Source organism: Galleria mellonella, unplaced genomic scaffold, assembly GCF_026898425.1.
Source record: "Galleria mellonella isolate WM207_F2 unplaced genomic scaffold, CSIRO_AGI_GalMel_v1 utg184, whole genome shotgun sequence".
Classification (NCBI taxonomy): domain Eukaryota; kingdom Metazoa; phylum Arthropoda; class Insecta; order Lepidoptera; family Pyralidae; genus Galleria; species Galleria mellonella.
In genome coordinates this window covers 10,723,013-10,854,188 of record NW_026442025.1, presented here as the reverse complement: position 1 = coordinate 10,854,188, position 131,176 = coordinate 10,723,013, and the positions used below count along the sequence as shown (strand labels likewise).

The 131,176-nt window shown below is 33.5% G+C and overlaps 4 protein-coding genes, 1 long non-coding RNA gene and 2 pseudogenes across 12 annotated transcripts; 6 read left to right on the top strand and 1 right to left on the bottom strand.

Annotated features, from left to right (window-relative positions):
- The first annotated feature begins 2,511 nt into the window (after positions 1-2,511).
- On the top strand, positions 2,512-6,241 carry LOC113513653 (uncharacterized; annotated as a pseudogene).
- LOC128200432 (uncharacterized) lies at positions 6,029-9,058 on the top strand (annotated as a pseudogene).
- An 8,251-nt stretch (positions 9,059-17,309) lies between these two features.
- LOC128200430 (jerky protein homolog-like) lies at positions 17,310-18,334 on the top strand. The gene is made up of 2 exons (XM_052893834.1): positions 17,310-17,740; positions 17,854-18,334. Exons 1-2 carry the CDS (start codon positions 17,310-17,312, stop codon positions 18,332-18,334), a joined length of 912 nt encoding a protein of 303 aa, XP_052749794.1.
- A 3,501-nt stretch (positions 18,335-21,835) lies between these two features.
- LOC113509515 (uncharacterized) lies at positions 21,836-83,773 on the bottom strand. Of its 3 annotated transcripts, XM_026892872.3 has the most exons (9): positions 83,629-83,771; positions 83,357-83,386; positions 81,300-81,505; positions 79,600-79,641; positions 61,084-61,194; positions 32,361-32,525; positions 30,335-30,426; positions 29,221-29,368; positions 21,836-27,333 (listed from the first exon to the last, which is right to left on the bottom strand). In XM_026892872.3, exons 3-9 carry the CDS (start codon positions 81,409-81,411, stop codon positions 27,053-27,055), a joined length of 951 nt encoding a protein of 316 aa, XP_026748673.1. In that variant the 5' UTR covers positions 81,412-81,505; positions 83,357-83,386; positions 83,629-83,771; the 3' UTR covers positions 21,836-27,052. The 3 variants fall into 3 exon arrangements, with proteins under 3 accessions (XP_026748673.1, XP_026748662.1, XP_026748680.1); XM_026892861.3 differs by having other exon boundaries at positions 83,357-83,773; XM_026892879.3 differs by lacking the exon at positions 79,600-79,641 and having other exon boundaries at positions 83,357-83,773.
- Positions 83,774-85,432: 1,659 nt separating this feature from the next.
- Positions 85,433-90,859, top strand: LOC113515856 (uncharacterized). 5 transcript variants are annotated; one of them, XM_052893690.1, is made up of 8 exons: positions 85,433-85,533; positions 86,742-86,882; positions 87,264-87,292; positions 87,627-87,700; positions 88,178-88,266; positions 88,956-88,988; positions 89,924-90,047; positions 90,551-90,859. In XM_052893690.1, the coding sequence occupies exons 2-8, from the start codon at positions 86,822-86,824 to the stop codon at positions 90,699-90,701; spliced, it is 561 nt and encodes a 186-aa protein (XP_052749650.1). In that variant the 5' UTR covers positions 85,433-85,533; positions 86,742-86,821; the 3' UTR covers positions 90,702-90,859. The 5 variants fall into 5 exon arrangements, with proteins under 5 accessions (XP_052749650.1, XP_052749651.1, XP_052749652.1 ...); XM_052893691.1 differs by lacking the exon at positions 85,433-85,533 and adding an exon at positions 86,464-86,529; XM_052893692.1 differs by lacking the exon at positions 85,433-85,533 and adding an exon at positions 86,471-86,489.
- A 580-nt stretch (positions 90,860-91,439) lies between these two features.
- LOC128200388 (uncharacterized) lies at positions 91,440-100,142 on the top strand. 2 transcript variants are annotated; one of them, XR_008252714.1, is made up of 3 exons: positions 91,440-91,803; positions 91,904-92,040; positions 92,775-100,142. It is a non-coding gene; the product is annotated as an uncharacterized LOC128200388 (long non-coding RNA). The 2 variants fall into 2 exon arrangements; XR_008252713.1 differs by having other exon boundaries at positions 91,440-91,807.
- Positions 100,143-119,498: 19,356 nt separating this feature from the next.
- Positions 119,499-120,821, top strand: LOC128200429 (uncharacterized). Its single transcript, XM_052893833.1, has 2 exons — positions 119,499-120,220; positions 120,587-120,821. The coding sequence occupies exons 1-2, from the start codon at positions 119,499-119,501 to the stop codon at positions 120,588-120,590; spliced, it is 726 nt and encodes a 241-aa protein (XP_052749793.1). The 3' UTR covers positions 120,591-120,821.
- The last annotated feature ends 10,355 nt before the right edge of the window (positions 120,822-131,176 follow it).

Genomic DNA, 131,176 nt, shown 5'->3' with positions numbered 1-131,176 from the left:
ATTATTCTTCTGCATGACAATGCTCGTCCACATGTTGCGGCTCCCGTAAAAAAGTACTTGGAAACACTTGATTGGGAAGTGTTACCCCACCCGCCGTATTCACCAGACATTGCACCGTCCGATTATCACCTGTTTCGGTCCATGGCACATGCTCTGACGACGCAGCGGTTTACATCTTATGAGGATACCAAAAATTGGGTCGATTCGTGGATAGCCTCAAAAGACAAGGAGTTCTTCAGACGTGGAATTCGAATGCTGCCTGAGAGATGGGAAAAAGTGGTTGCAAGTGATGGGCAATATTTTATATAAATCTATATTACCGTTCTTCTATAATAAATATTTAATTTGTGTTAAAAAACGGCGGAAACTTATTTGTACTCCTAATATATATATATATATATATGTATATATTTCATATGTATTAGTTTATCCATATATATTAAAAGTAATGTTTATGTATTATATGCGCATTTCTTATGTGTGTATTATATTTATATTGTGTATTGCCTTAATGTGTTACTATAATTGTCACATATTTTTCACCACATCTGCCCTTCATACGCTTTCTGTTTTTACCCAATGGTTAGCTGGTAGAGAATGCCATATGGCATTAAGCTCGCCACTTGTACAAAATTTTATTGTGCAATAAAGAATAAATAATAATAAAAACAGTGAAAAATTACCTTTGGGCGCGTGCGTCGCTTGATTTTAAGCGACGACCCCCAAATTTTTTAATACCATCTTGAAAATATCGCCGAGACTTTTCCAGGGAGCCCTCTCCCGGAATTTTTCGCTGGAAAATTTGGAATATATTGGCTGTCAATGATTTTGTTGGAGACACAAGGACATCTCGCGGAGCTACTGCCGGGCTAAGACTAGTGACCATCGGAAGCACCGTCGCAAGGCCTCCAATTCGACATCAAGATCTCCAGGATCGGGAAACGGGAAGCAAAGATATAAAAGTCGGAAAGTGCAAAAATTTTTGGCTTACTTCGGAGTGACGTCACGGACGAATAAGATCTATGACCTACTTTTTTTGACCCCCGCAAAATAATATCATAATGATTAGATCCGTTCTTTGCAATTATCCAGTATTTACTGTCCTGTATATCATATCTGGAGATTTAAATGCAAAGAACTAATACAAGAGGTAAAGACATTCATTGTTTTAGATGAATGTAATTTGGTACAAAATGATAAACTCTACGTCAGGTGAACAACATGCTCCTAATTTTTTCCGAAGAGTCTCTTCAGGACTACACGGGACCTGAGTTTCAGGTTTCCAGCTCCTATAATTATCGAGCTATTAATTTTGGAAAAAATCCCATACAAACATTTTGGCTAAAAATTCCCGGAAAACCCATTAAAACCTATATGTACATATAGAGTACAAAATTCTGAATTCCAGCTTTAATCTGATTTCCGGTAACCCTGGTTCTGAACAAGATTAGTGCTCCAAATTAAGCCGCACACCGAAGTCGGCAGGTTCGTTTACGTTTTTTGCCGGCCATTTTGTAAAATTGTTATCGAACATTCTAGCACCAGCCGACGGGAGCGTTGCCCCGGCGGACCGGAGACACCGACACTTGTTATTCTGCGCGTACTCTTGGGGGGGGGGCTCTAATTCTGTTTCCAATACCGATCATGCACGTTTTGTGCAATATTACTTAATAATATTGTAAATAATGAATTAGTGTACAGCGCTAGTATATTATTATTAATTTTAAAAAAGAACATTGTTTTATTAAAAAAAAATTGTCTGGGTACTGGAGACCCCAAATACAAATAAATATTTGTAACATTATATAATATTATAATAATAATAAAAAAAAGATAGAATAATATATCTATGTTACATACATGCTAGCATGCTGTATATATATATGTAGGTAGCTTGGGCTCATAAGTACATTCATGTAACTTAGTTTTCTAAGTTCAGAGGGCGCCACTTGGTCTTTCCCGTCCACGCCATTGAGATGTATCTCTATTTCCTATATATACAAATATACAAAGTACTCTGTGGGCAACATTTCTGGTCCAACTGTTGAACAGAGCGGAGCTCCCTGCCGCATCAAGAGTCAACAAGTATAGTAAACCACGTGGTCATTATATAAAATATATCACAGTTATTGTTGATGGAAGTCCTAAAGAAGCTGTAGTTAAATAAGTGTGAATGGATTAACAGAAGTTGGGTATTTATGTTATATATCAAATACAAAGTAAAATAAGTAAATATATGATTTAATAGTATGATATCTAAAATAAATGAACTAAGTGAACTTGTGCTTCATTTCTATTTATCACTAAGAACCTTTATATTGCTAAAGAATACATATCATATACATATATGTAAAGTTAGTATTACGTAGTATCCCACATATCATTTTATATATATATATTAAATATTATAAATAATAAATTGCCTTTTTTTCTAACGAACGCATTAAAAAAAACTGGAATATGCCCTTATAATCCCGATATTTTTACAGATCAAGATTTTGCTCCATTTTTATGACAGATCGGCCTTTGTCAGAAGCTACTACATCTCAAGCTGTGTCAAATAAAAAGCCTTTTCAGCCTTCTACCCACTCAGCTTCGGCAGAATATGACCAACCAAGACCATCCAATATGAAAACGTTACTTCAGAATGATTTGCAGCTAGAGAGTTCAACGATTTTAATGTCAGTGCCTCATCATTCGACAATGAATCAAAGTTATCGCTACCAGAGTGACTCTTCGGCACTGACCACTAACCAAGATCTTCAATTAACGCCAGTTAGGAAAAATTGTGTTTAACCCTGAAATTGTAAAGCCTTTGCCTAAAGCACCACCCAGATTAGCCGGCTTTCGTAAAAATAGTTTACGAAAGACGGCTGTTTTAACAGACTAGGTGTCTTGTGAGTCAGACGAAGACATGAGTGATGAATAAGATTACTGATGAATAAATATGGAGGTTGCCAAAGTTAATTACTTCTGGTTAAAATAAGACTGATGATTAAAATTTGTGTTAGTTAAAATTTATCTAAATAGAAAAGTTGTCTAGAAGTTACCACTTACATTTTGTTGATTTTGAAAGTATATATAGTTATATGTACCAGTAACATTTAGTTTTTTTAGTATAGTTTTGCATATAATAAACTTAAGATTAATATATTTATAGAGAAGTTGTTTTAATTATGAAAACCTTTATTATTCTACCGCAATATTGTTATAATCTAAGCGGAACAATTTGCCTCAAAGGTGGAACAACTTGCTCCAGAACAGGGGCGGAATGTTTCGCTCCGAAATTTGTTAGTAATTTGCTTCTGTAAAAAGAACTGTTAAGATATTAGTAGAAGCGACTACAATATTACAAATAACGATAAACATCCGTTCAACATTTACTGATGTTGAAAATGAAATCCTTTATTTTTATGATAAAATTTCATGTTATTAGAAAATCGGAATTTCCAGCCCCGCTCTCCCCTAACCGTGGTTGACCGTTAAATCGAAGGGAGGTGTACAGCGAGTATCAGTCGATCACCAGCCATTGAACAAGCTGCGTGCGTGTTTTTACTGTGCATCCACTTTGTTACCTACCTATTTACGTACGTAAACCAACAAATTATTTATTATTTTACAGTTAGTATTGTTAATGAGATAAATAAGAAAAAAAAACGGTACTTGACGCTTTACCATTTGACTTATGTTTTGTGGAATGTAATGTTTACTACTCTGTAACTACGCAACTTCGTTACCACCGCGTGGTTACAGCGTTTTTAAGGTAATAACAGAGATGAATATGCCTATATTCTTTAACTTTATACTTATATTTTATGGTTCAAACTATATATTTTTAATAATCGGGTATTCTTAAATTATTTATAAGCTTGGTAAAACGTATATATTTTAATAAACTTTAACATATTGTTACAGGATACTGCGTGTTTCTTTGCGATTTCAAGCAGCGACGATACCGAGAACGGTGTAAAAATAATCCCAAAAAAGAAGCAGAATCTAAAAGAAAATATCGAGAGAGATACCATGCCAACAAACGCTTAGTACGAGATTTAACGACACATCGAGCAATAAAAAAATGGCGATCTGCAAATTCTAAAAGGAGAGATGCTGGTCGATGTTTATCGACGCCTCAGCTGTCTACTTCTTGTGTAAATAGTCCTAGCTCTATCATATCAGCAGCTTCTCGTGACAGAAAGCGCGTAAAAATAAACAGATCGAAATTATTTAGAGATAACATAGAATTAAAGCAACAGTTAGAAGCAATGAACTAGAGGTGCAAAAAATATAGAAAAAGGCACAGTAGAGCAAAACATAAGAAATCTGACATTGAAGATGGTAATCAAATGACAAATCATTTGATAAATTGGCATTCTTAATTTATATAATTATTTACTTTATGTTAATTTGTTTTCCTTATGCCTATAATTATTTATATATGTTTAAGTATTAGGTATATATTTAACATATATTATTATATAATTATGTATAATTGTGTATAATTAACAATTTTATTTTTTTAATTTTATAAAGGTACTTTCTTAATTATACAATACTATCATACCTACTTGTACTACAATTAGTCCATTACCCTAAGGTTGACTTGAAAAGATTGCTCTCAGCAATAAGACCGCCTTACTGTACTTATACAATTGTATTACTGTTTGTTAATTGTCTTGTAAATAAAGTATACTCTGAATGAGTATACTTTATTACATTCAAGTACATCATAAGAAATATAGGATCTTCTTAAATGCTGTTAAAAAACGATATGAAAATATAAAAATTCGGAAGGAGGAATGTGCGATTCAGAAAATATTTGAAGATGACACTGTTAAATGTTTTAGGCAAAAAGTGCAAATCATTCAAGAATGTCTTGATGTAAGCCTAGGCTATATAGGAAAAGAACAGCATCTGCGTAAAAATAAGCTTTTTAGTGGAAAAATTAAAGAATTTTATAACGTGATGACATATCAAGAGCGAATGCTGGAAAAAAAGAAACCGTTTCTCTAAAGAAAAATTAAATGCAAAAGCGCTACTTACTAGGTAATGTGAAAAACCTTTATCTTTTAAACGAGAAGACGCTTAAAAGTGAAGGAGATGTTGACTGTTTTCTTCGATTATCTACCAAGGCCATTGTACACTATAAGTACCTTTCACCAGGCCAGACAAACAAAGAATATTATTTATCCGTTTTGAAGCGTTTAAGAAGTGCTGTACATCGCAAATGGCTGGAAATGTGGACTGACTGGAAATGTGAATTCTTGGATTTTGCATAATCATAACGCGCCATGGCACTGAACCCGAATTGTGCTAGATTATTTGACCAAACGTCAATTAAATACCATCGAGCAAGCACCGATTCGACTCGAAATTTTGAATTGCAATTTTCTGAAGATTCTATACGTGACCGTACCTACTCATACCGTAGCTTAAGAGTCACATCATCTCATCATCATCAGCTCAGCACCCGTGGACCTGCTTTAGCTCACAGAACCATCCAGCATATAATTTCATAGGCTCCAATAGGAATCATTGGACGTCAGTTTGATGGGTCCACTGAATACTTATTACACGTTTCTGCGAAACAGTCCTGGAAGAATTATCACGCAATTTTAGCTCTCTAGACTCTAGTGCAGCTTACGCCAGAGCGGCTTCAATGCAAAATGCCCTCTCCGGTTTTTCGAAGACTGGCATATACCCTACAGATCTAAATATGTTTAGTGATGCAGACTTCGCAGCTGCTGACACAATGGAGATGGTTTTACAAGAAAAAAATGCTACTTAATCTGCAGTCATAAACACTAGGGCTTCTACATCATCTTTGGAGTCATCTATTTTGTAAGAACCGCTAGTTGTACAAATTTCAGCTTTTTCCATCAATTCGTTATCCGCCACTTCTTCTGCATCCACACCAGTAGAGTTTGGAGAGCAAATGAAGTCTACAAGCAATATACCGTGTATTATTCCCACGACACCGAGCAGCAGCCAACCAGTCAATTAAAACTATCTTGTATCCCCGTCGGATATAATGCATGTGCCTCGAGTAGAAAACAACACTAAACGCATCGCCCGTTTCAGAGGTAAAACGGCAATAATCACATCATCTCCATATAAAGATGAGCTTCTAAGTAATTCACAGACGAAAATTAGATAACCAAAGTTGAATCTGTCAGCAATCAAGAAAAAAAAATAAGGTAGAAAGTAAAACTGGGGATAGTAATCTTTGCCTGTACTGTCTTGAGAAATACGAGGTCTGTCCGGAAAGTTCGTATAAAAGTGTTCTGGAATGCGAGAAAGAGGAGTGGGGAGGCCAGGTAAGCGCAGGACCCCTTCCTTATGTCCCTAACAATGCTTCAGTTCTGGTCTGACCGCCGTGCGGTGCGAACTGGCTTGTCACGCCATCTGTGAAGTTACCTCTTAACGAAACCCCGTCGGCATGGAGCCCGCTTCCGTTGAAGAGCAGCGCGTCGTAATCAAGTTTCTCTCGAAACTCGGCAGGAATGGCCGTGAAATTTTTGCCGATCTCAGAACAGTTTATGGGGATGATGCTGTGAAGGAACCAACCGTCCACAAGTGGCTAAAAAGATTCAGAGAGGGCCGAGAAAGCGTTCAAGATGACCCACGTTCAGGACGTCCTTCCACTTCACATTCCGACGAAAACGTGGAAAGAATTCGAACTTGTGTTAATGGGGACCGTCGTTTAACGGTCAGACAGGTGGCTGAAGAAGAGCTTAATTTGGGCAAAACCGTGGTCCACGAAATTCTAAGAAACGAACTTCAAATGAAAAAAATTTGCGCCAAGATCGTTCCCAAGCTTTTGTCCCCGGATCAAAAATCACGAAGAGTTGCTTGCTGTGAGGACTGGTTGGAAGCCGAAGAGAATGGTGACTTTTTGAACCGAGTCATCACTGGAGATGAGTCTTGGTTCTACGAATTTGATGTCGAATTAAAATCCCAAAGCAAAGAGTGGAAGACATCCGGGGAACCACGAACAAAAAAATCAAGAAAATCCCGCTCAAATGTCAAGACAATGTTGATTGTTTTTTTCGATGTTCGGGGGATTGTCCATCAAGAATTCGTCCCTCCAGGCCAGACAGTTGATGGAAAATTCTACGTCGATGTGCTCAGACGCCTCAAAGCTCGTGTGGCACGAGTTCGTCCAGAATTGGCGCGAGAGGGGCGTTGGATTCTTCACCACGACAATGCCCCTGCCCACACCTCTCTTGTTGTCCGTGAGTTTTTGAGTAAAAATTCCGTGAGTTTTTGAGTAAAAATTCCATTACGGTGACCGAACACCCCCCCTATTCGCCGGATTTGGCCCCGTGTGACTTCTTCTTGTTCCCAAAAACCAAATTGGTACTTCGGGGGCGGCATTTGGGGGACATAAATGAGATAAAAAAAGCTACGCCGGGGCAGCTGAGAAACCTACAACCAGAGGACTTTCAAGGAGCCTTCTCACAGTGGAAACGGCGTTGGCACAAGTGCATTATGTCACAGGGGGAGTACTTTGAAGGGGATAAAATTGATTTACCTGAATACTCGTAATTGTAAAATAAAATTTTTAAAAAACTTTTATACGTACTTTCCGGACAAACCTCGTATAGTCAAAGTCGTATGGATGAGGGTTGGGTACAGTATACTTCCTGTAATGGTTGGGCCCATGAAGATTGTACAGGTTACGATTCCGATGATCTTGACAATTTTTTATGCACTAAATGTATGTTGTGAATAATGGGGCAAAATCATATAAAGTGTACGGTTTTGGACAGTACACGGGGTAATTAGAAGTATTTTTGTTTTAATATGTTTATTTTATAGAAAAGTTACATATTTCGATATTTGTTCTTACAATTTTGAACCTGATAAGACTGGTCAATAAATATGTTGATTTGAAAACTGTATTGTGTATTATTACAGAGATATATAAATTGACGTTTAATCACATAACCTAAATTGTATTATTAATGTTAAAATCCTAAAAAACGATCAATAACCTATGTTTTGTGAACTACGTTTGTTCCATATCTTGTCTTTCTCACCCAGTAGCAAAATACCATATCCTTCCTTTTCCCACATTCCTTCGTTTCTGTGGTGGGCAATCGACTTAGTTTATTGACTAGTCTAATCTAGTATTTGTCTTTTGTTCCCTTCCCGCTCACACCTGACCCTTCCTTCACAATGCAGTCATTTTGACTGCTTTGGGGCAATACTAAGTCTCCATCTTTCTAGTGTTAATAAAAAGTACAGGTAGGAAGGCGCGTCACACATAATATTATATTTAATTCCTTTTTTTTGTTTCAGATAAGATTATACGACAAAGGTGGAAATCTACAAGAGACGGATATTTAAAAAAAACCAAAACTAATATGACAAAACATTATCCGGTAGCAGGGTAAAAACCGTAACAAAATACATTTTTTTCAATAAATTGAACTTCCTTGACCGTACCACTAAAAACGAAGTTTCAAAATCAATGAACAATCAAGTTCATCTGAAACACTAGCTGATGACGTAGCAAATAGCGGCGACATTTCAGGTTTTTTTTTAAATCAATTCTACTCCGGTAGCTGATCAAAATAAACTAAAATGGGCTTGGAAGAGAAAAAAAGGAACGCATACAAGACAACTCCGTATTTGAGAAAAAGTTAGAAGATTTGTTGAACAAACATATGCCAGATATAAGCTCTGACGATTTGTTTTTAAATCTCTTGGTCCAATACAAAAATCTTTTAACAGTTATTAAAAACTATTATTTTGTTCCAAAGTATTGCAAATCGCCATAGATCTCTCCGCGTGAACTGGTACTACGTCGACGTCAAACTTTGTAACACCAGGCAACGAATGTAATGACTATTCTAACATCTTGTAGCGAAGAGTATTCTTAAATATATTATTCCGCGCCGCTTATAAACATTGCGGCAACACTCTAAATGAAGTTGCATGAAGATAGCGGCCAATTGCGTCCGCAGCACTTTGACAGCGCGGCTAACTTCGTGGTGACTCTTTCAGGCGCTTGTCACGTATGCACTGTACTTATTTTAAAATCCCATTTATATATCTTGCTTTATATCATCTCATATTAAATAATAGTGTTTGTATCTGTAAACATCGTGAATAAATTAATCTTTCATTACGAAACATCATCCATTCCAAGAACATCGCATTTACTCATTTTTCTACCGTAACCTACTCTTAGTAAATATAAGTTTGTGCCTTGGATAAATACAGTGTTGGTGAGGGCCTATAGGAGTCATCAAGGGCCCTACACCACAATCTTGTCACCAGATAATAACTCAAATTCTACTACAACATCAGCAACCAATCATTCTAATTATACTACTACGCAAAGAGATTATCAATCAGCAGGTCAATATAACGTCATGTCACCTGAAAATGATTCTAATTCTTCTGTAATGTGTGCAACCAATTCAACATATTTTTTAAACCTATAACTACCAACCAACGAATGTTTAGTACGACCACGCAGCAAGGCTATATGAACAGCAAATCAATGTGATCCTCATTCAACAGTCAATAATTCTACTCAGCAAAGCTGTGAAAAAATACATCACTTTCCAAATATTGTTTTGTTTTATGATTGTTTAAATTTCCTTAATAAGAAAATTACTAACAATTATAAGTATTTTTCATGCCACTCACTGTAATCGCCAACTTTTCAGCTGGTTCTTTAGGTGCGCGACGTAAATTTGATCGTTTTAAATTATGTTCTATCTTGCAGAGTAATTCATCAAATATAGTTATAGACAGACGAAAATGTTTAAAGAACTTGTCACTATGTTTTCTTACAATCCGAAAACTATATCGAGAAATGTAAATATACTATAAATTATAAACTTTTATAATTAGTAGTATTTTATGTCAAAAGGAAACATCTATTTGACTAAAAAAAAAAATGGCTAACATGAATGGAAATTTGAATAACGCTACCGCGGAAGACAATTTTTTTTTTTTTATAAATTTTAAACTTATAAAAGGTAAGATATTTACAAGTGCTTTTAAATGATTTTTTATTGGTAAATTTGTTCGTAAAACATCAATGAAAATGTTCATTTAGTAAATTTTAATTTTATTTATTAGTTTCTATATAACAAGCACTAACAAATGCATTTAGATGAGTAATCCCACTGTGGATCAAATGGATATCCTTCTAACATTTCTAGAAGAGCACCAAAAGCTAGCTCGTGGACATTGTAGAAATGCAGATGGGCGAACAAGATCCAACCAATTATGGGTTTGTCTCACAGACGAACTCAAAGCATTGGGTGGATGCACTAAAACTGTGAAGCAGTGGCAGAAGGTAAGCACTTTTCTGATATTTTTTCAATTATATAATTATTAACTTCTTTCCAGCCTGCAGAAGTTGCCTGTATGAGATTGCTTTTAATGATAAGGCTGCTAATTTTTTCAGTATGTCCTTGTAATTTTTTTGTTTCAATAAGTTTACTGCTATAATCTTTTGAACAATAAAGAGTGTCATCTATCTAAAATTCTTCCATTATTTTAGTGCATGATATGCATTTAATGTGTTAAGTAAAACCTTTATCATTTATAACAGTACAATTTTGTTATTTAATAAAATTTTCCCATACTCATACTTTATAAATTTTAGGTATAAGCTGACAAAAAATATTTAAATAAAAAAGCTGCTGCTATGCTCGAAGGTCTGCCAGAGACACTAGGGGTGGGTCATCATCTGCTGAGCCTTTAAATCTAATACAGAGCAGAATATTGGCTATTATGAAAGAGGAATTTGGAGAACCTCAGTCGAATGCACGTGTACCTGCATTTCCAGAGATATGTTGTAAAACCATATACTGAAATAGTGCTAACTGTTATCTGTAGACATATATAATATAACATCATGGATATCATCAAAATACATGGTAATATCCATGGTATTCTTCGTGCATTACCATTCCTGTTATTTCTGTATATAAGGTCAGCTTTTTCCCACCTTTCAAACTGAAATACAGCTATGCAAGAACTTCATAGCAGAAACACGAGTGGGACAGAGTGGGTACCTCTTTGACCACCTCAGAGCAGATTACTGTTGTACTTACTGTCTTTTGAAATATCCTGCTAATATTATATGTGTCCAAGTAAACACATTATTCCATATGTCATTTCTTATCTATGTTATATATGTATATTGGCAACACTAGATTCAGTAATTGGGATCTGTCACTGTACAACACCAACATGTCTTGTTATCATATAATAATAAAATAAATGGTTTTCTCTTTATATCAGACTTATTTCATAAACTCTTCCGTATCGCATATATCAGCAATCAAAGATGGTGTCAGAAGAAAAACGATAAAATCCTTAGTGGAAATCGAAAATATCCTTTGTGGAAAAAAAGTGTCCTTTGTTTAGTAGTATGGAGTGCATAAAATAGTATGAAAGCATGGAGTGGCAAAAAAGCTTTCGTACAAGGATTGGTATCTCAAAGGAGTTCACGCAAGACAAGAAAACGTGATAATAGTATTATCTCTCGAAAACAAGTTAGTTTTGATATTTTTGTGCCTAAGTCTGATTGCCAAAATACCAAAGTAAAAGTATGCAGATTGTTTTTTTTTAAACACTCTTGATCTTGGACGTGACACTTTCTTACGCTGGGTAAAAGATATTCCAGCAATGGCACACGATATGAAACCCCCTTTTACGATTGCACAAAATCAAAGTGTTGTGCCCACTAGGAATACGAGTTTACGAAGTACAGTATCTGAATAGTTAGATTTACTTCCTAAAGTGCCAAGTCACTATTGTCGGGCGTCATCAAAGCGTACTTACGTGGAGTCAACTTTTTTATCACATCTGCATAAACATACAGTTTATAAAACCTGGTGGAATGAACATAATAGAAAACCATGTTCAAGAAATACTTTTATAAGTATACTTAGAAAAAATAACATGCCTTTTATCCTTTTAATCGAAAAAATAAATAAATTACTAGTTTTATGTGTTTATCATATAAACGAATTTAAGTATAATAATGATAACTTTGAAATAAATTACTTAAAAAAAAAATAAACTCTCATGTAAAATTTTTCAGGAGAACTTTTGTTAATATCTCAAAAGTATACTTTTTGCACATAGCAGGTTTTGGTTTGTCAACGACGTTATGTTGATTCTATTTCAAACTATATACAAAATAATTTTACCGAATCTTCAGATGCGAATATAGCAAAAATTATCGCAAGCATTCAGAAGTTTTTCATCATAACTTAGTTTCCTCAACGCTATACGAAATGTGGTCGAAAGAAAGAACAGTTTTTAAATCAAAATAGCAATTGGTTGGATGTCATTTTCACTGTAAATCTAGAAAAAACTACATGCGAACCTGAACCTTTTACTTCCACAGAGAAAAGAGAAAGACCTTCTAAAACGTACGAAGACAGTTCAGAGAATACAAATAAACGGAAAAACAAGGGATTGCTTGATATCTGTGGACTTGATTTCATACTGAACTCATACGTACAGGGTTTAAGGTCACATGGTAAAGTAGATGAAGCATTCATCGTTGATATTTTACGAGCATTGCCGGCAGAAAAAAGTAAAATGCGCAATAATAATCTTCTTAATAAACTGGCATATATAACAGCATATTCAAAAGATGAAACTCTTAGCATTTTTATAGAATTGGATCTGAACAAGGCACAGTATGAAAATATGAGGAGTTGTTTGATAGCAAAGAATTGCTTATTGTTTCCATCATACAAGTTGACGCCAAAATCATGTATAGAAATTACTGACGGTAAAACATAAATCAAACTGCAAGATCTTTTGGATCACATTTCAGCCAGACTCCTAAAAATTAATGATGTTTATAAGGTTGGTTCAATCCACTTAATGTTACATTCCAAATGGGGTTGTGATGGATCAAGTGGACAAAGCGAATACAAGCAAGTCCTGCCTGAAGAGAGTGATATAATTTCCGATTCAAATTTGTTTATTTCATCATTAGTGCCCCTGAGACTTATTGATATGAATACAAATGAAGTTTTATGGAATAATCCTACTCCCTCATCAGTACGATTTTGCCGACCAATCTTAATAAAATTTTCAAAGGAAACACCTGAGAAGACAACAAGGGTAGTCGACGAGATTAATGCTCAAATTTTAGCTTAATTCTTCCCTTATCAATCATAGTGGCGTAGGTATTGAAATAAAACACACGTTATACTTAACTATGATTGACGGCAAAGTGGCTCAAGTTTTGTCAGAAACTTCGTCAAGTGCTGTATGTACCATTTGCGGTGCAAAACCTACAGAGATGAACAATTTAGAAAAAGTACAAAACAAACCAGTCGATGAAACTTCCTATCAATATGGCCTTTCAATTTTGCATTGTTGGATCAGATTTATGGAACTTATTTTACATTTACCTTACTATCTAGGTTTTGAAAATTGGTCTGCCACAACAACAGAAAATAAAGATTTAAAAAAGCAAAAGAAGGCTTATGCACAAAGAAGGTTCAGAGAAGAACTTGAATTAAATATAGATAAACCGAAGCAAGTTAGTGACAACACTAATAACGGCAATACAGCCAGCAGATTTTTCCAAAATTATCATTGTACATCAGAAATGACTAGTATAGATGAGGAATTAATAAAACGGTTTTATGTTATACTTCAGGTCATGTCAAGCGGTAGAGGTATTGATGCCATGAAATTTGGTCAGTATACATTCGATACAACACAGCTGTATGTTAATAAATATAAATGGTATTACATGCCATCTTCCGTGCACAAGGTGTTAATTCATGGTGAAAATGTGATACGTCACTTTTCTGTCTTGCCTCTTGAGCAACTTTTAGAAGATGCTCAAGAGTCACGGAACAAAGGCTGGCCTAGCCAGATAAAAATTCTTGAAGAAAAGCAGTATGTCATGTGTATGGGATGTAGAAGACTTGCGAATGTTAACAAAATCATCATGTGATTTAAAATATCATCAGAAATGTGAATCAATAGCATACAAAGATAATTTTGAATTAGATGATAAATCTGGCTTTGTATGTGAGAAGTGTTTTATATTAGATGTTAGCGATTCAAATGCCACTAATGATTCTGAATTAGAACGGTATGCAAAATATTGCGATGCCAAAATAAAATTAATAATTCATTATTTGATGTTGAAGTTGCTTTATAAAAGAAATTCTGTTTATTTTTGTTGATTTTTATAAAATTATTACTGAGGAAAAGTGATCTGATAGGTACATTGCCGTCCACTCATAAGTACAATCATAAGATGTATCTGTGGACAAATTTAGTATTTAAAAATAATGTGTATTAGTGTAATAGTTTTAATTAATAAAAAACTTAAGACTGTTAATTCTTAAGCGTTAACTATTCCTGTAACAACATTTGTGATAATTTACGGGTAGTAAATGGAAATTAAGTAATTAAACCTTATTTTCGTTAAAAATTCGGCGAATTCCCATAGGTAAATCACTTATCCCTACTCTTTATACGCGTATGGTTAAATTTTGTCAATTAACTCCATAAATTTCTACTATTGTATATATAAAATAGGAGATATATAATATATATAAAATGGACAAGGAGTACCAAAATACGGTACTCCTTATCTATTTTTATATAACATAAAAATGAAATGTATCTATACATTTTTAAAGATTACGACTTGCTCAAAAACAGACCACAATTAAAGATTATTTAGTTAACTCAATTAGTCATTAGTTTGTAAAATATGTCAACGTTAAAAAAAAATGTTATATTTAACATAAACACAAATATACTGAATTATCTTTACGAAATGCTTATGAATATTTTCTATACAATCCAGTAATTTGAACATTTACTGAGATTGTACTGCATTCTCCTAGAGAAAATTTAAATATGTTAAAATAGAATTAGAAATATTAAAATCATAAATATAGAATTACACTGTAAATAAATGAATTATATTATAATTTTACATTGTAGCCGTTTTATTATTTATAAGTAACACTTATGACTCTTATGTTATCCCACATACTGTGACTCCACAAAATATTCGTACGATCGCAATTACTATATTATTTTTTGTTAACAATTAATAAAACTTGTATTTACACTATACATTATTTTTATAGCTTAGTTACAAAAATAAAAAAAAAATCATGAACGTGTAAAAATTTGGCACCATAAAGTATTCGTATGCTCCACTACCTTACTCCGCTAATCCCGATGCGTCACATACAAAGCAGTGCGTGTCGCGACACGACTAAGTCTTTAATCGCAGTTTCTACGTGAAAGTATTTATAATGGCGAAAACCATGGGAGAGATGGGAAAAAACATAGGAGGTAATAGTTATGAAAAGATTGCAAAAATGCTTTATAAAAGTACAATACGTTATACAAAAATGGAAAAAATTTGGTACAACTAGTAATACACCAAGAAAAGGTCGTCTGAATGTTTTGAGTACCCGAGATGAGCGACACATTCTGCAAGAAGTAAGAGCCAATCCTTTTATATCCGCACAAAAAATTGCAACAGACCTCGCAAAATTAAGAGGAAAGTTTCGGTACAGAGGCAGTAAGGAAAGGTGGATGTCACGGACGAACTGCATTAAAAAACCGTATATCAGTGAAGTTAACAGAAAAAAAAAGATTGAATTTTGCTGAAGAATATCTCAGTAAGCCATCGGAATTCTGGAAATCTGTTATTTTCTCAGGTGAGAGCATGTTTCAAATCCACGGTTCAAGTGGCAAAAGAACAGTTTGAAGAATAAAGATATAGCGCTTTCAAAAGAAACTGTTATTCCAACTGATTAACATAATATAACTGAAAAAATGTAATTACAGAACTGGCTCGCTCGTGATAGCTACCCAATCAGCTGAGAACTCCACCCCAGTCACCCGATTTGAATCCCATAGAAAACCTGTGATCATTTCTTGACAAGAAAATTAGAATATTCAAATTATCAACTAAAAATGAAATGAAACTACACTTGGAAACAATGGTTTACTGTATCCAGTAAATATTTACAAAATTTAATTCCGAGGTGAACTTAATACAATGACTGGATTAACGAATACTTTGTGGAGTCACTGTATATCACTATTACTGGGTACTTAAGGTTACTAGTTACTAAAAATTAAAAAAATATTAATAAAATATTAATATTTTTTTAATTTTTAGTAACTTATTTTACATTCTAAAATAATTACTAATAAGATCAGTTCTTTAACCCTGATACGTAAAACTATGCCTAGAGCAGCAATTTTGAACTATCTTCATTGCCAATGAACAAGCAAAGGTTTCCAATTGTAAAGATAAATTGTATAAAATCAGACCTTTCATTGATGCACTAAATAAATTGAGTGTAGATGTGTCTATGGCCAAATTAAAAACAGGTCGATAATGAAACCATATCTCCCTATGAAATCGAAAAAAGAGGATACAAGCTATGCTGCCTCTCTGACCAATTCGGTTTTATTAAAACTTTACAATTTACCAAGGAAAAAAATAAGAAATACAGTGGACCCCCGATAATCCGGCCCCTGTCTAATCCGGCGCCCCCTGTAATCCGACATGACAGAATTATGTTTGACAATCTTTGCTGATCACGCAAGTTTGAACAGGTCACAACTCGTACGCGCCACCGCTATTGTGCTCGACGCATATGCATTGTTTTACTTAGTTTGAATTTGACTACTAGTGATAGCGATACGGCCTAGCGTACGTTCATTGTTTACTATTTATTCATTGTGTATTAAGTATATGTAGTACCTAGTAATGTCGTCACAAACCCAGAAGCGAAAGCACAAAACGTTGACAATTAAAGAAAAATGTGATATTTTAGATCGCTTAAATCGCAATGAAACTTTCAGTAGTTTAGCAAGTGAATACGGCGTAGGCCGATCTACAATTTATGACATTAAAAAAAACCACGAGAAGATTAAGAAGTTCGTGTCAACTACTGACTTCTGTCCAGGCAAGAGACAGACACTCAAGAAAGCTGAACATCCAGAAGTGGAAGAAGCTTTGTACATGTGGTTTCTTCAGGAAAGAAACAGGCATGCACCAATTTCGGGACCCATGTTGGCGATGAAAGCTAAGTTTTTTTATAAGGAAATAACAAAAAAAGATGATTTTATGGCCAGCAAAGGATGGCTAGAACGTTTTAAAAGTCGTCATGGCATACGTTTAATGACTATTACAGGAGAGAAACTTTCTAACGAAGCCCTTTAAATTAAGATTTTTGCAAAAGGTGAACGATTTTAATCTTGACCCGTCACAGGTGTATAATGCAGACGAATCAGGGCTTTTTTGGCGTGTGATGCCTAACAAAACTTTCGTTTCTTGTAACGAAAAAGACGTACCTGGACGAAAAGTGAGTAAAGAGCGTGTAACCATACTACCATGTGCTAATGCTGCAGGTACACACGCGCTTAAGATGGTGGTCATTGGGAAATCTAATAAACCAAGGGCATTCAAAAACATTGATTTACCTGTACACTATTACGGACAAAAAAGTGCATGGATGACAAAAGACCTTTTCAAAAAGTGGTTTGATGAATGCTTCGTACCTGAAGTTAGAAAATGGTTAAAAGATCATAATTTTCCTCAAAAAGCGTTGTTGCTTCTTGATAACGCTCCCGGTCATCCGTCTGAAGAAGAACTGACAACTGAGGATAAATGCATCACTGCGATGTTTCTTCCGCCAAATTGCACTGCACTGATTCAACCAATGGACCAGAACATCATTCAGTTTGTTAAGCAAGACTATAAAAAAAACCTACTTTTGAGAGCCGTATCAAAAGACCAACCAATAGAAAAAACTTTAAAAGAATTTAATATGAAAGACTTGGTTTTGCTCTTAGTCAGTCGTGGAGTGCGTTACCGTCATCAACTATTAAATCGTCTTGGAAAAAGTTATGGCCAGATATAATCACCACTCCTAGCAACGATCCACAAATCAGTGTAACTTCGGAAGTTATAGAACAAGTCTCTACTGAAACACAGATAAGTCCGGAAGATTTGGAAGTCTGGTACCGTGGAATGGATAAAGAAGAAAATGTTTTTCTTGAAATGTCTGACAAAGATATTATAAAAGAGGTTTCTAATAATACAACAAACGATCAGGAAGATAACGACGACGTGATTGCAACTGCTCCACAAGTCACAGATCAAGACGCAGTTAACGCTTTTGAGCTAGGTTTACAATGGGCTGAAGAGAATGGTACATCCTACAACGAACTTTTACTTTTGAGAAGACTGAGGGACAAAGCTCTGATCTCGCGTTATAACAACCTTAAACAAAAAAAAATTGATGAATATGTATTTCAAAGCTTCATAATTTGATATAGTATTCACTACATGATTTTGATTAATAATTCTTGATTATTTTGGTAGATATGTATGTGCATTTATGCTTAATTTTATAATAAAACGTAAGCTCTCAATTGTTATTTAATTTACTAAATTCGACTTACATAAATTAAGTCTGATTTGTACTTCAAAGTACATACATATGTACGTATAATATAGTATAGACTCTCGTCATTAGATATGTAATTTGTCGGATTACAAGGTACTCTTTCGTAAAAAAATCCGGACTATAGGGGTCTTAGGCAGTGGTCTATAATCCGACAAATTCGATAGTCCGACACTGCCCTGCATAATGTTTGCCGGATTACCGGGGGTCCACTGTAGCTGAATAATTTGCAGATATTCACAGGGTGAAAAAGTTGTCCTAGATTTAACAGAAAAAGAATAGGGTAAACAGAAAGTTATTGGATAATTTTTTTACATCTATTTATTAGAAAAATTGAAAACAGAAGTAACTTATGCCTGTGGAACTATAAGGTCTAACCATAAAGACAATCCCAATAATCTGGTATTTGCCTCTTAAACTAAATTGTGGTCAATGTGATTATATATTTTCTAATTTGAATACAACCAACCCTCCTATAATGCAGAACTCTCAGAATGCGGTTTCCATATAATGCAAAGCTGAAATTGCGACAGCCCTCCTATAATGTGGTACATGGTTTCCGTTTAACAGCATCCCATAAGTTCCTTCCGCGCAGCCTTTGAAAGGCTCTAGTAACAAGATATGTTTATATAAACATGCCGGCTTATCTCAAGCCATCTACGACATCAGTTTCAGTCAGTCGACATCGGTTCACAGTACACACTGTGAACGAACTTTGAGACGCTTTGTTGGCGACCAAGTCTTACTAAAAAATTTTCTGCACCGTCCGTTCATTCAGCTTTTTGCTGCTTAATTTGTTTATAATTGGATAACATTACACAATACTATAAGCAATATTCTTCATTTGTTCTAATATAATAATAATAGAGTAATTATTAACCCTTGATTTGTATCATGTCAAACACAAAAGAAACAAGGAATGAATTAAAAGTGTGTAGTGCTAATGGATTGCCATGCGTGTTTAGCAGCAGCGCTTCATACATCCGTGGTGAATGTGAGCCTTAAGGTTGGTGGAGTTTCAATTACTCACTAATTTGGATGAGGATTATCTAGATACACTCATTCAATTCATATTTACAGTCCACATATCCATTCGAACTAGTGACCTTTAACTACCTCAGTGCAACAATCACACAAAATTCATTTGATTACAACATTTAGAAATAGACTTGTATCATACCTACCCAACACAACAACAGGTGAAATCAAATTTATAAAAATATCATACATAATTGCAAAAAAAAATAAAAAAAAATATCAACACAGGACAAGACAAAGAAAAAAAAACAATTCTCTTTATCCCTAAGGGATAGTCACTGTCACCCTGTTTGAAGTTATGAAACAGCTCCAGAGCTATCCAGTAAATAAAACCAAAAGCTGGAATGTAAAATATTTTCTTATAGTTGACAATATTTATATTACTTTAATTTTCCATCGACTTTCAGACGATCTAGGACAATTATATTCGCATCGCTATTTGCCTTTCATCATTGGTTTCGATTAGCTTTAACTTAATTTTCAACCTAAGTATATTTTAAAATGTTCACATTGTCCAGTCGTAGGAAGGCTTGCCAGAAGGCAGATGAACAATATAAATTAAATGTTGACATTATTTCAAACACAATACTAGTTTTGACTGAACCAATCACTGAATATGTCGAAAGACAATTTAAAAACCACAAACAATTTAACCTTACTATTACAACACGACTATATTTCAAAGACAAAATAAAATAATTTTAGCCACCATTTTGTTGAATTTATTTCGCTTGGGGGAACATTACACAACAAAGCAGATCCGATTACATTAATTTACATATTTTGAATTTATCTGACGATCATGACATTAACAAAGAAACAAGGGCGAAATGAATGAAAATATAAAAGTTTTAATTCTTGTTTCCACATGTAAACACTAGAATTTTACAGTTAGAGAAAAAACAAAAGACGATACAAAACTATACAGACGACTGAAAAAAAGGTGATTGTCTGGTCTGGAACGATTATTCTAAGAATCGATTTCATTGACAATAATAGTGTTTTTTATCGATTCATAGGTCTAACCAATTAATCGTTAAATTTTTCTTTCTGTAAAATCATGATTCTTATTTTGCGTCAATAAAAATTATAATACTACTTACAATTACTTAATTGTACTCAAACACATGTAAATTTACAACAACTAATACATTTATGATATAAATGGGGTCCATTTTGAGGTACCATTCTCTATTTTTAAATTGTGTAACTTTTTTTGTAATTAATTATTAATATATATATATATATATATATATATATATATATATATATATATATATATATATATATATATATATATATATATATATATATATATATATATATATATATATTACAAAAAAGTAGTCTATAGCACTCAGGGTTAAAATACTTTTGTAACAATGAAAGAATTTTTAAAATCAAATTAATAGTACTGGAGATTAACCCTAACATCCACACTCACAAATTTTACCTCTTTATAGTATAAGTATAGAAATTTTTGATAGTTACATCCAACCTATATTTTTGTTATATAATATTTTTTATTAAAAAGCATAAAATACTCGTTGTATGGTGCCAGTTATATGATGCTTTTTATTACTTAATTTAATATTTATTAAAAAAAACTTGACAAATTATCTAATTAAGATTCAATTTTATGTGAATTGATTTATGAGTGAGAAAATTCGATAAGAATTTAAAAAAATGGTCTTTTTGTAATGTTCATCCCTAATTATCATTATTCAGTCAGTCACCTATAAGTCAATCACCGTTGTCAATCAACTTGAACATAGACTAAGGATACCTAACCAAAGATATCTAAGAACAAGGAATTAAAGATACTAAATTAAATGACACGGTAATTTAGATTCTTAAAATTTTACTCTAGGTTATATATTCTTTGCTAAGCATTTGCTTCTTTCATGATTGCATTGCCTGTTTGCCAAAATCTAATATAACCTTAATTACTTCCACGAATTGTACAAAAGGCAGATGCGTTTTTTCCTTTTTCACATTCTTCTTTAAATTGGTAACTTCATAACGCAACGAGCAATACACTATATGAATTTTTGCGTTCCATTTATTCCAATATCTGCTGGTACACTCGAGTATATACCTACTATTTTTTTTAGGTGATAATGAAATTATAACCCCGCCTACGCTATCGGTATACACTGGCGCGGGGGATTAACCACGATAGTTTCCAGTTAGAACCGCGTGGAGGTTGACTTAATAAGGTTCTATAACTAGTACTAGGAAAATTAGACCCCATTACTAACAATCCCTTTGCCCCTCTACCTACCATTATTATGTCTATGGTGTGAACAGGTCTGTATAATAAAAAAACGTTGCAGTTTTTAAAAATCATCTATAATTATTTATTAAAACATAGCTTATTGCCAATTAAAGTAGATCTTAAAATCAGGACGGAGATTGTTTAATAAAATATAGAAACCCAGCGAAAAAAATTACAATGAAGTAAATTATTTGTAACAAAGGGATACGTGAACAGTTTTAACTATTTGAATTAAACACATACATAGTTGCTCGTAGGACAGAGATGAAGCTGTTCCATCTTTAGAGTTTTACACTCAGCAATAGATGTGTGGTTGACTAAGAGCTTGACTGTGCACTGAGACAAGCATAATAATAAGATGGTAATCTTACTACAGCAATATACGTTGTCGTCATATTATATACTGGACTGGTGTAATAGTGGTAACTATTACACCAGTCCAGTATATAATATGACGACAACGTATATTGCTGTAGTGGTTATTTCAAGCCATCCAAACTGAAAAATTCTGTTAATGATGTGAAAAGAGAATGAATAAATGATTTGATGTAACGTACTTCGAAAACATTGCAAAGAGAATATATTAGGAAGTAATTAAGCAAATAAAGATTGTAAAATGAAATACAAAATTGATAAGTAAATACCAATAAATTTGAACTTGTATTAAGTCACATTTTTCTTTTGACGAATTTCTAGATTGCTATAAGGATGAAGGCTATTCACAGGTCCGTCTTAAGTCGAGGATACAAGGGTAGCACTGGGGTGCTCTTATTTGACTTGTGGGTACTTGACAGAAAAAGGATGGGCGTATCGCGAAGCTGTGAAGTGATTTTTGAATTTGGCCTAAAATATTTTTAAAACGGCCCTGGCTACCCCTCTTCTCGCTTAGATTTTATTGAATCACAACAATAAATATTTAGGTTGAAGTGATACTCTTGAATTCATTAATTATACCAAGTATGTCGGCGCATAAATGGGTGGAATTCTTATCTTCTGAAGTCAGGATTCTCTGGAAAAAGATATTGCAGCGAGAGTGTGTTTCGCTTACTTGCAAGTGTGTTGCATGTGTTCAAATCCGTAGAATAATATCTTTTAAATGTTTGTTAAACGAGAAAAGTTTTTGATAATGTCTGCAATTTACTCGGGATCTGATAGAATTATTTTTCGACATTGCCGCATTCAAAAAGGAATGTATATGAGTATCATTTCCACCTTGTTTATTTATTCTAAAACTAAAACTATAGACAAAATGTTTGCACAGTAGACATTATGGTACACAAAACTGCAATTCCGTAAAAATAATTAGGTAATGAAATTATACTCAAATTATTTATATTGTATCTTTAAGGAGCTGGCAATATTTATATTTTGTTGATCCCTAGAGATGTTATTCTTATGTCCAATTGTTACAATACAATTAATAAGTCATGAAATAGATTAATTTACTACATAGTTAGATAATAGGCAATAAATAGTAATAGTAGAATTATAGTAGTGTTTCTTCATAAATATATCAGTGAAAGAATAAATTTAATAATATATGCATAATAACAGAGAAATTTCTAACAGCAATTACGAATTATACAGTTTTATAACATTTTTTTTTCAATCTTAAATTATTAATATTTATAACATTAAGTAGTAATTTAAATCTAACTTTAAGACCAGAGTTTGGACGGAAAAATAATAATTATCTTATTTTATTATACATTTTAACATAAATAATTTAATTTTTTACTCTGTTGGGTAAAATTATATAAAACGTGGGGAAAGGCATAGGTTAAGGCACGTTCTACATTGGGAAGGTAAGGCACCTTTCTTTGTATAAGACACTGTGTTTATTTAATACAAAGTGATTAGTGTATGATTTTTATGATTAATATTTTAACCTTTCGACCTCTTGACTTCATAGCAGCTGTCGTGACGCTAGTGAATGATTTAAATCGGCGACTTTATGTTGTACTACGTGTTTTAAATATTTCTATACACGATAAATAATTTTGAAATATTACAAATTGTTGTTCTATATTCCGTTTCTATTTAATTACTATGTCAATACAGTAGACAGATAAATAAAGGGGGGAAGATACAAACAGATTCTATGTAGGATAAATCCAGTAGAGGGCGATATGGACACGACAATCCCAATGGAGAGTTTAAAAGGTAATTAACAAAATTATTGGATGGAGACAAGACAGATATTAAGTGTCAATTGCATAAGCTTTAAGTGTTATTCTCCATCTTAAGGCATCTAGGTAGTAACAATACGTCTACATTGGACTATGTATATATAACTTAACATCAGAAGATTCTTTTTACATTGTGCCTTATATATAATTACTCTATTACACACAGATATTAAATTATATAGATAAAGCAAGTTTACCGAAACAAGCTGTCTACATTGCTACATGTATCTAGTTATGGACTTAGTTTTTTTTTAAGAATTCGATTGATAATTTTTAAAAGAGAATGAAAAGTAATTTTTTTATGTTTAAAAGATGAGCGGTATATAATAATGACAGAACGGACTGTGTTGCTAAAAACAAGTTTTATAAACAGATTTAGAACTCTGAAAACGTAATAAAAAAAAATTACTAATAATTGGAAAATAATTTTTGATTTTTACTTCAATTTTTTCTTCATGTGAACAATTTAATAGGAGTGGATAAAAAATATTATTTTGTGTACCTATTAATTTATATAGCATGAGATCAATTTGCGTTATCTATTGAGCTTAATATCTGTGGTCATAATCATAATGTTTGTTTCTAACATGTCTTTTTTTTATTTAATTAATAGGTAATTAATTATTCAGGAAAAATAAGTATCACGAATGCATTCATATGTTGTTAAGTTATAAATGATGTACATACATAATAGCTTAAAGCTAAACATCTGTCGATTCAATCAATCGACTTACAAGATCGTAAAAACTGTTGATAAAGGAACCAAGCTGCTTGGTACGTGTGTTTTCTGCTTTATCCCAAGAGAAATAGAAATCATTATCGTTTAAGATAGTGTTTTTACCATTGAAACTGAATATTTTCCATAGAGACATTTTAAGACTTCCATACTATCTTAATTTCGAAGCCAGGACCCCTCTGTCAAGAGTGTACAACTAAAGAGGGACCTTTTATGCAACTTAGAAACAAAACAAACTGACGGCCCATCTGATAGAAAGTGGCAACTGTCGCTTATAGACATGAACATTACCTTAGACATAATATACTATGTCACTCATAATACTCCCCATGCATTGCCATCCCTAAAAAGTAAGGTGTTAATATATCTGTACTTTGTAATTTCATTGCCATATCCCACCATTTAAACCAAAACACAGCTATGCAAACACAATTGCTTTACGGTAGATATACAAATGGGACAGAGGTACACAAGAAGATGATTTTTGTACAATCACTCTCTTGTATTTGTGTTGAAAAATGAGAAAATAATTTGAGCCTCCCATATTAACACAGCATTAATCTAGCGGTTACCACTCATCAGGTAAGCCGTCAGCTTATTTGCCATTCTAAGTTGCATAAACAAAAAGTTTTTTTGGTGAAAAATTCAGTTTAACTGATAGAAAACTCCCATAAACGAATGCAAATTATTTCGTTTTCACGACGTGTATAAATATAAAGGATTTTATATTTATATCGATATGTCTCAAATAAAATTCAAGAGAAATTAATGATAAAATCAATCATGTAAATTAAATTGATAAAATAAATACATCTAAAATGATCCTCTGAGCGTGGTGGGTTCTGTTTTAAATACTTACATGTATTTACAATACTTTATCTAATAGAATAAAAATAATATCATAATGATCTATCCACTATAATATTGCAATTAATTCCTATACTAAATTGTAAATATAATAATAAGTATATAAATTGCAAGGAAAATACACAACAAGCTGTATATAACAATGAAATAAAAAGTAATGTCCTCTTATTTATACACAACACTTTGTGCTGACTTATATACACGTGGTAAATATGTATAAAAGAACTTTGTTCAAATCGAAATATACATATTATGTGGGTAGTAACATTATACAATTTGTAAATAATGACAAAACCGTACCAGGGAAATATAAACACTGCAGTGGATGCACTATTTCGAGCTTACTATCAGGTGATCCATATGTTTAATTACATTAAGTTTTCACATCTGAATTACATATTGTTTTAAAAAACTATTAAGATTTTTTTTTTAAATGACAATTAATTCAGAATTTATATTCAATAAAAATGCACAAAATTTTTTTAATGAGAGTTTGGCTTGTAAGCTTGCCTTTCAGCCATTACATATTTATCATAAGTGATACAGTAATAATAATGATGCCAACATAACAAAAACACTGTAGTGTTGCCAGTAATATAAATTATCTCTGAAAGTATCCGCAATATGGTGAGGGCTTATATTTTCCTGGTCGGACTTCAAAAGTAAAATTCTCTAATAAATCTATAACTAATAATAAGTTTTTTTTTTTCTTAATAATTAATGATATTTTAACGTGCCATTTATGTCACATCAGTGGCATTTTAGTTATGTCACATAATGCATTTGTCGGTAAAACTTGGGTTGTATAATTATATTTATATATTTATTGTTTTTTCATACGAGAATTTTTTAATGGTAATTGTTTCTTAATAAATTTTTAATAAAATAAATAGTTTAATTTTTAAATATTCCATATACAACTTGATATAACTTTAGTAATTATATTTTATAATAAAATAAAATGCAAAAATATAAATGTAAATTATCATTTTTTCTTACACATTTCATGTATGTATGTATATAGTTAAAGCCAATAATAATAAAGTATCACTAAAAGATTCTCGCATCAGCGCTTATGAGATTCAGCGAATAATTTAAAAGGAAATTATGACGGTTATGACGTATGACATTATTTAAAATACTGTTATGTTCCATCTATTTTTATCGTATTTTTTTTTTTTTGTATAAGTACTCGCTTCCAATTTTCATAATGAATGAATGACGTGTCAACTCCAGTCGCATTTTACAAAAAAAAAAAAAGTCGAACCATATTAGGTACAGAGTATTTTAAATAATATCATAATACAATAGATATAATAAAAAACTATCAAAATGTCACAATAACGGTGAATTATAGAAAATTACGTATTATTTTGTCACTTGTAACGTTCAACCTCTGATATGACCCCGTATTCCACAACCCATATAAATATGTTAAGGTCCATAACCGACACGCTCTACTACTGTAACCTACAAATTATACCTCAGTACTGTGCGTTTGTATGCGCACCTTCTTCTGACTTCCATTACGGTTTAGAGGCGGCGAGTGACCTGAATACCCTGGGTTCTGTATGCCCAACCCGCCCGGCTCTCCTTCCCGGGGCCTGGGCTTCTTTAGCGAAGACCGAAGAGGAGATCTGGTTATCGTACTGGCGTCTGACAACCCTGTCAGGGTTGTCGCGGTGGTGTTTACCGAGCCCACGCTACCGTGGCCGTTCGTGCTGTAAGGTTTCCCTGACGCGTCCGTCATTGAGATTCCTGGAATTACGTCATTGTAAACATTATAATCTGAATGATTTTGAAGGTATTAAATGAAGTCATAGTGTTGAGAATGACCCATTCAAACAAAGATGATTCAATTATTTGTGTATATTGATAACAAAGTATTATGTCACCTCTTAGTAGGGGTAGGTAATACATATATAGCAATATTAAAAAAAAACGTTCACACTCACTTTTTTCTTTTATCCGAGCAGTAAAAGCTTTGTATTATTCTCAATTTCGTGTATAATATAGTATATGTCATATATGTGTAAGTATATTTGTTATTCATATATATTTATTCGTTTATATATGTAATTTTAGTATATATGTATATCAATAATTACTAGTATACCGCATTCGAGTATTCTGACACTTCCCTATGGTTGACAGGAAGAGAATGCTTTTAGCATTAAGTCCGCCATGTACACATATTTGTACTGATGAATAAATAAATAAATAAATATCTATATATATTTTAGTTACAATATCCATATATTGGTATATAACGAATATGTCTGTTATTATTAAAAAATAATATTAGATAACAGACTTTAAATATATTCGAAAACAGATATCGGACCGATATAGGTGATATCGAAATGGGTACTTTTTTTTTTTTTTTTTTTGATGGGTGAAAATGGTATGGTAACCCCGCCTGCGCTAATGGAATACGCTGGCGGAGCACCAGTGAAGGGTGATAGATGAGAATGAAAACAGGTCAGTTAGCCCATCATGATAAATTCATCAGGAATTAACCATGATAGTTTCCAAGGGGAACCGCTAGGAGGTCGACCTGGTTAGGTATATTGCTAGCAATAGGATACTCAGTCTCCATTACTAACAATCCCTTTCCCCCCTATATCGAAATGGGTAATGATCATCAATGTCTAGAGGAACCCAGTAGGTATATAGATATCGGGTCGGTATCCATATCACCCATGTCTACCTCTGAGATTAATATAATACTTTTATTTTTATCTAAATTTTGAAACTTTGTACATAAGTTATCTTATTTTTATTATATTCAGAACGGCAAACAAGCTAATGGCACATCTGATGGGAAGTGTTGACAGTACCATGGATATCAGGAATATACTACTATGGGCATGGTACACCTCATGCATTGCCGATTCTGAGTGGCGACCCCGTACGGGCAAACGCAGTATAGGACAATCCCCTCCCACTAGATGGAGTGACGACCTCAAATGCATTGCAGGCAGTTCGTGGGTACAGGTGGCTCAGGAGCGTTCCTTATGGCAGTCTATGGGGGAGCAGTGGACAAATAATGGCTGAGATGATAATAATGATGAAACCGTCACCACCATTGAAACCAAAACCGCCATGCCAGCACAGCTGCTTCTCGATAGAAACATGAACGGGAAAGAGGTATATCTGCAAACTTCTTTTGCACATTCTTTCTATATCTGATCTACTCGCATGGCTGAGTTTAAGCATAGACTTGTATAACCAAGTTCTTGTACAGTTTTAGGGATGGTTTGTCAATGATTTTAATGTTGATCCAACGAGCCTACCGATCGTTGAATGCCTGATCGTGTGGTCAATGAAAAGTGTAGATGCCTGTCCCTGGTTCGATTATCGGTCGGGGTAATTTAGATAACGAACTTCGCTTAACTAGCTCGGGTCTGGGTGTTCTGGATACCTCAGAGATAACGAAACTTTTTTTTCACAGGGGGCAAACGAGCATGCAGCTCACCTTATGGTCTGATCACCCGCAACACTAGAGGCATCGCAGGGGTGCTGCCAGCCTTTTAAAAAGGAATATACTCTTTTCTCTGGAGGAGGCTTTGGTTTTTTATAATACAGGGTAACCTAGCATGAGGAGCAGGCGAATGGTGTGATTGTGTAGCACTTTTTATTTACCTCTGCCCTCCTTAAATCCAGGATTGTTGATGGTGGTGCCGTCTGGTGGGTCACCAGCGTTGGTGGGGTCGCCGCCGACTCGCCGCGAGAACAACGCGTCGTACAGCGACATTATGAACAGTATTGCATTTATAACAATGCATACTATCTGTAATCACAACATGTGGCTAATGAATCATCACATCAGTCGATAACTGCCCATTGATGGACATAGACCTTTCCCATATAGGAGTTTCGCCAATTGCTGTATTTAATAAATACTACAAACTATTAAATTCCAGGCAAAAAAACAAACAAAACTATTGATTGAGGGGGAGGGATTGTTAATAATGGAGACTAAGGGTCCCATTGCAAGATATATACCCAATCAGGTCGACATCCACGTGGTCCTCCCTGGAAACCATCGAGCTGTATTCTAGGTGTATTCATCATGATGGACTAACTGACTTGTCTTTCATACCTCACTGGTGCCCCACTCGCGTATATCGTTAGTCCAGGCAGGGTTATCATTCCATTGTCACCCATTAAAAAAAATCCTATCGATAGAATCGTTATCGAGTTCATATGTTGGAATGAGATGGAGACATACGCAGTATTTTTTCTCATGTAACGACTGACCGAAGCAATTTTATAGATAGATTCGTTTTTCCCTTGTCTAGGGAAAAAAGCAAAAGGGACACGTTTACCTCATTTAAAAATAATTTTATAACAAATACATACCAAAAATCCAACTGCGCGATCATTTTGTGATCGATTGTTAATTGTCTATGGTTTGTAAACAGAATTAAACTTTACTTTTTAAATAGTTAAGCAGAGACAGCACCAACACTATCTTTATCACTGTTCGCTCGCTGATCGCTTTCAGGTAATAAAAACATACAAAACATTAAAGCTGGAAATAACGAGCAGCTTTCGAATAAGAAATAATTTTTAAGAACATACTTGTTTCATTTAAGTCTTAATTAAGCACATTAAACAATATAAAAAAAAAATATCGGGCGCGTAATGCTCCTGGTATTACAGGCGTTTATAGACTACAGTAACTGCTTACCATCAGGTGGGCCGTATGCCTGTTTGCCACCTCAGTGGTATAAAAAAAATATACATATGTTACCTGTACATAAAAAGCTTCTCCCCTGGTAAGGTAAAATCCCCTGTCATCGCCCTGCACAGCGAACAGGCCTGCTGCTGCTATAGACAGCAATGCTGGAAATATAAACAATATTTTTAGTAATTTAAGCTTAGAAAAGCAAGTCGTATTCCTGACATAAACCCTTTCCGTTCCCGTGGGTGTTGTAAGAAGTGGCTAAGGGGGGGCGAGGGATGGTCAGCAGCGTCCCTTTTAAAGCATCTTTAAAGCCTAACTGTGGTTGCCAATTCGCCTGCCAAACGTGGCAACTACTGGTAAAACCCCCCTTGTAGGCATCCATAGGCTACAGTGACCATTTACCATCAAACAGAGGGAGACTTTGTACAAAAGTTGATTGCTTGGGTACCTCTGTACCATTCGTGTTCCTACCGTGAAGCAGTTGTGTTTGCACGGCTGTGTTTCAGTTTGAAGGGTGAGATATATACATGAGCATGAATTTACAGGGTACAGAGGAATAACACCTGAGTCCTCAGGAATGGCAACGCATGAGGGGTATCATGGGCGAAACAGTATAATCTGTTATGTCCATGGTACTGCTCATATCTATAGACGACGGTTACCACTTTCCATCAGGTGGGTCGTCAGCTCGTTTGCCATGTTTGTGATGAAAAAAAATATATAAAAATATAAAAAGAATTCAATATATATATATATATATATATATATTGAATTCTTAATATTTAGTATATTCGTTATTGGGAATATATATAGATACTGTAACTATAATATATAGATATAGACCACACCTAGAGTGAAGTCAGTAGATTCGTAGATCTACTAGCGTCGTTCAATACACAGTGACAATTCTGCAGTTATGACGTAATGTCTAGTATAGGTGGTGACTGTTCCCGCAATATTAAATGTGACAGGTCCAAGGTAAAGTTGTCCAGTGTTACCTTGTTTATTAAATGAATAGAATAATCTTTATATTAACATCCATGAGATATTAGATTTTTTATGCAACTTAGAATGGCAAACAAGCTGACGGTCCACCTGATGGAAAGTGGTAGTCGTCGCCTATAGACATGAGCAGTACCATGGACATAACAGAGTATACTGTTTCGTCCATGATGCGTCCCCATGCGTTGCCATTCCTGAAGGCTCAGATGTTATTCCTCTGTACTCTGTAAATTCACTGTCATATCCCACCACCAAACCGAAACACAGCCATGAAAACAACTGCTTTATGGTAGAAACACGAATGGTACAGAGGTGCCCAAGTAAACGACTTTTGTACAAAGTCTCTCTCTTTTATTAAATATATCCTTCAAAAAGATTTATGGTATTTTATGTATTTTATAATGTGTAGTTTGTATTATTCTTTGTGTATACATATCTTATGTGTTTATACAATATATGCAAATCGTATGACTGCCTATTTTTATTTTTAAAATAACACAATTAACATGGAAAGGTGATGCTGGAAGAAATCTCTTATTAGAGATAAGCTCGCCTTTGTACATTATGTTTATAATGAATTGTGATTAACAGTATGTTTTGTGTACAATAAAGAATAAAGAAAAGAGAATTTTATGTTTTAATAATAATAATATATAAATATTTATGCTATTATAATAATAATAATAATAGCATAAATGGCGAACAAGCGGTTCGCCATTTATGCTATTAACAATAAAAAAAAAACCGGACAAGTGCGAGTGAAACTCGCATGGAAAGAGTTCTGTAAGTTGATTTATCCGCAAAGTCCGCAAGTTGTTTCAAAACCTGGCCCAAATTTATTTGTGATAATAAAAAAAAGTACGTATACGGTTGCAACGTTACAAATGCAAATAAATTTCATACTCAAAAATATGGAGAAATTTCTAATGAAAGTATGTATTAAATACGTTTCGAACATAAGGATGGGTAGGATGGTCGATTTTCACCTTATTTTCTTTGTCTTTTCATTTCATATATTTCTAATTTACTCTCACCCTTATCGGCGACGCAGGCGCCATCTAGCGATCACTATATTCGTAAAAAACCTTACCGGCCAACAAAGCGAGCGCCAACTTCATCATCACTAGGTGGGTGTACTTGAATCCGACACGTTCCTTCGACGAGATCATGGCTAGCTGCAGCACTGAAAGCACGCAGAACACACCCAACACCGTCACTCCTATCACGGCCACCACGCCCGCTATATACACGGCCGCTGTAATAGAGAAAACAATTTATATTACACGCTACAATATCTATGTATGTCTACAATATCTATGTATGCATTATCTTACTAATATAAATAATTAAAGATTTTTTGACTGAGGTGGCAAACAAGCATACGGCCCACCTGATGGTAAGTGGTTTTTTTACTAGGTGATAATGGAATGGTAACCCCGCCTGCGCTATCCGCATACACTGACAGGGCACCAGTGAGGGATAATAGGTGAGGATGAAGCAGGTTAGTTAGCCCATTGTGACGAATCTAACAGTAAATCAATCATGATGGTTTCTAGGGGGAACCACGAGGTTGACCTGACAGGGTATATTGCTAGCAATGGGGCTAATAATCCCCATTACTTACAATCGCTTCTCCCCCGGATGGTAAGCGGTTACCATACCGTAGATTATTATATCCTTTATTACACTTGAACTAAAGATACAGCGATTAGTTTAACAACTTGTTAACAAGGGTGGGCTTATCTCTGAAAGAGATCTCTTCCAGCCAACCCAGTGCAGTTAGAGAGAAAATAATTAATTGGCAGGTAATCTAGTGCAGGAAAGGTACAGATAAAAATAATGTATAATAAATAAAACAAACATACACAAATTGTAAAGTTTGAATCACACAAAAAAATACATTTGTGATAAAATTAGTTATAGTGATTTAAAAACTAAACCACTGAACCGATTTTAATAAATTTTTTACGAGACAAATCTGTAAGTATAGCCTTTCAGATAAAAAAAGAATATTTAAAATCGGTTAAAAACTGACGATGTTATGAGGTAACAAATTAATTATAAGGTAACATTATCATCCTTCAAATGAACTGAATAACGTATTTCTCTTTTGTTGGACATTTGGATAAAAAATCATTCAGGTTCAATACTGTTGTAGACAATTAGTATGTAGTTAATTTGTATGAAAATCCACTCCAACCGGCTATCACGTTCGCACGTTACTTTTTGATGGTGTATTTAATTATTAAAAACCACGTGAAAAGCATTAAAAATTTAAGTGTGAACAACAAGCGTCTTGTAATTCTTACGGTGTACATTTTTCATCGAAAGTCGAAGACAAAAAAATCGATGTCTCAGGTCTGATAAAAACTAACAATATTAAATAGAATCAAGTACCGTGTTTCATTATACACATACATATGTATATAATAAAACATCTGTTCCGTAAAAAAATAAGCAAAAGAAACTTCCATCATGACAAAACACACCCATACATACGACCATACACCAATACGCACGACGTCGCGACGTAATGAATGAAAGAAATAGTTTTATTCAAGTAAACTTAGATTTAAGCATTTTGATGTAGTAGTATGAGTATGTATGTATGAATATGTATGTAACATGAGATCCTATTAAAATTATAAATACGAAAGCTTGTAAGGACGAATGGATAAATGTTTGTTACTCTATCACGCAAACACTACTGGACGGATTTGAATGAAATTTGGTACTCGGGTAGTGCATATCCTAACTTAGAACATAGGATACTTTACACACTGATTTATGCGAGTGAAGTCGCGGGATACAGCAAGTTGCATATAATTGTATTTAAAACCTGGAATCGTGTCTGCATATAGATTGCTTTGAAAAAAACTGTGACTACAATCGTTAATAAATTAATTTGGGACTAACACAGGTAAAGACGTTGCAAAAATAAATATTAAAGCTGAATTAGGCGATATAATTATGTAACATGCCACAAAAATATAGATTAATTTAAAAATTCCTCCTCCTCTAGATTGTCGTTTAAAAAGCATTCATGTTTTCAAACATAACCACAGTACTTTCATAAGTTGCAAAATGGTTTTAAAATTATGTTTTGTGTGATCCGGTTTCTCGCCTATTTCTTTATACTCTTACACTTTTCTAAATTATGCGCTTTGTGCATGATTTGAAAAGAATAACTGTCGAATTTCTAAGTGGTCGAACGATCCGAACCACATTAGAATAGGTAGAATAAAAAAAAAAAAAAATCATTTACTTAAAAATTAAATCAATTTGAGTAAATATTTATACATGTTGAAATTGATTACATTTTCTTTTAAACTAGTAAACCATAAGTGTAACTGAATATTTTTCCTAACGGAAAATAGGTCATTAAACGACTGAAAAATTTTAACACCGAAATGTGGTCTAAGATAAAAAAAAAATATAATACACAAATAAAAAAAATATATCAGCTAATTTGACAATTAAGCGACACATTATTTTTAATAGTGTCTTATACACTTACGTATAAAATGTATCTTGACGTATTATTTAATAAATAAAATTAGTGTTTACGCATATAGGAATTATAAGACAAAATATAGAAATTATAAAGGAAACACTCATAATTATTTATCACGCAAAACTGTATGAAAATGTTGACCCGCTATTCTCGAAGTATTTCTATGTAGACATTCTATCTAATTAATCTAAGATTGTGGTATGCTCTGATCACGTGAATAATGTCGGCAGCACCAATAGTTTTCTTGTCCGGCCGTCCTCAAGTTTTAAATAAGTAGACATAAACAAACTCACCGTTAATACGTGCTTCACTTTTTTCCCAACAAAAAGTTATACAATTCGCCGGTTTTTCACAATTGTATCACAAACAATACCTTTCTAATTTCACTAGCGGAATTCACTTTTCACTGTGCTGTACTGTACTGAACTTTTGTAATTTCGCAAATTAGACACGTGAGTGACATAAAGGCGATGTCTGACTGAGCTGATTCACGCAACTTTCGTTTCAAACTGCCGTATACCTAACTCGGTAAATAGGTTCGAGTACGCTAAATGTATCGTCGCACTAGACAAAAATTACAGTTTCCAATATTGAAGATTGAATTGTGCTCATTGCTGCAAATTGTGCTCATTCATGTGATACTTTAGTCATTTACTAACATTGGCAATGTGTTTGGAGGGGGCTCTCAAATTGTTTATATCATTTCGTTAACTCTGATCGATTTTGATATTTTTCATCCGCCTTAAAAAAGAATACTTTTATAACTCCGTCAGTTGTAAACCGATTTGGAAAATTATTTTTTTTTATCTGGAAGGATATATTTACAGATCGGTCCCATAAGAATTATCAGAATCGATTCCGTACTTTGGTTTTTAGATCAAAACAACTGTTATATCGATTGAAGTTGCCATTTTGGAGCTATATTCGAACTTAGAGTAAAATATGTTACCATTTCTTTTCATCGGCAGAATGTCGTAAGAAGCCACTAAGAAAACAAAGCACCAAAGGTCAATAATATATATCAATACATATATATTGTAGCTACGGTATTTGTACGGAGAAATGAACGTAGATATGCGATTGTTGATATATATATATATATATATATATATATATATATATATATATATATATATATATATATATATATATATATATATATATATATATATCGTGGTGGTATCAATATTACTCATGCCTACTCATTCGTGTGGGTAGCCATAAATAGTGTATTAAAAGGCTATAAGAATGAACAAAGACCTATGTCCAGCAGATGAACGAAAAATATAAATATATACAGTATTAGTTGAATTGTTACTACTCTTGTCAGTCGGCTAACATACTAATATAATAACTAACATAATAGCTCAGTATTCAACAGAGTATGAAGTTCACAGTTTCAGTGGTGGAGTAATTAGGAGAACAATACTTGGATAGCTGCGTAGTTACATATTCGGGTCAAATTTCAAGGCTACCGCTTACATGTGCCAGGTCATTTGAAACCATTGAGGCTTGTCTGGTTAAGTAATGGTCACATTAAATGTTTTGTTTCAGCATTTAAACATCATAATATGAGGTAATATTATATGATTTTAATACAAATAATCCTTACTAATGTGTATTATAAATGTGAATGACAATTTGATACCTTGTGACGGTTTAACCAATCGTTATGATATTTTGGTATAACTAAACGTAGTATTTAAGATGGAGAGGTTAGACAATTAATTAATAAACTAATTTTAAACCGACTTCAAAAATAAGGAGGTTTTCAATTCGGTTGTATTTTTGTTACCTCATAACTCCGTCAGTTGTAAACCGATTTGGAACATTCTTTTTTATGTGAATGGTAAATATACTTACAGATTGGTCTCATAGAAGTTTTGTCAAAATCGCATAGTAAATCAAAATATCTGGGTTTGTAACAATTTAAGTAGTTTTTTTGTGCGACACAATCTTTAATTATTTTAGTCAATCAATAGCACTAGATATAGCTAATAGCTACTAAGCTATTAGCTACACCCCGGTTACGCGGACAAAGCTGCTGGTAAAAATAAGCATTATACAGCTCATGTGACAGTTTGTAAGACGTTGCATGCATATGTTTATTTTTAATGAAAATTTAACGGCTGAATGGATTTAGATAGAATTTTATATCAGAAATAAAGTCCATATAATACATATATAAAATACATAATAAATATCAATATATAAAATATAGTTTCTGTTGCGCAAAAACTATATTTTTGATTTTTGCGTAACGTGACATTTAATCCTTTATCTGTTAACAGTACAGCTATTTATGTCATCATTGCTATAAAATAAGACGCATACCCCACCATCACGGATACAAGACCTGCTCGATACAATAAGACAAAAGACAATGCATTATTTACAACAGACCCATCCATCACAATCAATTTTGCCTCGGTCGACGAACTTAATGCGCCGTGCAAAATTATTGAGAGGCAAAACATTTTGACACTAATGAGAATTGTACTACAGACGAAAAAAATGAAGAATTTTATGATATTTTTTTTTATAAATTGCGTTTCACAACGGCAGGGGGTACGAAGTTGTTGAGTTTGTCAACGTCTCCGTTGTAGGGAACAGTTATTGCAAATAAGCATTTGGCACCAAAACTTTTATGGAATGGTAACCGTTATTCGAAAAAAATTTCATTTATTGTTGCCAGTCGAGAATATATAACCTGAATGAAAAAGATACAATATCCATATAGATGGAGAGGAGGCAATTGTTAGTAATGGAAACCAGCTTCATTGGTAGTAATATAATCTATAACGTCTTCTCAGATGACCACACTCCAAGAGATGGCCGTAGGCTCGCCCGTAGCTACGTCCAATTCAAATATCTTCGGCAAAATATGGACATATCGAGTATTACATTCAATACAACGGTAATAGTTGACAAGTGCCTTAAACTACCTCATAAGGGATTGTGGTGTGAGCATTATTTTTTATCAATTCCATTTATTACTTTTACTTTATCGACATCGGCTATAAACTGCTTCGTCCATAGTTCCAGTTGTCTACCAACAGTATAATAAACTTACAATGTCCAATATGGCGGATACATATCACCTAACAATCCACATTCTTTGGTATTGAATTTCATACCATATGTTGTGAGACTTGTCAGGTCAACTCTACACCGGTTCTGTAAAGGATAATTTAATACCTTCCAAATATGCGGCATTATGCCGGAAGGATAATAACATATGTATAAAAATAATTGTTTTGAAACACTGACGTGTTTACCTACTAAAATACCAGAGGGAGACTTTGTAAAAAAAGTCGTTTGCTTGGGCACTGTGAAGCAGTTGTGTTTGCATGGCTGTGTTTTGATTTGTAGAGTGCAATAGGGCAGTGAATGTACAACGTACAGATGAATAACACCTAAGTCCTCAGGAAAGACGACGATTGGGAGGTATCATGGTCGAAACAGTATATTCTGTTATGTCCATGGTACTGCTCATGTCTATAGGCGATGATTACCACTTACCGTCAGGTGGGCCGTCAGCATGTTTGCCATTCTAAATTGCATAAAAAAAAGGCTTTCATATAATCACTGATAATCGTTAGACCTTTTTACATTGTTTGAAGTCAGCACACAGTATAATGATATACTGATTTCGTTAAACTAGCCATGTTTTCCATCTATAATTTAGTATTTTGAAGAACAATACTATGATGTCATAAAGTAGTCGCCATGACACGACAAACATGTGACATTGAGAAGTGCATCCAATTGTTATAATAGGCAATCATTCTAAGTGGAGATGCATTATTTCAGGTAAGCTTTAAATGATTATATTTCTTTACACTGACAAAACAAAATGGTTTTTATAATGTCTTATAATATATTTCTGGTTATATTTAATTTTAAAAGACTTCTAAAACGAGAAAATTCTTAAACCTTCTATATTAAAATTAAGTGTACCTAATATTAATATAGAAAGATAGGGGGGGAAAGGGATTGTTAGTAATGAGATTTAACAGCCTCGTTGCTAGCAACACACCATATCAGGTCGACCTTCACGCGGTTACCCCTGGAACCCACAACGGTTAATTCTTGTTATATTGGTCACTATGTGTCAACTGACCTATCTTAATCCTCACCTGTCACCTTTCACCCCGCAAGCGTATACCGATAGTGCAGACGGAGTTACCATTCCATATTCACCCATTAAAAAAAAAGTCAATATAGAAGGTCATGATGTGTATTAAAATTATAGATTTGTACTAAGTTTCATTTCCATCGTTTTTTATAAATATGTATATTTATTTAAAATTTAATGCATAGTAAAATTCTATGTAAATTTTGCCTACTTAACACCGGACGGTGTTCTCTACCAATCAACCATTGGGCAAACCGAAAAATAAGTAGGCGGTGCGTTATCGAATTGAGAAAAAAAAAATATAACTGCGTATACAAAGCGATGGAAATAAAACTTAGTGCAAATCTGCAATCTGCATACACAACAAAACCGGTACTATCCTGACGACATTTTTGCACGTTTGATACGTTATGCGGTTATGACTCACGCTTGATTTCTATCTAAGCCATTGTATAATAATATTGTATTCCTCGATAGGTTAATATCAATGCACAAGTCAAAAGACAAAGAGGTGAGGATTGCAATATTATAACTCTGTAAAGGGGACCTTTAAGGAAACCTCGCTCGCTATTTGACAGGCAATTCATCCTCACACGATACAACTTAAATTGTCAGGGGGAAAGAATTGTCAGTAATGGGGATTTAATGGATGATAATGGAATGGTTATCCCGTCTGCGCTAACGGTGTACACTGGCGGGGCACTAGTGAGGGATGATAGATGATGATTGATGAAACAATAAATCTATCACAATTGTCTCCAGGAGGAACCGCGTGGAGGTCGACCTAATAGGGTATATTGCTAGCAATGGGATTGTTAATTCCCATTACTACCAATCCCCTCTCCCCCCCAGTAATGGGGATTAGTAGCCCCATTATTTATTTATTTATTTATTCTTTATTGCACAATAAAATTTTGTACAAATGGCGAGCTTAATGCCATATGGCATTCTCTACCAGCTAACCATTGGGTAAAAACAGAAAGCGTATGAAGGGCAGATGTGGTGAAAAATATGTGACAATTATAGTAACACATTAAGGCAATACACAATATAAATATAATACACACATAAGAAATGCACATATAATACATAAACATTACTTTTAATATATATGGATAAACTAATACATATGAAATATATACATATATATATATATATATATATATATATACATAAATTAAAACAACGATAAGCATTATGAGATATAATAACTATTGAGTGACCTGTAACTAGCGCTGGTTTTGTTGACTCAACAAATAATTAAAAAGTCTTCTTTTAAAAATATCTTTACTTGATGCTCTGCGTAGATCTACAGGGATTTTATTCCAAAGGCTGATAGCGGTGACAGTAAAAGAATTGGACATAAATCCGGAATGATGTGACGGGGTGATGAGGAGGAGATTATGAGATGACCGAAGATTAAGGGTATGGGAGTCTTTGAGATACTGAAATCTATCTTTCAAATAAGTAGGAGAGGAAGGATCATTGAGGATAGAGAACAGTGTGCAAAGTATACGTAAGTAAGTTTACCAGAGGGAGACTTTGTACAAAAGTCGATTGCTTGGGTACCTCTGTCCCATTCGTGTTTCAACCGTGAAGCAGTTGTGTTTGCATGGCTGTGTTTCGGTTTGAAGGGTGGGATATGGCGTGAATTTACTGGGTACAGAGGAATAACACCTGAGTCCTCAGGAATGGCAACGCATGGGGGATATCATGGGCGAAACAGTATACTCTGTTACGTCCATGGTACTGCTCATATCTATAGGCGACGGTTACCACTTTCCATCAGGTGGGCCGTCAGCTTGTTTGCCATTCTAAGTTTTATAAAAAAAAAAAAAAAAAAAAAAAAAAGTCTTTGCGGTTACGAATGGTCAACCATTTGAGTTGTGAGCGGAAATTAGAAACGTGGTCATACTTACGCAGCCCGAAGATAAAGCGAATGCAGTTGTTAAGCAAACGATCAAGTTTGTTCAACTGTTCTTGCGAGAGGTTAGTAAGACACACGTCGGCATAGTCGAAATGCGGAAGTATTAGGGATTGGACAAGGAGTAATTTAGTGGACGGAGGAAGAAAAAATTTAAAACGATAAAGAGCACGTAAAATGCTTGTAATTTTACGACACATTTCAGCCATTTGGAAATGCCATTTCAGTGATCATTACTAGCAATATATCCTGGTAAGTTGACCTCCTCTCACAATCTTCCCTGAAAACCATCATGCTTCAGTCCTAGCGAATTAATCATGATGCACCAACTGACTTGCTTTGATTCTCGCTTATCGTCTCTCACTGGTACCACGCCAATGTATACCGATAGCGCAGGAGGTGTAACCATTTAATTTTCATCCATTAAAAAAAAAATTCTACCCAGTATGTTTATTCTTATGGTACAACTATTTAATTACATATCCAATTAGATAAGTACGTGAGATGGCGCCATTTTTTATGATGGAATTCCGTGCGCAATTCCATCTAACATAACATAAAAGGCACTATACGGAATTCCTGTCCATACCAATCATAGTAATCATAATTAAAATATTTTTTAAGTAACTATTTTATGACGAATTCATTAATAATTAACCACGATGGTTTCCAGGAGCAACCGCGTGCAAGACAACTTGTTAGGGTATATTGCTAGCAATGGGGCTGTTAGAGCCCATTAGTGACAATCCCTAAACTTTTCTTGTAAAATGTAACTTTCTTCCAGATTACATAGTTAGGGAGGGTTGGTTTACAGAAATTGATTTGCATTTATCAAATAATGTTACGGTATGTATGATGCACGAGACGCACGTTACATTACGATGTCTGTTGAGTGCCAGCCCTAAATTAATAGGACGCGTACTGACATTCTATTTGTTCTCTTTTATTTATCTTTAAGGCAGTATCACAGACATTTCTGATTAATTTTTGGTTGATTATTCATACATACATACATTCTATATTAGAATAGAATAAATGTTTATCGTGAGCTGTACATTATAATTATTCGTAAGATGTTATTCACGTCTTAAAGGAAAACACAGCCTACCTATAGATCGGGCATACAAAACAATTAGCTACATATTATTAAATTATTTTACAATTTATACAATAAAGTCGCCTTTAAAGTTGAAAAAAAGAATAAAACACGTTACAATTACAATATACTAATTATCATTCTATATTATTACATTATAGATTAAAGATTATACATACAAATACATATACATACATACTCATATATGTTCTTCTCTATGGGTGTCGTAAAGGTTAAAGATCAAGGGATGGATAGCGGCGTCCCTCTTAAAAAATCAGCAAAAGGTTAACTGCGGTTGCCAACCCGCCTGCCAAGCGTGGCAGCTACTGGCAAAACCCCCTTAATGGAGGAGGCCTATGTTCTACAGTGGACAGTTAAAGGCTAATATAATAAAAAATACTAATGTAACGTTAATAGCATAAGAACATTTATACATTATATAACGAACTTTTTATGTGTCAATTTTTATTCATTATCTATCAATTTCCAAAATATTTTAAGAATACTTGACAGCTAATCATAACGAATTGAAACGTTTATCGGTATATTCAACCAACTTCAAATAAAAGAGGAGGTTATCACTATGTTTTTTTTTTATATTTGTTACCTCAGAACTCCATCCATTTTTTTAATTTTTTGTCTAAAAGGATATATTTATACATTGGTGGGTAGTTTTTAAATCAAAACAACTCGATTTGCCACGACTGAAATTGATGTTTTTTTTTTGTGGAACAAAATCTAATAAGTCTATTGATAATCTTGAATTAATTTAGTTAACGAAATGCCTTTATAACGGAAATAAAAAGTAATTAGCCAAATATTACAGCTATAAATAATAGTAGAGCTATTGTAGTTGCCATTATAATTATAGAATGAAATAACTTTGCTAATTGCCGTGAGCATCATGGTAAGTATTATGTGGTAATTGACTGACTACCGGATTAATCATTGTCTCTATAATTATAGGATGCAATGATTGATTGAATCACTCTTACCGTTATGTACAAGCGCCAAAGAATGTTTGAAAAAAATATAAAAGATCCGGCATAGGTACGTTTGATCGATACCTAGCGTCACCTACTTATCCAACTACCTGTTATATTACTGGAATAAAAACTATCCTATCTTTTAAGTTATGAGATTTGACAAAAAGAAAGGTTCTTGAGTGGCGACCCCGTACGGGCAAACGCAGTGTAGGAAAACCCCCCACTAAATGAAGTGATGACCTGAAAAGCATCGCAGGGAGTCAGGGGCTTAGGACCATTCTTTATGGCAGTCTATGGGGGAGGCTTATGTCCAGCAGTGGACGAATAATGGTTAAAATGATGGTGATAACAAACAAGCATTTGTTGTTAAACGGAGTCACCGTAGCCTATAGATGCCTGTAACACCAGCAGATCCTTAAAAAACTTTAATACGGCCTTTTTGATGAATTTCATGCTGTAGTTTCTAGGGAAAGTCTCAGTAGGAAGATCATTCCACAATCTGAGTGTTTGCGGGAGGAAGCTCCTCTGAAATTTATGAGATACAAATTATGAGACAGAATAACAGTGTGCTAAGTTTGCCGCTTTAGATATTAATATTTCCTATGAACATTGACGTTTTTATAGCATTATCGATTAAGAACAGCTATAAAATATCGTCTCGCTCTAATTGCAATAAGTGCGATTTTCCGTCTTCCTCGCACATTTGGTTAGCCGACTTTGCGGTATATTAGTATAATAAAATAGGATTTACTACGAGCTTGGACTCATTAAAAATATATAAAGTAACCCGCTTGTATCCAACTGCCAAAGAAAGGAGAGTTATGGTATTGATATTTGTGTTTACATCACATTACCGTCGTCTTGCAGTGGATCATCCAGTACTGAAGATATGTCTTCCTTATTCCTTATTATTCGACAAAAGGTACCCATCATCTCGGGTCGTCTATATGATAAAAATCATTGATGACCTTAATTTTTTTTTATATTTCACATTAATATCAATCATTGGACTAGTTATTTAGTGTACCAGCGTTCACGCAAATCCATTATCTCATATAATTGGGTCAATTCCAAAAAAGTCTTTAGAAATATCCACGAGTTTCACGTGTTTAACTCTAGTGGCTACCAGAATTATATTTCATTTGATTTTTGTGATGAATTTGCAATGGCAACCCTGCCTACGTTATTATGGCAGCATATGTACCAGCCAAGTCAGGACACTGCATAGTGACAAGTTCACCAGGAATTAACCACGATGATTTCCAGAAAGGGACAAGGTTGACTTGACGATGTTTCTTTCTATTGAGGGATCCGGTTTTGTAAGAAGTATCACTGCTTTTCATCATCTTCATATCAGCATTTAACTGTCGACTGCCAAATATAGGCCTCTCCCAAAAGAGGGTTTTGCCAGTAGTTGCCATGCTTAGCAGGCGGGTTGGCACACGCAGTTAGCCTTTGGTTATGTTGTAAGAGGGATGATGCCATCCCTCAACAATTAAGTTCCTTTAGGCGCCTCCTACGGCACACACGGGAAAGGAAGAGGCGGCCTATTCTATGCCGGTACCATACAATTGGTGTTACTGGTTTACACCAAACCTTCTCGATACTTGATAACAAAATAATAATAAAAATATTTTTTATTTAAATAAAACTGAATTATAAGAATTTTTAGATAGTATTTTTTTATGAATCTACCATCTAGTTTAGGAGTTGTTAACTCTGGTCTGATTCTCGTATTGCTAGCACTGGGATGGCTAGTCCTTGTTAGTAACAATTTCCTGCTGATGATTGATATTAGAATTTCAATCATGTAGCTAAGTACATTTATATAATTGAATGACTCATTGTTTGACGCAGGCACGGAATCTATCGTGTCATTTGTGAGGGCAAGGAAAACGGACAAGAGGAAAAATTATTACTGTATAGTGAATGTTTTATTAAGACCTAAATAAACCGCAACGGTGAAGCGTAAAACTTATACGGCGAACTGAGTTAGCATATATGTATTGCAACGTAAAGGAAAATATTATATATGAAGAGGAAATATTGCTGTGTTGTAATGTGTTATTGTATTACATATTTGTAGCAGACAAGTAGATTTGAAAAAAAAAAATAGCGACAAAAGTCGTTGTAAAATAAATAGTGACAAATAAACTCAATATTAATTTTTTAAAACCACATTATCATAAAATCGATATTTAAAAAGAAGTAAGAAGCAAGTGTTTTTAAACGCTCCAAAGACGAATAAAAGAATCAGAGGTTTAGGCTAGCATGAGTAACAGATTTTACGCATACAATAATAGATTTATTAAATTAAAAAAAAAAAAAAGTATGAAGCAAGTGTTTTTGAATGATCCAAAGATGAATAAAAAAATCAGACGCGTCAAATACAGGTTTTACACATACAATAACAGATTTATAAAATTTAAAAAGAAGTACGAAGCGAGTGTTTTTAATGATCCAGACATAAATATAAAAATTAAACCTCTGAAACATTGGCATCAAATCTTTGGATTCCTGAAACAGTTGTAGAGTTTTTAACTAACTATCCACAACAATTCCATCAAAACGCGAACGGATACAATGTAGCCTATATCGTAATGATTTAAAATTATCCGAAGAATTTAACAATTAAGAGGTTCAGATCAAAGGATTCGAACAATACGCATCAGAACGCGGTCAAACTTGGGTAAAAAAATTTATCCCGAATGTGTTTCTCCACGTCAAATACTACGTGTCTGCCAAATTTCAAGATTGAAAACCATTAAGTAACCATGAGGTTATTTCTTTTGTCCAACGGCTGGCTACCAGTGCGTTTCCATTCCAAACAAATGCAGTTAATACAACAATACATTACGACAATAGTTCTCTATATGGTTATCGATGTACGCGATGAATTCCAATACGATGAACACCTGTGTACTGATTTGATGCATTTAATATGTATTGTTCATACCAATTTTTACTTAATAATATAATGACACTGACTGACAGACAGACAAGGCATTGACTAGACATGGCAGCGAAATTACAAAGAGGCAGATAATCGTAGTTCTCAAGAATAACAACGTGTGAGAGGTGCCAGCTATACATAGTTGTTAACTTATTTGCAATTTCGAATTGTAAAAAATTAGACTAATATACTCGTAGATAATGAGAATATACATATATGAATATATTTAACAGAGGGAGACTTTATACAAAAGTCGTTTGCTTGGGTACCTCTGTCCCATTCGTGTTTCTACCGTGAAGCAGTCGTGTTTGCATGGCTGTGTTTCGGTTTGAAGGGTGGGATATGGCCTGAATTTACAGGGTATAGAGGAATAATACCTGAGTCCTCAGGAATGACAACGCATGGGGGGTATCATGGGTGAAACAGTATACTCTGTTATGTCCATGGTACTGCTCATGTCTATAGACGACGGTTACCACTTTCCATCAGATGGGCCGTCAATTTGATTGCCATTCTAAGTTGTAAAAAAAAAAAACTATTCCAAAACAATAAACAGATGCAAACAATTAACAATACTTTGGTCTAATTAGAAACTAGGTTTTACCCACGGCGGTAAAATTTTAATATGTTAAAGTAAACGTTAGGTCTAATTGTCATTTCAAGTTTAACGTTTCCACGCTCTGTAAAATCAACAATTTATCGTGTTGAAGGATGCTTTGAAAACAATGAATCTTACTATAGGTATGCTAGTTCACAATGACATTGTTTCAGAATTGCGTTGATTCAACTAGTTAACTACATTATTATGAACGAACCAGTTCATAAATGAATTTGAAAATTATTCGCCTAGTTTTAAAAAATCAGTTTTAAACAATATCAATATCAACACTACTGGCAAATAATTAAGAAAGCAATAAAAAGGATTTGCGGTAATATTTATAGGCTGTCAACACTGTTCTGTGATAGAGGAAGATGATTCTGCATAAAATTATGGAAATAGAAACCTTGTTAATTAATAAATAGTAAGAATAAACACGCTAACAGAGGAGAATCTTTTATTACAGTAACAGTTACATTACAGTGCCGAGGTTTTCTCAAGAAACTACAGCATGAGGTTCTTCAAAAGGGGGGTAAAGAGGTTTCTTCAGGGTCGGCAACGCACGCGTAATACCTATATAATAATACCTCTGGTATTGCAAGTGTTCATAGGCTAGGGTAACCACTTACAATTAGGTGGGCCGTATGCTTGTTTGCTACCTCAGTGGCATAAAAAAAGTTATCTTTACTATTAGAAAGCCTATGTTAATTTTGATTCCTGTTTCCTACTACAGGATAGGCTCAGCCTAGTGTAGGAATCAATGTTAAATTTTGTGCTTATACAAACATACTTTGTTTTTTTTTTTTTATTTTATTAATATTCACGTGCCTCAACAGATACAATAATACATTAGAACAGCTTAGTTTGGGACTGGATGGTACTATTTACTACGTCTACTACTAGAAGTTAAAAAAAATTAATAACAAATCCTTAAATTTATTCGTTTCCATTACGCGTTAATGCGTGCATACCTATAACCGAAGACTCGGTAACTTTTTACCTATTTGATCATGACAAATTGGTTTAGTCTCTCAAGATACCGCAGTTGTAAGCTGATCTACGGACCCATGAAGTCTAGCGATACCATAACGTAATATACATACAGGTATACACAGTAGCACAGTGGTAGAATTTACAGGATACAGAGAAACAATATCTTAGTCCTCAGAAATAGCAACGTATAGGTGGTATTATGGGCGAAACAGTATATTCAGTTATGTCCATGGTACTGCTCATGTCTATAGGCGACGGTTACCACTTTCCACCAGGTGGGCCGTCAGCTTGTTTGCCATTCTAAGTTGCATAAAAAACACGTAATATTTGGCATTAAAAGAGGACGACTACTTTTTAACTTCTTCAAGATGGAGAGATAGTTAGCACAGCTATATGAATAGTACCACAAATTTATCGTATGAAAATATTTACTCTACAGATGAACTCGAAAAACATTCATTCACGGATAGCCGTGCTGTACTTATTTGGATCTGTATTGTCAAATAAATAACGCGTGCGATTGTAAGCGTGCATACCAATCTCACGAGTCTTATTGTTGTGACCACTTTCAAAATCACACGTATTTTATGTGCGTTCAAGATCAAGTCTTGAAAAGTGACAACGCGGACGCGGTGAATCCCACCAACGTAAACTACAGTAAAGGTTGTTTTTCTAAATGAATGTAACTAATAGAATAGTAACACTGTCTGCGCTATCAGTATATCAGAAGTAACAATGAGTTAAGATGAAAATGAAGTCAGGCCAGTTGGCCATTAAAATTTCCAGGACGACCTTCTGGAAGTTAACTTTAAGGTATTTTATTTTTATACTACAAAAGTGACAAACAAGCATACTGTCCGTCTGGTGGTAAACGGTTACTGTAGCTTATGGCGCCTGCAACACTAGGGGTGTCACGTGCGCTTCGTCGATCCTAAAGAAACCATAATATACCTTTTTTGAAGAACCTCATACTGTAGCCTATAACGAAAAACTCGACAGGGAGCTTATTTCACAGCTTGAGCTTTTTCTATTCCTTTAAAACGTACTGTACTACATATATATTGCTAGCAATGAGGATTGATCTTTCCATTATTAAGAATTGTTCCCCCTCGATGTTGTCAGATCACTTGGCCCATCCAGAAGAACTAATCGAGAATCTAAGAATTTAACCAAGACGGTTTAAGCTGACATGCTAGCACCGGGACCGCCAATTCTTACAGGAGGGAGAAAAAGTTACTAACTTTTTCTCCCTTCATGCTGCCTAGGTTACCATTCCATTTTAATCTATTTAAAAAAATCCTCTTAACACTATCTCATACCTGCTCCGCGACACCGTCTCGAACGTAGGCGATTAACTAAAAAAATTCCACTGACCCTTGTCACGATCACATTCCACAAGTATTAAGGTACTAAGTGACGGAGTAATTACTTAACACGTTTAGTTATCAACACCGGCTGTTGAACTGAGGAAAGTGACGGACAACGCAATGCGCTTAATGACACTAGCCCTACTTAAGGGAAAGTGTATTTATTGTTTATATGAGACGGGAATCAACGTGACAATTTAGATAATTTACCTGAGCTATGTCGATTATTTATAAATATTATTACGAAGTATTATTATTACTTGGCCATATGGTCCCGGCATTGAATAGTGGCCTATTCTATGCCGAGTTCCCTTCCTTTCCTGTGGGTGTCTATAAAAGGAGCCGACTAAGGGAGGGCGAAAGATGTACAGTAGCATCCCACTTAAAACATCTCTAAATCCTAACTGCGGTTGCCAACCCGCTTGTCAAGCGTAGCAACTACTGACAAAACCCCCTATTGGGGAAGCTATGTTCAGCAGTGGACAGTTAACGGCTTATCTACTGTTAACTGTTTTGTCACTTTCCTACAAATTGGAAATTAAGCACAAAAGAGACCAAACAGTTCAATAGCTAAATTATGAGCGGTTGGACAATAAGAGGGTTAATATTTATGTGATGAAAAGATGGTTCAAGCTATTAATTTTCTCAAAGGAGCTAAATGAATTCGATATACTTGTAAATAACAGTGATTTCATGATATTCGGTCGTAAAAAAATAATACGACTGCAGTTTGCATATTGATTTTGGTGTAGGTGACGTTATAATCTAGAAATGCTTTTTGAAATACCTAAATAAATCTCAATGTAACGGTATACGATATTAGAATAGAGTAACAGATATAAAATCGAATATTAATATTCCAATTATAGATGAACTTAGAGATTGTGAGTTCGAATCTGACAAATATCAAAACATTATGTAAATTTCGATTGTCGATAACACTCCGGTGATGGTAAATACAGTTCATAGACCTAATCAGTGTGAAGTTGGTCCAAAATCAATTTAAAATTTTAATCTAACGTCGTACTTGATTAATTATATTCAAATAGACAAATGGATGGATCAGGAACTTTTGGATTCAACGTAATACTTGCTAAATTGGATTCGAATAAGCATAAAGTAATGCATGGGTCAGGAAAATTTAAATTTAATATTACACTTGACAAATTGGATAAAATGGATGGATTAAACGGATTTAATTCAACATCACGCTTGTCAAGTTGGGTTCAAATTATAAGTGTACTCGTATAATGGATGGATGGATCAAGGCTCCCGTAACGAGCAAGTAATGCTTCTGGTGTTGTAAGTTCTCATGGACTGCGATTGCCACTTACTTATAAGGTGGTGATTTATGTATTATCATTTATTCATCTAGATATCTATTCATCGTTCTAGAATATTGTACGAAGAACGTTGTTAAGGAACCAAAATACAATATGTAATAGAAAATTCAAAATAACACCATATATGAAAAGTACATACGAACATAGTATATAATTTAAGATAGTGTTTCAAAAACAAACGCAGACTACAATTGTGGCAAAACCAGTTATATTGATTTAAAAATTAAATCACTGAACCGATTTTGATAAAAAATTCTATGGAGGCAATGCTGTAAGTATATCCTTTCAAATAAAAAACAATTTTCCAAATTGGTTTATAACCGACGGAGTAATAAACAAAAAAAAATACAACTGATTTGAGAACCTCGTTCTTTTTTAAGTCGGTTAAAAAGACCATGCACAGTAGTAGGAAAATAATAGATTATAGTAATGATAAGAATTTAGAACTGACAAAATTTTTCATCGTGCCTCCTATCAAATTGTTTATAATTCTCCTCTCCATCCAAAGCTTGCCTGGAAGAGATCGCTCTTAGCGATGAAGTCGCCCATTGTTTTCTCATTGTGATTATTTCTTGTAATTATTTATATTTATAATAAGTTTACTATTGTAATCTTTTGGAGGAAAAAATAAAGAGTATCTATCTATCTATCTATAAGGTACGAAATATACTTACCCTTAATAAAGTCCTTAATTCCACAAACGATATAGTGTTTCGTGACATGGCAAATGTTCGCACACGTTAGTGTCAAATATGTTAAGTGCTAATGAGAAATAAGGGCTCGTTAGATTTGCACGAGTTTCATGGAATTATTAATTAAGTGTAATGAAATAATATGTTATAATTTACAAAACGTTTGACCCATCGGTGTCGTGATTATTAAAGCTTAAAAGGACTAAAAAAAGATAAAATATCTGTGTAAGCGAGATATTTTGAATAAAAAGACGTCTTATGGACACATCATATCCTCATATCTATCATTAACTGTCCATTGCTGAAAATAAAGCGGCCTCTCTCCTTTACCCTTATGGGTAAAAAGTTTTCCGGGAGTTTTCCAGTAGTTGACATGCCTGGCCGTCGGGTTGACAACCGCAGTTAGCCTTTTGGTGATGTTTTAAGAGGGACGCTGCTGCCCAATCCTCGACCATTAACTTCCCTTAGTCGACATTTACGACTCCCAAGAGAAAGTAAGGAGAGGCCTATTCTATACCGGGGTCACACGGCATTTATAGGATACTCGTACATTAGATTATAATATTTGAATTTAGAACGTGGAGTCATGTGTTTACGAGAACATTTTGTTATACGGAAGTAAACCCAATCCTCTAATACACTATAAAAAAAAACAACCTTTTATTTACTAACATATTAAAAACCTCTTAGAAGTCGTTTAAAAATTTAAGAAGATTAAAACTACAGATGTTATCGAGATAAATGTTGTTGAAGGGATTTTGATAGCAACAAATGATGTAAGTATTATCTTAAGATATAAAAATCTCTTGTCACAATGTCCGTTCACGCTAATCTCCAAAGCTGCTTAAAGGATCTTTGTAAATGGGTATCGTTTGGTTCCTAATTTATTCTGATAAAAATTTAACCCGGTAAGAGAGTAAAACAAAGTTTGCCGTTTCAAAGCTTTGGTTTGAAAGCTGAAATAGTGTGTCAAACCACTTTACACACTCTATTCAGTAAAAAAAAAGTAATATCACACACATCAAATAGCCAAAATACTATTATCAACAACTATTAATACATTTTGCTATTTTCAATCGACTTCAAAAAACAGGAGTTCTTAATTAAAGTTGTATTTATGTTTACTACCTCATAACTCTGTCAGTTCTAAACCGATTTGGAAAATTGTTTTTTTATCTGAAAGGATATTATTTATAAACTAGTTCTATTTAGAGATTTTATCAAAATCAGTTAAGCAGTTTAGTTTTTAAATGAAATGAAATGAAATAAAATGAAATTTATTTGCTAGAAACATTATAGAAAAGGTGTTACATTTGTGAAGTTTATAAGATGTCCATTATGTTTCGCCACATCAAATGGTATGCAAATATTAATTATTGAATTTATCTACATATAGGCCATTTTATACAGGTAAATTATATATTTAATTTAAAGTTAAAGTAACTAGTTTGTCACAATTGAAGTCGGTTTTTTGTGGGACACAATCTTTAATTAGTCTTCTAATGTATGCAATTTATATTTTTTAATAGTATGGTTATTTGCGCTTGTAATTTTGTTAAAAGGAAAATTCGCACATTCTGAACTGGACTTTACTTTTATTATAGGTTAGACAATACAGGTGTGGTCCCACGTCCGTATTACAGATTAAATTTGTCGTTTTGGACTAGCGAACGTGACCACGCATTGCTAAATAAACATTTTTAAAGTAACGAAAAACTAACTAAGAGTATTGTGCACCTTAGGATATTTGCTACATGGTAAAGTTGATGGCGTTGATGCGTAAGTTGATTTGGTTAAAGTTATTTCTTTATCAACCGACTTCAAAAAAGGAGGCTATCAATTCGGTTATACTCTTTTATGTTTGTTACCTCATAACTCTGTCATTTGTAAACAGATTTGGAAAATATTGTTTTTTTTTTGTCTGAAAAGCACCTTAAGATTAGCACCTAAGAATATAAACAACAATACAATATCAGATGGAGATTTCTGATTAGATTTTCTTGAGAAAAGTTCTCTTCTTGGGTACCTCAATCCCATTCCTGTATTGCCGTGAAGCAGTTGTGTTTTGGTTTGAAGGGTAGGATATAGCAATAAAATTACAGGGTACAGAGGCATTACATCTTAGTCTTTAGAAATGGCAACGCATGAGGGGGTGTCATAGGCGACATAGATTTTGTTATGTCCATATTTCTGTTCATGTTTATAGGCGACGGTTACACTTTCCACCAGATGGGCCGTCAGCTTGTTTGCCATTCTATGTTGCATAAAAAATACATGCTTTTTTTTAGAATCCCGTTCTTTTTAGTACGTTGAAAATATTGAAATGTTTTAAACTTATAGATCTACTATCGCCAATGCTTATAACAGGAAATGGGACTTGGCAGTGGCTTAACTATCTGTATTTATCTCCACGATAATCCTAAATAAATATACGTACAGGTATCTTATTCCTTCCTTCGTTTTATGGAGGCCCATAGTAAATTATGTACATAAATAAAAATTAATCGTCACTAAATAACTGTTTTTTTTTTTAGAAATATATATACTTTAAATATTTGTTGTATTAAATTTTTTCCCCCATACAAATCGTGACTGTCGCAGTCTAACAACTTTTGACAGAACAACATATCGTCATAGTCGTAGAATACTGACGGATCTTTATATGTAATCTTCGTCAGATCCGTCAGTATTCTACGACTATGACGATATGTCTGGCCGATTAGTGATAAGTAAATTAATTATATATTAATTTAATTATAGTTAAACATTTCAGTAAATTAATGTGTAGAAATTAATATAACCTGTAACAGATTTAATACTTTCTTACAAATAAAAACAGACTTTAAATTTTGATCAAAATTTATATGGCACTATTAATAATACTATCAAATAAATCCTTTCGTATAAATAATTTAAAAACAATAATTAAAACTGATTTATAATTGGTGAAAATAATTGTTTTTAATGTCAAATTGATACCGCATATAATATTCAATAAAATTAATGTGAAGTCATATTAAAATATTTATAAATAAATATTTTATGGTACACTCTGAACAATTTACCAGATTTTTTTTGTTTCGTGTAAAGTTTTATTGACACCAAAAAGAATAATTGAAATCCGTACAGAATTAGTCAAGTTATATCATTATTATTATTTATACATATATTACATACACAAAAAAAAAACAGTACAGTCGAGAACTTCCTGTTTTTTTAAATCAATTGAAATAAGTCATGGCTTTTGTTATCTACATATAACTTAATCTCAAGTTTGTTTATTTATATACTATTTAGATACATTATAATGTATTAATACATAATATGTTTAATATATTTCATCTATATTTTATAAAATGCGAATGTACAGTATCATATTCTAAAATAAAACTACTATTTTTAAAAGATGTTTGCGATCGATTAAACCTTACGACTTACGAGTGACTGAGAGGCAAGATTACATTACCTATATTAAAAAAAAAGAGACGGAAAACGATGCACTCATCATGTAAATATTTTATTACACTTTATTGGCGGCCAGAACGGATTATGGAAATTAAAATATGGACAAAAAACGTTTAATACTTTTAGCGATATCAAAAATTGATGAAAAATGACGCTGCGATCGAAACGGATTTCTATCGCATATGTCTAAGTCCTAGTTAGGTTTACGTTTTCTCAATTTATGCCTAAACTAACTGTGCCCGCGGCGTCGTCCGCGTGACCGGGATAAAAAGTAGCCTCTGTTTTTCTCCCAAGCAGTACGTGTATGCCAAATTTCATGACAATTGTGTTGTTAAGACGCCTAGCGGTAACAAACAGATTTACTTTCACATTACAATAATGGCACAGATTTGTACGCTACTGTTTGACATTGCAATTTACTTGACTATATGTATTTCATTAAATAAATAAGAATTAAATCAAAACTAATACCTCAATACTATATAACTATCTCAACATCGTCATATCAGCCGTTAACTGTTCACTGCTGAAAATAGACCTCCCTCTATTTGGAGTATTTGCCACGCATGGCAAGCAGGTTGGCAACCGCAATTAAGCTTTGGTGATGTTTTAAGGGCGTCCCTCTTAAAACGAACGAATAATAAATGAAAAATATTTTGCTCCAAAACAAAAAAAAAAAATAGCGTTTTGAATCCCCACAAAACATAAATATTTAAATTCAGAACGAGCAATCGTGTCCGCGTGTCAATTTTGCTTCAGAACTTACGCTAGTTTCTTGTACTGAAACTAAGTTACGGGCACACGGCTAGACTATACTAAGATTAAGTAGTCTTACAAAGAGGAAAGATTTTATCGTTTGTTTGTAATGCAATAACTCAAAAACCATTCAACTGATTTGAAAAATTCTTTTAGCTACAAAAACCTATATTATCAACGAGTAATATAGGCTATGTATATTTTTTTTATACAACTTAGAATGGCAAACAAGCTGACGGCCCACCTGATGGAAAGTGGTAACCATCGCCTATAGACATGAGCAGTACCATGGACATAACAGAGTATACTGTTTCACCCTAGATACCCCCCATGCGTTGCCATTCCTGAGGACTCAGGTGTTATTCCTCTGTACCCAGTAACTTCACGCCATATCCCACCCTTCAAACCGAAACACAGCCATGCAAACACAACTGCTTCACGGTTGAAACACGAATGGGACAGAGGTACCCAAGCAATCGACTTTTGTACAAAATCTCCCTCTGGTAATATTCATCATTCATCATCATTTCAGCCATAATATTATTATACGAAAACTCTATTTATTATACCTGTACAATAATAACTGTACAACCCCAGATCACTAATCTCTTATAAATAATCAAGTTGATTTATTTGTCTGAACCTCCAACAAGAATTAAATACACTTTAATTATATCAAATCAAACCAAATCACCATAACAAAAGACCTGCCAAAATGGAAAATCGATACAGTGAAGAAGTTTATGTTAATGCACTTGTTTCGTAGCCCGCGCACACTTCCTGGCGGGGTTCTTGTTGGTCGCGGACCCCTCTATACACAAATACAGATCCTGCTATTTAAAGCCAAGTAACAAACGATACAATTATCAATACAATAAGTTTATGTTCCGCAAACAAGAACAAACCGACTTCTATAGTTGCAAAACCAGTTATATTTAAAAACTAAATTCTGAATCGATTTTGATAAAATCATCATCTCAGCAAAAAGACCGCCTTACTGCACTTATACAATTGTATCGTTGTGTTTGTAAATTGTCTTGCTTATTTCCTATATTGTATAATGCAAATAAAGTATACTCATTCATTCATTCATACATTTTCTATGGGGCCAATCTGTAAGAATATCAGTAACTAGCTTTCAACTTTTGTAAATGACTTCAGAATAGAACTTATGTCTTTCTTCGTTACATGTTTTTTTTAGAATGGCAAACAAGCTGACGGGGCCCACCTGATGGATAGTGGTAGCCGTCGCCTATAGACATGAGCAGTACCATGGACGTAACAGAGTATACTGTTTCGTGTCATGGACACCGTCATGCGTCATTCCTAAGGACTCAGGTGTTATTCCTCTGTACCCTGTAAATTCACTGCCATATCTCACCCTTCAAACCGAAACACAGACGGTAGACACACGAATGTAGTATGTACATACTAAATTTCATAGTAACTAGAGGTGTTAAGGCGCTAAGAACAAACAAACAAACAAATCCACTTTCATATTTATAACATTAATAAGGATAATTAATAAATAAACTTTCACATTGCCAGCCAGTGCTTGAAAATTGGATTACAAAATTACGTATTATGAAATGTACACTTATATTTATAAAATACTAGCGGCCCGTCCCGGCTTCGCACGGGTGGACATTCTTATAACATTTTAAAAAGTGGTTATTGTGACATAACGTTAATAGTTAGACATATAGTATCGGGAACTTGTTTGTAGTTATTGATATTTTCTTCAATATTGTAGAACATACTTTTGTTCCATCGCCAATAGTTTCCGAAGCGCACGCGACGAAAGATATTTTATAGCATTTTTTACACCTTGAATTACGTTACTAAAGTTTTAGTAAGCATCCCTAATCTTTTCTAGCAATGAATATAGCCTATGTTACTCAGGGTGAATTTAACTTTCTAATGGTGAAATCATCAAAGTATTTTTTGAGTTTATTCATTACAAACATACATACGTACACACAAAACTACAAATCTTTCCTCTTTATAATATTAGTGTAGATTATTTATATTTATAATAAATGTATACTTATAACACGCATAAAATAAATTAAAACTTTGTAACAACAGAACCTTAACGAAAACAAAGGAAAGTCGGGGCGTCACCCATGGAAATAGGTCACTGGTAACATTTTATGGGTGGCAACAGCAAACGTACCTGGAACGGTGGGGAACCACGTAATGTATTACAAATGGGACAAATTAATAGCAGGCATGGGTATAAGTGGTACTGCTCCGATATCTATATATTGGGTTCTACATACATTGATAGTGGAAAAAGGTTATTACCTATTTCGATATCGCCCATACCAGTCCGATATCTATATTCGTTTTATTCGGGTTCTTTACTTCAAAATAATTAACTAATAAATAATATATCCGTTAATGTGTCAATATATGGGGGAAAGGGATTGTTAGTAATGGAAACTGAGAATCCTTTTGTTAGCAATATACCCAACAAGGTCGACCTTCTCGCGGTTCCCCCTGGAAACTATCATGGTTAATTCCTGATGAATTCATCATAATGGACTAACTGGCCTGTTTTCATTCTCGTCTATCACTCTTCACTGGTGCTCCGCCAGCGTATCCCGTTAGCGCAAGCGGGGTTACCATACCATATTCACCCATCCAAAAAAAAAGTGTCAATATATAGATATTGTGACTACAATATAAACATAGATATTGCTGTAGATTACCCATCCCTAATTAATAGCTTCGCTGGCATTATTTATCTCTCGATATTATTACGTTAAATGGGACAATTTGTCGTTTATATTATACTAGCTGTAAATCATGGATTTGCCTGTTTCAATTGTAATGAAAAGTGTCATATATGTTAATTAATACTACTAATATAATAAAATTGTTACTAGACGATGTCTGTACACGGCAGATATTGAGGAAAAAACAATATGAGAGATCTTAATAAAAGTAATAAGAGTTATAACAATAATTTTATTAAATTATTAATTCACTCTTTTCGCCATTCACTCATTCGCCACCTGCTCTTTTCTATCTGTTCTCCTTTAACTAAAGGTTGTCTGTAAGAGTTTGCCCTAGCGATAAGACCGCCTTTTGTACCTTTATGTGTATATTGCAATCTGTATTTATGTTACTGTATTTCACTTGAATTATTCACTTGTCATTGTATATTTTTATTTATGGTGCAATAAAGAGTTAAATAAATAAATAATTTTCAGAAATTCTGCCTGTCTGTCTCTCTACCCAAATATTCCAGCATTACGCAAAAACTACTGCATCAAATTGGATGCGGTTTTCACAGTTGTATTCGTGAAGGTCTAATTGAAAACCTGGTATATATTTTATCTTAATGTGACATCTATAAACGGTCAATGTAATTGGTTTTTCTACTTCTGAAATCCACACATACGAAATATAAAAAAAAAATTGCTCCTAAAAAAAGACAGTTTTTACAGTACTTTTCACAGTTGTATTCCTGAATGTCTAACTTAAAATCTGGTATATGTTTCATTTTGATACATCATCTACCAGTGATCTAACTAACTGGTTTTCCTACTTTTAAAATCCACGCGTATAAAGTAACGGGCAAAAAACTAGAAGAATTATGGTCTATCTTTGTGACAAACATTAAAATTCTATCTATCTGTTATCATTCAACATCAAGTGGGTAAAAGTACTCTAATAATAATCTAAATATACAGATAGAAATATAAATATACATCAAAATCTAAATAAAAGTCATTTCCCTAATACATATATCCCTTTTTTTATACCACTGAGGTGGCAAACAGGTATACGGCCCACCTGATGGCAAACGGTTACCGTAGCCTATAAACGCCTGCAATACTAGGTGCATTACGCGCGCGTTGTCGACCCTGAAGAAACCTCTTTACCCGGGGGAAAGGGATTGTTAGTAATGGGTTCTAACAGCCTATTGCTGACGATACACCCTATCAGGTCAACCTCTACGCGGTTCCTCCTGGAAATCATCGTAGTTAATACTTTTTTAATTCTTCACGAGGGGATAAGTGACCTGCCTTCATCTTCACCTGTCATCTATCACTGGTGCCCCGCTAACGTATACCGATAGCGCAGGTGGGGTTGGGTACTATTCCATTTTCACCTATTAAAAAATACCTCTTTACCCCCTTTTTTATTCTTCTTTACTACACTATCTCTTTTACTGTATATCTATCTTTTTATTGTACGGATAATTTGGTAGTATTGTTTTATTGTTATACCCTATTCCCTTTGGCCGCAACAGAATATCAGTGCTTTGCTCTTTTGAGGGCGAAGCAATAAACTGAGTTGTGGCCATTTTGTATTGCTATGGCAACACTCACAAACGAAAATTGTATTTAGCTTTATGTATTTTTTTTATCATTTATGTTATCTCGCTTTGTTTTTGTATGTGTATGTTGTAATTTGTGTGCTGTAAGTAAACAATGCAAATAAATTATCTATCTATCTACACTCGTGTAAAGTCGAAAAGGCAGCTTGTTAAAAAAAAATAACTACAAAATTCTAATATCGACATTATAGACGAATAGTATTCAAAATCAATACATGAGCTACGTACAAATCGAACACACGTGATACATTACACTGAACAGACGTCTGAAGTATTCCGTAGTTATTTAGTTCAAGGGCTAGCGTTATATTTGTTGCTACCTTCCAAGCGCAGTAACATTTTTCAGTGCTGACGAATGTTATGGTCCGTTCATATATACGAGTACGTACGTCATAGACGATCCGTTGTTAATAACGATTCGTAAAAAAACGGATAAAGTGTAATAAGTTTAAACAATAATTAATATAAGTCATAAGAAACTGGCCGTGTGGTCCCGGCATAGAATAGGCTACCCATTCCTTTCCCGTGGGTATTGTAAAAGGCGAATAAAGAAACTTAATGGTAGAAGGATGAGCAGCAGCGTACCTTTTAAAACGACCTAAAAACTATGGATGCCAACCCGCCTGCCAAGCGTGGCAACTACTGGCAAAACTCCCCTTTAGGGAAGGCTTAAATTCAGCAGTGGACAGTTAATGGCTAAAATGATGATAAGGAACTGTGCTAACGATTTTTCAACGTCTTCGTATTCGCGATTTGTGATCATATGTATACGGTGATAATTACTTACAGGCTACTACAGGAAAAAATAATCGATTTATCTGAAAAATGTAAGAAGACATACTAACTCATACACCATTTACACGTACAATCAACTAGCTGTATCCCGCGGCCTTGCTTGTGATCGTTTAGCAAATGTAATATTCCTCAAGAAATGAACTATTAAATGTAAAAAGAATTTATCAAATCTGATTGGTAGACTGGTAGTAAAGCACGTACAAACAAAAAAAATCTTCCGTTTTATTATATATCCAATAACTTTTAGTACATCTACCGAATTACTAAAATAATCGTATTATATAAGAAAAATAAGGAGTCACAAGAATTTGCTATAAATAGTGCAGTACAACAGCGCTCAGATTCTAAGGGTCAATTCACATCACACTGAGATGGTAGCGAAGCGACGCCGCGACGCGGCGAGTGGTTTCAATGTCAAAATTTATGAAGCGTTTTAAACTATATTGTATTTACTATTTAATAATTGTTTCTATTATTTCAGTATATACATGTGATTTGAATCCTAACAAACTCAACGTGAGTAGTTCTAACTGAGGAGTATAAATAAAAAGAAAATAGATTGCAAAAATAAATGTCAAAATCGTAGCTTACACTGGAGTATACTCAATCTATCGAAAAATGTCCAAAATGATTTATAATTGTTAACGGCTAAGATATTACGTAACTAAAAAAATAAATTCAAATTTAGAACATCCTTTCTGAAAACGTTTTATAGTATCGCTGGCAAGCCGAAAAACGGTCGAGGAGTCTTAAACCGTAGGTTTGTGTCACTCCAAACGCTGCCATCACGGTATGAATTGCCCCTTATACTTTCTACTTTTACACCACTTTTTTACACTTACTGGATGGCCGGAACTTCGAGACGTCTGCGCCGCATTTCTCCCTGTTGTACGACATTTTCTTGCACATATTCCATGGTCCGAAGTAGCCTTGCTCGTAGCTAGGGTTTACCACTGGGGACAAGGAAAAAGCAATGTTAATAAAATCAGTTAAAGTCTAAATTAGGATTCAAAAAATTTAGAAGACAAATTCAAACCTTGCGGTGCCAAAGATTATTAATAGTGATGAATGTGGTGGTAGCAAAGGCTATTGAGCTAGTCATGATAGTTTTCAGAATTATAAATTAACTTCTGCAAAACTTTTGTTTGAAAGAAAATGTAAATGAACAAAGAATAATTTTGCTGGATAAAAAATCGACTTATATCATGGCCAATTCATATGGGACTAGCATGCAAATTTATATGGGAGCAAACTATATAAATTATATCCGATATATATAAACTATATCCTATAGTTAATTCTAATATAGAATGGGCTGCCCATTCCTTTCTCGTGGGTGTTATAAAGGGCGACTAAGATAGCTTAAATATCGAGGGATGGGAAGCAGCGTCCCTCCTTAAAACATTACTAAAGCCTAACTACGGTTGCCAAGCCGCTTGCTAAGCGTAGCTACTGGCAAAACCTTTAAGGGTGAGGATGAGGTTCAGCAGTGGATAATTAATGGCTAGTATGATTATATGATAATAAAACTCTTAAAAAAAAAGAAACAAGCTAAATAGTAATATGCTAATTCAAAAAACTAAATGAATGGGGTACTATTTCGCGTACTGTATTTCAATCCAAACCCAATACGTTTAACAGTTCCATTTAGAATCTCGATCGATCCATTGACAACTTCTATTCACGACTGACGTGAATGGGATTTCCGCAGTAATGTAAAAAAAATATCCAATATGTACAGACTTATAATGTATTCTCATTTTAAAAATATTTTACGATACCTTAAAAAAGTATGGTTTTATAGGCAAGAGGTGTAACAAAATAAATTCATTTTTCAAAATTAATCAAACATCGTTGCCAATTTAGTATTTCTATTAAATTAATATTTTTAATTTTATATTTTTCATGTTTTTAATTTAAATCATCAAACAAAGTAAAGAAAAAAAATACAAAAAAAAGACTTCAATTGCGACAAAACAATCTGATGATCAGCGACCTTTTTGCTTCACAAAGAAAAACAACTGATTCGTGAGAAATAACGGTTTCACGTGCCTTCCGAAATATGGCAAGTGAAAATCTTTGGTAACTCATTCAAATATTAATTTGGAATTTCAAAAAAAAATTCAAAGACCGGGATTCGATCTTCCTATCTTCCGAAGGAGCGCAAATCTTTATTCGACTGAGCTATAAGCTAAGTGAAATTACAGAATACACAGAGTCATAACGCTATAGTCCTCAGGAATGGCAGTCAGTGTATTTTGTGAAGTCCATGGTGTTGTTCGTGTCTATTGGTGTCGGTTACCACTTTCCATCAGGTAGGCCGTCAGTTTGTTTGCCATTCTATTTGGTTTAAAAATCCTGACGTAATATGTTGACACAATATTACGAGTAGAATTTGATGCGCAACACAAGTGTGACCTTAGAGTAACTGTGACATACATATTTGGGCATGACAATGTGATAGTAAACTTGTTTGTCTAGTGGGTGCTGTCATGACACTTGTATGTATGTACCATTGCCTATTTGTTGTAACAACACCAATTTTAAGTTTGGAGTTTTATTATCGACTTAGGTATTATGTAGTTTTTTTTTAATGGATGATAATGGAATTGTAACTTCGCCTGCAAGGTATACACTAGCGGGGCACCAGTGAGGGATGACAGGTAAGAATGAAAGGGCAGGTCAATTAATCCATCATGATGAGTACACCTGGAATTGCAACCACCTGCACAATGGTTTCGAGGGGGGACCACGTGGAGGTCGACTTGATAGAGTATATTGCTAGCAATGGGACAGATAGTCTGCATTACTAACAATCACTTTCTCTTCAGTATTGTGTAGTTTATGTACTAAATTATTTTTACTTGAATTAAAAATTAGGTTTCATTATATTTTGGTAAAATCTATTTCATAAGGGGGGTCAAAAAATTCGTTTCACTCGAATCTTACTACGTCTCAGTATGTGTATAATCCGCCGATGAAACTGTACTAGTTCGTTAATTATAGTCCCTTAGCGCGAGCGACCAATTAAATTTGGGGGGTTATACAAAATGGATCCTTCCATGGCGTAATTGAAAAAACACAGCTCGGAATTGCAAAAGTCTATATTACTGCATCATCATCATCATCATCACATCAGTCGTTAACTGTCCACTGCTGAACATAGGCCTCATATCACTGATTATTAGATAAGAATTATTTTGTTTTCACACGTGTTTCACTTATAAACCGCTAAACACGTGTCGCAAAACGTGCATGAACAAAATGGCAGTCGGAGATTGATGACTAATATGGAAGGTTGTGGAACTTCTGGTAGTAATAGTGATGATCACTCTTCGATTGTTGGCAGTCACATACATACTAATGGTGGTGGAATTAAACAAAATAATTATAATCAAATAACCAGAAACTGCATAATCTCAGAAACTGCACTTAAAATATGAGGTAACGTTAATAGAGTTTTATTGTTAGCTACACCAATAGCATTAATACCGAATATTCAAATGCAAGCAACCATAGATCACATACATCTAGATGGAGTATTACAAAACAAACTCTTCTGTAAACAGACCAATTTTTTTATACATGCGTGCATAAAGAAGGATATTAAAATGTAAATACTCAGTATGTGAAAGAAATATATACTTTAAGTTCATCATGTCAGTCTTTATCTGTGTATTGTTGAACATAAGTCACCCCCTTGAGTAATTATACTTGAGCCAGTAGTTGTCACGCTTGGCAGGTGGATTGGCAATCGCAGTCACACTTTAAAGATGTTTAAAGAGGGACGCTGCTGCTCATTCTCGCCCTTCCTTACTCGTCTCTTACTACACCCACGGGAAAGGAAGAGGTAATCTATTTTATGCCGGTACCACACGGTCAAATTTATTTTAAGATAAAATTGAAAAATTACAATAGAATAGTGCGCCACCTACCCTTTGTCTTTTTCTCAATGTCCTCTACCCAAAGGTTGTCTGGAAGAGATTGCTTAGCGATAAGGCCGCCTTTTGTATCACTTCTCATTAATATTCACTGTATTTGTTATCTCTCTTTCTAAATTGTGCAACAAAGTGTAAATAAATAAATATATATAAAAATTCGCGATATGTATTTTTTAAAAAACACGTGTTAGCGAATAGTCACATAAAGCGTCATCTTGATGCAAAATGATCTACGTTACACCATATTATACAAGCAACAGTCTTATACAAGCAAAGGTTTCAATGTAGGAAGGTCGAGGAAGTGTTAAGAGAGAAGAGGGCCCAGTCACGACTTCCTTACGTTCTAATTGAATTCATACTGTATTGCGAATTGGTCGCTAATTGCAGGCCGGCAAATCGCCGGTTTAAAATATTTAGCTGTGGATTTAAACTTTTTGTATTTTTTCCAGTTTGCAGTTCTTTGATAAGCGCATCAGTTGCGAACAAGTGGATGGATTACTCTTTTTTTAAGATTAATAGAGAGAGAATGTTATATAGTATTAAGGCCACCTTTTGTAGCGGACATTTTTTTTTTGTAATATGGTCAATAAAGAATAAATAAATAGATAAAAAAATAGATAGTAGTGTCCAAGATTCTCTCTAGTAATATACGTCCTAAACTACGTTCTAATATATTAAATAGTATATAAAATAAGTGGGTGTCTCTACATATATTATAATTGCTCTAGTTGTAAAAATCGAAGTTATTAATATTAGTATACAGTATGTTAACTGACGTAACCTCTTACTTAAAACTATTCTTTTTTTTTTATACAACTCATAATGGCAAACAAGCTGACGGCCCACCTGATGGAAAGTGGTAACCGTCGCCTAGAGACATAAGCAGTACCATGAACATAACAGAGTATACTGTTTCGCCCATGATACCCCCCATGCGTTGCCATTCCTGAGGACTCAGGTGTTATTCCTCTGTACCTTGTAAATTGGAACAGTACAATATATACAACTATCCCTCTTCTTTTTCGTAAGTGCCGTAAAAGGCGACAAAAGAAACTTAATGGTTGAGAGATGGGCAATAGTAGTCCTCTTAAATCATCACCATAGCCTAACTGCGGTTACCAACACGCCAGCCAAGCGTGGCAACTACTGACAAAACTCCCCTTATGGGGAATGCTTATGTTCAACAGCGGACAGTTAATGGCTGAAATAATAATAATAAAAAATGAGTACGATGATAATTATTGTAATTGTATATTCCAGTTAACGTTTATTTCCTTGTACAACTTTTAGCTTCTAAATAAATGATGGTAGGCTCTAAATACAGCATCAAATTATGTTGTCGTTGACCGTGAGATTTGGTTTGAATTATAATTACTATTATTTAACTAGTCATATATTAAATATGTAAAGACGGGTGACACGTGGGAGTTGAGTATGGTAAGACGTGTTCATATGCCAATCATCAACGTTCAGATGCTGATAATAATAAGAAACATTCTTAGTTATTATGTGATGGAAAACGTATTATTTGGAGTATAATTTTCAGAATCAATTAATTAATATTAACTATAATGATTTTATGATGATTTTATTAATATAATAAAATTGTAACTAGATGATGTCTGTACATGGAAGATAATTAAGAAAAAGTGATAGATGAGGTCTCAGTAATACAAGATAAAACAATATTATTTATTGGTCTGTTTGCTTCACCAAATTTAATGCGGTTTTCACAGTTACGTTCCCGAAGGTCTAACTTAAAACTGTAGTTTTAATTTGATGGGAAGTCTAGAAACAGAAGTGTAATTGATTTCTTACTTCTGAAATCCACTCGTAGGAAGTAGTGGGCAAAAAGCTAATGTTTAAATAAAATTATTAAACAATCCGTTTCGTTTTATTGCAACCTTACGTAAATTAAGAACATAGTTATGTTTATTACATAGAGTCAAATTTTGCAACAAACATAAACATCTTTGACACATGAAATAAATTAATACATTGTTCTAGAACAAAAATAATCGTCTACAATAATGACAAAATTAGTATTGCAACCAACACGGGAGTAGGTATATACACGGGTATAGGCAAATGCAAAATATTTATCAAACTTGCTTCAGAATAGGCGAAAGTACTTCGTAATCATACAAAGAATAGCTATATTGAGAATCCCTTTTAGAATTGCTTAACAAAAAGAACCAATGCGTTATTCCAGACCAACGGGTCCGCTATGTATAATTTTAATTAAATCGGTCGGTCAGCCTTTTTGCATGAATGAACAGCAAACATTCAATCAATTGCATTTATAACGTTAGGTTTAAAAGCCCTTTTATTTGTCGGAAAAAGCTTTAAGATTAATTTTAAAAGCCAATCTTACCTGATACTTTATGATAATGTATAAAAATCCCGTGTTTAAATATTCGTTCACGTTAAAACTACTCGATTTATTTTAATGAAATTTTGTAAATGTGTACTGATTGCTCTAACTTGAGAGATAGGATAAGTTTGTATGCCTTTAGAGTATTTTTGCTGAGAATGCTCAACTAGTCTCGGAACTATCTGGGGTATGAGTGCTCACGAGATGAATCCAAATGTAACATTCTCTGTAAAACATTATAGAATCTGGAGATAAGTCCAGATAATATCATAATATACCATTACTATCCAACGTTGAAATACTAAACTAGACGTCATCTATTTTCATAAAGTTAAATCAACAACCATTTCCACAAACAACGGGAAGCGAGCTATTTTCAAAACAGACTACCATATGAAAATTCTAATGCAGACTGGCTTTGCTGCCAGTGCTCGTAGATCTAGTATCTAGAGAAACTAATGAATGTAAATTATCGTGCCGATTAAAGAAAGTCTCGATTTATACGAGCAACCGAGGTGTAACATGTGCACCTCATTAGGGATCAAATGAGTCACATGTATGAGTCAATTGACTGCATTGTGACCGACATTCACCTAGTCTCGTCTCAATTACCGAGCTATTGGTAATAGGAACAGAGGTTAAACGTCGTAAATTTGACCTTATGTCATATCAAATTGCAGAGGAAGTTGTGGCAGATGGAGACGTTAGACACTCCTTGTCAGAATGGACAGTAATAATGGGATGTCTTTAGGAAATTGAAGTTGACCTGATGTCGCATTATAAAAAAGTTATATATTTGAATAGATTGTAGTTAATTATTAAGATTTCCAACTTTTGAGCCTTTTTTAACTCAATTACAAGTATCTAACCAAAAATTGAAGAAACTACAGCTTAAATTTCTAGCAAACAACTCACAATTTAATGTCCCATCAACGAATTACAGAAATAGGCTACGAGGTTTCCACCCTCCTAAAAATGTGTTATTACCATTTGGCGACATTTATCACGTTTATTCCAACATCTTTAACAAGCATTAATGGACACCTAAACCGAAGCAATACGTGTGTAGGTGCATGACGCATTACAGAAAGTTTTCTGAGATTTTCGAGGAAGTGGTCAGATTTGGTGCAGGTGTAACAAGTTCCAAGTATAAAAACATTGTAGTAAAAACACTAAAATGTTTTCACTTTCGTAACTTGAATGTTTTAGCGAACAGAAATATAAGTGGAAGAAACAATAGATGTATGTTCGATTTTTAGCACTGTGACATCTATGCTTACTCCTTAATTAATGTGAAAATTTATTTTAATTTTTAATATAGGATTCTACTAACCTTTTGAAATTGTATCGTTGAAATAGTTTGACATTTAAAGTTGTTTCTCTTTTACTATATAAATTAATACCCTATGTAGAAGTTACTATAAGTAGATGTAAAATACGAAAGTTGCGCAAATAGAATGGGAGGAGTTAAGTTCTCAATGACCTGCATTTAAACGGTTTAAACGCAGTTCGTCTTTGCTCGCCCAGATCACTATCTCAAATTCAAGCCACGATTGTTTTTACTGTGAAGAGATACATTCACATAGTAATCACGAAGAAATTTTCAAGGCAGTTTGTTTGACGAAGCACTAAATTATAGCACATAACTTCAGACAATGGCTTTTTGGATATCCCTTTGTACTTAAAGGTGCAAGTTAGAGTTGTCAATTCGACGTCGGAATTTTGTGCCAAGTAAAATTGCTACATTTGTTCAAAATAAAAAAATTGGGGTAATGGTTACTGATTTTAAATATACTTGTTTAAAAAAATATTCATTTTTGTTAAAATAAATTAATAACTGTTTCTGTATTTATTAATTTATTTATTTATCATCATCACATCTGTCGTTAATTGTCCACTACTGAACATAGGCCTTCCCTAGAAGAGGGGTTTGCCAGTTCTTGTCACGTTTGACAGGGGGGTAACAACAGCAGTTAGACTTTTGGTGATATTTTAAAAAGGACACTGCTATCCTTCGACCATTAGTTCCCTTAGTCGTCTCTTACGATTTATTACTTTTTTTTATAAATTCAGACATTTATTAAATATTAAAATAAAAAAAATCAACTTAAAAAAATTGTTAGATTTACAACGAGTAGGCTGATATTGTATTTACAGTTTTGGAAATTAATCCCATTGTTGGTGACATAAATTTTCTAAATAAAAGAATATTTTTCTTGTTTCGACACGTCATAATTTTGGGCTATGCGGAAATTAATAAGAAAAGGCTGAATACAAACAGGACGAGATCTAGCTTTAAAACGATTAAGTTGGCAACACTGTTCCAGGTCGATAACTGTTAATCGTTAAAGAACAACACTGAACAATAACTCGTAAAGTGCAGCGATAAATTTTACGATTGCAGCCGGTTGAAGTAAACTGATAGCTCAGATGTGGGGCACTGTTTCTGTGGGACTTGCCTATTGTAACGTATGTTACTATTGTTATATATTGAAAGTATTTATTAAACACTTCAACGTTAAAAATTAAATCTTCTAAGAAGATCTAAGTTTAGCAGTGAACACTATAACTTTGATAATGATGGCTTACGACTACAATTCCGTTGGTTATTAAGCTATGCCTAAAAGAAGGTTTTCAATTCGTTTAACTTCTTTTGGTTACACGGTTACATAATAAAATCAAAAAAGTGTTTTTTAGAATCTATAGGATGCTCACTCCTGTGATGGCACCATATTTAATTTGTGACGAATTCAGCTGCAGTTTTTGTTTAAGGACCAAGAAACTGTTGAGGAACAAAACCAATTCTAGACTCACGATTCCATCGTTTATCGGCACATTTTATTCACTTTAATATATGAATATGAAATTCCTAGCCAATATTAAATTTGTCACGACTGAAGTGTCTGTTTTTTGCGAAGCAATAATAACATTTGATCAAATTGTCGATTTAAGAAATGTAATCTTGTAAGAAGATTTAATAGAGATATGAATAAACCATAGAGCTAGTAGCAACTTAGTTTTCACTTTAGAAAATATGCCTGTATTGACGACGATCGTTCGTCGATAATTAATATGAACAACATGCATACAGAGTAGCTGTTGCGAGTATAAGAAAATTTATCTTACGTATCGGTGAAAGTAAGTTCATGTAACGAAGAAAAACATGGAAATTTTTTTTTTTCGATTCTGAACCGTTACCGCACCTATCAGTTGTTATTCTGTTCCATTTTGATGTTACTTCTACATATCATCGAAATGAACTATCACAATTTTATAGATAGAGAAATAATCAAATTGATAAGACCTTTTTTTTATATAAGTTACTGTATTTGATATAAAGTTTTGGGTCTGATATTTTAAAAACTATTATTTGTTGCATATTAAAGCTCAAAATCGGAAACTTTAATAAAGAAAAGGGACCAACATAGGACCCTATCGATTGTAACTTATTAAAACCCGTTAAAAATCGTTGTTGTAATTATGTAAACACAGAAATAATATATAGTCGAATTGGATAACTTCCTTCTTTGGAAAATCACTTAAAACCAATCAAACTTGTCGAAGTAAAAGTGAAATACGTGAGATAAAGTTTGGAAAGTAGGTCTTCTGAACACTGAGAGGTTATCACGATTTTCATGAGCCCAATCAACTTGGAATTAACTTTGAAACTAATGGTAGAATAATACAAGTAATAACTAATGATTGCAGTCGAAGTAGCGAAAGCAGACTGTGTCTAAAGATACAATTTGTTTGAGACCTTTTGTCAATGGAATTTCCAACTTTATAAACGATTTCAAATGTTTCTCAATTCATCTATATTATCGTGACTATATAAATTATATCTGGCTCCTGTTGCCAGGATTATATCACTCAAAAGCCTTGATTAAGGGGATTTAAGAAAATTACTTTTAGAAATTCTTTTGAGTAAATATATTGTACATGTATTAACAAGGGCTCTGACTGGTCACTGTAAACTAAATAAGCATATGACCCAACTACGCTTATGCCTAAAAAGAAGAAAGAATGAAGAAGAAATGCTGCAGCACTTAACTTGTGGCTGTTGCCCACTCATACATAAACGAAAACTTTAGAAAACACATTTTACTTCCTGAGGAGCTAAAACAGAATGTTACAAAAAACATCTTAAAATTCCTATCATTGATAGGAATTAGCAGAACTTTAAAAAAGGGGCGAGCACAAAAGATCATGGAAAGGTCGCAGTGTTATAGGTTTTTCTGCCTGAAAAAGCATGTCTATCAATAATAATAATAATATTGCGGCTATATTACGTTATAACGTAAAGCGACGTACCACAATTAGATTTCTTTTCATAATTGATAAGGTTTACTTCCGTGTTGGTTCCACATCAATCTTGAGTAACAAATTTTATTGGAATTAAAAACTGCTTGTCATGAGTTAAAACCACATATTTAAAAATATAGGAAGCCGTGTCTTTAAATATTTTTAATTTAACGTGTCTGCAAGACATATCTTTCGAAGTAGTTTTCTTGGACAGTAAAATGTATTTCTTTATAAAGAATCTAAATAAAACAACTAGTGATTAAATTGAAAGTGAAGTAAAAAAAAGTGTGGAATAACGTTAACAAATTAACAGTTAATGAATCGTCAGCGACACTAGTTGATTTAGCATCAATGTCATGGGCATTGAAGATGTTTATGCGCGTCGTAGTAAAAACAACGGACGTAAAAAACAACTCTTGCGATCTACCGAAATATGCTGGCACGGTATGCAGACGAGGTCGTTGGCTGTCAGTCGAAAAAAATGGCATTGTCACGATGACCATTGATGGGATTGGATAGGCGTAGGCAAACCTCAACAACAGTTACTCTATTGTGATGTTGACACAACATTTTTACTATATTTGGAACATCAGATTAATAATGTATTTAATTTGGTACATCATTCGTATTTATCAATACACAAACTTCAAATGTTAACTAAATGACTAAACAAGTAAAATCAATATACATGAATGATGATGATGCAATGAAATAAAAATGTAGTAAAATCATTCATCTACTAACAGCATACAATTCAAATACAGAGTGTGATTACTATTTGATATGCTAAGAGCTTATAGAAATTATTCCGTCTAAAATAGCAGACCTCAACATTTCTCTGGTTAACAAGTATATCGTCATAGTCGTAGAATACTGACGGATCTGACAAAGATTACATATAAAGATCCGTCAGTATTCTACGACTATGACGATATATATCGATATGAAAAAAAAAACCTATAAACGATGAGATGTTTCGTAAGCACATTAAATTGAAATATTTGAATTTAGAACGTATAATAGTATTAGTCAGTAAATTTTACTTCGCAACAAACAGTTTATTGCTACGCAAACAAAATGATAGCTTTATTCATCAAAATGTTAATATGGGATTAATACTAGTATAAAAAAAAATTAAAGAAAAAATATTTAATAATTTCAGAACTGGCGTTAAAAAAAAACTGTTCCCAAAATTTGAATTAAGAACTTCCTCATTTTAGCATTCGTTTAATAAATTCAATGCATACACACTATAGTTAATCAAAACTAAATGCGAAGCGCCATTTATAATGAATCTGGATGATTCCGTTACTTGGTGCGTGGGAGCGTATACGAGAGTACCTCCCTCGTCCGAGTAGAATCTAATTACATCATTATATAGGAAGCTAATTGAGAAAACATTTATTAGCATTGTTAGCAATAGATATTTACATCATACTTAATAAAGAAAAATCTGCATACATATCTTACTCAGAAAATAACTAAACAATGTTTTTGTATGAGAGATATTTGAGAAAAGTGATATAGAGAATCTTAATAAGACCAATAGAAGCCAAAACAATATTTTTTGTCTGTATGTTTGTTCCGGCATCCACCAACAAACTACTCTACATTTGGTGCAGTAGTTTGTTGGTGAATCTCGGCAAGGAGCTTATTCCACAGCCTAAGCGTTCGCGGAAAGAAACTCCTCTGAAATCATACTGTAAGCGACCATTTACGTTCTAGCATGTGAGAATGAATCCCTTGTTGATGGTGAACGGTATGATGATAAAAGGTGGTTGTGGATATAATTTCGAACAATTCCACAGAACGCAAGCCGTTATATAAATGAAAGCAAAATATATCTATGCACCTCGTTATTAAATAATGAAAATATAACATTTTATAAATCAGGCTGATTACTAAGAAACTATTTACTTGTATTACAATCATATGCATTTTCCATCTAATATCTAATAATTTATTAAGACATAAATGACATGCAAAACATCCTATTTTGGGGCCGCGTTTTGAATATTGATCAGAATTCAAAGTTAGGACAGCTCGGACGTGAGGAAAATAAACATTTTAATATTCTAGCAAAAGTTGAATGCACTATGGTCTGCATGAATTAATAAAAAACTCCATAAAGCGCGACTGCTGGCATCTCCCGCAAGTTTTGTCACAAAGGTCCCAGGGTCAATGACCCGTTTGGCGGGCGTGCCACATTTTTAAATGCATCAGAGACGAGCAAAAGCAAACCTCTGTACAGCCTAAGCAAGCGTTGCGGAATATCGCGGTATTCGTCTTTAATAACAAACCTGAACTAATATGAAACCACTGAGAATAAAAGCATAGATAGTCACGTATCGACATATCACGTGGAACGTGACTTTTATGACATGACACATAAAATATGTTGAGTATTCAAAGTATTCATAAAGTTCGACAATACATTGATGAACAATAAAGATAAAGACAATGTAATTCTGATGTGTTCTTGACAGATGTACGTACATCTAGTTATTGGCTTACATTTGTTTTGCCTCTTTGGTACAAAATTTGGTATTACAATTAATCTATAATATAAATTTGGTACATACCACAGATATAGCTGGATAGAGAATACGGAAGTGTCTTAACCCATATGAAAACTGAGCATGCCCTGTTTAACGATAACAAAACCATTTCGCGCATAAAATATTTTCGTAGAGTATATAACACTTAGAGAGCGGTGTATTGACTTAGGTACGTTCTACAGGAAAAACTGTAATTTGTTATTAACTATAATTTGCGAGTTTATCCGTATATCATCATTACCATATCAGCCGTTATCTGTCCACTGCTGAACATACCCCTCCCCATAGACTACTATAAGGAACGGTCCTGAGCCACCTGCATCCACTGACTCCCTTCACTCCATCTATTGGGGGTCGTCCTACACTGCATTTGTCCGTACGGGGACCAATTTAAAACGTGTACAGTAATTTAAAAAACGTGTTCTAGATAGTAACTGTTATATCATCTGTAATTGTAACACGTTAATTATTTTATATAGACAATAAAAATTCCAATTTCTTCTATTTGTATAGAAAATACTGGAACGATCTATTATTTTCAGATTGACTTGTTATGTTATTTTTAATCCGTTGTCACAAAAAATTACGCACAGTTTATTTTATAACGTTACAATATTTCGTATAAAGATATGAAAACATCGATAGATGAGATGTTACATAGTCACATTCAATTTTAAAAATTTGATTTAACACGGACAATCGTGTTTCTATAGTAAATTTTGTTCTCCAAATAAAAATACTCGCTTTAGGAACAAAATCGCGGGAGATAGTTATTATAGTATTATAATTATTAAAATAACTTTGCTTGTTTGTTACCTCTTGGCGCTTTAACAGCTGAACCAATAGGCTTGAACTTAGTAAACACCTAGTATTTGGAAAAAGAAATAATATAGGCTACTATATATAGGCTATGTATATATAGTCTACTCATTATCTCAGTCAATCAATACCGGTCACGCGAAGTCTCTGGTATAAACCAGTCACTTGTAAACGATAATATCTCATTAACAATACACTCTGCCAAGACTTTGACAAGTGGAAGTAAGTAGGTACGATAAAGTTCGAAGCAACTGTTTACGTGTTTGTTTGCGTCTATTAATATTAACAGCCGTAGCGGCTGGTCGCTATGCTATATAATAGATTGGTACGATTTCAGATAGAACGATTGTTATCACAAAACTCGTGAAATCAGATAACAAACTAGTCGCTCCCTTAGTACTTTAATAGATGAGAAAGGCGAAGGTAACAGTATACGAAGCGCGATTGCCCGGTTTGTTCCACTTCGAGCATGCTGCGCGCTGGCTGCACTTCCGTCGGGGCGGAGCTCGGTTTTTTATTTCTCTACACCTTATTTATAAAGAACAGGCTTTTATTAACTTTTACAAGATCAATCTATTCAAATATGATGATGATTTGTTGATATCCGTTTTTTTTATAACATAGGGAGCAAACGAGCACGCGACTTATCCGATAGTAATTATCACGCACCGTCAGAGAAATGGCAGGTGTATATCGCCTTTTAAGAAACAATATGCTCTTGAAGGTTTCTATGTCGTATTTATATCAGTTATTCAGCCCAACACAGAAGATCCCTTTTTAGGAGGATGGTAATCGAATATACCAGTCCATTTGACCATAAGCGGTCACTATAACCCATGTACGTGATACGACGAATGCTATGGGCACAACTTCCCGTGGCCCACCTTTGTGACATAAAAAAACTATACATACATCACCAAACACCTCTACGCCATATTAGCCAGTAATTACAATGCTATATTTCACTCTTCGAAATAGAATACAAACAAGTCTCGGAACGGCTTCTTTAACCACTGGCCAAAGCACTTCGCACAAAATCTCCTGTTTCTCTCTCGTATAATTGGTATTTTCATTATAGAGATAATCCAATTGGTTTTATTTTATAACATGCTGACTCAGCAGAAGTTTTAATTCTTTGCCGGAAAACCGTAATAGAACTATTATGAACATTATTATTAATTAAATAGTGTGCCATATAAAAAAAAAAAAAAAACAACTTCAATAGTGACAAGTTATTCAGATTTAAAAACTAAACTACTGAAAGGATTCTTATAAAACTACTTTGACACCAATTTGTAAGTATATCCTTCCAAATAAAAATAGAATTTTCCAAATCGGTTTACAAAACATAAAAAAATACAAGCGAATTGAGTATTTCCTTCTTTTTGAAGTCAGTTGAGATTTGTCAAATCCATTTAACCGTTTTGAAGTGCAATAAGCACATTATTTCTATTTACATATATAGGCAAGGACATAATTTCCAATTGGTAGCAGAGCACTATTCTGTAAATTCCATTGTACTGTCCATGTATGTAGATGACGGTTACAACATTTCAACAGAGGGGCCGCCGATTCCAACCAAACATTAAAATTAATTTAATTGCATGCAATTTTAATGCCAACTTTTTTATTGCGAAAGTATGCAATAATACAGTTTATTGATCACGAGGTTATGACGAACAAATCGTTATTTGAATATAAAATACCAAAATACTACACAATGACCTCGTCCAAATATCTCTTATGATTGACTGGTTATTAAATGTCTATATTATAACTGTTAAATATTCGAATATTTACTGAGTATTGTAAAATCGAATTAAAAACATTGCAGTAAAAATAATACTTTTGTATGTTTTAGTGCAATAAAAAATATTATTTTTCTCAACTTTTTCCCCATATATCACTCTCTCTTTTCATTAAAGAGTTTACTCTTGTCGGTGCAACTAATTCATACATTCTCCTCTAGCTAGCTCTATTCCACATAAGATCTAGTGTTTCCTTTATCTGTCCCATGTAGTTAATCCTAGGTCTTCCCCTTCCTCTTTTGCTTTTTTCTTCTATTATGCTATTAAAAAATCGTTATATCGTATAGAGTGGCCGATGGTGGCATATATCACTAGCCAAGATAATTATTAAAATGTCTATACAATCTTCTATATTACTTTAACTAACTATTATGCTAGCCCATTATTGTTTGAGAAAATTGCCTTATTCTTCAATGCATGTATGGATCATCGCTACCTGCCAAGAGACTTTATGAGGACTATTGTAATACCTATTGTAAAGAACAGAACGGGTGATGTCTCTAGTATTACAAATTATCGTCCTATCTCATTAGCCACTATTATTTCTAGATTATTTGAGCGCATAATTAACAAATACCTTTCAGAGGACTTCCTACCACTAAATAATGCACAATTCGGTTTTCGTAAGGGACTGGCTACGGATTTGGCTATTTTTTCATTGAAAAATACTGTAAGACAATACATATCCAGAAAAACTTCTGTTTATGCTTGTTTTTTGGACATCAGCCGTGCTTTTGATACAGTTAACTATAATTTGCTTTGGAATAAATTGCGTGAGACAAGGGTTCCACCTAATATTACAAATATACTGGAATTTTGGTACGAAAACCAGTTAAATCAAATTAGATGGGGTAACGTGTTGTCGGAGAGCTACAAACTTACATGTGGAGTTAATTCTATATTCATAGTTAGACAAGGTGGGCTGACCTCACCTGTTCTGTTTAATTTATATATCAATGATTTGATTGGCCGACTCGGTGGGACTAGAGTTGGCTGCCATATCGGTGGTGTAAGCCTAAATAATATCAGTTATGCGGACGACATGGTCTTGCTGAGTCCGTCAGCCAATGGTCTTAGAAAACTAATTGAAATATGTGAACAATATGCAAAGATACATCATTTAACATATAATGTCAATAAATCGGAAATTATTATTTTTAAATATGGAAAGGGACCTGAAATTTTGCCAAAAATTAATTTATGTGGGAATACTTTAAAAATAGTTAATAAATTTAAATATCTTGGACATATGTTGACAGAAGATCTGAAAGATGATAGCGATCTGGAGAGACAAAGGCGTAACATTGCATGTAGAAGCAATATGCTGGCTAGACAATTTAACCACTGTTCGAAGCTAGTCAAATTGACATTGTTTAAGTCTTATTGTCAGGCTTTCTACACCAGCCAGTTATGGTATAGTTATACGAAAAGGGCTTATAACACACTGCGTGTGCAATACAATAACGCATTCCGAGCGATGCTCAACTTGCCATGGCGGTGTAGTGCGTCTGGCATGTTTGCAGAGAACAGGGTTAATGATTTTTTTGCTATTTTACGTAATTATAAGGCAAAATTTCATGACAGATTAATGACAACAAGTAATAATATTGTAAAGACTGTATTTCTCACAGCATACCTGACGACAAGAGATTTTATAACGAAATAATTTAAATTGGTATTTTATAATTGATGTTTATTTTAAAAATAATAATAACAATTTATTTAATTAATAATATAAAAATGTTAACTATGGGTATATACCTGAAAATAAAGAGATTTATTATTATTATTATTATTATTACGTATATATCTACTATATATATATATATATATATATATATATATATATATATATATATATATATATATATACACACAATATCTGTGTATAAATTTAAATGGTATACGCTAATAAACGCACCACTCAAACGGCTGAACCGATTTAGATTTTTTTTTACCAGCTGTATAATTTAAGTACGATTTTAAAGACCTATTATGTTAGATATAAGAACAGTAGATTATTTTTTGTACTTTTTGTTATCTTTCAAGTTTATAAATTTACATTATGACGTTATGACGTCGAAGGACAGAATAGAGGTTGCGTACGTTTACGAAAAATATTACAAGAGTATTTTTTGTTTTTTTAATAGCTCGGGGATGGGAAACAAATAGATGGTTCATCTAAAGTAAAATAGTAGACCTTGTGATGTATGTACTATAGGTGTCTTTCATGCCATCAATATAATTTAAGATTTGTTGTTGTTACACAAAAAAACACCGACCTCAATAGTGGAAAACCCGGTTATTTTTATTTAAGAATTACTGAACTGATTTCGACAAAATTTCGATGTTATCGAACTGAATGAATATATACTTTCAGATAAAAAAAAAAAGAAAATTCCAAATCGATATGTAAATGATGGAGTTATGAGGTAACAAACGTAAAAAAAAATACTATCGAATCGAGAACTTCCTGCTTTTTGAAGTCGCTTGAAAATATGTCACGAAACGATTAATTTTAATCATACAACAATGTACATAGAGTTGAATTTGAATTGTAATAGACACCACCACAGCAAAGTTAAATAAATATAAATTTCAGTAAAAACAAATATGTAACTTAAAATCAACGTAACTAATACCTCCACCAACATACAATGTGCAAAATGTACAAAATATAGTATATTAGTAGGTGCTTAGAGCCTGCGCAGACGAAGGATTGCTTACGGCTTACTTGTTAGTTTAAAAATTTTTTTAGAAAAATTAACTAACACAAAACTAACTGAATCAACAACTGTTGTATTGCCAAACCAAACCTCAATTATTCAACAACGTGTTCTACAATACTTGCGATTGATTTATAAATTATTTATTTATTTATTTTAAAATATTATGCAAGTCTTCTATTTCTACTTGAATAATAATGTACGAGTACATAATACACAAATAAGAAAATCAAGAATCGCCTTTAAATTAAAAAACTTATATCGCGTAAAATACAAAAAAAAAAAATATGAATTGAGGACTTTTTAAGTTTATTTATTATTTATTTATTTATTATAATTTTTTCCCAGACGGGAATTAACACGATCATTTAAGTAAACTATGTTAATTCTCGTGTCTTATAAACTATGTAACACGAATGTCTAATCCCCTTCTTCATATAAACTAAAACCTTTTACAAACTTTTTTTTTAATAAGCTTTATTCTATTAGGAATAGGCTAAGGTCAATGACCATGCTGCCCATTCTTTAGTTTTAATTTAAATATTACTGTTTAATTACATTAAATTAATGTCTTCAGTTGTCAATTATTTATATTTCACATTTTATTATCCGATTCAAATTTCATTAGTGAAAACCTATTTTACCTATTATAGTTTTGTCACTTTCAAACAAACTGAGAATTTAGCACAAAAGAAAGAGAGAAGCTTATAAGATGTTTGAAGTTTTTCTAAATAAGGGGGTAAAAGTTAAAGACGTTTGTTCGCCGTATACGCAGATCCTTAATATTGTCCGCCGTGTGCGCAGACCCTTAATATTAAAATGGTACTCACAATAATAAGACGACAGCATCGATAGCTGGAGATCAGAGTCATCTGAAAGAACGTGTGCATTACACTACATACTTGTGCATGAGCTATATCCAAATGTGTACAATATACATCTTGTCAATTTAATAAAATATTTACAATAATGGGCTTTATTTATCTAATAATTTAAATATTTTTTTGCTATTTACTAGTCTGTATTGACACAAATTTATAATCGTAAAATCAACTCTTGTTTGAAAAGCAACAGTTGAGTTTCTTATATGTTCTTCTCATCTGAAATTGTATTTTGAATGGGTGGTAGGTAAAAAAAAAATATTCAAAAATGCTTGTAATTAAGTTTACTTCAATAAAAAAAAATTATTACTAAGTAATACAATACAGTTGTAATAGGGGAAGTATCTGTACATAGGAGATATTTAACTAACATTTATGTGAGGAATCATAATAAAGGCAACAGAAGACAAAACAGTAACTTTGTAATTATTGTATGTCTGTCTGTATGTTTGTTTCGGCATCAAACAAAAACTATTGTACCAAATTGAATGGGATTTTCACAGTTGTGTTCCTGAAGAACTTATTTAAAATCTGGTATTTGTTTTATCTTGATACAACATCTAGAAATGGTCACTTATAGAATCCACATGTAAGAAGTTGCAGGCAAAATTTAATACGAGTTTTAGAATATATACAACAAATAATATATACACACAACCATACTCTTTGGCGCCAATTTTATTCATACATAGATAGGTATATTTTACAATCATACTTATTTTTTATCTTATTTTGTTTTAAAAAGAAAATATATTTTTACAAAGGCAACACTTTATTTAAGTACCTATAAATTATGGATCACCTAATGAGTATTACTTTTTTTTTAAATTTATCAAGCTTATAAATAAGTGCTATCTATTAATGTAAAAGTTAAGTAGTGATTGTTAGCACATTTTTTGTGTTTCTTTTTAAAACGTGTTTTTATATTAAATTAATAAGAGTTAATTTAATAAAATTAGGCATATTTCCATTCTCTATGGGGGTGATGTATCTATTTTAATAAATTAATCTGTAGCTGTATATGATAATAATCGACATATAAAATAATTAAATTGAACACTATTAATTCAGTTTAATTTAATTAGATCCGGAAAAAAATACAATCATTAAATGTGCCAGGACTTGGGTCTAAGTTAATTGAATTAGGATACTTAATAATATTCAAATAATCTGTAGTGGATCAAGCAGGAAGATAAAATGGCTTAGTAGGATTAATTTAGATTTTATTAGTATTTTTAGCAAAATTAATCTACAGCCTTATTTACAAAAACTGTATATAACAGCAACTGAATATTCAAGATTGTTACAAAAATAGAAGAAAGTAAAAAAAAAACATAGATACGACCAATATCTTATAAAGCTATTTTAGCTATTGATTGGTACATGCTGTATCTTTCTTTTGAATAAAAAAATTACAATTGGAAAGTGATAAAGTGTTGAAAGTTAAAAAAAGTTTATTTGAAGTTTTTATTGGAGACTCTTATATCAATACTGAAAGAGAGTAATGGTAAAGTAGAATAAGGCAGCTCCCCTAAACCCCCTAGAGGTAAACACTATCAAGAATGAACAGTTTTTTAGCCACAAATATTGATATGAAAAGAACTGGCCTTTTGTTAATAAGTTACAATTATGTAAATTACTATACTTACAACTATAAAAGTATCCCCAATTTGGCAGTCCAACGGCTATGGCCCCCACTATGAAGCAAATGAAGCCGAGTATGACCACTGCTATAGAGTACAGTGCCTTTTTATTGGCCATGGCTGCATGACTCAGCCAACCTCGTGGGCCCTGCTACACGACATCAGGAATGATTGGCAGCTGTTCGATGATTTCTCAACCTCATCTGGTGCATCTGAATAACAAAAAGGTTACATATTAAAATGATTAAAATATATATCAAATTATAAAATAATATAATTAATTAATATTATATTATATATATTAAATTAATATTATATTATTATGTATTATATTATGATTATTTTTTGATAAAATGTGTATTAGTAACACAATATGTTTACATTTCTGCATAGCAAAAATAATAATCATAATATATAATTTTGGTTATTATTATTGCCATTTTAGGACTTATTACCATGTTGATTACATTAAAAAAAATAAAGGATCTAATATAAAAAAACAACAGTAAGGAAAACTGAAAAAAATATTGATTAATTTAAAATATATTGCAATTAGTATGAAAATAAAAGTGAATTACTTTTTGTGTGATTTTTTAGTCACACATAAAGTAATTCACTTAATTTCTTATGCATCTTCAAAATAAAAAATAAAAATATATTATAAATCTTAATAGACTTTTAAGAAATGTAACTATACTATTGCATAGTTCAGAAAATGACTTCAGCCATTAATAATGGGACTGTCTGTTGCTCTTTTCAAACAAAAGTATTTATGAGTTATACATTTTGTGTAATTATAAATTATAAGAATACTGGCATAAGATTTAAGATATATATACTCATAGACATACAGAAATAAAGTTAAAAAATAATTTAGTCATAAACTAGAACAGACCAATTCATGAGTAGCACCTGTTTACAAATATATATTCATTACAAAATTTATTTTTATTATAATTATAAATTTAAAAGTTTATGAAGATTTATGTTTGAGTTTTTGATTCTTTCAAACTTAAATTTTCAAACAGATTTGAATGAATTCAAAATTGACTTTATTCAAATAGACTTGTTTGTTAAAAGAACTTGTAAGCTCTTTTAAATCATTACCTTTTATGATTCTACTGGTGGGTTTGGAATGTTGTTATCTACTGAGAAGAAACCACAAGAAACTCAATAGTTACTCTTTTAAATCAGTGGACACTCTTAAGAGTAGTTAAGAATATTTGTGTTTATTTAAATATACTATGTCTAAAATAATGTGAAACTTGTTCAACAAATAGGTTATATTCTAACTTTACATAGAGGATCATACAAGTAAAGCATCAAGATATAGCTAGTGTTATAAATGTGAAAGAGAATATGCTTGTTTGTTACCCCTTGGTACCTAAACAGCTTAACCGATAATTGTGAAATTTGGCTTAGTGATAGTATCTAGAAAAAAGAAGAATATAGGCTACCACAATCAATCAATATATCCTAATTATGTAAGAAAAGTAGTGGGTAAAAGTAATAATAAATACTATATTTCATTTATTACCTTAACAACCCATTAACATTACTCCCTTAAGACAAGGGTATATAATATTTTATTACTATGTTACCTGGACTGTAATATTACCTTCTATTTTACTACAATTAGTATTTATTATTTACAAATATTTTTAATTTAATCATACTTCCACTAAATACTTTATAATCACAAATAAGAATTCAATTGGGGGGGGTTAAAACATAATTATTGTTCGAAAATAGGTATAGAGGAATAAGTTTTAATATAAAACTGATATCGCAAAATTGATGATTCGATGCAAAACCATAGTCATTAAACTCACACAATGCTGTCATTGAAAACCGGTCTCAGGCCTAAAGTAAGCGGGGGCATAGGAATGTTAAATCAAAACATAATACAACGAACGTTGTTGTCAAAATTGTCTTATTGGAAACTATTATATTCTAATAAAAATCTCACTACAAAACATCGACTAAACATTTTTTTTGCGTGGTAATTGAAGCACAAAGCGTACAATGGGCAGAAACAGTTATTTGGTATTACTTTTACTCACGTCTGTATCATGAAGTCTTCTTGTATTGGCCTGTAGAAATCACACACAGCTCATTCAACTATGCTAAATAACCTATTTTAGTAAAACATTTTTTAAACACTTCGTACGAAACAAATCACTTGTTTTTAATTGAATGCACGGTTCCTTCAAACAATTCGAAATTCGAATACGACACACCTGTTTTAAATGCTGTACAATACAAAAGATAATGAAATACTTAAATATTGTATATATTTTTGTAATAACAATACGTCACGGAGAAGTAACTGTACCGTAAAGTTCATAGATTATAATCTTCGTGAGAAAATACGAGCAACAAATTCACTGCAAAAGCACTGCCTACACGATTACGCTATTACATTGCCGCGCGCGATATGTCGATGTGTTCGGTAAATAAACTGGTTTTTTAATTTCAATTTGACTTTTGAGTGAACAGTTGAGCACACCGAATGGAAGGAGAAGGAAATAATAAAATGTTTCGTACTCACTCTAACTATAAGCCTTTTGCAATGTCGACAAAGATGAAAGATATGCACTCTCCAACCTTCATGTTGATAGATGTCGATAGAAATACTTTAAAAATAATATTATCTTAAACTTTTCATAGCATAATTTATTTAAATATGCACTCATATTATTCAAAAATACCGCGAAATAACAATTTTTATTTAGTATTGGATTAAGTACCTTATATTTCTAAACGAAAACAACACAGCATTACGTTCCAATCTACGCAGTTAATATTTTTTATTTGAAAGGAACTACTAATTACTAAACGAGATATTGATAGCATCACTATTTGAAAATGTGAAAAAAAAAACATAATTATTCGTTCTTTTTATTGAATACTAGCGACTCGTCCCGGCTTCATACGGGTGCAATGTTGTTACTAAATATAACCACCTACTACAGAATGTCCTTATAAACAACGTTTACAGCTTTATGTCATTAGACAATACAAACATGATAAAGTGCTATAGGGCGAAGCGTGGCCTTCAATGCGCTATTACATAGACACGCGCCGCCGGCCGGGCCAGTAACGCCGTACCGCTATGTCCCTGCATTTTAAATCTGTAATATCTCCAGAAATATTCATTTCAATGACATGCTGTCAAGGACCATATTGATCTATATTAAATGAATAATATATTTAACGTACTTAATGGGATAAAAATTTATGCTGTATTGCTTAAAATCACTTCGTAAATAAACCATTTTACTCGTAAAATGTAAAGGATAAAAAATGGTTATTGTGGGTTATCCTTAAGACATAGACATATACCATCGCGGACTTTTTTGTTAACCCTTTAAGGTGTACCATACTGTAGTACATTGTTTTGGTTTATCTCGTCGGGTTCAGCCAGGGTTTGCAAAGTAAGCGCTAAAAATGTATCTATTTACGAGATCATATTAGAAACGTCTAAATTTATCAGTGTTTCTCTACAATATTATGCATGTATTATACATATAAACCTTCTTCTTGAATCGCTCTATTTATTAAAAAAACCGCTTCAAAATCCGTTGCGTAGTTTGAATGATTTAAGCATACATAGGGACAGACAGACAACGACTTTGTATTATGCTATGTAGTGATATGTATAATATACCTTTACACCCAATATTTATCTCACTCATAATGTCAAACAGTCAATAATTATTTTCTAATTTTTCTTTTTACTATTGACTAGTTGATGATGTTATATATGCCCTTTTACACTGTCTGTATGTATTAAAGTTCAATAAATAAATAAGTTATTTTTTTATATAAATTTAGTAGAACAGAAAGTAATGGTAGTAAAATATCTTTTAGTTAAATATTTAAAAATTGATAGCGTTCATTTAGGAAAGTATGTATTATATTTATTTGGATACTTAATTATTAGCTATAATTAGTAGGAAGATTTTTCAGGGTCAACAGAACACTTGTGACGCTCTTATTGTCGTAAGCAACCATGAGTTATTATGGTAACTGTATACAATTAGGCGGGCTATAATAGCTTAGTTTCCGGTATTTGTATCAAAATCACTGCTACATATGGCAGAGTTTTTATGTAATAATTACATTTAGTCTTTGGTCTACTACCGAACTGTTTGGGACTTTAACCCTGTATTCGTTATTCAGTTTGCTAAAAATACCGAAGTATGGGTGGTTCGGTAAATTAATTTATAAATAAAAAGTGAGATATAAAACCTTTTCTTAAAACTTTAAGCGATAATTATAAATATATGTTTTAATCTAGTTAATTTGAAAATGAGTTGAACGGTAGCAAATCCTGACGCCATGTACTGTTCGATATAGTCCCGATTAGTCCTTTGTTCTCAAATAATAAAATTTTAATAAACTTAGATTTTCTCAATGTTAACATAATAGACATAAAGGCAGTTTAAATTAACACCTCGTATTTTTACTATTTTTTATTATATATTAGATTCTTAGATTACATTTTACCCTTAACGTTGTCTACCACACAGGAATAAGTACATTAATTTATCGAAATAGATAGTAACTTAGCTCCTTTTGTATCCCAAATACTATGTAACAACCAAACTCAGTTAATTTGCTTACAGTTTTTCATTTTGATGATGTACTTATGCAGTCGAATTTTGTATTTATTATTAGTAGTAATTAGTTTTCTAATTCATACATAGATATATAATTTATTTGCATAAATTGGCACACAAAAATATTAATAGATAAAAGAAAGAGAAAAAAAGGAAATAATATAAAATAAGTAACACATTTTTTTCTTAATCATGTGTGTTACAGTAACACACAAGGCAGGTATTTAGATTTGTTCTTGGTGTCACTTTGTGTTAATATAATTTAATTTAGGAATAATATTAAAAGTAAGAGGTACCACTTATCGTGTAGAGGCCTTTATAAAGCATTTATTTTAATTGTAGGCTGGTAATAATAACTATGATGATTTTATTCTTAGATTATTCGTAGAGTTCCTAGTCTATTTATTGTTCCTTTTACAATAAATAAAAGAGGCGCTACTATAAACTACTCTATCCAAATTTAGCGGGAATTTATTTTTCATGTTTAAAATTTATAAGATTACTACTAGACTAGTTTATTAAAAACACAAAATAATGTTCGTAGTACAAAAATATTGTGTGATTGAAACACGTATGTGTACGTAGTTATCAGTTATTTCTGAGACCGTGAGGTTGATCTATTTTTAAATATAAACGTTTGAATAGAAGCGTCTGGCTATATCATAATATTTGCTAATAAATTTCTTGTGGCCTAATCAGTGGAAACATTAGTTAAAAATATTACAAATTTGATTCATTCATATAATAATTTATCTGTAGTGTTCAATACTACTTGAATTTGTACGCAACAAATGCTATTTCTGTAACGGTGGACTCTTTTTAGGTTCTGTGAGCAAGATTGAAGAATAATACTTACAATAGTGGATTTCAGTACTGTTCGACGTATATTTTAATATATTTGATATGTTATTACAAATCCAGTTTGTTCAATTATGTATAATTTTGGGATTGAGTTCGATTATTTGTAAGTACTTAAAATTATATATTTATATTAATGTTTTTGTATTAATTAGCCCGAAGGATAAGTAAGCTAAAATGGCAATTGGCTGGTCAGATAGCTCGAAAAACCGACAACCGATGGGGAAGAAAGGTTCTTGAGTGGCGACCTAGTACGGGCAAACGTAATGCAGGACACCCCCTTACTAGATGTAGTGACGACCTGAAATGCATGGCAGGGAGTTAGTGGATGCAGGTAACTCAGGGCCGTTCTTTATGGCAGTCTATGGGGGAGGCTTATGTACAGCAGTGAACGGATAATGGCTGAATTGATGATGATGATTAATGTTTACCTTTATATATATTTTATTATAACGTATATATATTTTATCATTTCATTTTTTTACAGTTACTTTAGTGGATGCTACTGGTGATAATGTAAGTTATTATTTGTACAAGTGCATAAGAATATATCTTTAAATAATGAAATTAACAATCAACCATACGATTCGCCTGATGGCTAGTGACAATATTATTAATACGATAATAAATATGTTCAAGATAAACACATACATTATAATAATATATTCCCCAGTATGTAGTAAACGCAGTCGCAAGTTGGAATCATTCTAAAATCTTAACTGTTTTCAACATTTAAATCACTGTGATATAATATATGAAAAGATATTTTTTATTAAGTAAAGATGCCTGGTTTAATTAGCTAAATTATACTATAAAATATACTTAGATATATATATTATTTCTTTTTCAGCAGAAGAGTTGTGGCGTAGATGGAGACTGTTTGTCTAGTCCCGTAGACTGTAATGAAAAATGCGGCTGTGATAGGTTCGTATTATTTAATTAATTGACCATTTCAGATCACAATATTGTTCTCACATTACGACACATGAAATTGAATGACATTTTATTAGATTAATACACATAATCTAAAGAATAAATTTAAAGAATAGAATTAACGTATTTTTTCAAGGAGTATTGTACTGTACTTACACGTAAGGAAGTATATAATACCTATACGATCTTTAATAGGGTGACCATATATCTATAAATCTAACCAACCAAAGCAGGGAATAATGAAATTTTAAATTTGGAACAGTATTATGCTGAATTTTTTTTACTTCCCAATAGATAAGGAAATTATTCTATTTTAAATTTAATTTCAAATTTAAATAATCTTTATTCTGTTCCACTCAGGCGGATGCTTTTGGAAACTAAGCGTCAACAACTTGGGGAAATCTTGATAGATGGCAATATCAACCTTAAAACAGTGTTCATGTTTTATGATTTTTAATTTGGTTTCAGAGCTTACTATTATAACAAAACAAGTGAAGAATGCGTGTTGGATGTAAAATATCTGATGCGAACAATTATGACTACATACGATTCAACAGGCGAGTATTTTACGAAAATTCAATGATTGTTTATTAATTTCATTTTGCAAAATTTTGTTTATTTTATTCTAACTAATAATTAAAAATGCTGTTACATAGTAGATACAAGTATATAGTAAATAATTTACATATACAGTGCAAGGTTCGTTTGGTATTTAACTATAGTATCTGTATTGGGTGCAAAGATTTTTTAATTAACACTTATAAAATTTATAATTCTATAATACACATCCATTCTTATCTAGTTAAATCTCAGTCACAAGTAATATAATAATAGTATAAAATAAATAAAAAAGTGATTTTTACGTATCCTATTTCATGTCACCTCGACATAACTCAGATTAGTTCTCTTTCTTTATAAGTAGGTATCATACATTTTCTTTTTAGCGACACTATTTTTGTATGCATCGTATTATTATTATTATATACAAGTACCTAAAATTTAAACAACTTGCAGCATTCACATGTAATAGCATGTGAGTTTAAACTAATAGACTACCTAATTATTTAGGTATTTTTATATTTTTTTTTGCATGTTATTATTGCGATGGGTTTTTAACTTTAAAATAAGAAAAAATGCCTAATTTTGTATTTACGTAACTCTGCACTTTTTATAACGAATATACGATTTAGGTACATTAAAAATTTGGTAAAATAGGCATTGTAAAATGTTACGTATTTGTCTACAGATCACGATAGTGCTACCGAAAATGGGATGACAAGTAAGTTTTGTCTTCTAAATGTATAATGGTTAGATATAATTCAACCACTGTAGATAAATGTTCGTCAGATCATTTCAAATTTGTGGTTTGCATTTTTATGACTAAAACTGTTGTTGGGTTAGTTTATTTCTCCATACTGATAAAACCTAGTTTATTGATTATTATCTGTAATAAGTATATTTAAAAATACACTTACTCCTAATGATATACTCGTATGAATTAGGAATGAACCAGGTTCACTCCTTGTCCAAAATATGTTTTTTTTATGCATGCATGTATACTAACTTGTTTCATTTTACAATAACCATAACCTGAAATAGTATATAAACCTTAGATTATATAGATAGAGTGACTCCATACAAATGCTTCGAGAAAAACGGATCAATTTTTCATATAATTTTGAGCGATAAATAGTTATGAGTGATTCCTTTATAATTTCCATATTTAATTTGTATACATATTTATAATTTGCATCTTTTCAATACGTAAATACTAATTTTATTCATTAAATAATACGTCAAGATACATTGTATACGTAAGTACTCATAGATATACAGAAAGCTGGATAAAAAAAATGAGTCATCTAATTTGACAATTAGTTTACAAAAAGTTGACACGTTTTTGAGACTCGATGCTCTATCTATATAATCTAAGATATAAACATTATAAGTGATAGGAATTGAACCCGGAATTAATATTTGATTCGAAATAGCAGAAGTTGGAAGTTTGCTTGTTCATACACTTAGATTTCATACCATACTGCAGTTAAGACAGTTCATACAATATATTGCTTGGAAATTATTCGTTAATCGTATTAAACAATAATAAAGATTTATTTACATAATTATCTACTCAAACTAAAATAAATTTTGAATACAGTTTATTGCTTTTTTTATTTGTATTATTTTCATATAACAAGTGTATTTTTTTTCCAGAGAATATACAAATTGAGGCTGAAAAAGTCTTCAAAGGAATTATTGTGTCTGCAATAATTTTTATATCCTTTGCATCTATATGCGTACTTACAGCATGTTTATATTGTATTCGCATAAGCTACACGTAAGTAATGGTATTAGGTACTTTTGCGACAAAAATAATTAAGTACATATTTATTATCTGTTTATCTTTACTGTTTATATCTATTATTTGTTTGTCATAACACCAAAGCCGTTATCGTGTAGGTGAAGTCAAATACAAATTAAAACAATGTTAACAACCTCCATGTCAAAGATTGCTAGCGAGATATTCCTATTAATTTTGAATTTAAATGAAACAAGTGCGTACTATGTTATACTTAGTCTATCTTTTTATCTTTCTCTGTCTGTAGTATATCTAATATTTGGAACTTATGACGTTATGACATCTCAAATTATTTCATAAATTATTACATCCATAGCTCTCGTTCTTCTAACAAATAGGTATTATTAAGATCTTAATTTTAAGAATTTTTGAATATTTAAGAATTTATTGCATAAAAATAAAATTACTTAGTAAAATTTATTTATGTAGGTAGTCCTCTTGCCTAGTTGCTGATGTAATATGTCTATTTTTTTTTATTTCAGAGATCGCAAACTTAAAAATGATGTAAAGGCTTTAGCCAAGAAGTTGCACAGAGATAAAAAAACTAAAAAGTCAATAATGAAGACACCACAGACACCTGAATCGCAAAGTTGTAATGTTATAGTGGAAAGTGCTGGTGTTTTTGTTGTTTGAGAAGCTGTTGATGTGCCAAGGGCAAAAGAAAATTTTTATTATTTCGCCAAGTTTTCTCTTCTTTTTGATAAGTTGTTTATTGCCGTATTCGTTGCAAAATAAATTTTGCCTTTTAATTCTGTTTATGAATTTTACAGAAATACATAAATTTATTGAGAGGACTTATTATTTCTTTTATAATCACAAAATAAATAAAAATAAAAGTATTATAATTTTCCATCTAATCATGGTTACCCTATGCCGTTATTTAATATCAAAGTACAGTAATGATTTGACTTCAGCGTTTAATAAACGACATCCATTTATAAAATGCATTATTTTTTAAGAGTAATGACGCAGGAAGCCGGTGTAAATTTAAATAAAAATAAATCTACTAAAAAACCTTTAAGTTACTGAAGAATAATGAGCTATGAGCGATTTTGGGGATAGATAAACTATTAGATTTCTGAACGCAGCCTAAAATTACATAGTACTGTCAATGTCAATGAGGACAGAATTGAAATTGAAGTTTGAATTATGACCAATCAACGTTAAAATATTTGACCTATTTTATTTCTATTGGTTTGTGTGACCAGTGGTGATTCATTTTATTTTGTGATTGGTTGTTTTGCCGTATGATGACATTCAATTTAGTTTCTAATATTTAGCCCGCGTCACTCCAAAAACATTTGCATAGAATCTATGCAACCAGTTCATTGAATTAAAAGATTTTCTTACTATAAAGCTTTTGTGAAACTTAGAAAATAGATATTTTATATAAAGTTATATTTTAAACAGCTGCACAATAGTATTAATATTAATTTATTTTATTGTGTTGATACTCCTAAATGATTCGTTTTAGTTTTGGCAATATAAGAGTAGTGCCGACTCGTAAATAACTGATTGTAGTAGATATAGGTATTTATTTATTTACGATTTACGATTAATATTGTTACCATTATTTCTCGATTATTTTTTATTTATAATAATAGATTGAGCGTATTTATTTGTAAAACGCTAAATAGATATTATGGTGATGATAGAAACAATTAATGGATGGAAATTAATAAATAATGGAGGTTTTACTTGATTAATTTAATTATTCGGTCTCGAGATACAGAAGGTAGGTAAGTCCATGAATATTCAGATTGATATTAAATTATTTTCAATTTCTCCTAAATTTCAGTAATATTTCCCTTTTTGTGTATTTTCCATTCCTTTAGTGATCCAGTGAGTGTTGTTGACTGGAAAACGTAATGATGATTGAAGTCAGTTTATTGGATATGGTGATAGCCACCATGGGAGTGCTAATAACCATGGCCCTATTGAGCTGTTTATGCTGTTTGTGTATGAAATTCAGGTGAGTGTGTTTACTACTTTGTTTGAATTTTTTATTCTATAGAAATTCGTGTTCAAAGATAAATAATTTTTAAAAGGTTTTTGATAACAATAATTGCAAGTCTAAGAATAGAATAGAAATAATCTTTATTTAAATAGACTTGTTTACAATATCTCTTCAATAATATAATGGCTCTTTTGGCAATTTACCTCTTTTACCAAATTCCAATGGGACCATAGAAGAGTCATCAGGTCTTGCATTGGGATCAACAGTTGAATGATATACTTAATCATGATTATTTAAAGCAGTAGCTTTTATAATAATAATGAAGCAATTGTTCTTTATATTTGCTATATTGCTTTAGAACATCATGGATGGTTACTGGGTTACTTATTACTTTTAGTCATATATATTATATAGCAAAAAGTCACAAGGAGCTATTTCACAGCTATATGGAGGTCTATAAAGCTGCTCTAAGTAAAATTTTATTTCAATATTAGTGAAAATTACAATTTTAATTAATTATTTTATTTAATTACTAGCATTTATCCATATCTTCATCCGTGTGACCAGGATATGTCCATTGACTAGGATAAAGTAAAGTAGCCTATAACTTTCTCCATCCCATACTCTATGTGTATACTAAATTTCATAGTGCTTGTTTAAGGTGTTAAGGCAGTTAACAAACAAACAAACTTACATTCTCATTTATAATATTACTAAGGTTTAAACAACAATTTGTTTACAAATTACAGTGATCTCCGGTTGAAGTGTTACATAATAGAAACAGCAAAGAAGAAAGGCATTAAGGTAGACCTCGATAAGTTGGATCCCAAACGTGAATGCCAATCGCTGCAAGCAAACGAACATTGCACAATTATGGTGCCAGATGTTGGTATTATACTATAGCTTGTAAGAAAAAGTATTTATAAACAAGTTTGCTTGTAATTATAGTAAGGTTACATAACCTTTATTGCCTCTGATATGTATATACCAGAGGTAGAATTTGTGTAAAATTGAATGTATGAGTACTTCTCAATTCACTTGTCTTATACTTGTTTCTATTACCAAATAACAGTCTTTCATACTGGTATTGTTCAGGAAGGCGCATACGTACTCTTTGCAAAGCTTTGCTCGCATCTTAGGGTGGGCATAAGATGATTCTAGGGTGGGCGTCAGAGGATTGTGGGGTAAGCATGGCTCACCCAACCTCCATTGAAATGACGACTTGGATCTTAAATTATTTGGTTCCAACATTATTAGTAGGTAATATGAGAGTATTGGCTACAATTTTTCATATAATTCTGTGCAATTAAGAGTAGTGACTCTATGTTTTTTATATTTTCAATTAATCCAGAGTGTCATATGTAGAAAACATTTAAACATCAAAATCTCAATTTTGTTACTAAGAGCACTAAATTTATAAATAAATAACTATAACAACTTTTTATAGATTTCTTATATTAGATTATATATATATATATATATATATATATATATATATATATATATATATATATATTGTATTCATGTACGCTACTCTGTGCTGTAGACGACACTAAGAGAAATGTTTATACCACATTATATTAATGGTAAGTGAATCCCGTGTCGTGTGAACAAGCCTTTACTGTATACACGTATAATAGGGTACATTATAGTTTTATAAAATTTCTGTCTGTGTTAGTTTTTTAAAATTCTAACGAAATAATTTAAACCTACCGCTCTAGACAAGCGGCGAACGAATTTATCAATAGAGGTCTTCGTTAATACACACTCGTGAAAGAATAAGACGACGAATATTGCTGTCTCGTTCTATCTCATGTACGCTCAGCGATGACGTATTTCTGACCGATTATCATTCGCTAATGGCTAAAGGGCTGTATAGTATAGTAGTTAATGTCGCTTGATTGATCAAGTAATGTACATTTTTTTATAGCTCAATCTTTGCCTTGATTCTTCGTCGGCTTTATGCTGGTTTTGTTAGCCGAGAAACCTTTGTATTAAACGTGTATGTATTATTGATATTATACTCAAATGAAGTTCCTATCGTAAATAAAAAAAAAAGTAGTCATATTTGTACCCTCATATTCATAAAAAAACATTACATCGTGCTATTTTCCCTTTTTCTCAAATTAGGAATTTAGCTAGAGAGAAAGAGATGAAATATAGTAAGTTAAAATAGAATTTTATGATATAGTGAGATTTAGTTTAGAGAATATACTTAAATGAGAAAGTAGATGTAACAATTATTGAATCTTTTATATTATTCCTAGCTTTCGAATAGGTATATACCTATGTATATATACATATATAGTATATGTAAACTTGTCTAAACATTTGAAAGTGAAAATGATAGATTTAATAAGATTTTAATGGTACTATACAGTATGTTAATTAACGTAACCAATTCCTAAAACTAGTGTTAGTATTTAAAAATATATATGACTAAATACTAAAAAATATAATTGTCGAAAAAAAGAACAACCTGTATCTTTACCAACGGAAATGCATAGTACAATATATGTACATACCTATTATTGAGTAGTGCCGTTGGGTTTTGGTGATATTAAAAAAAATCAAGGAAAAAAAATGTTTTTATAATTCTATTATTGTAATTATTTATATTTATAATAAGTTTACTATTGTAATTTTTTGGGGGAAACAATAAAAAGTAACTATCTATCTATCTATTTAAGAATACAAAACTTTGTACAAAAGTCGATTGCTTGGGTACCTCTGTCTCATTCGAGTTTCAACCGCGAAGCAGTTGTGTTTGCATGGCTGTGTTTCGGTTTGAAGGGTGGGATATGGCGTGAATTTACTGGGTACAGAGGAATATCACCTGAGTCCTCAGGAATGGCAACGCATGGGGGGTATCATGGGCGAAACAGTATACTCTGTTATGTCCATGGTACTGCTCATGTGTATAGGCGACGGTTACCACTTTCCATCAGGTGGGCCGTCAGCTTGTTTGCCATTCTAAGTTGTATAAAAAAAAAAAAAGAATAGTTTTAAGTAAGAGGTTACGTCAGTTAACATACTGTATACTAATATTAATAACTTCGATTTTTACAACTAGAGCAATTATAATATATGTAGAGACACCCACTTATTTTATATACTATTTAATATATTAGAACGTAGTTTAGAACGTATATTACTAGAGAGAATCTTGGACACAGGTATTTTATAGATAAGCAATTTTCGCCTTAATCGTTTTCATCTATAATATATACTTATATAAAAACGTATTTATTGGCTTAGTCGTTAAATAAGAAAAGTGGTATACACGTTATAAATATTTTTTTTCTATTTATGACAAAGGGCTTATGCCACCATCGTACAACCCGCCATAAACTAAACTTTCATCCCAACCATCTGGACGAGTGGTGGTCCTCCACCGTGCGTTTTTCAAGGCACTTTCTTCCACGCACAACCACTTTTTGGAATCAACTTCCAGCAGCAGTATTTCCGAACTGATACGACAACATAAACTTCAAGAAAAGAGCATATTCCCTTTTAAAAGGCCGACAGCACGCCTGCAATGCCGTTGGTGTTGTGGGTGACCATGGGCGGCGGTAGTCACTCACCATCATCACCACCGCATGCTCGTTTGCCCTCTGTGATGTAAAAAAAAAACCTATGTATATATAAATGTCCATGGTATTGTTTATGTCTATAGGCGACGGTTACCACTTTCCATCAGGTGAGCCGTTAGCTTATTTACCACTCTAAGTTGCATAAAAAAATCTTTATTACTGCTTTATTTTATTTTTAAGCCACCTTAAAAAAAAAGAAAAGATTTCAATATATCTGATAGATAGATCCAATTTTTTATTCACTACAAAAGATATTAGATAATTAACAGAAAGTTTTATTAAAAAAATATTTTATTTAGTTTAATGTATTAAAATTAAAACTTATAAAAGTTATATATATTAACTTTTAGATTTTGTCATTTTATTATTATATTATTATTTTTAATTCCTAAAATTTTTGACTATTAGAAGGTGTAGGGACACCGTTAAGCGGTGGAAATACGTTTGTCCTTACTTCTGATATTGAGGATGAAGCGATTACAATATTTAAGAAGGTACGTGCACTTACTTACTACTTGATTTCAAGCCGAGTGCAAGGACGAGTTAACTAACTGCCCTCCAACTTAATAATAATGTAATCGCTTCATATCCGCGAGATGTGGACATTCGATTAAGAATCGAATAATCGATTGATTGAAGCGCCGCTTGGGACGATACAGAAGGTTTATCTTAAAAGTAAAATACATCCACTGTAATATTTCTGTTTAATTTAAAGCTTATTACAAAAAGAGGAGGGTCTTAATTTGTTTGGTAGGTACTTTAGTGTTATCTTCAAAAGTGTGTGTGGTTTTGCATGTTCTGGATACGACAACGTTGACACTTACTGTTTCCTTTCATGCACTCTAATGTAACTAGCGAAACTAAGTTTGTTTTTGAAGACCTAGTGCGGTATAGTTGGCTAGATTTATTGTTTATATATATGTAGGATCGTTTAGCACAAGTCTTAAGAGCGAAACATTTAAAAAAAATATTATTATTGTTATTTCAACCGTTAACTGTAAAGGAAGAATAAGGGAAGTTTTGCCAGTAGTTGCCACGCTTGGCAGGCGGGTTGGCAACGGCAGTTAGTCTTTTAGAGATGTTTTAAGAGGGACGCTACTGTCCATCCCTCGCCCTTCCTTCCACGGGAAAGAAAGGGATGTCCCATTCTATGTCGGGGCATACACGGAGATTTAAAAGATTACAGTAGTAAATAAAAAAAAAATAAGTAAATTAAATTAAATAAAAAAAAAAGATCTTATTGATAAATGCAATATCTTCTAGGCAACCATTCCAATAGCTGTAAACCAGCGTCTAAATCTCATGTGATGTTATAGATGAGCAAAATTACTATTGAAAGTGTTCAAGGTCTAAAATATTTGTATCTTGTATTTAAATCTTTATTTTCCTAATATATAATGTAGAATTTAACATAGAAACTGGATATTCTACGAGTCAGGAAAATATTCGGAATTATTATCTTTGCAATATATATGTACGTACTTATCTAAAAGGTAATATTAATAGATGGAAACTAATTAAGTTTAATTAAATAAATTTAATTAATTAATTATATTTAATACTTTCAATATTATATTAATAAAAGTAAACAAGTACGCAATAACCTATGTAACGCTGGAAAGAAGAACGGCATATCGATTATAACAATCGACGTGCCGTTAAACCGATTTGGATTATTGTTTTTTTTATATTTAAGGAATTTGCTGAAAAACAATATATTTCACTTTTGTGGAACAGCATTTTAGATAATTTAAATGATTAAAAATAATTTGAGTTATTTAAATTAATTAAAATTGTTGTGTTCCGTTACAACGAATTTAATTTTGATTTTACTATGTTGTTCGTACAGCGATACACACAAAAAAAGTGTCCTTTAAGCTCAGTCAGATATTAAGTTATCGGCACATCTAATTTCATATAAAATATGCACGGTAGGTTATCTATGATACACGTACGAGTATTGATACGATCTAGTCACGTTTTAATTATAAGTATAGATACTGATCTCATTTTGTGCATTTATTTAATTATACTTATAAATGCTGATCTCATTTTGTGCATTTATTTAATTATACTTATAGATGCTGATCTCATTTTGTGCATTTATTTAATTATACTTATATATGCTGATCTCATTTTGTGCATTTATTTAATTATACTTATAGATGCTGATCTCATTTTGTGCATTTATTTAATTATACTTATATATGCTGATCTCATTTTGTGCATTTATTTAATTATACTTATAGATGCTGATCTCATTTTGTGCATTTATTTAATTATAAGTAGAGATGTTGATTTTTTTATGCATTTATTTAATCATGTAAGTCAATAATTTAGAATTTTAATAATTTACTTTGTCTGCGCAGAGATGATGGCTTTTTGTTTGCGTACATAATTTCCATTTGTGTAAACCATGTATTTGAACAACGTGTACGCATACGATATTAGAAAAAATAAATACTAAAATCATAGAGAATGATTGAAAATTTTTTAAACGGACGATGTTGGAATTTGCACATTCCACGCCATGTTCAGGTCAGTTTAGCAGTTCAGCTACCGTTGAACACCCGCTCATGAATTTGCAATTTTGAAGTAAATTACTAAGTGTCTAATTAAAAATGTTTATTCGGGTTATTAGGTCATAAATCGACGAATGTTTTTCATCAGTTATGAAGGGGCATTTCGCCCGCACACAAAATTTCTTATTGGCGCAGGTCATAAAGTGTATTTTTTTGTCATAAGTTATTTTTAGTCCATTTTTATGTATAATGTATAAAAATACTTATAATTTTTTATATATATTTTTTATTAAGTTGTATTGAATTATTAGATACGTTTTACAAGGGATTGAAATTGTATACCTAAGTAAAAATTGTATGAGTTCTCACTCTACTGTTATTCTTCTATTGATTGAAAAAGTAACGAAGTTTGTGAGAATTTACTGAAATGTAATTAAATATGTATGTACAATGTTTAACAATATTTGTTTGTAATTGTTAAATTATTTATCTTCACTGTAAGTCCCTTATGGCTAATATATATTAAGGGTCTTTGGTGTTCTCTTCCCTTTAAATTTCAAGTTTAAATACAGAGCTGTTGTTTTAATACGTTCGTAAATCGATCATATCCTAGTGGACTAGTGGAGTAGTCATCATGGACTCTTAAGTCCATGATGACTAGTCTCGCGTTTCAGAGAAAACGAAAATTGAGGGTATAAATAGATTTATTTTTTATTTCCTAATGTATTACCAATTGATGCTATCAAACTAGTTGTAGAGAAATAAGAAATTTTGCAATACCATTTATTTCTAGGTTGAAATTATATGTTTGAATTAAATCTTCCACATTAATTATTGTTGAATTAATTATTTTCACAGAATTTACATGTATATTAATTTTTTCTTTTTTTTTTTGTTTATAATCTTTTTTAATGAGGTATTTTCTTTGAATCCAAATAAAGTTTTTATTTTATTGCTGCTGGAAGTGTCAGACTGACTGTTTTTGTTAATTTGAGTATGCTCTCAAATGTGTAGCAATTCTAGAGTACAACAGATTGAACTAATATACGCAATAACTCTTAAAACTTTATAGTCATATTATTTTTTATAGTCGAATTTTCATGGATTGCTTATTGTCCAGCTTAAAATATTTCTTAGATCAGGCCTTACAAGGCTGCAAATAACCTATTGAACCACCCGGCTTTAACTTTCATTTCATCTAGGTTTAACATCTTGTATTGTGGCAAACTCATTTAAAGCAACAGATCTGTATATTGTTTTACACTATTATGAATTTCATATTTTATATTGAATGATGTATTCAAATTGAATCCAGCGTCAATCGAATTTTGGTGATTATCTCTCGTTTTTTTTATTATAAGATACCCAAGTATCGAAAATAAAAAAAAATGTATCTATGTTATACTTTTACTAGTTTTAACATTTTAAGTGGATAGAAACTGATAGATAATCGAATGACGAGACCAAAGACGCATCAAGACACAGCTATGGGCCAAAATGCAGCGCACAAAATGTTATAAGTATTTTAAGGCGTTTACACACGAATGGAATAATGTAATAAATATTTGATGATATTTATGTATTTGTCTGATGGTTGATATGCGATCTCTGACGTAATAGGTATTTTTATGCTTTGATATTAAGTTATAACATTAAAAGCACCTACAAGCGTCGTAGTGTTGTTATATTATTCCTTTATCTATGATGTTATTTCATCAAACCTAAACTTTTTATTAGGTGTTTGTGTAAGCACAAGTAATGTTAAATAATAAAATTATTTCGATTTAACGATGTGTGCCAAATACACCGAATCACAATAGTTTCATTCATTCAATAATGAAAAACGATTATTCCGTGTGTAAATTTATAATAAAGGGTAGTGATACTGCCATTACGCCAATTGTGTGACTGAATGTTTAATCTATTATTATTAATGTATTTAGTACATATTTTGTAGTCATCTTTGAAGTTATTAACTAGTCGAAATAAACTATTAAAATGATTTTTTTTTTAATTCAAAATGCTCCTCTTTATAAGTTGAAGTACCTATTCAGAGAAACAGAATGTCGTTATGGTGAACTTAATATTAGAATAACCGAAGCCTGTAATCTCTAGCACTGTTGAAATAGATGATAATGGAATGGTAACCCCGCCTGCGCTAACGGTATACGCTGGCGGGGTACCAGTGAGGGATGATTGTTTAGAATGAAAAAGCAGGTCAGTTAGCCTATTATGATGAATACATTTGAATTTTAGTAAGTTGGTTTCCAAAGGAAACCACGTGGAGGTCAACCTGACAGGGTATATTGGTAGCAATAGGACTGGTAGTCCACATTACTAACAATCCCTTCTCTCCGTATCTTTAGCACCAGGAGGGAGAAATTGTTTCTCATCTCATCTCATATCTGTCATGCCTGTCTCCTATTAGGGTAGGCAGAAACAATGGAACGCCAAATGCTTCGATTCAAGTAGACCTCTTTCGCTTCTTCCACATTCATAAATCACGCTCGCCGGTTACGGGTACTTTTAATTTGGCCTTTCTTCAGCACGTCGCCTATTTGTCCACATACGTCCGTCTAGGGCGGCCCCTACCGACATCTCCATTCATTTACTTCATTCATTCATTTAGTTAATAGTTCTGTGGTATTTAGAAGTTATGTCTAGCAACACTGTCGTACACGATCGGTTTGTCAGAGTAAACGCATTTTGGAAAAGCCTAATAATGTAATGATATGTAGGTATACGCTGATAGGAAAGTCTAATGTAACAAATAAGAAAGTTACTATTGATTTAATTAGTGTAATATAGTTTGTATAAAGGAAAATATGACAGTTGGCTGCTTCATTTTCCACATAAACACTACAAATTCCATAGAAATTACATAGCTCCCCCTGGAAATCATTGTAGTTATTAGCTAAACCAACATATCCTCATGATCATCTCCTATTATCTCCCACTGATACTCCGCCAGTGTATGCCAATAGAGTAGATGGAGTTACTACTCCATTTTAATTATATTGAAAGCATCTTCTTTACTTATAAAATTGTTGTGAGTTCGCGAGTAAGAGATCGTTTCTTATTAAAGAGTATATAACTAAGGAACAAGAAACCACACTTCATATAAACCACGTAAAATGACTTGGTCAGTAATATCTATCAAATCAACAGAAAAAAAAAATTCTTTTTCTCGGTATGTTGGCTAGCCTGATATTCGAAAATGGAAACGAATAGGGTTATGTAGTTTTTCGATATTAATAAAATATAAATATTTCACTGAAACATGAACCATGTAATGAAAGAAACATATAAATTTTATGTCACATTGCAATTCGATGTGCGATTCGATGAAAATTTTTTTAGCAAAAATAAAACAAAAAATAACATTCTTAAATATATTTATTATTTTATACAACAGTACCTTGAGATCTAAATTTCCTAATATTATTGATGGTAAACACAAGATTCAACAATTCTCGTAATATCTGGTCAATTTCAAGATTTGATCTCGTAATAGAGTCAATAATAATTGTATATAGTCGTAATTTCCCAAAATAAAAAAAAATATGAAATACAAAGTTAAAACTGTTTCATTTGAATTGGCACTGTTGTGATTTTATTATTTAACTGAACGTTGGCATGATGTTTTCTGACCAAATCCATACATTGTACGCTAGTCTAAAAGTAACGCAAGACTGATTTCCCATGTACTGAGATCGAATACAATATGTAATGTAATTTAAAATTCGTCCGGTACTTACCAGTTCGCGCATGCAAAGCGTATTTCCCGCGTGATTTATGAAATGTATAGAAAGACTTTATTTTTTCCATCTACAACGCTTTCATTGTTCGTGCCAAAATAAGGTGTTCTTTTTTTTGATAAATGAAAACTGAATAGTATTCCGTCTGTGCTATTAGTTTACTTCGGCGATGTACCAGTGACAGATGAAAGCGTGAGTATGAAGTGTGTTATTATTATATAAGAAGTTATTCTGTAAAAAAAAATCTAATTTCACAAGAACACCCGTGTGTGTTTTATATTTGATATTTTGTTAGCAAGTAAGATAAATGACACCATTTATCCGCCACCGCCATTAGGATGGCGGAAAAATACTACCATCCTTAGGAAGTCACTTTCTTTTCTTCAATGGTAACCGGTCTTTATTTTTACGACCATTTCTGCTAGCGTCAAGTATTTTAATTTTAGTTTCATTCTTCAGAATATCGCCAAGTTTAACGTTTTGCGCCTTTTTCCATCATCATCTTATACATTCAACGATCATTTTGACATGACATTTTTTTTTTTTTTTTTTTTTTTTTTTTTTTTTTTTTTGTGGCGTTCACCCCGATATTAGGGTATTTTGCCAAGAACAAAACGGGGAAACGATAATAGTAATAAAAATACCTAACACAAACGAATTTAGAAAGGATAAGGATTAGGTCTAGGATATTTATAGGATATGAAACATATACTTGTACATATGAGAATATACTTATAAATATATAGGAAAAGCAATTGATGCAACTATAAATGTATTCATGTAATATAACTAAATCTTAATATTGTTATCATATATATATGAAGATAGTATTTTATAGATAATAGGATCATTGGAAGAAAGTAGAGTAAGAATAGAAGTTGGGAATGGAACACGGATGGATCGGAGATGATTAAAAAGGGAGGTGTGGTCAAATTTAGAACATGAGAAGAATATATGATTCAAGTCCGCCACTTCAGCACCGCAATTACACGACGAACTTTGTACAATACCAAGCTTGTATAAATGAGAAGGTGTGCATACGTGACCTAGACGCATACGAGTTATAATAGTTGTTGCGGTCTTTCCAAGCTTTAATTTACAAAACCATGGTTTGAAAGGAATATCGGGTTGTATAAGGCGATAAAATCTTCCTTTTATTGTACTTGTTTTTTCCCAATATTCCTTCCAGGCATACCTTAAATATATTTTTGGGAGACAAGCTAGGTCACTACAGTAATTATGATACGGATACATATCACCACAAGTTACAGCCTCTCTTGCAATAAGGTCAGCTTTGTCATTGCCGCTAATACCACTGTGTCCTGGTAACCAGGCAAAAGAAACGGAATAACCTCTCAACATGCAAAGATAAAGACTTTGTCTTATGTCACAAATAATGGGATAAACTGGTTTTGATTTAAACGGATATTTGGCTAGAGCTTGCAAAGAGCTCATAGAGTCAGTGAAAACTATTGCCTTATGTAATTTCATTAAAAGTATATATTCTACAGCTTTTAAAATACCATAACATTCCCCGGTAAAAACTGAAGACTCCGGTGGAAGTTTAATTTTTTGAACGATATTAAATTGTGAATGAAACACACCCACACCTACACAACCGCTATTGTCTGGTTTTGATGCATCAGTAAAGATGTAGTGCCATTCATTCCATTCAATGTCAGTTATAAACATAAATTTGGCATTCAATTCTGAATCATTTTTTAATAACCCAAAATCATATTTAATATTAGGAGATAAAACTAAAGATTGATATGAGCATTTATAAATGGGAAAACAGGACGATGTAAAAGTGGGAGATTCTATGGATTTATATTTTTCATAACTTTGTATTAAACATGGAGGTTTTTTATGTTTCCAATAAGATGAAGACGAAATAAAGATATGTAGTTGAGATAACTTTTGAATAAGCGGATGATCAGATAATTGTAAACAACGAAAAAAGAAGCGATCAGATAGATATTGTCTTCTTAAAACCAAAGGTGGATCACCGACTTCGAGCTGTAAAGCATTGATTGGACTTGATTTCATTGCTCCAGAGATAATCCTCAAGGCCTTTGATTGAATTAAATCCAATTTCTTAAAAGCAAATGAACTTCCTGGAGCTAACAAAAAAGTTCCATAATCAATGACACTCCTTATAAGACCATTATAAGCAAGTTTTAGTGAAACGGGATGTGCTCCCCACCAAACTCCAGCAAGGCACCTAAGAATGTTGAGGTTACGCTCACATTTCGTAGAAATATAATTACAGTGGGACAGACCTGTTAATTTATTATCTAGCACGATACCTAAAAATTTAATTTCAGTCTTTATAGGAATGTATGAGTTATCATAAAGCACCTTAATTTGTTGCGGTGATCTCATTCTTGAAAACAAAACTACACTACTCTTGGTTACAGAAAGATTAAGACCATTTGCATCTAACCACGTTTTTAACAAATCTAATGAATCAGATAATTTGGCAGAAGCAGATTCTATGGACTTCGCAATAAAATATAATAAAAGATCATCAGCATATTGTAAAATTTTGACGGATTTATCAAGGAATAATTCTAGATCGTATGTGTATATGTTAAATAAGATTGGACTGAGAACAGATCCTTGTGGAAGGCCTTTCCATACTGTTCTAGATAATTTGGTATCTTCATCTAAATTCATATATATTGTTCTTTCTGATAAAATATTAATAATGAAATTAGAAAGCATTACCGGTACATTTAGAGCTTGTAATTTAGTTTTTAAAATAGAAATTATTACATTATCATAGGCAGAATTTATATCTAAAAAGGCTGAGAGGATTGACAAATTTTGTGAGAAAGCTATATGAATATCTGAAATAAGAATGCTCACATTATCTAAGGTGCTCTTACCTTTCCTAAAACCAAACTGGTTCGGGGATAGTAAGTTATTACTTTCTAAAAACCATTCTAGACGGTTTTTCACTAAATGTTCAGCTAGCTTTAGTAAGACAGAGGAAAGTGCAACAGGACGGTATGAAGATGGTTCAGAAGGTGGTTTATGAGGCTTTAGAAATGGTATAATAATCTGAGACTTCCATGAAGTAGGTATATTTCCCGAAATAATTATGGAATTAATTATATTTAAAAAGTAAATTAATGTCGCATCGCTAGCATTTTTAAAAAAGGAATACGGTATACCGTCTTCTCCCGGTGCAGAGTCTTTAATAGAAGCTAGAACACCTTTAAGTTCTACTAGAGTAAAAGGAGAGTCAAGTTCGAATAATTCGTCAGAGACGGATAGAGAAATATTGTAAAGGCATTCCGGCACATAACTAGGAGCAAGACGATCTAAAAATTTATTCGCTAAAGTTAAATCGAGTGCAGAACGTGATGTATGATCACTAAAGGCAGATCTGAATCTTTTAATATTATTCCAAACGACTGATGAATTAACTTCTGGACAGATAGAAGAACAAAATCTTCTCCAGCCTTCTAATTTCTTTTTTTTCAGTAGTTTTCGAGTAGAACGTGAAACTGCGGTGTAAATTTCAAAATTTTCTGGTGTCATGTAATTATTATAATTTTTTTCAGCCTCTTTACGATTTTTAATTGCTTCCGTACAATCTTTGTCCCACCAAGGTGGCGAGGGAATTTTCCCTGAAGCACTATTTTTAACAGGAAATAATAAATCAGCAACCTCCTTCATATTTATCATCAAGTCATTACAACATTGATGTTCATTTCCATGGTAAACAATAGGTAACTCCGATATTTTATTATCTAAATATTGTTTGTAAATATTCCAGTCTACATTTGATAAATTATATTTAAGCCGAGGACCACTCTTTCGACTTGAGGGAATGGAAATTGGAAAAGAAAGAATGAGGGGAAAGTGATCGCTTCCGAAAGTAGAGGAATGAGGATACCACGACAGTGAAGAAGCTAAATCAGAAGAACATATTGAAATGTCAGGAGCACTAAACCCTTCATTCGGTGCAGTTCTACGTGTTGGTACATCTGAGTTAATAATACATAAGTTGTAAGTGTCAATTATCGTCAGGAGTTTTCCACCATAAAAATTAGAAGTAGAACTGCCCCACGATTGGTGTTGAGCATTAAAATCGCCCATTACGAGAAAAGGTTTAGGTAAAATTGAAAATAATTGTTCTAGTTGTGAATATATTTGGCATGTAGGATCAGGAATATATAAAGTAACAAAACAGATACCATTTATAATTATAGCAGCTGCATTAATGCCGCTATATACAGGAAGCGAAAAAGAAGAAAAAGGAAGGGAGTTTTTGACCAATATGGCAACACCGCCATATCCGTCAGCTCTATCATCACGGAGACTTGTAAAGCCTGAAATCCTAAAAGGATATCCTGGCTTTAACCAAGTCTCTTGGAGAGCTATTATAAAAGGATTATATTTATTAATCAAATAAAATAAGTCTGATTTCTTGTTTGTTATGCTACGACAGTTCCACTGAATTATTAGGACTTTGTAATCCATTGTGAGAAGTTAATAATTGAGAAAATACATTGTAAATGGCATCGTTGGACGGTGGTAAAGTTGTTTGTATCATTTTCGATTGCGATAACACTTTAATAAGCATGAGAATAATATCAAAGATGGATTGATTATTGTCAATATTATTTGATGATAATGCACAACCATTAGAGGGAGCAGGAATATTATATTCCTTAACTATGGCTTCATGGGCAGAACGATCATATCCTTGTTGTGCTTTTTGAGGAGAGCGTGGTTTAAGTGTAACTGTTTTTTTATGTGATGATTGAATATGTGGTAATGATGATTTCTCTTTGAGGAAAGAAGATTGAAAATGAGATTTATTGGACGGAGATGATGATGTTAATACATCTGAATATAGTTTAGAAGTGGGAGGATGAAATTTTGATGCTTCAGCATAAGAAACACAACTGTGGGCCATTGTTTCTTTAATGGCTTTCTGACGTGCATATTCAGGACATTTCTTACTAATTGCTGAATGAGAACCATTACACAAGATACAAGAAACATTTTCCTCATCTACTTCACATTTATCACCTGTATGATTTTGCCTGCATTTATAACACCGAGGATTTGAACGACACTGCATCTTGACATGTCCGAACCTACAGCAGTTATAGCATTGGATAGTGGGGTAAATGTACAAATCTACAGTTAATGATGTGTAAAACATAAATACTCTTTTTGGTAATATTTGTCCATCAAAAGTAATAACAATGGTTTCAGTATTAATAAAACTTGGTTGTCCTTCATTAATGGTCTTTTTCTTAATTCTTCTGGTTTTTAGAATTCTCCCACAACCTATAGGTACTGATATATTTTGGATTACTTCCTCTTCTGTCCAATCTTTAGGAATACCCCTCACAATTCCCATACGGGTTACATGGAAAGAAGGTATAAATGCCTTAAAATTATGTGTTTCTAAGTGACTATTATTTAAAAATGCATTTGCATTTTCAAAATTTGAGAAAGAAAGCGATAAACGGTTTCTTCCTATTCTTTTGAGGCTACCATTCACTATATTATTTATCTTATTAGTGTGTAAAAAGCGACCAAATGCAATAGGATGTAATGTAGTGTTATCATTAGGATGTGTTTCATTTTTTTGTACATGAACGACATAAGGAGCTACATCCTCGGCATTGTACAAAGTTCTGCTTAAAGTACTGGGTGGAGAAGCAGGTTTAACAGACTCGGTATTATTTACAACTGGTATTGATACTAGAGTTTGATTCTCATCCTCAATACATTGACAATCACTATCTTTAATTTTAGATTCGAGACCTTTGGTGTGCCTCCTTCGTTTTTTATTGCAATGTTTGCAAATGCGACGTTCGCCACGTACTCGCTTACGTTTAGAACTTGCAACGCTAGAACCATCTGTGTCCATACTAGATTCACCCAATATATCAAAACTATTATTAAATGGGATAGTTATATTTGCAGACACCTGGGGGTTGTCCCCCCAGGGTCTATAGGTGGATCCATAATGTCTAATTAATATAGGTAATTTACTTACCAATATTTACAGCAACAAACACTATTACTACAAAATATACAATTATATATACAATCTAATACACAATATATAAATAAAACTAATCCTTATATAATTAAAAATAAAATTAATTTAAAGAAGATCAAAAAACACTCCCGCTTTTTTAAACGTTTCCCGCGCTTTTTTTTTCGACATGACATTTAAGAAAAGAAGGAAAGTCACTTAAGTAGTAATAGTATCAATTTATAAACAATAGGAACAAAGGAATTCAGCCATACAGTCTGATCTTTAGCAGAAATTTAGTATTTGCATGTTTTAACACGACAAACTTGTTTTAAAAATTAATTTCTTTTGTCAATTTCAAAGCCTACAGAATATAAAAAAGTGAATATATAGAAGAAATGTGAGTGAAAATAAAGTGAGTAGCGAAATGTAACATAAAAATTTTACAGAATATAATTGCAGGTCAGTTATATTGCTAGTAATGGTCTGCTAGATTTCAAAATCCCTTTGTTCTTTTTTGGTCACTTTTAGTTTTGTTTTAAATTAATCCCCTTTTTCATAAAAATTAAAACCCACTACAAACCTTTTTTAACTATTACTGTATTTTGTCACTTTTCTTCAAATTAAGAATTTAGCATAAAAGAAAGCGACGATACACTTTAAAAGTTGAAGTAGGTTATAAGGGGGCATCCATTAATTACGTGAGCTCAGAATAGAGAGGGGGAGAGGATGATTAACGAATGACCTAATGAATTCTCACCAAATCTCATTTAAACCGAGGGGGGGGGGGATAATCAAAAATCTCACGTCAACTTCAAAAAATATAAAATATTAAAGATATTACTAAAATATTAAAAATAAACGTAGACGTTTCCAGTGATTGTCTTTCTGCACTACTAGAAGTCCCAGATGATATGTGTCCAATTATTTCGATTGAAAAAATACACGAGTCTCCATGGATTAAGTAAAAATTTAAAAGAAAGTGTTGTTTTTATGTTTTTACTTTGAATTTTATTTAATTTAAATACATTAATTATAGTATACCTGAACGATTTATTATTTTCTCGAATAATAAATATAAATTAAGGTTAAAATATTTTTTGCATCAATCTCACGTAAGGGGTGGGGGGTGGGGGTCAAGGCAAACCTCACTAAATCTCACCTAAGGAAGGGGAGGAGTCTAAACTGATCGAAAAAGAGCTCACGTAATTAATGGATACCCCCTAAGGCTTTTGATGTTTTTAAAAATAAGGGCGTTAGTTTGTACACTATTGATCATTATCGTCACTTTCGCTTGTACTCAACAAGTCTCGCGTATTTGCATTTTATCTTTTTGTAAAACTAGTGAGAGTAGAAACTCACTGGAAGTCTGTTTGCTGAATGCATCGTGGCAATATGGTCGTCTTGTAAAAAGCTCATTCTGTATTCGTGCTTTACAATAGAAGCACAAATTCTCAACTTAGAGCAATTGGCGCCAACCCGGGTGGACTTTTCCTGACTGCTATTTGCTTGGGTTTACTTTTGGCTCCAATCTTTGTTCGCTGGTGGTAATTAATATATAGTTACTAGCTGACTCGGTAAACGTTGTTTTACCATATACATTATTTCTAGAACTATACATGAAAATTTGTCGTACTACAATTATTATATTCGATTGCCATCTTGCAAACCTATAGCAGAATATAAAAATCGCGATTAAAAAATAGGGGTTGATCGTATGAGCGTGAAAATTTAGAGTTGTATGTTTTTTTCTATACTAAATCATAATAAAATAAAAGTAGACAATTTTGTTAAAAAAATAAAAACCATATTTAGGGGTGGGTCACCCTTATCATTGAGGGTCTAAAAAATAGATGTTGGCCGATTCTCAGACTTACCGGATATGCACACAAAATTTCATAAAAATCTGTAAAACTGTTTTGGAGGAGTTTAGTAACAGACACCGTGATACGAGAATTTTATATATTAGATGTTTTCGTAATTGGCAAATGTTTGCATCTACGTCCTTTCTCTTCCAAATCCAGTCGCTTTGTATTAAAAGCATCTGTCTTCGTTTACGTACTACCTATTAGATAATATTGACGTACTCACAGAAGCGAGCTTAAATATAGATAACGCTCTCACTGAACACGTTCATTTTGCTGTTTCATCGTAATCAGATAATTAGGATCGGTTTCCCTCTATTTGGAAACGCTTAATTATCACTTTGCTAACCGAAATATAGTTATTTAATCAGGCATGAATAATGTCGAGTGGCCAACACATAGAGTCAAAGAGATATAACCGTGATAAAGTTATCTGGAGGCGTGATGCGAATAATCCTTTGAGATTTTGGCGGACGTGCTCCCAATACCAACGGAAGCAGGCCCGGTCGCGAAACTACGGAAGATGTGTAGGTAGTAGTTCTAAAAATCTTGGTTGGGAATAGGCTTGGGTAGGTACGCTTGTTTGACAAGTAACGTAAGGAATTTCATATAAAATCCAAATTCATATAACAGACCTGTTACTTCTTATATCACTGTTACGAATAGCGCTCAGTGAAAAATTCATTCAGGATTTTCTTTATTCTTTATTCTTTTATTGTACACAAAACATACTGTTAATCACAATTCATTATAAACATAATGTACAAAGGCGAGCTATCTCTAATAAGAGATTAAGAGAGAATAGGATTTCATTGTGATTGATAAAGTTCTTAAACAGTTCTCGGTTATAAGGTACAAAATAAAATCACAGTCGACTAGGCTGGTACGTAGGTGCAGTACTTCCAAACAGATATGGCATTACGGCAGTCTATAGGCGACAATTAAGTTTTCATCAGGAGGGCCGTCATCTTGTTTGGTATTCTAAGTTGCATAAAAAAAGTGTATTCTAAAAGCCCGCCAACACACCTGCGATTTTTTTGATGTTGCGGTCTATATTAAGGGAGCCAAGTAAAATATAATTAAAGGATATGAAAATAAGAAATAATTTCACATAATGTTATAACTTCCATCCCTAGTAGCTAGCGAATTTTCGTTTTCCCCATACTCTTCCAATTTTTGTGTAGTATAAACGTGTTAAAGATCTGCACATACGTATGTATGAAATATATATATATAAATAAATACATTCGAGAAACATTAAACGTAATCCATTTACACTGACAGCTAAGCTAAGTCAAGCGAATTTCACTACATTCAGCTTTAGCTTGTTTTTTAATACTGTTAATTAAGATGCGAGCTAGTTAAACGTATATAAGCTAGATACTTTATTACCATCGTCATATCAGCTATTATTTATCCACTGCTGAACACAGGCTTCCCCCATAGATTAATAATAATAATCTTTATTTGCTTAAACACGGTAAAGTCAAAGATGTTACATTATTCAAAGAACATTCGTGCTTAGTGCTAACAAGGTGATGGTGATAACACCTTGATGATGATGATGATTACCATAAGAAACGTCAGATAGGCTACTTACTACTAAATAAATACTGTTTGTGTGGGAGTGAAAAATATCACTTTCCAATTATTTGTCTAGTTATTATAGCTTTAGTGTCATAATTTTAATTATAGCTATTACGTATACTGTGGTTTTAGCGTGGATCCATGCAGTTAGAAATGATAGGTGAGGATGAAAGCAGGTCAGTTAGACCATTGTGACGAATTCAGCAAGACAATCACAATGGTTTTCAGGGGGAACTGCGTGGAGGTTGACCTGATAGGATACATTGCCAGCAATGGGGCCATTAAACTTCATTACTAACAATCTCTTTCCCCCCTAGCTCATGCGGTAGAATGTATGCTAAGCCAGCTAATCTAAACGATGTTCGGTTCGCTTAGCGTAGCTCACAGTACGCTCCGTGCTTTTTTTTTCGCAAAATGCTAAATAATGTAATGACATTGTTGATGTTATATTACAGGAATAAGCTACATTTAATATTAAACATACCCCGAGGGGTAAAGATTACGGGTAATTTAGAACGCATGAGATGGTATCTACATAATTGAAAACGAAAATATGAGTAGGATAATATTTTCCACTTATGTATGGTTGGCTCAAGACATGTTTTCATTTATACATTAAATTTATTTGTTTCTTTTTCAACGAATTTAAAGAGGTGCAAGTACGTGTTTATTTTGCCGGTGTTTTTTGTATCTTCGCCTTTATTCAAACTCCAATTAGAAAAAAATATTTATTAATTTCACGAATATTCAAAAACGTTGTTAGCTGGCTATGCAGCAGCGTACCTCTTAAAACATCTCCAAAGCCTGTAGTTGCCAATTCGCCTGCCAAACGTGGCAACTACTGGCAAAACCCCCCCAAGGGAGAGGCTTATATTCAGCAGTGGACTGTTAAAGGCTGATTTGATGATGATGTTGAGATAGAATTCTATATTTATTATAAGCATTTGTTTTTAACGGTTGAAGAAGAAATGGCGAGGATTACGTTACCTATTAGTATTCGTTGGCCAGCTACTAACGTGGAATGACAGATGAAGATAAAATTGGTCAGTCATCTCATCTTACTAACGTGGAATTACAAGTCATTCCTCTCATCTTTAATCCTTCTTCTCATTCCCTCCTCTCCATCTAAAAGCGCTAAATATCTCCGTTTACTCCGTCCAGGTTTATCATATTTATTACAAACTTGAGACAGAGGGTGAAGAATATTCTACATTTTACGCCTCGTCGGGGCCAAAACACGGCCCGGATCGGTATCACAGAGGCTTGAAGAATTCAAACATAAATAAAAGTCCCAAACAACTTTTCCGCTGAGATACCGCCTGTTTGCATAAAGTTATATGCATAAATGAAAATGTAGGGACGTACAAAATACCTACATTTAGCTTAGAAACTTTCTACTAAAACACATACTGTCAAAATTTATGTTTTACCTTTACTCTTTTTCCCGCCATAACCGTAGCAAAGGTGTTGCCATATTCAAAATAAATAACGAACAATTTCATCTGATATCGATCAATATTAGAGCAAATGAAACGTACCTATATGTAAATCTTACAGATATTGTATACCAACTGAGATGCCATCAATCATGGTTGATAACGAAGAAGGGTGGAACGGCATACGAAAGAAAAACTATATAACTCAAACTACTAAAATAGACACGATATAGAGTCGTTATCGATTTAGAAGTATGTGAGTTTGGATTAAGTATATTAAGTATGTGTGAGTCAGGATTGAGAGGATGTAGTGTTGCTATTTATAAATATGCTATTTCTTAATACATATATAAAAATCATGTCACTATGTTCAGCTATCAATAAAGCGTTGATGAGCCGCTTAGATGATTTGAAAGTACTGAATTGTTATAATGAACTATTGTAAATGTGTATTATTTGCTTCAATTTGAGAGATAGGATGCGAGTAGTTTTGTCTTAATAACAAAACAACATAGACTCGATAGGTGATGTTAGGGGCTAAACAGCTACCATTTCAATAAGTTTGGTAACCAAATAAACAGTTATAGAGTCACCTCAAAATATTTAATTTAATAAAGTCAAGATAATATTCAACGTCGAAGAATTCCTAATGAGGTTTCGAAATAAAATATGGAATTACAATGTTCTGAATTAATGACCTGCTAACAATTTCAAACAAACTTCAAAACGGAGGAGATGATTAATTCGACCGTGTTTTTTTTTGTTGGCAGGAATATTATTTAACACCTTTACAGTTTCTGAACTCTTTATGTTTTAAAAAGTCTCAACATGTTTTTTTTATACAACTTAGAATGGTAAACAAGCTGACGGCCCACCTGATGGAAACATAATAGTTTCGCCCATGATACCCCCCATGCGTTGCCATTCCTGAGGACTCTTCCTCTGTACCCTGTAAATTTACGCTCATCATAAAAAAGTAAACTTCTATACTTTGGTGTGATTAAATTCAGTATTTTGCCGTTTACCATCAAACATATAGCCCGTATGCTAGTTGGCCACCTTCGTGGTATAAAAAAATATTCTAGGCTAAATATTAAAGTGGCGACCGCGTACGGGCAAACGCAGCGTAGGACGACCCCCCATTGGATGGAGTGACGACCCTAAATACATTGCAGGGAGTCAGCGGATGCAGGTGGCTCAGGACCGTTCTTTATGGCAGTCGATGGGGGAGGCTTATGTCCAACAGTTGACGGATAATTAGTGAAAAAAAGAAAAGTAAAGTATTAAATAATATTTAGGACATCTGGAAATTTTACCTCATTGACAGTACTTAGATACGCCAGATGTCACTTTTTACCCGTGATTATGATTGGTAAAATTGTTGGCGAGAGAAAGGTCGGTCGTAGAAAAAAGTTGTGGCTTCACAACATCCAAGTGTTGACGGGCATTGCGATTGGAGCTGAACTATTCCATCACACAAGAGACAAGCCCCTCTAGACAAGTGGCAAGAAGATCCATCGACGGAATCGTTATCTAAAGCAAGTCCATGAGTTCGAATGAGACATCCAACGTTGCTATCTCATTCTATCTCATAGACTTGCTAGAGATGTCGATTCCATCAAGAGGCCAAGGATAGTTTTCGTGAGCTGATAGCTAACGTCCACTAGTTGAAGAGGCACTATAAGATAGGACGGAGAAGGACATAAACAATCTTTATTCCGATCATTGAATTAATATGTCTAAAAATACTACTTTTCAAATATTTTGACATTTATTTATAATACAACTATCCGTGTAAACATGGAATGATAAACCCTTCGCTACAAACTTGGTGATTGCGAGCAACTCAGTCCAGCTTCCGTTTAGATGAGATGCATGCAGCAAGTGCTATTCAAACTTTAGCCAAGATTGTTTCGACAAAGTTTGTTGGCACTTTAATATGCAAATATACAGAGGCACACGTTTACATGTTAATGTTAGTGTTGTATTACATTCAAAGCGAATATGAGTTATTCCAAACTCGTCCGCTGCAAACTTGACATGAAATAATTGTATTATAATTAAATAAACATGGGAATTAATTATATAAATAGATGTCGCTACTGCATGTATTTTGTGTGCCAATTTTAATTTCTTTATTTAGGCTCAAATGAGCCTTATAATTCGGGTAGATTTTGCTTTTAAAATCGTATTGGTGAATTCAGAGACAAGTACAGAGACAAAATATTTTAAGTATTTTAAAAAGAAACAATGAAAATATATGTCGAGGAATAAAAAAATTTGGCACACTTTGTATTATTATATCAGCCGTTGCCTTTCCATTGCTGAACATAGGCCTCCCCCATAGACTGTCATAAAGAACGATTTTGAGTCACTTGCATTCACTAACTCCCTGCAATGCATTTGAGGTTGTCACTCCATCTAGTGAGGGGCGTCCTACATTGCGTTCGCCCGTTCTAGGTCGCCACTCAACTTTTCTTCACTTAACTTTTTTTGCCATCGGTTGTCGGTTCTTGAAGCAGATTGCTTGGATGATACAGGAAGTGCTCGAGACACTTCGGACGTAGATGTGGTAGACGTTGGTGGTTGTACTGAAATGATTTATGGTTTATGCACAATAAAGCGAGAGAGAAAATGATACCAAGTTTGACTTGGTCTAAACTAATTTCTATTTTGCTACCTTTAATTTCTAGAGTGACGGTTTGTCATATTTGTGAAGTGCTTTGTGAGGGCCCGTATATGGAGCTTGTAATGGATGCTTGACGCTGTTGCTCCTAAAGGAAGTGTTAGTAGTAGAGGACGAGTCCTTGTAAATGAAAGTTGATAAACTGGAATGATGTGACATTGGTGTGGATATGATTTTTCTTACTATTGTTATCTTTGATGAGGTAGTCAAGAGGCATTTTTCAGCTAAACCATTGTAGTGAACGAAATAGTAGAAGCATTCTGGGCCCATAACTTATGATTTTATGATACGAGAAAATAAAACGGTTATTTCCACACCTACATACATACATTAGTGTTATCATGAAATTTGTCTAATGTACAATACATTAGACAACAATATTTAATTTCTTTATCTATACAATCGATATACCAATATTTCACTTTTAACATTTCATTTCAGTCCAACCGTCCTTTATACTCTTAATGTTGATTGGTTAAATACATTATATAATACTTCATATTGTTGTTTGTATACAAGTACATTGCAAATATTTATTCAATCAAGATATTCCATCATTTCGAACAGTACGATGTCTATGCACAGAGGCGGAATAGTGAGTTTTCTATTAAGCGGCGAAATTTCCAATTTCCGCCCGTTCGTACGCCGTTTTCATTAGTTCTTCAATCGAGCTTGAAAACGAGATACCGAGAAGATATCACGTTCACAAGTTAATCTGACACGTCCATTTTAATTATTTTAAATAATAATAATAATAATTTATTTGATTAAATATGATTGAAATAGATCTTAATTAGTGTTATAGAATCATATATTTAACCATACTGTTTTAATGGCATGTAAAATATAAAGTCTTATTTACGTGGATACATTTAAGATACCAGAGGGAGACTTTGTACAAAAGTCAATTACTTGGGTACTTCTGTCCCATTCGTGTTTCAACCGTGAAGCAGTTGTGTTTGCATGGCTGTGTTTCGGTTTGAAGGCGTGAATTTATTGGGTACACCTGAGTCCTCAGGAATGGCAACGCATGGGAGGTATCATGGGCGAAACAGTATACTCTGTTATGTCCATGGTACTGCTCATGTCTATAGGCGACGGTTACCACTTTCCATCAGGTGGGTCGTCAGCTTGTTTGCCATTCTAAGTTGTATAAAACAAAAACGTGTGTTTTTGTTTTATTTAAGATACTTTCAGACCTTACAGTAACAATATTTATTCTAATTAAAATAAAAATAATAAATAGCATGTTAAATTTCTTAAATCTCGTATGAAATAAATTTATTTGAATAATTAAAACGTTAACATTTTTTGATGCAAATTCTTTTATTGAATGCACACATTTTTCCTGGAGCCAACGTTTTTAATTGACTTTAAAATGATTTAGTGGTAGTTCCCGTGTATATTTTGGAATGTTATTGTATAACTTTATTGTCATAAAATAATATATTAGTATTGCACAGCGGTATACAATTTGTTTATTTGTGTGTGGTAGTTATTTCTGAAATAATTAAACCAATGTACAGTAGTTTTAAGTACTATTTTTGCCAGCAACTTCTCGTGACCCGGCTCTTCCTCTAAGTAAACCTATGATTAGAGAATGGGGAGGAATATAGGTTACTTTTTAATCTACAAACAAATCTATAAACACACACTCCGGAGGGAGACTTTGTACAAAAGTCGTTAGTTTGGGCACCTCTGTCCCATTTATCTATCGTGAAGCAATTGTGTTTCGGTTTGAAGGGTGGGATATGGCAGTGAATTTACAGGGTACAGAGGATTGACACCTAAATCCTCAGGAATGGCAACGCATGGGGAGTATCATAGGCGAAACAGTATATTCTGTTATTACCATGGTACTGCTCATGTCTATAGGCGACAGTTATCACTTTCTATCAGGTGGGCCGTCAGCTTGTTAGCTACTCTAAATCGCTTAAAAAATCGTAGCTAAAAGCTTATTTCACATAATTGTTTTCTATTAGGGAATCGTTGAGACCTTTTTGCACACACCTATATTACGAAGCTCCCTCTAATAAAAAAAAATCAAGCAAACTTAACGTAGACCTTCTTATTATTTTCCAAAAATACCTAACACATTTACCATTGTTTTCAGCACATCTATATCTACTTACAGAATGATGTCTCGTCAATAAACATCAACGTGGCTATTGTATTAGTAATAGTATTACATTATCTGTGGGATGAGTTAGGTGTGTCGGGTAGACGTGAAGTTTGACGGCGCTGCTTCAGCTTGAAGGTCGCACGTGACGCAGTAGGCCCCTATTATTAGGTACCTTATGTAGTAAGGTATCTGTTATTGTTGCTTGTTTAACACAATACCTAACAAGCGCGGTCAAATAACCGTTTTTGAAATTTAGTTTAAAAATTTTCATGTATAACGTTACTGTATCACCATGTAACTTATTGACTTTTCCTATAATATACATACATACAACCCATTTTTCAATATTTACAATTTACTATTATTTACTTGTTTACTATTCAATTGGCTAAAATCTCTTTCTATATTAAGATACATACTTTATTTTAAGGGGTTATATACAGTTAATTTTTTCAAAAAATCGATTTTTTTTTTATTTTATTTTCTGATTCTACATATATTCAAGAATACACACAAGAAATTTCAAATCGATCCGGCAAATATTTTCGAAGTTACACGCATATTTGTAACGACGTCTCGGAGCGCTTGGGAGTATAAGGCCGGAGCGGCATCGACTACCTGAGCGCTGTCCCTTTCATGCATCTGTCTATTGTAAGCATTCCCCTTCTAAAGTGTTTAGATGTGTAAATCAACAGTGTGATTATTTTATTTTATACCTGAAAAGTGAGTTTATATTTTTTCGACCCTAAAGTGGAACATATTTAAGAGTGGTAGTCAGTAAGCCAAGCCAAGCTGTAAACTTGTGAGATCGTTTATTTTTTTGTGTGTAATTTCCAGTGAAAATGAAGTCTTCCCGAATAATGAGAAAATCTCATAATGTACGTAAGTCGAGAGTAAAAAAACGTAAAAATGTTTTCAACCCAAAAACAGCTGAAACAGATGAAAGGAGTTTCAGTGCCTCGGCGAAAAAATTTAAAGAGCAAGAAGAAATCTCCGTCACACGTGATCCGTCTGTTGAGTATCGCATACTAAACTTCATTCCTGTTTTTGCCGCAATTGCTGAATATGTAAAGTGTAAAGTCTGTGACGGAGATGTCAAGTTTCAAACAACTTCTGAACGACTTGGTTTTCAAATAGTTGTGCTGTGTGATAAGTGTGCCGACCGTAGCGTAAATTCTAGTCCGTTCGTCACGCATTCTTATGAAATAAATCGACGATTTTTATTTGTCATGAGAGTTCTCGGATTAGGATTGAAAGGTGCAGCAAAATTTTGTGGATTAATGGACATGCGAGCTTTTATATCACAGCCAACTTATGATTTGATAATAAATAACATTCACTCCAGTGTAAAAATAGCCACTGAAAAACTTTTTGCACAGGCTTGTACCGAAGAGAAAAATTTGACTTCCGATAATCAAGGTAACGAACATTCAACAGAATTAACTGTATCTGGTGATGGCACATGGAAAAAGCGAGGGTATACTTCCTTGTACGGTGTGACCTCTTTGATTGGATATTATTCAGGTAAAATAATAGATATAGTTGTTAAAAGTGCCTACTGTAAACTGTGTGAAACTTGGAAGAAGAAACTTGATACAGAAGAGTATAATGAATGGTACGAAGAACATAAAAATACTTGCACTGCAAATCATGCTGGTTCCTCATGGAAGTTGATTCAGTCGTTGAAATGTTCAAACGTTCATTGGAAAAACTCGGAGTCATCTATAAAAATTATATCGGAGACGGTGATTCCAAAACGTACTCGGGAATTTTAAAAGTTAAACCTTATGGTGATGAGGAAGTTGTAAAGAAAGAATGTATTGGACATGTACAGAAACGAATGGGTACGAGACTTCGAGATTGTGTAAAAAAAATGTTGAGACTGTTGAGAATGCGAAAGGAAAAAAAAATACAAAAGAAAACTCTCGGTGGAAAAGGAAAACTCACTGGAAAGATGATCGATAAGTTAACAGTTTACTATGGCTTAGCAATACGTAGAAATTGTGATTCCATTGAGAAAATGTATAATGCTATCTGGGCCACATATTATCACTATTGTTCATCTGACCAAAAACCTCAGCACGACAACTGTCCGAGTGGACCAGACTCATGGTGCAGCTGGCAGAGGGCTGCTGCTGCCAATGAAGTATCTACTTTCGAACATGATTATGAGCCACTACCTGATGATGTTGCTGAAGCTATACGTCCGATTTTTATAGACCTCAGCAATAAAAGTTTATTGGAAAGATGTGTCGGTGGTTTTAACCAAAACAACAACGAGAGTTATAATCAACTGATTTGGAAAATCTCTCCCAAAATTGTTCCGGCAGGCTCGAAAACTGTAGAAACCGCTGCATACATAGCTGCTGGCGTCTTTAATGAAGGAATGGCTTCATTATTATATTATATGAATGCAATAGGAATTACACTTGGACCCAACGCACATTTATATGCCGAAAAAGAAGATGAGCAGCGCGTGAACATCTCCGACCGCAGAGCGCGCGATAGCACCCGAGATGGAAGAATGGCTCGCAGACAACATCAGCTCGAGTTATTGGAAGCTAATGAATCAGCAGAAGGTCTCTTATATGGGCCTGGAATAGATGACACCATGTAAGTTGAAAAAAAAAATTTTTTATCCCATGTAAAGTGCACTCAAAACTTTAAACGCGTTTTTCTCGAAATGGTGTTTTCAAAGTCGGTGACCACTGTAACTCGAAAACGGTTTCTCCGATTCGTCTAAAATTTTGATACAAGCTTCTTAAATATATTTTTCAGTTATTAATCGAAGCTTTTATTTTTCCAATAAAAACTTCGATTTTTTATAAACAATTTAAAGTTGAAATTTTGGTGAAAAATCGACTTTTTTTTTTTGAGAGGGCGCCATTTTGACAAAAAAATTTTTTTTTGCTTATTCCATCGATTAATAATTGAATTTAACATTACTTTAACTAAATCTTTTTATTTTTTTAATTTCAGATGATCCAGTTCAGAGATAGAGTGGTCACCGCAAGACGTCTTTTTTTAGAGGACCTCCTGGAGATCGGCTGTAGCTCTTCTCCAGAGAAATATTTTTACTAATAATAAGCACTAAAATGTTGTTGAATAATACCATAATAAGTATGTAAACTTTTGGAATCAATAAATTTTAACGGCTTCTCAAAAAAAATTCCTAAAAATTCGCTTTTTTTCGACCCATTAACTGTATATAACCCCTTAAAGCGGTCATTTGACCACTCATGGTAGGATTAGGCATATATGAAATGTCGGTAGGTTTAGTGTTAAAATTCGAAATATGCAGTTAGAAATTGTTGTGTTGTGAAGTTAAAAAAGTATAGTTTTAATAGTTTAAGGCAAAATAAGAAATTATATTATAAAACGAATATAAGAAAATTGTAACTAGACATTGTTTACACGTGGGAGATATTTAAGAAAAAAATTAGATCAGGGGTCTTAAAGAGCAGTAGAAGTTCAATCAATTTTTAAAGATTTTGCCTGTCTATATGTTTGTTCCGGTATCACATAAAAACTACTGCGCCAAATTGGATGCAATTTTCGCACTTGTATTTCTATAAGTCTAACTTAAAATCTGGTATATGTTTTATCTTGACACCTCATCTAGAATTGGTTTATTTCATCAGGTTTCCTATATTTCTATATTTACCAGAGGGAGACTTTGTACAAAAGTCGATTGCTTGGGTACCTCTGTCTTATTCGTGTTTCAACCGTGAAGCAATTGTGTTTGCATGGCTGTGTTTCGGTTTGAAGGGTGGGATATGGCGTGAATTTACAGGATACAGAGGAATAACACCTGAGTTCTCAGGAATGGCAACGCATGGGGGGTATCATGGGCGAAACAGTACACTCTGTTATGTCTATGGTACTGCTCATGTCTATAGGCGAAAGTTACCACTTTCCATCAGGTGGGTCGTCAGCTTATTTGCCATTCTAAGTTGTATAAAAAAAAATCCGATTACGCGAATAAAGTCACGGGAAAAAGTAAGTAATTCACAAACCTCAAAACATTGCGATATGAGATTCACGCAAATAGTTCTCCCAGAAACAATCATATTCAGCGGATATTAAGTTATCGATCCGTCTGCTAAAACTTCGCTTCTGATTTCGGAATATAATTTTCCATATTCTAAATCTTCTGACTATAATACTATTTAATATAATAAATGGTACTAAATATGTATATTGGTGACGTAAGAAGCGATTAAGGGAACTTAATGGTCCCTCTTAGAACATCTTCAAGGCCTTACTGCGGTTGCCAACCCGCCTGCCAAGCATGGCAACTACTGGCATAACCCCTCAATAAGGAGGGAGAAGAAATTGTTAGTAATGGGGAGATTAGTCCCCATTGCTATCAATATACCCTACCAGGTCGACCTCCACGCGGTTCCCCCTGGAAACCATCGTGACTATTTATTGTTAAATTCGTCATGATGAGCTAACTGCCTTTACATCTTCACCAATCATCCCTCACTGGTGCCCCGCCAGTGTATATCGATAGCGCAGGCCGCGTCATCATTTCATTATCAGCCATTAAAAAAAATACTAACTCACGTCACTTTAGACTTTCTGACATCCCTCTGACTCGCACCCAGTACAGAAGTAACTGCTTCATAATACAAGATTTATCTGTTTTCAATGATGTATGTAGGAGAGATAAGGAAGTGGATATTTATTAAATAGTAGCAGCTGTTATGTAAGAAAAACCATCGCAAAATATTCATTCGGCTGTTTTAATAATGTTTAATTTTTTTTATACAACTTAAAATGGCAAATAAGCTAACGGCCCACCTGATGGAAAGTGGTAACCGTCGCCTATAGAAATGAGCAGTACCATGGACATAACAGAGTATACTGTTTCGCACATGATTAGAAGCGAGAAGGGCGTCGATTCTTAAATTTTCATAAAAATTTCAATAATTAAATAATTCAATTTCAATTTCTTCAATATGATTAAATTCTAATTAAAATCCAAATTAATTTCATTATTTTAATGATATTTTTACATACTAAGGGGGTCGCGTCATGAAAAAAATTGAAAAACACTGTTTTAAACTGACATTCAGCTATGCAAGTCCAGCTGTTTCACGTCAGAAATGCTGGTGGGACCGAAGTACTTAAGCAAACAACGTTTGTACAAAGTCTTCCTCTAGTTATTTCTTATTTGTACCTTTTTATACTTAAATATATTTCTAAGTTACGGATTCTCCCTCTAGTATTTTGGCTGACAGGCGACGGCGTTAACATAAATTGGCCATTAACAGATACGATGGATATTTCAGTTTGTAAGACTTGTGTTATATTTATTGGTTAACAATGTTGTGAAAGTAAATTAAATAAATTAGAAAATATGTATTACGTCATGCACATTAGTCGTGGTAATATTAATTTATTTTTCATTTTTCTCTTTTATTTATAACTTCAAAGTATAATAATGATACAAATTATTTTTATTCTTATGTAAATGTGAAAAAAATATAATCTATTTATTATATACACAACTTACATCTAAGTACTTTAAATATTAATAATAAGACCTTAAACAAATATTTGAAGATAAAAAAATTCTTTGAGCTCACTGTCAACTGGTAGGGTACTTAGGAGACGTACATCGTACGGCTCGCCATCGACAGGGAGTTCATCCTCATATCGCCTCAATGGTCGCGTACTGCGCGGTTTCAGAGATGTTTCCTCCCACGAACACTCAGGTTGTGGAATGAGCTCCCTGCCGAGGTTTTCCCAAGAGACTACAGCATGGGGTTCTTCAAAAGGGGGGTAAAGAGGTTTCTTCAGGGTCGACAACGCACGCGTAATACCTCTGGTATTGCAGGTGTTTATAGGCTACGGTAACCACTTACCATCAGGTGGGCCGTATACTTGTTTGCCATCTCAGTGGTATAAAAAAAAAGACTTGCTGAATTTCCACGAAGACTGGCTATGGAGATGCGTTGACCAAAGTATGATTTTATATTATAAGACAGTATAATATGCTCGTAAAATTTGAATTTTCCTTTGGTTTTGTAGGTTCAATAAGCTAGTAAATATTTCTTGCCCATCGTCATCAAGTCCCGTAGGAGGGACAGTATGGTGGGCGCATTAGATAGGCTTGAGTTATATCACAACAGTCCAACCATAATGGCATAGAACTCGTTTCAATGGAATGGACATTATTGTTGAAATAATAAAACATTGTATTCCACGTCACATCAAACAAGTGCGAGTCGGACATTGAGCATTGAGCATCGAGCATTGAGGGTTCCGTACAAAATCATCTAGTTTAATTTTTTTTTGCGAAATAACTACGGTGTACTAAATTTTCGGTTTTCGGATTTGTTCCTTTACTTGTGCTATATGGCGCTGCATCTTGCCAAATTTCATTTTTTTTTTTTTTTTTTTTTTACAACACAGGGGGCAAACGAGCATGCGGCTCACCTGATGGTAAGTGACTACCGCCGCCCATGGTCACCCACAACACCTACGGCATTGCAGGTGTGCTGCCGGCCTTTTAAAAAGGAATATGCTCTTTTCTTGAAGGTTATGTTGTCGTATCGGTTCGGAAATACTGCTGCTGGAAGTTGATTCCAAAGAGTGGTTGTGCGTGGAAGAAAGTGCCTTGAAAAACGCACGGTGAAGGACCGCCACTCGTCCAGATGGTTGGGATGAAATTTTAGTTTATGGCGGGTTGTACGATGGTGAAAATCTGCAGCAGGTATCAATCCGAACAATTCTTCAGAGCACTCCCCATGATAAATTCGGTAGAAGATGCACAGAGATGCAACATCTCTACGCAGTTTCAGTGGGTCGAGCCGGACAGTAAGACGCCGATCGTCAACAATTCGAGCTGCCCGACTTTGAATGCGGTCTAACGGAAGGAGTTGGTACTGTGGCGCTCCTGCCCACAGGTGAGAACAGTATTCCATGTGTGGCCTCACTTGAGCTTTATACAGTTTCAGGCGGTTTTCTGGCGTGAAATACCGTCTCACCCTATTGAGCACCCCCAACTTTTTGGAAGCTATCTTAGCTTTTTCCTCCAGATGACCGCAAAACTGGACGTCGCTAGATATATCGACGCCAAGAATCCCCAGACTCGACTTATTATCAAGGGAAGTGCCCTGAAAGTGAGGTGATACGACAAACGGTGTCTTTTTTGCGGTGAACGCGCAGACTTGTGTCTTCTTAGGGTTAAAGTGAACAAGATTGCGTTCACCCCAGATCGAAACTTTATCGAGTGAAGTTTCGATTTCAGACACAAGTCTGTTCCGGAGCTCATCGGTATGTGCCCGCGAGATCTTTGCATGACCGGTGTATAATGCATCTCCTGTACTGTCGTCCGCATAACAATGAATATCACTGATCTGTAACATATCATTGATATGCAGAAGAAACAGTGTCGGAGATAGTACACAGCCTTGCGGGACACCAGCATTCACAGGTTTTAAGTCAGAGCATGCTCCGTCGACTACGACCTTAATGCTACGTTCCTTAAGAAAGCTGGCGACCCAACTGCACAATCTCGCAGGCAACCCAAACGAAGGTAGTTTTGAGATTAGTGCCCTATGCCACACCCGATCAAAGGCTTTCGCAATATCCAGACTAACAGCTAAGGCCTCTCCCTTATTCTCGATTGCCACTGCCCATCGGTGTGTTAAATAAACTAAAAGATCACCAGCCGAGCGTCCCCGTCGAAAGCCGTACTGGCGGTCTGAGATCAGCTGGCGATCCTCTAGGTACCGGAGCAGTTGATGGTTAATAACTGATTCCATGACTTTCGAGAATAAGGAAGTGATAGCTATGGGCCTATAGTTAGCTGGATCTGAGCGGTCTCCTTTTTTAGGGATCGGATGCACCAGAGCAGTCTTCCAAAACTTTGGGACTATACCTGATGAGTAACAGAGCCGAAAAAGACGCGTAAGAACCGGAGCCAACTCTGGTGCGCACGTCCTAAGCACAATTGGAGGAATGCCATCGGGCCCGCTCGACTTATGGATTTCAAGGGAGAGAAGTGCTCTACGCACTGATCTTAGCGTGAATTTAACATCCGGCATAGAGCTCCTACAACGCGGGATGGTCGGCGGTAGTTTCTCCCCGTCATCCAACGTCGAGTTTGATGCAAAGAGAGATCCAAGGAGATCGGCCTTCTCTTTGGCGTTCAGAGCCAACGAGTTATCCTCCCTGCGCAATGGTGGAAAAGATGACTGACAGAAATTCCCTTGTGCAGCTTTGGCAAGAGACCAGAAAGCTCGAGATCCCGAAGGTAAACTAGCCAATCTCTTGCCAATTCTACCAATATGCTCTGACTTCGCTGTGGCCAAAACTCTTTTGAAGGACCTAGAGGCAAAGTTATACTTCTTTTTAAGGGCACTGATGTTAGAATCTCGTGATGCCACACCTTTGGCCCAGGCTAGGAAGCACTCCTGTTTCAGGCGAGATGCTATTCTACAAGAGGCTCCATACCAGGGCTGGGATTTCCCACCGACAGGTACCACAGAGTTAGGAATAAATAATTCCATTCCCTGGAGCACCACATCGGCGATGGAATCGGCGATGGCGTTGGGATCCCCCAGTGCGAAGCAAACCTGCCTCCATGGGTAAGATGCGAAAAAAATCCGCATCTCATCCCAGTCTGCCGACCCGTAGAACGTGGTGGAATCGGACTCATGAGAGGCACCTCGCTCCGCACCAGACAGTGATCCGACGATCCAAGCGGAGCTTCGACGGAAATCACATAGTTGTCTGGGTGGGTGGTCAGCAGAAGGTCCAGCAGTGAAGGTGAATGGTCCAACACATCAGGTATTCGCGTGGGCGAGGAAACAAGCTGCGTCAGACCATAAGCCAAAGCAAAGTCATGAACAGATCTTCCCGCATAGTCGGTTGTACGTGAACCAAGCCATTCGGTATGGTGGGCATTAAAATCGCCAAGAATCACGACTTCAGCGGAAGGAATCTGTTCGAGCAGGGAATCTGTAGCCATTTGGACGTGCTCAATGAGTTGGTCGGTTTCGATGTTACCGCTGTGGGACCTGTATAGGCATGCATAGACGCGAGGATGGTCATTGCAGTCTACACGCAGCCATAAAATAGACAGGTCCGTTCCTTCAAGATTTCCAAGGCGGCGACAACAGATATCCTCTCTGACATACGCGCATACACCGGCACGCGAAACAAAACAATGTTCAAGTTTATAACCCGGGTACGTCAGGTATGAAGTTTCGTTTGGAGAGGATATCTGTGTCTCCGTTAGAAAGAGCAATGCCGGCCGCGCCGTTTCTAGGTGGTGGTGGACAGCGTTTAGGTTAGAATGTAATCCCCTGATGTTGCAGAAGCTCACATTGAGCGAAGGGGATGCCGTAGAAATATTGCTCCGTTTGCCCTTGGTTCCAAAGAGCGGAATTTTGCCCCCCCCAGAATACGCAGGGCAGCCCGAGCGTGGTTGCTCGAGGGAGGATTCTCCAGCAACATGGTTACTGGTACCTCCCTGGGGTATGTTATTTTTTTTTTTTTTTAATTCCACTGCCATGGTTGCGTGTTGTAAGATAGGGGGACGGGGTTGGGGAAAGGATTTTAGGAATAGGAAAGGGATGGGTATGGGATGGGTTTGGGATGGGCCTCCGGACTCCCTCACTCACCATACGGAATGTGATCGCACTAAAAATGCAACCACTTAGCGTCGGTATTCTGTGAGGGTGTGGTACTTCCCCGGTCGAGCCGGCCCATTCATGCTGCAATACCATATAGGATTACAGCGTGGCTCTACCACAGTAGTAAAAATGCAACCACTTAGCGTCGGTATTCTGTGAGGGTGTGGTACTTCCCCGGTCGAGCCGGCCCATTCATGCTGCAATACCATATAGGATTACAGCGTGGCTCTACCACAGTAAATGATTCTAGGTCAAAGGTAAATACCCTATAGGTTTTGATTCCCTTTGGGAATGTCAAAATATGCGATATAAATGGCACATAAACGGCCGTATCTTTTGATTGTGTCGATTTAGAAGCTTGATTTTTTTCACTGATTTAAAAGATTACAGACCTGAGTATATGATATTAATTTTAACTTGATACCTTGATACGCGTTCCTAAGAAAAAGGATCTTGATAGATGGACGGACGAACAGACAACGAAGTGATCCTATGAGGGTTCCGTTTTTTCCTTTGGAGATATGGAACCCTAAAAAGCGACTTCAGTTGTAAGTTACCAGTTATTTTGATTAAAAAACTAAACTATTGAATCTCATTTGATAAAATTTCTATGGGATCAATCTGTAAGTATATTTTTACAGATAAAAACAATATTTTTCAAACCAGTTTAGAACTGACGGAGTTATAAAGTAACAAATAAATATAAAAAAAATACAACCGAATTTAGAACTTCCTTCTTTTTGAAGTCAGTTGAAAATAGGTCAGCATAGAGTAAGTAGAAAGTAGGCGTTCATAGACTACGGGAATCGTTTACCATCAGACGAGCCGTATGTTTGTTTGTCTCTTTTTTAGTATAAAAAAATTGCACGTTATCTCTATAATTGATTTTTTTTTGTGTCAGCCGCGTAAGAATGATCATAGCAAGAGAAAACGTAGAATTATCACAAGGGTAATAGTAGGTAATAAAAAAAATAATAACTATAGGATACTAGTTTTTACTTGGTACTTCGTTCGCGTAACCCATACATGTTTACTGACAAAGTGGCCTTAATCTTCTTCATCGCAATAGTATGTATCAAATTAAAATACATACCAAATTTCATAGTGATTGGTAGTCCTAAGAAGTGACAAATAAACAGACTCACTTTTATATATATAATGTTTAACATCATCATAATATCAGCTGTTAACTGTTCATCACTGAACACAGGTCACAATAAGGGGGGCTTTGCCAATAGTTAGCATGCTTGGCATACAGGTTGGCAATTGGAATCAGGCCATGGTGATGGTTTAAGAGCAACGTTGTTGCCCTTTCCTCGATAATTTAATACCCTTAGTCGCTTCTTACGACACTCGCAAGAAAGGAAGCAGTGGCCCATTATATGCCGGGACAACACGACAATTCATAATCATCATCTTCCTACCCTTATCCCAATCATTTGGGGTCGGCGTAATATGATTTTATCCATATTACAAAAGATTTGGTTTTTAGTTTTACGACCGGCCACCTGCCTGACGTCAACCCTCTTTGGGAATGCATTTGCACGACGATTCATAATATTAGGAAGGAATAAAAATAATTAACGTGCAATAACGGTTTAGAAGTCTATGTCCAGTAGTGGACGGATAATGGCTGAAATAATAATGATAGTGAAGAATAATTTTTCAAAATTTAGGATCAAGCCTTTGCGTGATCATTATTTTTTCATTTTATATCTGTGGCAATGTAAAATTGCAACCGGTTTAGGAAAATATGGGTCAGCGCGCCCACATCCCACAGGCGATGTTATGTTGAACTTCGATTAAACCTTGGCAAAGTTTACTTTTTACACAATACCTCGCTTGCGGCGTTGACTGATTAAAACGATTAATCAAAAGCCAAGAGTTTTTTCTATGTTATTTGCCTTGTGAAGGGATTGCAAACGAGCCAATATTAAATATGAAATATTATTTCTTCTTTCCGATTTTGAAAATATTTCATTATAAAAACCTACATTTGGAGCATAGCATTAAATGGGTGTGAAATATGGTCAATGACGCAAAAAGAAAGAAAGATGCTTGAGGCATTTGAAATGTGGGCATGGAGGAGAATGGAAAGGATAAGCTGGACAGAAAAACTAACGAATGAGGAAGTCTAGAAAAGGGTGAATGAGAAAAGAACAATAATAAAAACAGCAGAGAATAGAAGAGGCAAAATGCTGAACCATTTTATACGACATGATGATTTTTTAAAAAGCATAGTAGAAGGAGGTAGAGGGCAAAAGAGGAAAGGGAAAACCGAGGAATAACTATATGGGGCAGATAAAGAAAACACTAGGTATCATGTCGTATAGGGAGATCAAAGATGTGGCATGGGATAGAGCTGGCTAGAGAATGCATGAATTGGTTGCACCGACAAGAGAAAACTATTAAATGAAAATGGAGAGAGATCGGAAGAGAGAAAGGAAGTAGTTGCCTATTCTATACCATCTAAACGTGGCCGTGTGACGGCCACGTTTTTACTCATAGTTAAAGACTTAGCTCGCATCCTGTGGTGAGCATCAGGTAATTCTGGGATGGGCACAGTCCATTCGGCTCCAGTAGTGCAATAGTAAGCAGCGGTGAATGCACAGTCGGATCACGTTTGGTTACGGTCTAGGGTTCCAAGACAGAATTCGAATCAGAATTTTTAAATTAATATTAAGAACAATTAAAAATTGGTAAATTTGACTTGTTTCACAATTTGGAGTGTACATAATGCTGTCACCGAATAAACCCGTCAAATGCCTTCGTGTATAATGAAGCCAATCTATAAACTCTTGGTACTAGAGGGCGCCACCTTCATTAGAGTAGTAGTAGTAACGTAATACCTTTTATAACGAGCGGTAACTCCTCCAGTGTCACAGGCAGATACTTTTTTATGTAATTTAGAATGACAAACAAGTTGATGTCTCAACTGATGCAAATTTATACCGTCACCTATAGAATGAACACAATGGACTTTACTAGGTACTACATTTTAGCCTTAAATTTCATTCTATTTTATCCATTCAAATTTCATTCATTCATACATTCATTTATTATTATAGAATACGCTGTAGAGTTCATGATACCGCACACTCGTCATTTCTAAGTATAAAATATAATAAAAATAAAAATAAATATAATATAAATATAAGACTGATATGTTTATACTTTTTTTCTTTTGCTTCTTTTTTATTTTTATTTTTTTGTCGGAAACGACAAATATAGTAAGTTCATAAAAATCCGTTGTGCACATGCCTGGATATGCATTTACATACACACGTTTATATTTATGTTTATATTAAGTTCTAACGTGGTTTTGCGTAAACATTTTCGTCGTTCAAATGTATTAAAATCGCTGTACTCCAGGAATGTAAAGGATTAGAGGATTTAAGAGCTATAAAGCATATTTTACCACGGCTTTATGGAACAACGTAATATGAATATAATTATAAACTATATTATAATGCACAGTTAGCTTTCACGAGGCAGGCTTTACTTAGTGTAGGGTCGTTGCTATATTGTACTATAAGCTTATTTTGTTCAATGAAATGCGAGTTATTTTTTTATTTGTGTTTTTTTGTTTAAAAGGAAACAAGCAATTCAACAGTTATTATTATAAACCTGATAGGCATAGGTCTCTATGGGTCTCTATGGGGAGCTTTGCCAGTAGTTGCCACGCTTGACAGGCGAGTAGGCAACCCAAGTTGGGCATTTGGTGATATTTTAAAAGGAACGCCGCTGCTTATTAATTTCATGGTTAATTTTTCGAGATGAGACAGGTCAGTAGGACTTATTTTTATCGTCACCTATCATCACTTACTTGTAGTTCGCCAGCGTATACTGATAGCGCAGGCTGAGCCGCTATTCCATCTTTATTCTAAAAAAAATAATTAAGTTATAAACTCAAATG

What these genes read in the sequence shown, in the direction of transcription:
- LOC128200430 (XM_052893834.1), top strand. Translation starts at nt 17,310, where the DNA reads ATGCCTAACAAAACTTTCGTTTCTTGTAACGAAAAAGACGTACCTGGA. An exon ending in ATGGACCAGAACATCATTCA is followed by an intron (nt 17,741 to 17,853) that starts GTTTGTTAAGCA and finishes TTTTGCTCTTAG; the next exon opens with TCAGTCGTGGAGTGCGTTAC.
- LOC113509515 (XM_026892861.3), bottom strand. Translation starts at nt 81,411, where the DNA reads ATGGCCAATAAAAAGGCACTGTACTCTATAGCAGTGGTCATACTCGGC. An exon ending in TTGGGGATACTTTTATAGTT is followed by an intron (nt 79,642 to 81,299) that starts GTAAGTATAGTA and finishes ACGTTCTTTCAG; the next exon opens with ATGACTCTGATCTCCAGCTA. An exon ending in GATGCTGTCGTCTTATTATT is followed by an intron (nt 61,195 to 79,599) that starts GTGAGTACCATT and finishes CCTTGTCCCCAG; the next exon opens with TGGTAAACCCTAGCTACGAG.
- LOC113515856 (XM_052893690.1), top strand. Translation starts at nt 86,822, where the DNA reads ATGTTATTACAAATCCAGTTTGTTCAATTATGTATAATTTTGGGATTG. An exon ending in GGGATTGAGTTCGATTATTT is followed by an intron (nt 86,883 to 87,263) that starts GTAAGTACTTAA and finishes ATTTTTTTACAG; the next exon opens with TTACTTTAGTGGATGCTACT. An exon ending in GAAAAATGCGGCTGTGATAG is followed by an intron (nt 87,701 to 88,177) that starts GTTCGTATTATT and finishes ATTTGGTTTCAG; the next exon opens with AGCTTACTATTATAACAAAA.
- LOC128200429 (XM_052893833.1), top strand. Translation starts at nt 119,499, where the DNA reads ATGCGAAAGGAAAAAAAAATACAAAAGAAAACTCTCGGTGGAAAAGGA.